The sequence below is a fragment of the Grampus griseus genome (assembly GCF_964374135.1).
Source record: "Grampus griseus genome assembly, chromosome: 2".
Classification (NCBI taxonomy): domain Eukaryota; kingdom Metazoa; phylum Chordata; class Mammalia; order Artiodactyla; family Delphinidae; genus Grampus; species Grampus griseus.
In genome coordinates, this window is record NC_139018.1 from 47453258 (window position 1) to 47597436 (window position 144179).

General features: G+C 38.3%; 1 protein-coding gene across 5 annotated transcripts; it reads left to right on the top strand.

Moving 5' to 3' along the window:
* Positions 1–10708: 10708 nt before the first annotated feature.
* Positions 10709–102093, top strand: DDHD1 (DDHD domain containing 1; the record flags this gene model as incomplete). 5 transcript variants are annotated; one of them, XM_082648999.1, is made up of 15 exons in its annotated part: positions 10709–11561; positions 49662–49835; positions 50474–50494; positions 57422–57523; positions 59390–59518; positions 60599–60746; positions 69401–69507; positions 75215–75321; positions 82268–82530; positions 84367–84442; positions 87647–87796; positions 90179–90431; positions 91446–91637; positions 94249–94332; positions 99247–102093. In XM_082648999.1, the coding sequence occupies 15 exons, from the start codon at positions 10709–10711 to the stop codon at positions 99426–99428; spliced, it is 2841 nt and encodes a 946-aa protein (XP_082505125.1). In that variant the 3' UTR covers positions 99429–102093. The 5 variants fall into 5 exon arrangements, with proteins under 5 accessions (XP_082505125.1, XP_082505126.1, XP_082505129.1 ...); XM_082649000.1 differs by lacking the exon at positions 50474–50494; XM_082649003.1 differs by lacking the exons at positions 57422–57523; positions 94249–94332.
* Positions 102094–144179: the final 42086 nt, after the last annotated feature.

Consider the following 144179-nt stretch of genomic DNA (forward strand, 5'->3'; position numbering starts at 1 on the left):
GTTTTGCCAAAGCTAGATTTCCAACAACATGCCTGTGCAGATCATTTCTAGAACTGTTCCCTCATCTTTACAATTATGATAGGCAATCTCATTTTCTTTAATCCATCTTATACCCCATTGACTAATTAATCTTCCTTTCAAAAAGAGGGAAGGGGCTGAGATGATGTTACTCTTCTACTAAAAAAACAGTCTGTGTGTTCCTAGTATTACAGAATAAATTCTAGCCTCACGAGCATGGTACTGGCTCAGGGGCCTCTGTGATCTAGCAAAAACAAACTTTGCTTGGCACAAAATAGAATGCAAGTATTGTTTCACTTTATATTTGGTTTTGTTAATGTGCCAAATAAAACTTTTATCCAATTCTTTTAACCATTTTTAAGTTTTCTTTCCCTCTTCAGCTAATTTTCTTTTCATAACTTCTGCCCAGTTTTTTGACAGGGGTTTATTAGTTTTTCCAATCTATGAATAGGAACTCTTTATCTATTAAGATTTATAATCTTATGTCAGTCATCTTTATGACAACTTTTTCAGTTTGTTGATGATACTAACTTATGGGTGAATTTAGAAAGTCAAAACATTTATCACTTAATTGATAGGGCCAGAGTTTTTCTTCCACACAACTCATGTCTAGAATCTCTTTCTGGAAGTTTTTCCTCTTACCCTCTGTCTTTCCTGTTTTCTACCAGATTCATATGGAACTATCCAGTGTTTTCTGGCTCCAACTCTTTCATACACTGACATTGATTGGTCTTAAGAGTTTTAACCCTTTGTGCCTTTACCAATCTGATAAACTATTGTGACTTTATTGGGTTAATGGAAAAAAGCTATCTTTTTCCTTCCGGATGGCAGAACTTCCATTGTACCCAGGATGCCCTAGCTGGGCCTGGGTCTTAAGATTTTTCAAACCTGGGTGAGTGGGAGACAATAGAAAATACGTATTGGTCCCTGCTGCCAGCTCCTGGCACAGAGCTCCTGTAACCCTTGTAATTTCCTAGGTGATAGGAGTGTCTTTTGTTCTAATGAAGTGACTCTGATTCAGCTCCTGGATGGCTTCTGGATGAGGGCTGGGCTGGTTACCCTAAGACCCTAAGACCATAAGACCCTAAGACCCTGGTTACCCTAAAGACCAAGCCTTGATTGGAAGCTTAGAATTTTCAGCCCTGCCCCCCCCCATTCTAATTCCATGAAAATGGAATTAGTGATTGATCAGGTCTCCATAAAATCTCAAACGTATGCGGTTCGGAGAGCTTCCCAGTTGGTGAACACATGAAGGTGCCGGGAGAGTGTGGGCTCAGAGAGGGCATGGAAGCTCTAGGCCCTTTCCCTCATCCCTTGCCCTATGTATCTCTTCATCTGGCTGTTCATCTGTAGCCTTTGTCATATCATTTAATAAACTAGTAAAAGTAAGTAAGTGTTTCCCTGAGTTCTGTGAGCCACTCTAGCAAATTAAAACTAGGAGAGATTGTGGAAATCTGCATTTGCAGCCAAGTTAGACAGAAGTGGTGGGTAACCTGGGAACCTACTACTTTCAGTTGGCATATGAAGTGTGGTGGGAGGGGCAGCTTGTGGGACTGAGCCCCTAACCTGCAGGATCTGACACTACCTCCAGGTAGATAGTGTCAGAATTGAATTAAATTGTAGGACACCCAGCTGGTGTCATGGAGAATTTCTTGGTGTGGGAAAAACCTCCACACATTTGGTGACCAGAAGTGTCAGAAGTGAAGCATTCTGTTTGAAGGTAAAGGAGACACACAGGAGAAGAAGGCAGTAGGGAAGAACTGGGTTTTCCCCTAACAGGAGGAAGGGGAAAAGTTGAGGGTTTTCCTATACAGTGAGTATAAGTGAGAACGTTGTCATATAAGAGTTGTAGTTTCTTTTGTACCCAGAAGCAGAGACTTCTTTCTTTGCCTTTGGCGGAGAATATTCCTTTGTTCTTGGGAGAAGCTATTAAGGTGCTTGACCTTTTTCGTGTATTAACTTGACCACAGATGCTACATGTTCCAATCTGAGCACATACTGTTCTGTGCTAGTTGACCCCAGGCTTTATCTTCATCTTTTATGTTGGGAAGGGGAAAGACAGGAAGAAGAAGGGAACTGAGAGTTGGCCCTAGGGACTGGAAATTGAAGGGAGAGGTTGAAGTGGAAGCTTTGTGACTCTAGGCAGAGTCTCTAAGTTTCAGGTGAAAGGTGTTTCTCAGAGCCCAGAAGAGGGCTGATCTCTTCTCCTCCCAGCTCAGCCTGGCACTACTCTGGCACCTGGATGGTGGAGGCTCGGGGAGAGTCTGAAGACAGCAACTTGGCAAAGCTACTGCCAATATCAGGAGAGGATGGCGCCATTAGTAAGGTGACAGTGAGGTTCCTTCAAGATACTTGGAGGCCAGTAAGAACACGTGGGTAGACACAGTGCTACCAGAGCAGTAGAAATGGAATGTGGTGGGCGAGGATGATTATTGTAGTGGACAGAACAGATTGTGAGAAGATGTAAGCCATCCTTTTGGGGACAACCAGAAAATATTTGGGAAATGTTTGACTAGCAATCCAGTCAGTAGGAGCTTAAGTAATAATTTGTGCATTAAAAACTTAATATGACCTCATTTATACTTAGTGAAAAGCCTGGCCATACCAGTTATACACACTTTAAGGGTACATATACAAGAACAATACACCTACCTTTATTATATAACTCAAGAAAGTGCCTCAAATTATGGGTGTATATAAGACCAGGTAGGAAGGAAGGACTCACCATGGCAGGCTGTTGAAGAAATATCAATATTTTGAAGCAGGTTGAGCTTTGCAATGTCCTTCCCATCAAAACTGAGCAAAGACTTACACAGGATAAGCCCCTGGTGGGACCATATGAGAAAGATGATGATATCAGTACAGTAATTTTTTAATTATACAAGTAACATACAAATGTATGCTTATATAAAGTTCAATGAATATAGAACGTAAGGTCAACTTCATTTTCTTTCCGGAAGTAACTATGTGGGTAATTTGCAGCTTATCCTTTCAAACTTTTACCAATTATTTACACAGAAGTAGGTGAATATATACAAACATGTGTCTATATACACATATAGAGTGTGGGTTTGTGTTTTTAATGTAAAAATGCAATCAAACCACAGATAATTCTTCTGTAACTTGTTGTTTTCACTTAGTAATACAACTTGGAGACCTTTCTGTGCCAATACATTCTTTTTAATTGCTCTTTGCCTAATGTTCCATAGCTTCACAGATGTACAATAGATTATTTAACCATTCTGCTATTTTTATTCCAATGCCAAGATACTTCCTACTCTGGGTTACTTTTTTGTTTTGTTTGTTCTTATTGTGTTGTTTTCAAAACAGAGGTAATACAGTTTGAATTGTATTTTCTAGTACTATGTCTCTGTAAGTGTTTAGGAAAGATACTCTCTCCCATTGCCCAACCCGCAAAACGTTCTGTAGAAAACCCATGACTTCTCTGAGAAATTTCGGAAAAGAATATCCATAGTAAAGTACTACAATAATATATTTATCATCTAAAATTCTAAAGATGAAAATAAGTAATTCCCTTTGCTAAATAATGTTTATTTCCTTGTTTGTATGTAAAGAAAGATATCAATAACTGTTTCATTTTATCAAGACCATGGATCATATAACTAATATACTGGAAAGCTCAGAGCCAAACTGTGGTCCATCTCTACTTCACAAATACATGAGAATTTATCCTGTATGTTTTATTTGCTGACTTCTTATTTTTCTAAACTCACTTTTCCCCTTTATCCAATTTTTTCACTTATATTCATTGCTTTGAATGCACTTTTAGAGATCACCTTAAATTCTTTTTGAGTAGGTGAGAAGATGAACAGATAATTGGATGGGTGGAGAATGGAAATGGCCGAATGAGTCAAAAGCCACTTTTTCTGAAGCAACCTCTGCAAATATCATTTTTGTTTTGTAATGAATAACTGCCCTTACTGTAGTAAACATTTTGCAAAATCTTCTTTGTACCATATGCTTTTCAGTATTTGGAATGTTGAAACTCCTGCGTCTGTATTTATGATTTTACACTTACTTTTTTTTTTTTTTTTTTGCAGTACGTGGGCCTCTCACTGTTGTGGCCTTTCCCGTTGCGGAGCACAGGCTCTGGACGCGCAGGCTCAGCAGCCATGGCTCACGGGCCCTGCCGCTCCGCGGCATGTGGGATCTTCCCGGACCGGGGCATGAACCCGTGTCCCCTGCATCGACAGGCCGACTCTCAACCACTGCACCACCAGGGAAGCCCTACACCTACCATTTTAATTTACATATACAAGAGTTCTCCAAGTAAAAATTAATCTAATCATTGTTTAGATATATGTTCAACAAAGTTGTTTAAACACTTGTGTTTGCATATTCTAAAATTCTTGTCCACCTGGAACATTAAAATGTGACCCTTTTTGGAGATAGAGTCTTTGCAGATGTAATTACTTAAGATGAGGTCATACTGGATTAGAGTGGGACCTAACTCCAAAGGCTAGTGTCCTTATAAGGAGAGGACACACAGCGACACAAACACACAAGGAAGAAGTGTGTCTTTGTGATGACAGAGGGAGAGATTGGAGTGATGCAGCTATAAAACAAGGATTGCCAGCAACCATCAGAAGCTAGGAGAGAGGCATGACCAGTTTCTCCCTCAGAGCCTCCAGAAGGAACCTACCCTGACTTTGGACTTCTAGCATTCAAAACTACGAGAGAATAAGTTTTTACTGTGTTAAGCCACTCGGTTTGTGGAAACTTGTTATGGCAGCCCTAGGGAAATGATACACTGTCCCTCTATGCCTTTATTAAAATTATCTCAAGAGCACCTGTGGATTATAGTTTCTAACCTGGAAGTACAGTTATATGAGTGATCAAGGTTTATCATTTCTAACTTGAGAAGCATGGTAATATGAATACTTAGATGAGGGACTATTTGTATGCTCTCATTGATGATTAAGTATTAGTTTGAATCAAACTAATCAAACATAAGGAGTGAAGAAATAATGAGTGTAAAGGCAAGGCCGTTGTTGCTCGTTTCTTGTATTCAAAATGCAAGTTGTTAAATCTTGAAGAAGATTGTATTCCTGAAGAACTTTGCTTTCCTACCATCCCATTTTAATTCATCAATGACCTTACCCTAACAGCTGTTTAGTGTGGGTCAAAAAGCCGGTGGGAAAGTTGTGAAAGAGGTTTTATCTGTGGTCTTGTGAGTCTAGAATTATATATTATTCAAACTGAAACCTTATATTTGAAATGCTGACTTTATGGTGTAAGGATAAACACTCTTAAGCAGCAGTTGCGAAAACAGTGAATCGATTCTGCCACTCAGTCCTTGAAACACTCTGCAAATTACCCAGAGTTGCTCTAATGGAAATCCCTACTGAAACATGACTTCTTTCTTCTCTCCTTTTTCTCTTGTTATATGAAAACCAGAATAAACTATACACATACATGATGCTGCTTTTAAGTCTTTCTCAGCCTAATATTATGCTTATCAATTACTTTGTGTTGAAGGCCCATATGAGTTATATACTATATAACTGCTGTATTTCCAGTTTATATACTAAATTTTCAGTTTAGCCCCAGAGTGAGATAGGAAAGAACCCTGAAGCACAAACGTCATCAAATGCATCTATAATGCATGCATAATGCAGACCTCACAGCAGCCTATGGTTATGATCCAATTCACTTTTCTATAATGAAAGGTCAGGGAAATAGCTAAATCTGCTCGTTCTGATACAAACAAGCTGAGGATTTTGCGGCTGCCTCCATTGAGCATCAATATCGTATTGATTTACATTTTCTTTCATTTGAATATAAACCTTCAATACCATTGACCTTTATTTCCAGAAGGAATATAAAAAAAAATTTTATGAGGTTTTGATAAGTACAGTTTTGTGGGCAGACTTCTTGCAAATCTTTAAGTAAATGCACTTAATAATTCTACATCTTAAGTGTGACTTCAGTTAAACATAAAAACAACAAACCATCAGCAAAATAGCACTAGACAATACATATTTGTTGAAAGAATAAACAAAAGGATGAATGACTTTATTCATTATGTATTCCTACGTTATTTCTGCTTGCCTAGCTACCTTTTGATTGTAACTTGGCTTCCTCTTTTGATTTGCCTTTAGGGAAAGAATGACTCCTGTGGTCATTCTGGCGTTACAGTTATCAATATTTTCCTCACAGGAACTAAAAAGTTGTTATTCTGGGTTTATTTAAAGATACCTCTAGATAGTTGAATGCTTCACTGCAGGACCTAGGATAATGCCTGAAACTCTGTAGACATCTTATACAGTTTCAATGAATGTTTCCTGCTTCAGGCTAGGTTATCATTCCATTTAGTCTGTGACCAAAGACACTCTCTGCTATGGTCTGAATGCTCCAAAATTCATATGTTGAAATCCTAATCCCCAAGGTGATGGCATTAGGTGGGTAGATCTTCATCTGTGAAGATCTTTGGAGGGTGATTATGTCATGAAGGCCCTTATAAAGAAGCCTCACAGAGCTCCTCAGCCCCTTCCTATAAGTGAAGACCCAATGAAAAGACAACATCTATGAACCAGGAAGCTCTCACCAGACACGGTATCTGCCAGCACCATGACCTTGAACTTACTAGCCTCCTGAACTATAAGAAATAAATGTTGTTTATAAGCCACCCAGTTTGTTATATTTTGTTATAGCAGCCTGAGACTAAGACACTCACATTTTAAGAAACTAAATAAATAGTAATCCTAAAATAAAAAATTTAAATGTAGCAGATGGCTTATCAAATAGGAAATACAGCAGACGGAGGGTATTGTTATATGACTTTCTTCACTCTAAATATTCTGCCATATACTTTGGACAAAGCCATTTCAAGTGCAGGTGTGGGTTATTGGCTCATAATAAATTACATGGCATAAGGCTAACCCTAATATTTTTACACAGGTGAAAATGGATTAAAATGGACAACAGGGACAACCTTTAAGAGAGAAGAAAAGGGGGCTTCCCTGGTGGCGCAGTGGTTGAGAGTCCGCCTGCCGATGCAGGGGACACGGGTTTGTGCCGGGTCCGGGAGGATCCCACATGCCGCGGAGTGGCTGGGCCCGTGAGCCATGGCCGCTGAGACTGCGCGTCCGGAGCCTGTGCTCCGCAACGGGAGAGACCACAACAGTGAGAGGCCCGCGTACCGCAAAAAAAAAAAAAAAGAGAGCGAGAGAGAAGAAAAGGTAAGGGTAGCACAAAATTGCACCATGTAACTTTTGAGAGGCGGCAAGGGGAAGATGGCTGCTATTGCTAGATAGCCCCTGCCATGTGCCCAATAGTAAATGGAGCACGGCAAGATGTGCCGATGAGATGCTTCAGTCTCTTATACTACAAACCAGCTGGCTTTGCCTCTTTTTCTCTCCCAACCAATGAGAACTTTCCAGGCTTGGCTCCACATCCACCTGGTTATTGCAGCAGCATGGGTCCACAAATGCCAAAAGTCTGAATCGATCATACTTATTTGGCTTATGTGAAGAAGGCTTGGTCTTGGGTAATTATTTTAAAAAAATAGAATGCTTTGCATACAACCATGGAAGTTCAGATACTGCTGTGTGAATCGCATACACTAATAATGTAGAGTGGTGAGGACCCACCTGACACCTGTTCCAACAGGTTGGGACTGGAATAAAGGAACCCTTCCCCCTCTTGTCAGGATCATGTGATCTGAAAAGATGCTCTAGAAAGCAAAGGTAGGATAGTGGTAGCAGGAAGAATCAGATAAAAGATGACTTCTTAAAGCAGAAGACGTTGAATAGAGCAGCTTTGTGGCTTTTGCCTTGATATGGCTAAGGAATAACAATGAAATAAACACATACAGTTATGTGAAATTAGGTATTATACTTTCAAATATCTTTTATTCACTGTCAACCTGAGGTTGGCTACATGGCTCTGTCCTTCTGGTCCCAGCTCATTTCCAAGAGACAGAGGCAATCTCAACTAACTCCCACAAATACTGATTGATATCTGCCCTCACCGAGGTCTAAATCAAGATAGTGAGGTCAGGAGAGAACCTGAGGTTCACTGCTCCTGCCAAATGGATAGTGATTTTGTTCATCATCTCTGAGGATCAACATTTTCTTCAAGAAAGGTCATGCTACCTAAAAAATTGTGGCCTTAGGCAATGGTCCCCAAGAGGATAATCTTCTCAGCATAACCTAATAAGCACAACATTTAAACAACAGGAACATTCATTCAGGACAGGGAAGGGAATAATTTTTTTCTTTTTTTTTTTTTTTTTTTTTACAGAGGAAAATACTCTGACCAGGTAGCTGTACAGGTAGTCCATCAAGAAACCTAAAGGGATAGAGATATTTTAAAAGTTGTGATATCCCGTATATTAAATAACCTTTATAGTACTTTGCACACTGTACTATAATGTATCTGTTTACTTGTATGTATCCCCCACTAGGCAATAATGTCCTTGAAGAAGGAACTGAGCCTCTCCCATTCTCTTTTGTATTGGAACCTAGCACAGAGATACCTGGCACATAGGTGACCATCAAAACACTGTAGAATGAATGCTGTTATGGGTAGCAAATAGATCAAAGCTCAGAGCTAATTTCAGATTCTGAAAGTTGTCCACAGAAAGACTGGAGAAGAAATTGACATGCAGGTACTCAGAAAGCAATATAAACAGAAACAAGGGCTCTGATCTTATGTGCTTTGAGTCAGGGCTGCAGTGTCCAGTTGGGCGGGTTGTTCACTGTGTAAGATTATCCAGCCAAGGGCACAAATTGGAGCAGAAATCCAGCCTACGCTCTACTTACCAAGCCATGACTGCCAACAGTGTTTTGTATCTGCCCATGGGAAGCAATGCCTTTTTTCAAACACATACAAGCTAAAGATTGTCCTTTTTTTGTTGTTTTGTTTTTTTATTTTTGGCTGCGTTGGGTCTTCGTTGCTGCACGTGGGCTTACTCTAGTTGCGCCAAACGGGGACAACTCTTCGTTGCTGTGCGCAGGCTTCTCACTGCTGTGGCTTCTCTTTGTTGCGGAGCATCGGCTCTAGGCACATGGACTTCAGTAGTTGCAGCACACAGGCTCAGTAGTTGTGGCTCGGGGGTCCTAGAGTGCGAGGGCTTCAGTAGTTGTGGCATGTGGGCTTAGTTACTCTGCGGCATGTGGGATCTTCCCAGACCAGGGATCAAACCCGTGTCCCCTGCATTGACAGGCAGATTCTTAACCACTGCACCACCAGGGAAGTCCCAGACTGTCCTGTTTTAAATAATGGCAATCTCTGACAGGTTAGTTCCCAGCAGCAAGAAAAAAATGCTCTATCAATCTGATTCCATCACAAATGGAGGAAAAACAAACTGAATATTGTCTGATCTTGAATTGAGAATACTGACATTGGAGATTGTTTTTCTCTGGATTTTTAACATAGGGTGATTGGCTTATAAAACTTTTTTTGTAATATAAAAGAACCGCATAGGGGAGCCTCAGCATTCAACCTGATCCCAGGAAATAAGCTACAGAATCAGAGATGCATGGAGAACAGGTTCCAGTTCTGCAGGGGGCCAGGGTTCTATCCTTGGTTGGGGAACTAGATCCCGCATGCCGCAACTAAAAAGGTCCCATGTGCTGCAACTAAGACCTGGCGCAGCCAAATAAATAAATATTAATTTTTTACAAAAAGGTTACAGAATTCCATTGCTATGAGACTTTAAGAGAGCATCTAGTCCAATAATCATTTAATTTTACAGATGAGGAAACCAAACAGATGGAGATTAAGTGACCAGCCTGTGGTTAGTTATCAAAACTAAGTCTAGAACCTGGTTTTCTGGTTTTCAATCCAGTAATCTATCACAACTGGCTGTGCTTGACACCATTATAATCAACATTGACGGTGCATCCACTGTGTGGGAGAGATTGAGACATATAGACTTGGTCTCCAACAGGGGCATTACAATGAGGTTGAAAAAACAGGAAATAAGTATTGCAAGACTAGCAGTAATATGAGATGGCATATGAAGGGAGATTTAGACTTGGGTTTGAGTGGGAGTGGTGGCACAACGTAAGCAATCAGTTGGCAAGTGGTGGAGTGCCCTCGCGTAGGCCGACAATTCTGGAGGGACCAGAACCAGGTGATTGATAAGGTCCAGCTGGGGCTGCAGGCAGGCCTAAGGTCACAAATCCAGTGTCAGGAGAATCCAATTTCCCAGGGCCCTCTCGACGGGTAGCTTAAGCCTTTGGGCTCGAGACCCGCATTGCAAGGATGAGTCGGCTAAAGCTTCTCCACACCTGGACTCTGACCCTCAGAAGGGCGGGGTCCGAAGCAGCAGCACGGCAGGGAGAAGGGAGAGGAGGTGAAGGGAATTAAGGAATCATGAGCTGACCCCTCTCCCGCGGCGGGAAGGGCAAGAGGCGCGGATCCCGCACTGCTTGGTATGAGTAGGGACTTCCGGGACTGCACACGCTGCCGGCGGGGCGGGGCTCCGGGCCAAGCGCCACCTACGTCGAGCTGCGTGACAATGGGGCGGGCGGCGGAACACGACTGCGGCGGCCGGGGGCCTCGGTGGGGGCGGAGCCGCCGCCGCTGCCGCCGCAGCCCCGGTCAGGATTTGAAAGATTAAAAACTCCTGGTGGAGAGGGCGGCGGCGTTGAATGTGTGGCGGAAGCGCTGTGGGCCACGGCTCGGCGCCGGGCCGGGCAGCCGGCTGCATCTCCACAGCATGAATTACCCGGGCCACGGGCCTCCCCGAAACCCCGAGCATAACGGCCGGGGCGGCGGCGGCGGTGCCACTGCTTGGGAGCTGGGCGCGGATGCGCAGCCGGCGTTCGGCGGCAGCGTCTGCTGCTTCGACCACCTGCCCGCCGGGGACCCGGGCGACGACGAGGTGCCCCTGGCCCTGCTGCGCGGGGAGCCCGGACTGCATTTGGCGTCGGGAGCGGAGGACCACAACCACCACCTGACGCTGGACCCCTGCCTCAGTGACGAGAACTATGACTTCAGCTCGGCCGAGTCGGGCTCCTCGCTGCGCTACTACAGCGAGGGCGAGAGTGGTGGCGGCGGCAGCTCCTCGTCGTTGCACCCGCCGCAGCAGTCGCCGCTGGTCCCGACGAACTCGGGGGGCGGCGGGACGGCCGGAGGGGGGCCCGGGGAGAGGAAGCGTACCCGGCTTGGCGGCGCGGCCGCCCGGCACCGCTACGAGGTCGTGACGGAGCTGGGCCCGGAGGAGGTGCGCTGGTTCTACAAGGAGGACAAGAAGACCTGGAAGCCCTTCATCGGCTACGACTCGTTCCGCATCGAGCTCGCCTTCCGAACCCTGCCGCAGGCCACCGGGGCCCGGGCCCGGGCGCAGGACCCGGACGGCGACCATGTGGGCGGCCCGGCCTCCCCCGCGGGGCCGGCGTCCAGCTCCGCGGAGGACGACGCCGAGGACCGTGTCTGCGGCTTCTGTCCGCGCATTGCCGGGCACGGGCGCGAGATGGAGGAGCTGGTGAACATCGAGCGGGTGTGTGTGCGGGGCGGCCTCTACGAGGTGGATGTGACCCAAGGAGAATGCTACCCGGTGTATTGGAACCGTGAGTAGCCGGCCGGGGGAGGGAGCGGGACGGGCTGCCTCTACGGGGGCCGACACGCACCCGGGTGGCTTTGGAACTTGACCGCGGGGAGAGCGAGGCGCGTGAGGCCTGGCGTTTGGTTCGAGTAGGGTGGAGACCGTGCAGGCAGCACCGGCAGGTGAAGGGTAAAGCGAGCAGATGGCAAAACCCCAGCCGCCTGGGGGATACTGCCGGGGTAGCGCCCCCTGGGTCAGCCGGGTGCTGCTGCCATCCCCTGGAGGTGATCCAGGAACGGATGGCCAGCGCCAAAGCTTTAATTTCGTGATCCTACCTGGGCTTCGTCCACCCCGGGATCTGATTCGGTCTCATTTACCCTGAACTGCCTATGATTTAAATACCAGTCTGCCCTCTGGGTTGGGAACGTTTGAGAGAATCTGAATCAGTTATGGACTTGGGAAAAGAATCTGAATCAGTTATGGACTTGGGAAAAGAAAATTAATCCCTGGCGGGAAGGGAAGGGAGATAGGTTGTTCCCAGTGGTGCGTTTGGGAGAGGTGGAAAGCACTGGTCGAAGCATTTGTGGCAGGTGGAGTCCGCTCACTCTCTCTATGTGGAATACTCGTTTTTCTCTCTCAGGTCCTTGTTTACATCTTTTCATTTTTGCCTCTTAACCTTGAAAAGGTACAAGGTTTATGCCTTGGTTTTCTCCTCTGTAAAATAGGGATTACTGTATCTACTTCGTAGGGTTGTTGTGGAGATTAAATGAGGCAATATACCTAAGGGCCTTGGAACTGTGCTTGGTACGCACGTGTGATGTAGGTGTTAACAGTAAGTCCTTATTCATTACACAACAACACAGTTAGGTTTGTAATTAGGTTAAGGAGGAAGGCCGTCAGAAATATCCACCATTGCATGTAGCAAATGCTTTATATATATACATGTATATAATATTCTATAATAGCAGAAGCTATTGGCCCCCAGTAATTTGTGATATATAGCTATAATTTTTATGGTCCCAGTGGCCTAGCTCAGATGTCTTCCGTACATCTTACAACATTCTGCCTTGTATTAATTATATGTATTGATGACTTAGCTTCCTTTCTGTATGTTTAGCATCTTCTGGGCAAAGTCCATCACCTTTGTCTTCATATTCTCATAGGGCCTAGTGCAGAAAATATTTTTTAAAATAGGTATTGAATTGCATAAGCGATTCTATAATGTTAAAACATTCACGTTAAGCATGAGTCACTAAGATAGCAATTACAAGATGTATCAAATCACCAAACAAAATAAGCATAGCAGGAAATTCAGTTTCTTACTACACTTTAAGATGACATTGAAGGCATTTGTTACCACTTTCACAAGGCCAGATTCATATGGGACTTGTCACATCATTCACTCCTTTTGATTATAAGCTCACTAAGGACAGGATATGCTTGTATTCACTCACTCATTCATCTTTTTCCTTTTTACCAGTATTTGTACATCACACAGTACTCTTGTGAAGGCAATAGGAAAGGTGAAAAAAAAAAGGACAATCCTTACCCTTGAGGAGCTTCCCACTAAGTCTTTTCTTCAGATGACCTAGACATCATGATAGATTTTTTTTTTCCTTTGAAGATAGAAGCACAAGGACTTAATTGGCGTCATAAAGTTGGATAAAATGCAGGGCATCCTTGGAGAGGCCTGGAAACCAAAAGATGAATCTTACCTTTAGATCAACTGAAGTATATTCACCTAGAATACTGTGTGTTCTTTTGGTTTATGATAAGATTGTTAATGCTTACACCGTGCTTGACTGTCTACAAAGTGATTTTTTCACATTCATTATTTCATAGTGATAGCAGCAAATGAATGCTAATGTTCTTTATATGAAGAAGCGGACTCAGTGAAATTAATGAACTTGTCCAAGGTCACTCACCTAGAAAGTGGTAAAACAGTTCATAGTCTAGTGGGGGAATACAGCCCAGTGTCCAAAGAGCATCTGACCCACCTAGGGATGAGGATGTCAGAAAAACTTCTCAGATTATGTGAGACTGAGTCTTCAGGGATGAATTTAATCAGACAGAAGAACCAGGGAGATGGAGAGAAAGGCATACCAGCCAGATGGAGTAACATATGCAAGGATACAGAAGCATTAAACCTCATAGCACTTTGAGGAAATTAGGGCTATACCTGCAGGGGTCAAACCACACAGCTTAGGTTTGAGATTTGACCACCACAGAGACAGACATGTTTGATTAGGGACATGAGGTGATTGTGAAGGAAGCATCTGCCTGTGAATGGTGCATTTGGGAGAGTAGCTAGAAAAGGAAGAGGGTAGCATGCAGTGCTAAGGAGTTTGGACTTTACCCTGTATCAGGGAACCAAACACTTGAAGGTTCTCTATTACTTAGATGATTAGTGACAACACAAAGGTTGAATTGGACAGTTGGAGAATATCATTAGAATGCTAGTGTCATAAATCGAGGAACAGTTAGGACCTACAAAAATTAACCGGAAAGGAAAAGCTTAGTCTTCTCAAATCTTCTTTCCTAAATCAGATCACCAATAGACCAACTATAGCTTATAAATTAATTTTTGTTTACTGGCATAACAGCAACACCTATTTTTGACTCCATTTTAGCATTTTCTAGATAGTTTTCTGCAAGATACAATCCTGTGGGTGTCCCAGGCCTCCATATGAGTTGAAAGGAAAATAGTGCTTTTTGTCCATAATTTACTACTTCTCAAAAAATCCCATGTAACTTTGTTCTAGTTGGCTCTTCAGGTCTTTGTGTATTATGTAAGTTTTCACACCGTCTCAGGAGGGTTCAGTCCCAGTATGGACTCTTCAGCCTTTCTTCAAATGGAAGGACTCTTATGAACTTTGCAGCTTTTCACCTTCCTCCTTTTTACTTTTCTTTTTAAACCTTTCTGGAAAATTTCCAGATAGTGGTAATGAAAGGTTAAAAAAGAGTCCAATATGTTCCTACATATAATGGTGGTAGGATTCTAGTGACTTTTGTGACCTAAGTACACTTTATCTGGGTATTGAAGCCAATACGTTAGCTATCTATGCCTAGTCTAAAAGAAAGGTGTTAATTTAATTTATATTTACTTTTCCTTTTGAATTCTTACTGACAGATAAAATTTGAACCAATTTGGGGTACATGAATTGGAAGGGGAACAAAAGTTTTGTCTACCATAGCTAGGAAGCCAATATTATTACATGTGAAAACTTTAATTATAGGAAACTTATTTTTGTTTATTGACTGTTCAGATATTTTTCTCAATGCATGTGGACATTTTAGATAAAAACTGATCATTGCTGATAATGGCTAAGTGAACTCCCTGCTCCCTGTGTTTTAACGAAGCTGCTTGTAGCCACCTTATAGGCTTGTTTTGAGAATTATTATTATAACATGCTTAGAACAATAGTAGACACAAAGTACTAGGTGTTAACTATATCTGTGTGGATCTCAGAAAACTTTATACCTTACTTGTAGAAACTCACATGAAGGTTAATAAGACTGGGTATTCAAACTGTTGAGTACCCAGGGTTTGGTGTCACTGGCCTTTACCTGATCACAGGTGAAATGTTTGTCAAGAATAATAACAAGAAATGGCCGAAGCATTTAGTAGTAGGCTATGGGAAGGCATTTGGAACATTATAGAGATATTTGATGAGTTAAGAATAGTTTTAGGACTTCCCTGGTGGCGCAGTGGTTAAGAATCCGCCTGCCAATGCAGGGGACACGGGTTCAAACCCTGGTCCGGGAAGGTCCCACATGCCATGGAGCACGAAGACCCAATGAAGCCAAAAATTAAAAAAAAAAACAAAAACAAACAAAACAAAAAAAGAATAGTTTTAAAGCAATTCTGATAGCAGTGATGTGTGCAGTGTGCACTAGGCAATATGTAATATCCATTCATTGACTAAATTAGTTATTTTTTTAACTTTATTTTATTTTTATTTTGGCTGTGATGGGTCTTCATTGCTGCATGCAAGCTTTCCCTAGTTGCGGTGAGTGGGGACTGCCCTTCGTTGCGGTGCGCAGGCTTCTCATTGCAGTGGCTTCTCTTGTTGCAGAGCACGGGCTGTAGTCACACGGGCTTCAGTAGCCATGGCACGTGGCATCAGTAGTTGTGGCACACGGGCTTAGTTGCTTTGCGGCATGTGGGATCTTCCCAGACCAGGGATCGAAGCCGTGTCCCCTGCATTGGCAGGCAGATTCTTAACCACTGCGCCACCAGAGAAGTCCTGAATTAGTTATTTAATTGACCAAATAGTTATATGAATGTGTAGTTTCCAGAAGCAGTCATTAACTATAAGCCACAGCTTCCCTCACCCCTGCCCTTCCCCCATTTCGTGTACTATCAGGCCTATGTACATTATTATAATTCTAAGCCATTTGCAGTTTCAAACACTTCAGAAATTAATCAGTCTTCATGATATGTTGAAGAGAAAATATTATTATCCCAATAAAATATTGGAAAGTATTATCCCAATAAAAAGGCAGAAAAATTAGGGCTTTTTCTGCAAGTACCCAAATTATATGATTTTTATTAACTTGGCGTAGCTGTAACCATCTCTTAAGTCTTTTTCATTCAAGGGTTAATAACCTTAATAAGTAATAATCCTTTATGAAGCACAAGGCATCAGGGGAAAGTAATAGAGTCCAAGCTGGTAGAAGGTACTCTTTCTTGATCAGTTTCTGCCTTCAGTAAAGCAGAGCTATAGGGACTAGAGATGCCTGACTCTAAAAAATTTGGGAGACTTTTATCTTTTACTCTTTTTAACTGCATTATCTCCCACTAGCTCAGCCTGGAAAGCAGCCTTGGGCTGCACTGGAATTCTGACTGTTCAGGTTTTAGAACCCTGGCGGAAATCTTCTGAGAGCTCCGTTCCAGATCAAGCCTGCTTTAGACTTTGTTTCAGAGACCTACTGAAATAGCACAAAGATATGAATGACTAATGGGTGACTTGTATGGAGGGTAGGACTTGGCACTACCTGACCAAAGCATTCAGGACTTTTCTTTCCCTTTGCATTGTACCATTAGTTTAAAAACTGATTTAATATCAGTTATTGATCCACCTTGTTTGTGTATGGCTCAAATGTGATAATGCATGTTGTGCAAGTTACTTTATATAAATGTTCAGACTAATTAGTATGCTTTTCTTTCCTCCATCTGTCATCACGCTCTTGTTTCCTCCTTTACTATTTTGCCGTAAAAAAAGACTTTTTCTACTCTTCCCTCTTCCAAATTTTATTTCCTGGGTCTTTTATCTTCACATTACACCCTGTAATTTCTGCTTTGCTAAGATCTTTGCTGTCTGAAACCCTACGGCTGATTCTTTTCTGTAGAGAGCAAGGAAAAGCTGGCTATGCTGTGCTGGTCATGGAATCCTCTGAGAATTATCCTCACTGGGTGAGGAGAGTAGGGGGGTAAAAAGGAGAGAGGGAAGTATGGCATGTGTTCACAGGAAGCCTAAGATGAAGATTCCTGGCAGAAGAGATGGGGAGGTAGGCAGTCCTAGAATCCCTGATTGTTGGGCAGTCTGATTCAAGACCTTTATCTTTTCATGAGTCTGATGAAATTTAAACTGTGCACTTTATCAAGAAGAACTTCAACACTGATGAAGGTTATAGATATAGTCTCTTCTTTTTTTTGCCACAGTACATTCCTAGAAGCTCAGTTAAAAAGTAAAACAAGGAAAAACATTTTTATAGCCACTATATTTAACCTACAATTCTACTGTTTTGAGCTTGCCTTGGTGAAGGGAAATTGTGCCTATAAAAGATGTTGAGGGCTTCCCTGGTGGTGCAGTGGTTGAGAGCCCGCCTGCCGATGCAGGGGACACGGGTTCGCGCCCCGGTCCGGGAAGATCCCACATGCCGCAGAGTGGCTGGGCCCGTGAGCCATGGCCGCTGAGCCTGCGCGTCCGAAGTGCTTCGCAACGGGAGAGGCCACAATAGTGAGAGACTCGTGTACCGCCAAAAAAAAAAAAAAAAAAAGAGAGGTTGAACCACTGACACGAGTGGATTAATGGGATGAAAAGCGTAATACAGATACTTTTTTGATATCCCTGGATTAGGGGACACGTGGAATTCAAAGTGGTGAAAAATAGAAATCGCCTGTGCTAGAGAACTAAGGGAAAATGGTAGAAATATTGATATGATCATATAAAAGTAATTCTATGTTATTCTAATTTTGCCAGATTACCATACAATAAGAATAAACTATACAATCATTAATATTTGTTCTAATATCTTGTTACATTTAACTATATCTACATAATCTTTATAATCATTACACTTGTGTGTTCAAATAAACTCTCTTCACTGACTGTTGGGGGCAAGGCCAGTCTTTGGAAATTACAATGTTATTAATATTTCTGTACCCAAGGACCTCAGATATCTGGAATCTTTGAGAAATATAAATTCCATCTGAATGGATGGCTTTTCCAAATAGTTGAGAGTTAAGCTTTTATTTGCTATTGTAGAATTTTAACCATATGAATGGAAAACTCTCTAATATTACTATTCTCCCTTTGGCTACTTCTCAGTGAACCATCATTCTGAACATCGATGCAGGTAGTTCTTGGGACACATGATATAGGACAAAGAACTGGATGAACTATGCTAAAACATAAGACTCTAAATCACATGCTGTGGAAGGAGCTGCAAAAATAACTGTAGGTGAAGCACAAGGAGCAGAGTTGGAATTACTTCTGAGCCTTGATATACGTAGTTAAATGCAATCCCACCTTGTATTTTACTACTTACTACAGATAATCAACTTTCAGTTAATATTTTATCGACTGAATACATTATTTGCTTCTCATTCTATAGAATCGCTTATAAGTAGGCCCAGGGTATCCCGTTTCTGCCTGATTCACCCACGTAGATCTTCAGGAAAACTTGTATTTTAACAGCTGATATAAATGTTAATGTTAAGTACCCCCCACGTTTGTTTATGGTTTGGAAAATGAAATCTTTGCTGTGAATCCAAAGATATTGCAAGGAGAGTACTTCAAAGAGACTGTCGAGGACCACTCAGCCTGAGGAAAGCACAGTACACTGCTCAAGCACTTTCAATGGCATTCCCTCTTCCATGCTGGCTCTCCACTACTGAAATGAACCCGTATATATGTCTGGCACTAAATGAGACAGGTGTACGTGTCTGTAATGTTTGTGAATAGATTCTTGCCTTTGCTCGACATTTTCATCGTGTAGCCACTGTGCTTGCTCTTCTTGTTTAAGACTAGCACCCTACCCATGGTTCTGCTCTTTGCCTTTCACTAGAAAAAAATTGGGACCTTTATATTTTAGAATATCTTTGAATATAGTTGCAGTTTATTCTTTAACCTGCTTACTATTTAGCCTCATATTATTTTGTGTAAACTACATTATCTGTTACACATTTTTGGTGGGGGAGAAGGGTGTAACTGTTTCTCATACATAGTGAATGTCCCTAATCCTAGAATACTGTATTGAATTTTTTAGAATTATGCTAGCCTGCCAGGATTCTGTCTTTTATGGACAGACCTAGAACCCATCAAAGTGTATGGTAGATCACAACATAAAGGGTGGACCTGATTCACAGCATTTGTTTTCAGATCAACTCTTATCCTACCTCAGCTCATCAGTTTCATCTCTGCCACCTCTGTTTCAGTTCATACCAGTTTTTCTAGAGAGGCAGTGTTGTATAGTGATTATGAATGTAAATAACCACGGAGGCAAACTAGGTCCAAATCGCAGCTTTTCTATGTACTGTCTGTGTCACTTTGGGCAACTTAAATGCTCCATGTTTCTTCTTCTGTAAAATGTAGATAAGAGTACCTACCTTTTTTGGGCTTCCGTGGTGGCGCAGTGGTTGAGAGTCCGCCTGCCGATGCAGGGGACATGGGTTTGTGCCCCGGTCCGGGGAGATCCCACATGCCGCGGAGCGGCTAGGCCCGTGAGCCATGGCCGCTGAGCCTGCGCGTCCGGAGCCTGTGCTCCGCAACGGGAGAGGCCACAACAGTGAGAGGCCCGCGTACTGCAAAAAAAAAAAAAAGAGTACCTACCTTTCAGAATTGTTGTAATAAGTTAAAATATTTGAAGATCTTGAAACATCCGTGACAAATAGTAAGTCATATATAACAGCTGTTTTTATTTCATTTTCCTGCCTCTTCTATCCTTTCAAATTTACAACTCACTTGACATTCTTGGCTTTCAACTCTCCTGTTCCAGTTTGTAGTCTCTTTCCTGACGTAGCAATTTCTTGGCCTCCTATCTTGATAATCAACTCTGAGGTACAGCCCTAGAACTTCTATAACTGTTGCCTTCTTTTGTGAGAAACTGTGACTGATTTTTGCCTAGTCTTTCAGACCCCTGAAAGAGCTGTACTATCTTAAGTCTTCCTGGCTTGGACCCCAGAGAAGTGCACCAGTCATTCTCTTAGAAAGCTACTGACTGTGGAAAAGGAAGAATTCTTTCGCATAAAAGCATTCTAAATTCTTAAGCATCTACTATTTTTTAGTATGCAGATCTTATCACCAGATGTAGGGAGTGCTGAGTCCACCCCAAAAGCTCATTTAAAGCATCTACCAGCTATCAGGATTTTTGATACACTAGAGAACTTTACAGCTTTCTTAAAGACGGCTCAGTTTTCAGTCAAGGCAGAGCTAGTAGTGTTCTGGATTTTCTGCCACATTGACATAAAAGAAGTGGCCCATAATTCCTTACAGTGCAGACCTCAGCTTGAAAACTTTGAGGAATTTCTCTTAATTGACCTGCAGTTGAACCAGCAGTGGTAGGGATGGCAGCTAGATTCTGGCACCTCGTACAAGGTCTAGCTTCAAATATGAATCTGCCCTTACTCCAGGGGTCTGAAGTGGCCATTCCTTATCCAGCATTAACAGTAAAAGCCAAGTGGGCTCAGAGAAAAGATCTTGGTTGTCAAATTCCCTTAGTATGAATCTTTGATTTACCATAACTGTATGACTTTGGGCAAGTTATAATTGCTGTGTGGCCCAGCTTCTTTGTAAATGGGGATAATAATTCCTGCTTCACAGGGATATTTGAAGATTCTGTTGAAATACACATGTAGAGCGCCTAGCACAGAACCTGGTTCTAATACGTGTTAACTGTTGTATTTAAGTCAGGCTGGTATACTGGCTCTTGAACTAGAAGCCAAGCCTAGCTTCTGGAAATTAAAAAGTGTGTGGTTAACCTGTTGTATTTTTGAAAAACAAGCGTAGGAGGCTATGGTTCTACCAAAATTACTTTAGCCTAAATTCGATGACCATATACGCACATGACACGTACATACACACATATTCCTCCCCCTCCCACTCCCCCCAGCCCCCCACCCCCCTCTGTGTATACATCTATGTGCTCATCTTAAACCAGCTTTATCACCCCTGAGAGTTCAGGGAATCACAATGAAGTATCACACTGCAGAAACCTTAATTCCTTCTGTAGACTCTGAGGTTGAACAATATGAATACCTTTCCAGGTGATCGAAGGACAGAGGAATACTCTTCAGCCTCTGAATCACCTCTGCTGGATTCCCTTGCCGGTGGAATGGCATCCTGTCTTAGACTAGTAGTTTGCAGATTTCATTGAGCCTAACAGTCACTGGGAGAATTGTTAAAAATGTAGATTCTCAGATCTCATCCTTGGAAATTAGAGTTGTCTTCACATACACTCAGAAAATTACCAGTTCAGCCAGTCCAAAGTTGCATTTGAAAGGGTTCTAGAGGAAGTAGCCTTCAACCCACATTTTATTTTTATTTCATCTGTTTTTCTTTTACCTACTTATTTTTGCTGTCCTTCCAATTTAAAACTTCTGTGTCCTCACTGATTTTTCTATCTACTCATTCTATAAATTATTGAGACAGAGGATGAAGTCCCCACCTGTAATTGTCGATTTATTTATTCATTTTAGTTATATTGGGTTTTGTTTCATGTCTTCTGTGGGTTTAAAAAAATTTATTTTTATTGAGGTGTAGTTGATTTACAATATTATGTTAGTTTCAGGTGTACAACATAGTGATTCAACATTTCTCTAGATTATACTCCATTTAAAGGTACTATAAAATAATGGCTATATTCCTTGCACAGTACAATATATCCCTGTACCTTATTTATTTTATAAGTAGTAGTTTGTACATCTTAATCCCCTACCCCTATCTTGCCCCTTCCCACTGCCCTCTCCCCACTGGTAACCACTAGTTTGCTCTCTATATCTGGGAATCTGTTTCTGTTTCGTTATATATGTTTGATTTTTAGATTCCACATGTAAGTGATAACAGTATTTACCTTTCTCTGTCTGACTTACTTCAATAAACATAATACTCTCAAGGTCCATCGATGTTGTTGCAAATGGCAACACTTCATTGTTTTTTATGGCTGAGTAGTATTCCATCATGTATATGTGTGTGCATGTTATTACTACATCTTCTTTATCCATTCATCTGTTGATGGACATTTAGGTTGCTTCTGTGTATGTCTTGGCTACTGTAAATAATGCTGCTGTGAACATTGGGGTGCATGTACTTTTCAAATTAGTGTTTTTATTTCCTTTGGCTATATACCCAGGAGGGGAGTTGCTGGATCATATGGTAGTTCTATTTTTAGTTTTTTAGGAACCTCCATACTGTTTTCCACAATGGCTGCAACAATTTACATTCCCACAAAATGGCTTCCTTTTCTCACATTTGCAGTAAAGTTTGTTATTTATGATCTTTTTGTTTTGTTTTGTTTTTTGCGGTACGCGGGCCTCTCACTGTTGTGGCCTCTCCCGTTGCGGAGCACAGGCTCCAGACGCGCAGGCTTAGCGGCCATGGCTCATGGCCCCAGCTGCTCCGTGGCATGTGGGATCTTCCCGGACCGGGGCATGAACCCGTGTCCCCTGCATCGGCAGGCGGACTCTCAACCACTGCGCCACCAGGGAAGCCCCTATTTATGATCTTTTTGATGATTGCCACTCTGACAGGCATGAGGTGCTATCTCATTGGTTTTGATTTGCATTTCCCTGTTGATTAGCAGTGTTGAGCATCTTTTCATGTGCCTGTTGGCCATCTCTGTGTCTTGTGCAGAAAAATGCCTGTTGAGGTCTTATGCCCATTTTTTAATTGGGTCTTTTTTTTTTTTGACATTGAGTTGTATGAGCTGTTTATATATTTTGGATATTAACCCTTTATTGAGCATATCGTTTACAAATATTTTCTCCTGTTCAGTAGGCCATTTTTCATTTGTTGATGGCTTTCTTTCCTGTGCAAAAGCGTTTAAATTTGATTAGCTCTCATTTGTTTATTTTTGTCTTAGGAGACAGATCTAAAAAAATATTGCTACAGTTTATATCAGAGTGTTTTCCCTATGTTCTCTTCCAGGAGTTTTATGGTTTCAGGTCTTACACTTAGGTCTTTAATCCATTTTGAGTTTATTTGTACATGATGTGAGCAAACATCCTGATTTCATTCTTTTACACGTAGCTTTCCATTTTTCCCAGCACCACTTATTGGAGAGACTCTCTTTTCCCCATTGGATAGTCTTGCCTCCTTTGTTGTAGATTAATTGACCATGTGTGCATGGGCTTACATCTGGGCATTCTTTTCTGTTCCATTGATATATGTGTTGGTTTTTGTGCCAGTAACATACTGTTTTGATGACCATAGCTTTGTACTATAGCCTGAAGTCAGGGAGCATGATTCCTCCAGCTCTGTTCTTCTTTCAGCTATTTGGGGTCTGTTGTGTTTCCATACAAATTTTTTTTTTTTTTTTTGCAGTACGCGGGCCTCTCACTGTTGTGGCCTCTCCCGTTGCGGAGCATAGGCTCCAGATGTGCAGGCTCAATGGCCATGGCTCACGGGCCCAGCCACTCCACAGCATGTGGGATCTTCCTGGACCAGGGCACGAACCTGTGTCCCCTGCATCGGCAGGTGGACTCTCAACCACTGCGCCACCAGGGAAGCCCGCATACACATTTTTAAATTATTTGTTCTAGTTCTGTGAAAAATGCCTTTGGTATTTGGATAGGTGATTGCATTGAATCTGTAGATTGCCTTGGATAGTATAGTCATTTTGACAATACTGACTCTTCCAATCTAAGAACATGGTATATCTTTCCATCTGTTTGTGTCATCATCTTTTTCTTTCATCACCGTCTTATGGTTTTTGGAGTACAGGTCTTTTACCTCCTTAGATAGGTTTATTCCTAGGTATTTTTTTCTTGTTGATACAATGGTAAATGGAATTGTCTCTTTAACTTCTCTTCTGATCTTTCATTGTTAGTATATAGAAATGCAGCAGATTTCTGTGTATTAATTTTGTATCTTGCAACTTTACCAAATTCATTGATGAGCTCTAGTAGTTTTCTGATGGCATCTCTAGGATTTTCTGTGTGTAGTATGTCATATGCAAACAGTGACAGTTTTACTTCTTCCTTTCCAATGTGGATTCCTTTTATTTCTTTTTCTTTTCTAATTGCTGTGGCTAGGATTTCCAATACTATGTTGAATAAAAGTGATGAGAGTAGACATCTTGTCTTCTTCCTGATCTTAGAGGAAATGCTTTCAGTTTTTCACCATTGAGTATGACATTAGCTAGGGACTTGTCATATATGGCCTTCACTATGTTTAGGTATGTTACCTCTGTACCCACTTTCTGGAGCATTTTTATCGTAAATAAGTGTTGAATTTTGTCAGAAACGTTTTCTGCATCTATTGAGATGATCATATGGTTTTTATTCTTCAGTTTGTTAATGTGGTGTATCATATTGATTGATTTGCCAGTGTTGAACCATCCTTGCATTCCTGGGGAAATTCCACTTAGTCATGTATTGTTCAATTCAGTTTGTTAATATTTTGTTAAGAATTTTTCTATGTTCATCAGTGATGCTGGCCTGTTATTTTCTTTTTTTGTGTGATATCGTTGTCTGGTTTTGGTATCAGAGTGATGGTGACCTAATGGAAGGCGTTTGGAAGTGTCCATTGCTCTGCAATTTTTTGTTTGTTTCTGTTTTATGGAGACCTTTATAAGTCTCAATTCACCTGATCTAATTTTCAAGGCTTTTTTTTGGTGATTATTTTTTAAATTTTTATTTTATATTAGAGTATAGTTTCTTGGTTTTCTTTCTTTCTTTCTTTTTTTTTTTGTCTATTTGTTTGGCTGCACTGTGTGGCATGTGGGATCTTAGTTCCCCGACCAGGGGTCGAACCCGTTCCCTCTGCAGTGAAAGTGTGGAGTCTTAACCACGGACCACCAGGGCAGTCCCTGTATTGGAGTATAGGTGATTTACAATGTTGTGTTAGTTTCAGGTGTACAGCAAAGTGATTTAGTTATACATATATCTATTTTTCAGATTCTTTTCCCATATAGGTTATTACAGAGCATTGAGTAGAGTTGCCTATGCTATACAGCAGGTCCTTGCTAATTATCTGTTTTATGTATAGTAGTGTGTATATGTTAATTCCAACTTCCTAATTTATCCCTCCCCCTCAACCTTTCCCCACTGGTAACCATAAGTTTGTTTTCTAAGTCTGTTTCTTTTTTGTAAATATGTTCATTTGTACCATTCTTTTAGATTCCACATATAAAGTGATACCATATGATATTTGTCTTTCTCCGTGACTTCACTCAGTATGACACTCTCTAGGTCCATCCATTTCAATGCAAATGGCATTATTTTGTTCTTTTTTATGGCTGAGTAATATTCTGTTGTATATATGTACCACATCTTCTTTATCCATTCTTCCATTGATGGACATTTAGGTTACTTCCATGTCCTGGCTATTGTAAATAGTGCTGCAGTAAACATTGGGGTGCGTGTATCCTTTCAAATTATGGTTTTCCATAGGCAGAACACTCTATGACATAAATCATAGCAAGATCCTTTTTGACCCACCTCCTAGAGTAATGGAAATAAAAACAAAAATAAACAAATGGGACCTAATGAAATTTAAAAGTTTTTGCACAGCAAAGGAAACCAAAAACAAGATGAAAAGACAGCCCTCAGAATGGGAGAAAATATTTGCAAACAAAGCATCAGACAAAGGATTAATCTCCAAACTATACAAGCAGCTCATGCAGCTCAATATCAAAAAAACAAACAACCCAATCCAAAAATGGGCAGAAGACCTAAACAGACATTTCTCCAAAGAAGATATACAGATTGCCAACAAACATGTGAAAAGATGTTCAACATCACTAATCATTCGAGAAATGCAAATCAAAACTACAATGAGGTATCACCTCACACTGGTCAGAATGGCCATCATCAAAAAATCTACAAACAATAAATGCTGAAGAGGGTGTGGAGAAAAGGGAACTCTCTTGCACTGTTGGTAGGAATGTAAATTGATACAACCACTATGGAGAACAGTATGGAGGTTCCTTAAAAAACTAAAAATAGAACTAACAAATGACCCAGCAATCCCACTACTAGGCATATACACTAAGAAAACCATATTCAAAAAGAGTCATGTATCACAATGTTCATTACAGCACCACTTACAATAGCCAGGACATGGAAGCAACCTAAGTGTCCATCGACAGATGAATGGATAAAGAAGATGTGGCACATATATACAATGGAATATTATTCAGCCATAAAAAGAAACGAAATTGAGTTTTTTGTAGTGAGGTGGATAGACCTAGAGTCTGTCACACTGAGTGAAGTAAGTCAGAAAGAGAAAAACAAAGACCGTATGCGAACACATATATATGGAATCTAAAAAAAAAAAGAAAGAAAAATGGTTCTGGCGAACCTAGGGGCAGGACAGGAATAAAGACACAGGTGTAGAGAATGGACTTGAGGACACGGGGAGGGGGAAGGGTAAGCTGGGACGAAGTGAGAGAGTAGCACTGACATATATACACTGCCAAATGTAAAATAGATAGCTAGTGGGAAACAGCTGCATAGCACAGGGAGATCAGCTGGGTGCTTTGTGACCACCTAGAGGGGTGGGATAGGGAGACGCAAGAGGGAGGGGATATGGGGATATATGTATCCATATAGCTGATTCACTTTGTTATACATCAGAAACTAACACAACATTGTAAAGCAATTATACTGTAATAAAGATGTTAAAAAAATATTATGGTTCTCTCCAGATATATGCCCAGGAGTGGGATTGCTGGATCATATGGTAGCTCTTTTTTTTTTTTTAGGTAATCTCCATAATGTTCTCCATAGTGGCTGTACCAATTTATATTCTCACCAACAGTGTAGGAGGGTTCCCTCTAATCCACACCGTCTCCAGCATTTATTGTCTGAAGATTGTTTTGATGATGGCCATTCTGACCAGTGTGAGGTGATACCTCATTGTAGTTTTGTTTGCATTTCTCTAATCATTAGTGATGTTGAGCATCTGTTCATGTGCCTCTTGGTCATCTGTATGTCTTCTTTTGAAAAATGTCTATTTGGATCTTCTGCCCATTTTTGGATTGGGTTTTTTGTTTTTTTGATACAGAGCTGCATGAGCTGTTTGTATATTTTGGAGATTGTTTGTCAGTCGCTTCATTTGCAAACATTTTCTCCCATTCTGTGTGTTGTCTTTTTGTTTATTGTTTCCTTTGCTGTGCAGAAACTTTAATTAGGTTCCATTTGTTTATTTTTGTTTTTATTTTCATTACTCTAGCAGGTGGATCAAAGAAGATATTGCTGCCATTTATGTCAGAGAGTGTTCTGCCTATGTTTTCCTCTAAGAGCTTTAGAGGAATCCAGTCTTACATTTAGGTCTTTAATCCATTTTGAGTTTATTTTTGTGTATGGTGTTAGAGAATGTTCTAATTTAATCTTTTACATGTAGCTGTCCAGTTTTCCCAGCACCACTTATTGAAGAGACTATCTTTTCTACATTGTATATTCTTGCCGCCTTTGTCATAGATTGGGAGACCATGGGTGCATGGGTTTATCTCTGGGCTTTCTATCCTGTTCCATTGATCTGTATTTCTGTTTTTGTGCCAGTACCATACTGTTTTGATTGGATGCATATATATTTACAATTGCTAAATCTTCTTGTTGGCTTGATCCTTTGACCATTATGTAATGTCCTTTGTCTCTTGTAAAAGTCTTTGTTTTAAAGTCTGTTTTTTCTGGTGTAAGTATTGCTATCCCAGCTTTCTTTTGATTTCTATTTGCATAGAATACCTTTTTTCATCCCCTCACTTTCAGTCTGTGTGTGTCTTTAGATCTGAAGCAAGTCACTTATAGGTAACATATATATGGAATCCATTCAGCCACTTTATGTCTTTTGTTTGGAACATTTAGTTCATTTAGATTTAAAATAATTATTAAAGGTGTGTACTTACTGCTGTTTTGTTAATTGTTTTGGGGCTGTTTTTGTAGTTCTTTTTTTTTTTTTTTCCTTCTTTTGTTCTCTTGTGATTCAATGACTATCTTTATCGTTATGTTTGTATTTCTTTCCCTTTTTTGTATGTGTATGTATTATAGATTTTTGGTTTGTGATTACCATGAGGTTTATATATAGCTATATATATATATATAGAGAGAGAGAGAGTGTGTGTGTGTGTGTGTGTGTGTGTGATTATTTTAAGTTGATGATCTCTCGATTTCAAATGCATTTTAACAACCCTCCATTTTTACTCCCCTCCCCTCACAGTTACTGTTTTTGACATATTTTCATCTATTTGTTTTGTGTACCCCTTAACTGCTAATTGTGAGTATAGGTGTTTTACTACCTTTGTCTTGTAATCTTCCTGCTAACTTTGAATTTGATTGGTTTACTAACTTTATATTTGCCTTTATAGATGAACTTTTTCCATTCATAATTTTCATGTTTCTATTTGTGGCCTTCTTTTTCAGCTAGAGAAGTCCCTTTAACATTTTTTGCAAAGCTGGTTTGGTCGTGTTGAACTCTTTTAGCTTTTGCTTGTCTATTATATTTTTGATATCTCCAAATTTGAATGAAAGTCTTCCTGGGTAGAGTATTCTTTGTTGTAGGCTTTTGCTTTTCATAACTCTATGTACTCCCTTATGGCCTGCAGAATTTCTTCTGGGAAATCAGTTGATGGCCTTATGAGAGTTCCCTTGTACATAACTTATTGCTTTTCTCTTGCTGCTTTTAATATTCTCTCTTTATCTTTAATTTTTGGCATTTTAATTACAACGTATTTTGGTGTGGTCATCTTTGGTTTGATCCTGTTTGGGACTTTCTGTGTCTCCTAGTCTTGGATCTGTTTGCTTTCCAGGTTAGGAAGGTTTTCAACTATTATGTCTTCAAATATGTTCTCTGCCCCTTTCTCTGTCTCTTCTCCTTCTGGGACTTCTATAATGCAAATGTCAGTACACTTGATGTTGTCCCACATGTCTCTTAAACTGTGTTTATTTCTTCTTATTTTTTCTGTTTAGCATCAGTGATTTCCACTACTCTGTCTTCCAGCTCGCTAATCCTTTCCCCTGTATCATTTAATCTACTGCTGATTCCGTCTGGTGTATTTTTCTTTTCAGTTGTTGTATTTTTCATCTCTGTTTGGCTCTTCTTTGTATTTTTTAAATCTTTGTTAAAAATTTTTAACTTCTTCCTCTGTTCATCCATTCTTCTTCTGAGTTCTTTGATCATTTTTACAATCATTACATACATCCCAGTTACATACAATCCCATTACATACATCCCAGTTTTGGGAACTACTTTGTTTCATGTATTTTGAAGCTCTGTTATTAGGTGCATACACATTTAGGATTGTTACATCCTTTTGATGGAATAATGCTTTTATCATTTTGAAGCATGTCCTTTTATCTCTGGTTTATTTTTTGTAGTGTAGTCTACTTTGATACTTACTTTGTCTCTCCTGACTTTCTTTTGATTAGTACTTGCATGTTATATCTATTCCTGTTCTTTTACTTTTAAATTTGCAAGTGTCTTTTTTTTTTTTTTTTTTTTTTTGCGGTACGCAGGCCTCTCACCGCTGTGGCCTCTCCCGTTGCGGAGCACAGGCTCCGGACGCGCAGGCTCAGCGGCCATGGCTCACGGGCCCAGCCGCTCCGCGGCACGTGGGATCCTCCCGGACTGGGGCACGAACCCGCGTCCCCTGCATCGGCAGGCGGACTCTCAACCACTGCGCCACCAGGGAAGCCCTGCAAGTGTCTTAATATACCTATTGGATGTTGCTTTTTAAAATCCATTCTGACAATCCCTGCCTTTTATTTGGTGTTTTAGGCCTTTTGTATTGAATGTGATTAATGCCACATTTGAGTGTAAATTTACCATCTTCCTAGTTTTCTGTTTGTCCCATTTATCTTTGTTCCTTTTTCTCCTCTTTTGCTGCCTTCTTTTGGATTGAGTTATGATTCTTTTTTATCTTCATTATTAACTTCTGGGGATACCTTTTTCATAGTTATCCTGGTTTGTGCTCTATCCTGTTTTTTAATTTTTCCACCACTCTGTGTGTGTGTGTGTGTGTGTGTGTGTGTGTGTGTGTGTGTGTCAGTTTGGGTAACTTCTTTTGATTTACTTTAAGTTAACTGATTCTTTTCCTGTGCTGTGTTGAGTCTACTGATGAACCCATCAAAAGTATTCTTTATCTCTCACTGTGTTTTTTAATTTCTAACATTTTTTATTTTTGTAGTTTCCATCTCTGCTGAAATTATCCATTTGATCATGCATGTTGCCCACCTTTTCCACTAGAGCCTTTAGCATATTAATCATAGTTATTTTAAATTCTCTAATATTTCCAACATCTGGGACATCTCTGGTCTAGTTCTGTTGATTGTTTTGTCTGTTGATGGTCTGCTTTTTTTCTTTTTTCTTCCTCTTCTTTGTATGTCTCAATTATTTGCTGAAAGCTGGACATTTCATGTTGGACAGTAGAGTATTTATGCCTAGAATTAGGCACACCTGGTCTTTTGTTAGGCCTTTAGCTGGGGAGGTTGATCAATCTAATTGGGGATTGAACTGGGTTTGGATCTTATTACTACAATAGTTAAAATCAATGCACTACAGGCATAAAATTGCCTTCTTTACCTTGTGTTTAGATTGGTGGCTGGTTTACCAAAGGGTTTTTTTCCATGCGCTTACCCTTCCCCAGGAGTAGATTGAATGTTTGCTGTATTGGTGATAATGGTGGGAGTGGAGAAAGGGCCATTCTCTGTTGTTCTGATGCATTTTCATTCTTAGGGGCAATATGTTTGAGTCTTAAGAGTGAGGTCTTCTCAGTGGTTTTACCCCTGCCCCAGCTGTAGGGTCTAGACCCAGGACAGCATCCTGCCCCTACACCAGGGGTAGTTTGTTTTTTGTTTTGTTTTTGTTTTGCTTGTTCGTTTCTGTTGCCTTTTCCCAACTGATATGAGTCTTCATCTGTACCCTAAACACAACAGAATTTGCTGCCCTTCTAGCAGCAGCTTAACATCTTTGCTCTATAGGTGAGAGAGGAAGGCTCCAGGCAAGGCTTCATATCTTTCCCACAGCTACTGGTATCCCTCTCCCCTAGGCTTGCACCATGAAAGGATACTTTTTCAGGTTTCTCACCCCTCCCCCAGTCTTTCTTAATGAGCTCCTCATGAAATTTTTGGAGAAGGGGGTGGGTGCAAAGGGTGCAGTTTCCCTTTGTGTCCCTTCAGATACAGTTTCCTTTTGTGTCTTCCAGGGGTTCTGTTTTCCTGATGTAACCCACACTTGAACTTTTGCAATTTGTTAAAAATTTTAGCTGAAATTTTTTTACTGGCTTGTATGGCATCTGGTGTAAGTAAATAAGTGCTCACATTTTGTTTCTCCCTATTTTCCCTTGCATATTGTATTAGTTAGTTGCCCTGTGTCCTTAGGTCTCTGAAGGGTGTAAGAAGACATAATTTTACAAATTAAATGTGGTTTTTTTTTGTTTTCAGGGTAGGAGCAACAGTCTTTCAGCTTTCTACATCCCAAACAAAGGCTGAAATTCAGTTGTACTTCTTTGTATATGTAGTTGCTCTAGGATTTACACTGAACATCTTTAATTTGTCACAGTCTAACTTCAAAAGTTATATTTCATTTCATGTAGAGTACAAGAAAAACCATATTATTGTTCTTCCATTTATTCCCTCATAGCCTTTTTGCTATTGTTTTATACATTTTACTATTACATATGTTATAAAATATTTTTGCTTTAAGCAATTTTTAAAAGAGATTTCTTTAAACGAAAGGAAAAGTCTTATATTTACCAAAATTATCATTTCTATTATTTTTCATTCCTTTATGTAGCTTCAAATTTTCATCTAGTTCTTCTGCTTAAAGAACTTTTTTTTGGGTTTCTCATACTGTGAATCTGCTGGTGATAAATTCTTTTAGCTTTTATCTAAAAAGTCTTTATTTCTCCCTCATTTTTGAAAGATAATTTTGCTGGATATAGAATCCTAGGTTGACATTTTTCCTTCAGAACTTTAAACATGTCACTCCACTACCTTTCACTTGTGTGGTATTTGAGAAGTATGCTGCTACTTTTATCTTTCTTCTAGATGTCATTTTCTTTTTCTGGCAGCTTCCCCCACTCCACCTTTTCCCACTTTATTGACGATTTTCTGCAGTTTGATTATGATGTGTCTTGGTGTGGTTTTTTGTTTTTTTTTTTCCTGCATTGGGTCTTTGTTGCTGTGCATAGGCTTTCTCTAGGTGCGGCGAGCAGGGACTACTCTTCATTGTGGTGCATGGGCTTCTCATTGTGGTGGCTTCTCTTGTGGAGCATGGGCTCTAGGTGCATGGGCTTCAGTAGTTGTGGCACGCAGCCTCAGTAGTTGTGGCTTGCAGGCTCTAGAGCGCAGGCTCAGTTGTTGTGGTGCACAGGCTTAGTTGCTCTGCGGCATGTGGGATCTTCCTGGATCACGGCTCAAACCTGTGTCCCCTGCATTGGCAGGTGGATTCTTAACCACTGCATGGGAAGTCTGGTATATTTTTCATTTCTGATGTATTTTCCATGTCTAGAAGTTCAGTTTTAGGTATTTTTTTGTCTTCCACTTTATTCCTCATTAGGTTTGTTTTCCTCTGCCTCCTGGAATCTAGGGAGTGTGTGACTGTTTTAACATCTTTGTCTGATAACTTTACCATCTGTGCTGTTTCTGAATCTGTTGCTGTTGATTGACTTTTCTCCCTGCCTAAGGGTTGAATTTTCCTGCTGCTTTGAATACCTGTTCTTTCTTTCCTTCTCCTCCCCTCCCCTCCCCTCCCCCCTCCTCTCCTCCCCTCCTCTCCCCTTCCCTCCCCTTCTCTTCTCTTCCCACCTCTTCCCTTCCCTTCTCTTTTCTTTCTTCCTTCCTTTCTTTCTTTCTCTCTCTCTCTTTCTTTCTTTCATGCCAGATGTTATAAATTTTATATTGTGTGCTGGATTTTGTAGGATTCCTTTAACATTGTTGGACTTTGTTTTAGTACACATTTGTCACTTCAGATTAGTTTGATCCTATCGAGGCTTTCTTTTGAGCTTTATTAGGGTGGTGAGAGCAGCCTTTAGTTTGGGGATAGTTTATTCCTGCTACTGAAGCAGTACCTTTCTGAGAACGTTACTCATTTCCCCATGGAATAGGTCTTTTTTGCTCTGATTGATTAGAACTTGAACTGTTCCTAGCTCTATCTGAGCTCTGGAGATTGTTCCACCTACCCTTTCCAGTGGTCCTTTTCCCTGACCTCAGGTAGTTTCCTCCCATGCGTGCATAGGGGAGTATTTGACCAAAGACTCAAGGGAACTCCTCTAGAGAATTCCAGCACTTTCTTTCTGGAAAGCCCTCCACTTTCCAATATTTTGCCTCACACATTCTAGCTATCTTGACCTCCCTGAACTGTGAGCCATTTCACTACTGAGCAAGACCACTGGACTCTGTGTGGGTTACCTCTTCCTGTGCTGTAGGCTGGAAACTCCAGGCACAAAGCTTGGGCAGTTGTAGGAGTTCTCTCATGATCACTGTCCTCCCCTGCCTATTGTGCAATATCTGAAAGCTCACTGTTCCGTGTGTTCTGTCTGATTTTCTAGTTAAGGTAGGATAGTAAATCCAGTATGTGTTGCTGGAAGTAGTAGTCTACTTTTGGCTAGAAGTCTGTCCTTCCAGTTTAGCAAACTGATTTAGTCTCTCACTTCTTGATCTTTCTTTATTTCTCCCTTTATTAGGCACAACCTACTACTCTCATATCCTGCATGCCTTCCTTCCCAGGAATGTTGGAATAGACAAAGATAATACCTTTAGTAAGCTAATATGGATCAAGTGGCTGTTTGCCACACAGACTAGAATTGAGACGTCTTCTGCAGCTGTTTTCATATAGGGCTGTAGAATAGAAGTGATTTGTACATCAGAACTCTTTGCTGTTGCCTCTTTTTGCTGGCATACCACCTGTAGCCTAACAGACCAGTTGCTGCATTTAATTTCTCATGCTTCCTAGTCTCCACCTTTCTTTTACCATCTTATTTCTTCTAACTCAATGTAAAAACAGACCCTTGAGGATCTGTTTTCACATTCAAAGGACGCACCTTTTATTGATATCACCAGGAAGTAAATTGGAGCACTGGATTAAGCTGCCAGTCACGTGTGTCTGTGATCCCATCTGCAAGTCTTAGCTTATACTTAGTTTTTGGTTTTCTTTTTTATGTATATATATATATATATATATGTATATATATATAAATTTATTTATTTTTTGGCTGTGTTGGGTCTTCATTGCTGCGGGCTTTCTCTAGTTGTGGCGAGCAGGGGCTACTCTTCGTTGCAGTATGCGGGCTTCTCACTGCGGTGGCTTCTCTTGTTGTGGAGCATGGCTCTAGGTGCACGGGCTTCAGTAGTTGTGGCACGTGGGCTCAGTAGTTGTGGCCCACGGGCTTAGTTGCTCTGCGGCATGTGAGATCTTCCCAGACCAGGGCTCGAACCCGTGTCCCCTGCATTGGCAGGCGGATTCTTAACCACTGTGCCACCAGGGAAGTCCCTAGTTTTTGGTTTTCTGAGCCTGCTTTTCTGGTTGTCATAGTGTGAGGTTTTCATTTTGGAAGAGATGATGGGGGAAAAGGAGGCTAGGTAAATCAAATGGCTGAGGATTCTAGAAAGCTAGTCTTGATATAGTCAGATTTAACTGCTGCATGTGGTTTTAGATATAGTGTGTATACAATAATGCCATAATTTGGAATGGGATTTTATGGTTTACAGAATGCTTTCATATAAGTTATTTTATTAATCACTATTATAACTCTGCAGTGAGATAGAATATCCTTATGTTACAGATAATAAACTGAGGCTCAGAGAAGTTAAGGATGGAACTGGAATTAGAGCCCAGGCCTTCTGAGTCCTTAACCAGTTCCTTTCTGCTGTATCACAGCATCCATGATGTCATAGCTTATGCCATGTGAAGTCAGATGTGAAGATTATATGCCAACAATACCTAATATCCTGGAGTATTTTGTAACCTATGTAAGAGTAACTTGCCCGTTTTTACTGCTACTTATTCCTTCTATTTGATGATTTTCTGAATATGTTCCTCATATAAGTTCCTTGTGACTTTAGTCTTAGGAACTTCTCAAATGTTTTCCTCAGCTTTAGTTTTTCTTTTGATTTTGACCCAACATAGAGCTTAAATTCTGATGATCACATTTCACTTATGGCTAGTTAACCTGCCTGAAGAGAAACTGTTTTGACAGTCTGACATTTGTTTGCCAGCTTCCTAAATTTTGTGCTACTCTTTTATAATATGAATTGTTTTCTTTCAGTACTTTTTTTTTTTTAAATCAGCAGGTCACATTTTATTTCATTCCACAATACTCATCTAATGTCTACTAGATAAAAGAAGGGAGTGATCACCTCTACCTCAAGTTTATAAAAAGCTTTCCAGAGAAATGTATGCTTGATTTGGATCTTAAAGAAGGGTGTTATTGGCAGAGGAAATAGCATGTTTAAAGGCCTGGAGTTATGAAGGAAGATAATGCATGCAGAGGACACAGGCTCTCTTTGGGAGGAGCATTGGAAATAAGGTAGAAAAGAGTGGAAGAGGGAAACTGGGTAGATAGATAGAGACTAGATCAGGACAGGCCATTTCATACTGAAACTTTTATCCTATGAAAATGAAACATTGGAAGGTATAAAATGGAGTAATTACTTGACCAGTTTTGCATTTTAAAATTATCATTCTGACAGCCATGTGGAAGATAAGTGGAGAGCCAGGTGGGGGGAAGGGATAAATTAGGAATTTGGGAGTAACATAGACACATTACTACATATAAAAGAGATAAACAAGGACCTACTGTGTATAGCACAGGGAACTATACTCAATATTATGTAATAACCTATATGGTAAAAGAATCTGAAAATGAATATATGTATGTGTAAATCACTTTGCTGTACACCTGAAACTAACACATTTTAAGTCAACTATACTTCAATAAAAGGTAATTAATTTAAAAATGTAAAAAAAAAAATAAGTGGAGAGCCAGAAAAGTGATATATCATAATCAGGGAGACTAGTTAAGGAGTTACTGCAGTACTGCAAGTGAGAAACCGTGAGGGTCTAGGGCAACCATCCCCAACCTTTTTGGCACCAGGGACCGATTTCGTGGAAGGGTGGGGAGGGAATGGTTCAGGCGGTAATGAGATCAGTGGTTCAGATGGTAATGTGAGCGATGCAGGGGGGATGGTTCAGGCGGTGAGGTGAGTGATGGGGAGCGGCACATGAAGCTGCGCTCACTTGCCTGCCACTCACCTCCTGCTGTGCGGCCCGGTTCCTAACAGACTGGTGCTCGGCCCAGGGGTTGGGGACCCCTGGTCTTAGGGCATCACTCTTTGAATGGTTATTGAAGGGGTAGAGGAAAATATTAAGAAAGTAGAATGTACGCTATCAGTGCAATATGAGTAAAAGGAAGGGTGGTCCAGGTTATCGCTAATGTTTTTAACTTGGGTGGGTTGTGGAAGAACAGGTTTCCCACCCAGGTCCATCTTGGGGTGCCAGAGGGAAGTTAAATAACAGTTTATTTTGACATTGCATTTAAGGTGCCTATTGTACACCCAGGTAGAAACTTTCACTAGGCATTTGGATAAATAGGCCTGGAGCTCAGAAGAAAACAGTGCTGCAATTAAAAATGCAAAAATCCTCATAATTTAAACTGGTGGTTTCTAAAATGGGGTATGCAAACTCTATATTGTGTGTTAGAACAAAAATGTTTGAATACATACTTACTTTCTGTTTCATCTTTTAAGTTTTCTCTTTTTGTATGTTTTGTAATGTATAAAACATTTTAGAACAGTAATGCATATGCATGATTTATAAACAAGTACATATGTATGAGAATATGCTTAAAATATTTTTGGAGATACTAATCTAAACTGGTTGGAACTAGTGATCAGTCTGAACATTTTGCTTTACAATAATAACCTCGAGGACTTTTTAAAAAATACATATTTCTAGACCTTACCTCCAGAGACTGATTTATTAAGTGTGTAGCAGGAAATATGAAAACTTCATCCTTTAATTTAATTCCACAGGTAATTCTGATAATTGGCCAAGTTTGAGAATCACACATTAAAACTGGAAAATATGTAGAGTATAGAAAGAGAAGATAAGGAAAAGATAGGTTTAAATGACACTTTGCTGATTCTAAAAGCTCCAACTATGTTAATTCTTATTCTTTTGATTTTAATAATCTGATAGAATGGCCATAGTCAGTATTGAATTGATTATCTCCAATAAGCTAAAATTAACATTAAAAATTCAAAAGTCTTTTAATGTTATATATTCCATTTTTGGCACAGGTTTCTCTCCCATATCTATGCAAATTATATCAAACATTCAAGTACCTAGAGAGAATATGTACCTTAAGCATGTAAAATTCTGCATTACTTAGATCTTCGATCCTTCAGAATATTAACCTTGGAAGGCTAAGGGCAAAAAGGTATATGAGTTAAAGCCTATTCTCCATTTTGAAATGGAGAGATTGCTAACAACATCTAAAAACTGCCTTCTGTGAATGAAAGTATGAGAAAAGGATGAAAATGTAATGTGAATTCCTGGAAGGATCATGTAGTAAAAACTTTTGAGGACTGTTACGGGCTGAATTGTGTCCCCCCACAAACTTATATGTTAAAGTCCTCACTGCCATCACCGCAGAATGTGATCGTATTTCTAGGTAGGACCTTTAAAGAGATGATTAAGTTAAATGCCATTAGGGTTGGCCCCAATCTAATCTGACTGCTGTCCACATAAGAGGAGGAAATTTGGACACACAAAAAGACAACAGGGATACACATGCACAGAGTAAAGACCATGTGAGGCCATAGTAAGAAGGTGGCCATCTGCAAGCCAAGGAGAGAGGCCTCAGAAGAAACAAAACCTGCTGACATTTTGATCTTGGACTTCTACCCTCCAGAACTGCAAGAAAATAAGTTTCTTTTATTTTAACTACCAAGAATGTAGCATTTTGTGGGACTTCCCTGGTGGCGCAGTGGTTAAGAATCCGCCTGCCAATGCAGGGGGCACAGGTTCTATCACTGGTCCGGGAAGATCCCACATGCTGTGGAGCAACTAAGCCCATGCGCCACAACTACTGAGCCTGCGCTCTAGGGCCCGTGAGCCACAGATGCTGAGCCCACATGCCATAACTACTGAAGCCTGCATGCCTAGAGCCCTGCTCTGCAGCAAGAGAAGCCACCACAACGAGAAGCCCGTGCACCACAACGAAGAGTAGCTCCCACTCAGTGCAACTAGAGAAAGCCCACGTGCAGCAATAAAGACCCAGTGTGGCCAAAAATAAATAAATAAACAAACAAATAAATAAAATAACATTTAAAAAAAGCCAATGTATTTCCCAAAGGCAGTAATAAGTACTATCTTTAAAAAATAATAATAATAATGTGGTATTTTGTTATGGTAGCTCTAGCAGACTAATAGAAGGACAGTAAACCACTTATTCAGCTTTACAGTTACACTAGTGAAGAAATAAATATATGCAGGTTTTAAAACTCTTATGGTCTTGTTTCTTGAGTCAAAAGAAACAAAAATTATTTAAGGTATAATTATATTACCCAGAGTTTCTTACCCCTATGAAATTGATTTAAATTGGTGAGTCATAAATATTAACAGTAGCTTTTGCCTCAATATAATTTAGTATTTTTAGTGTAATTGTTACTTTCAGATGGGATCCCTGGTATGTTTTGAGGTATAGGTATTTCTTTCATAAGATAGAATTTTTTATGATTGCTAGGAACTAATGAAATTTTGCAATTATAACATTTGTAGCTAAGCTAAATGATGATTAGGATAATGACTGTTTAGTTACCTTTGTCCTACAGTATTCCTCCAGATTATAGTTCCTGTCTAGTGAATGAGCAAGTCGTCAGGTATTAGAATGGAAGGTAGCATTTTGTTATCTAGTTCCTAATTTACTACCTTTCATTCCATTTACCAATTAAACATTATTATTTTCATGCATAATGTTTTTCTTATCACCCACATTTTGAGAAAGTCAGTTTGTTACTTTTAATCTTGATTTTTATTATGAATTATCTCAAGTATATACAAAAGTCTAGATTATATAACCACCAGTCAGTACTCCCCCTTGTTTAGCTTTTTAAGCATTATAGATATAATCAAAATCTCCTCTGCAACTTCTCCCGTTCCCTTTTCTTCAGTCCAAAAGTAATCACTCTCTTAGATTTGCTGTTTATTCCCATATGTTTTTTAGATTATTAGATTAGTATTCACATCGACAGTTTTTGGTCTGTTTTAGTAACTTTATAGTGCCATTCTGTTGCCATTCTGTGCCTCTGCAGTTTGCTTTCTGGTTCAGCTTAGGATTTTGAGATTTATCCATGCTGACACATGTAACTCCAGCTACTTGTTTTCTCTGTATATAATAATATTCCACTGCATGAATTTACCACAGTTTGTTTTCCTCTTTGGACACTTAGGATGTTTGCAGTTTTTTGCTATTATAAACAGTGCTGTAATAAAAAATTTTCTATACATCTCCTTGTACAAATGTGCCAGAATTTCTGTAGAGTATATACCTAGGAATGGAACTGTTTCTCTGATTACCAGTGAATCTGAGCATATTTCATATTATAGTTTTATTGACTGTTTGGATTTCCTGTTCTGTGAAAATCTTGTTATATCAGAGTCCAGCCGGGAGACAGAAACCACACAGTAATTTCAACAGAGAAAGTGTAACATGAAGAATTATTAACAGAGGAATGAAGTCACAGGACAAGGAGAACTCTATGAAACATACAGAAATAGCAGATGCAGGTAGCAGCCACCATCCCTAGGACTGAGAAAGAGCACTCAAGGAAGAGGCTATTTCCTCTCAGTGTTGAGATTCTGACCCAGAGAGTGTGACAGTAGTCACTGAGGTGCTATCCCTCTGGGACTGCTGGAAATCTGCCCTCTGGAGTGCTGAGGGGAATACTTCCACAGGAACTCGCCACAGGCTGCCTGAGCGGGTGTGGAAAAAGTATTTCAAGGGGAGGTGCCTAGCAGGTGACATTCCACAGTGAAACTGCCTGCAGGGCTGTGGTCCTGGGCAAAGCTGCCCATGGGAGGGTGCCACTGCTGTTAGCACCTGGGCACTAAAAAATAAAATTCACTCCCTGCAAGAATTCAATAAGGTGAGCACACTGGAACCAGAGAGAGAAACCCCTTCCTCATCCATTATAAAGGACAATTTGGTAGAAGTGATTCAGCAAAATGTTAGCCACATAATGGTTTAAGTGGGCCTCTGTGGGGCTGCTCTAGAACCCTAGCCACCATTTATAGCGTTAATCCTATGAGAAGTATGTTCAGAGTACTAGACAGTAAATACTAGGTATTAAGTATTTTTCTTAATCTTCCACCTGTTTTCTATCCTCCTTGTCTCTCATATCTCCTTCCCCTTATGTCTTCTAATTTTCTTATATCTCATCCTTTCTTATTTCTTCTTCCTCTGAATAGCAATACTCCACCATTCCTATTTTCCGTTACTCTGTGACTTCCTTCATCTTTAAGTCCTCTGTGGTCAGATGTGCTCTGTAAGTTTCTAGAGCAGCGAATTATAGGCATGCTTTGTACCCAGGTGTGTAAAGCTGTAAGGGCATAGTGAAGCTGGAGGGAAAGTGTCAAGACTTTCTCTCTATACATATCATACATTGCAAAGTACAATATGGGTTAAAATAGTTCTTGAAAACAGTCCTTTAGAAATCTTATAATTGTTCCCTCTGCCTTCTGGTATAAGTCTAGCTTTTTAATACCTAAAATTCTTTTTTTTTTTTTTTTACAATGTATGTATGTATTTATTTATTTTTGGCTGTGCCAAGTCTTAGTTGCAGCATGCGGGATCTTTGTCGCGGCATGCAGGATCTGTTTTAGTTGTGGCATGCGAGATCTTTAGTGTGGCATGCGAACTCTTAGTTGCAGCATGTGGGATCTGGTTCCCCAACCAGGGATCGAACCTGGGCCCCCAGCATTGGGAGCGTGGAGTCTTAGCCACTGGACCACCAGGAAAGTCCCAATACATAAAATCCTTTTTCCCAGAATTCCCCTACCCACACATAAGAGATCCACTCAGGCTTTTGCTTAAATGAAGGAAGTGTTCATAGTGGAAAATGGACCTTGTAATTGTTTTCTAGTCAAGGAGAACCCACGTTTTTCTTTTGATTCCAGTAAAGGCCCATCTTTTATTATGATTTGCCTAAGAGTTATAATTAGGATAATAACTTGGTTATTTTCTTCCAGGCAGGTGGTAATGATAAGTACTAGTCTTTATTAAGTTTAAATTGACTTTCAATGAGTGTTTTATAAATGAAACGTAATTCTTTGTTAATCTAGTTCCAGCATATTAATTTAATCCATTAGCCCTTTGAAAAGTTTGTCTCTGGTCCCTGTCTACATACTCTGTTGTATAACAGATGTATCCAGATCTTTCCATTCCATAACTACAAAGTGAGGTGACATTTTAAATATATATCTGTGCAAGCCCCTATCAGCATGAGATTCTGTTGCATATGATTTTTAAAAGCCAGAATAACAGTGGCTTTAAACACAAAAGGGTCTATTTCTCTGTACTTAGAGGAAATATGGATGTCTAGAGTTCAGGGCTATGTGACAGCTCCACTGTAATCAGAGACAGAGGCTCCTTCTGTTATTCAGCTTTCCATTCGTTGTAAGTGACTTGATCTAAGAGAGTTTCAGGAGCTCAAGACATAGGTAGCAGAAAAGAAAGAGGAGAAGGTCAAAGAGCTGTACCACCAGTAATTTCTGCTGTATCCTATTACCCAGATTCAATCACATGACCAAACCTAGCTGCCCAAGGAGACCAGAAATAGTCTTTTTACTGAACATATTACTGCCCTGAATAAATTGGTATTCTTCTATAAGGAATAGGAGGAGGATAGATACAGGACGGGCATCTAGCAGTTTCTTCCAAAATATGTGATCTTTATTTTTGCTGAATGTATTAGGATTCTCCTGAGAATAACAGAGATGATAAGGAATTGGCTCGTGCAGGTTTGGAGGTTGGCGAGTCCGAAATTTACAGAGATGTCCCAGTTCAAATCCAGAGGCCAGCTGGCTACTGTTAGAGCCAGGAAGCACCAGTGTTCCTGTTCAAATCACCAAGCAAGAAGAGCTTAATATTCCAGTTTGAAGGCTGTTGACAGAATTCCTTCTTATTTGAGGGAGGGTTAGCCTTTTCTTCTATTCAGGCCTTCAACTGATTGGATGAGGCCCACCTACATTATGGAGGGCAGTCTCCTTTCCTCAGTCTATGGATTTAAATGTTAATCTCATCCAAAAACACCTACACATTGACATGTACACACTGCTATATTTAAAATAAATAACAAGGACCTACTGTATAGCACAGGGAACTGTGCTGAATATTCTGTAATAACCTAAATGGGAAAAGAATTTGAAAGAATAGATACATGTATATGTATAACTGAATCACTTTGCTCTACACCTGAAACTAACACAACACTGCTAATCAAATGTACTCCAATATAAAATAAAAATAGACAAATAAATAAAAACAGAAAAACAAAAACACCCTCACAGAAACACCCAGAATGTTTGACCAAATATCTTGGTACCCTGTGGCTCAGTCAAGTTGATACATAAGAGTAACCACTCTGCATATAAAACTAAAACATGTATATTACCGACATGCCAAACATTATAGATATTTATAATATGGAAACAGAAAGATCCTTATAGTCCCACGTCCCCAAGATATCTGTTAATAATAGTTTAGTGTATTTTTCTCCACTTATTTTCAGTACATATGTATACTTTTATAAAACAGGATTATACTATTTATACATATATATGCACATGCACAAATATATATACATGTAGTATGATTTAATTTTTTCATTTCTATTTTAGACATTATTCCATGTCTTCTGAGCATTATCTCACTATGGGTTATTATCCGTTCATTCATATTTTGATTTATTTAATGAATATTTTTAACACCTGCTGTGTGCCAAGCATCATTTACGTAGTCAATCATCTATTGGTAGAAATATAGGTCATTTCGTTTGTTTGTTTTTATTTGTTTTCTATTGTAAAATGAGATAAACATCTTTGTACTGTATCTTTAGGCATTTTTGCAAGAGTTCTTATAAAGTGTATTTCTAGAATTGATCTGTAAAAGATAGAAGTGTTTTTAGGTTTTAAAAGGTACTGCTAGGCCAGAGTTTCTCAGCCTCTGCACAGTTGACATTTTGGGCCAGACAATTCATTGTTGCTGGGAGGGGTGATGTGGGGTGCGGGGACCTGTCTTGTGCACTGTAGGATGTTTAGCAACATCCCTGGCCTAGATGCCAGCACCACCACCACCCCAAACCTTGATGAGTGAGGGATGAATCTGAGGGTGACTTAGGCGATAAAATGTATAGTCCTCAGTGTGTGTCCAGCTATAGTTGTAAGACACATGTAAGGAGGAGACATCTTGGATGACTTCCAGATTTCTGTCTTGGGTGACCAGCTAAATACTGTCAGCACACCACTTGCCATGATAGGGAATACAGGTGGAGTAACAGGTTTGTGTTCTGTTTTGTTTCTTCCAGGAAACTAATGTGTTCCATGGCTATTTGTGATTCTGGTAACTATTGATCTTTCTACTAGGAGATGTTCAGTTGGCAGTTGAATGTTTGGATGTAGAATTCAAGACAGAGGCCTGAACCAAAATGATGTAGTACTTGACCGCATACTGCTGGAATTCAAAGCTTAGGTGTAAAGCTCCCAAGACATCTATCCAGAGGATACATGCTTAGATTTATTTGGTTGGCCAAAAAGTGCCTTCGGTTTTTAAGTTAAAATAAAAGACACATTTTTAATTTTCACCAAGAAATTTATTGAAGAACATACTCACCCTTTTCTTCCACTGCCTTCTGCCATTTTTCAGGCAACTACATAAATCCATCTTCCCAAAATTTTTATCTTTTTGAGAAAAAAACGATTCCAGGGTGCCTTTTATAGTCTTCCAGGGAATTGAATTTTTTTCCATTAAGAGAATTTTTTCTTTTTGTTTTTTTGTTTGTTTGTTTTTTGCAGTACGCGGGCCTCTCACTGTTGTGACCTCTCCCGTTGCGGAGCACAGGCTCTGGACGCGCAGGCTCAGCAGCCATGGCTCACGGGCCCAGCCACTCTGCGGCACGTGGGATCTTCCCGGACCGGGGCACGAACCCGTGTCCCCTGCATCAGCAGGTGGACTCTCAACCACTGCGCCACCAGGGAAGCCCGAGAATTTTTTCTTTTTAATTTATTTATTTTTGGTTGCATTGGGTCTTCCTTGCTGTGCCCGGGCTCCCTCTAGTTGCGGCAAGCAGGGGGCCACTCTTTGTTGCGGTGCACGGGGCTCTCACTGCGGTGGCCTCTCCCGTTGCGGAGCACGGGCTCCAGGCGCACAGGCTTCAGCAGTTGTGGCGCACGGGCTGAGCCGCTCCACAGCATGTGGGATCCTCCCAGACCAGGTCTCGAACCCGTTTCTCCCGCATTGGCAGGCGGATTCCTAACTACTGCACCACTAAGGAGGCCCAAGAGAATTTTGTAAAGACCTAAATAAATGGAAATCCGGAGGTGCAATATCTGGTGAATACAGCAGATGAATCGGAACTTCCCAACCAAGCTGTAACAGTTTTTGCCTGGTCATCAAAGAAACATGCGGTCTTGCATTATCTTGATGGAAGATTATGCATTTTCTGTTGACTAATTCTGGATGCTTTTCGTCAAGTGCTGCTTTCAGTTGGTCTAATTGGGACAGTACTTGTTGGAATTAATCGTTTGGTTTTCCAGAAGGAGCTCATAATAGAGGACTCCCTTGCAATCCCACCATATACACAACATCACCTTCTTTGGATGCAGACTGGCCTTTGGTGTGGTGGGTGGTGGTTCATTTCGCTTGCCCCATGGTCTCTTCCATGCCACATTATTGTATAGTATCCACTTTTCATCACCTGTCACAATTTGTTTATAAAATGGAACGTTTTCATTATGTTTACATAGAGAATTGCATGCAGAAATATAGTCAAGAAGGTTTTTTTTTTTTTTTTTTGCTTAACTTACGTGGAGCCCAAACATCAAAGTGATGAACATAACCAAGCTGGTGCAAATGATTTCCAGCGCTTGATTTGGGTATTTTGAGTATGTCGGCTATCTCCCGCGTGCTATAACGTTGATTGTTCTCAATTAATGTCTCGATTTGATCACTGTCAACTTAAACTGAACTACCTGACCGTGAAGCATCGTCCTTAGAGAAATCTCCAGGAAAAAACTCTCAAACCACTTTTGACACATTCGATCAGTCACAGCACCTTCTCCATAGGTTGCACAAATCTTTTTTTGCATTTCAGTTGCATTTTTACCTTTCTTGAAATAATAAAGCATAATATGCTGAAAATGTTGCTTCGGTCTTCAATATTAAAATAGCTACACAAAAATTCACCAGTTTTGATAAGTTTTTTTAAATGCACGCTGATATGACAGCTGTCACATACAATCTAACAAAATTGTTTTGAATGAAGTGAAAGACTAAGTGCTACTAGAGCCATCTTATGAAAAAAACCGAATGAACTTTTTGGCCAATCCAATATTAGGCTCAAGAGAGGAAAGGATTTGAGAGTGTAGATGTGTGCTAAAACTTGTTTTACTCTTTTTAACTCTACTTTTTACTTCCATGGTTTTTATGGGGAGGCATGCTTGCCTCTGGTTTGTAAGTCTCATAATAGCCTGGCAATGTAAAATTTCCCAAATTATTTATTTAAAAATTACGAATACAACTAACTAGCCTGTATTTCTTGGGGAGAGAGATAAAAAGGGACCTTTTCCTGTTTGAGAATGTAGGTTGCATTGTGTGGTAGAAAGAGTTTGAGTGAACTTTGGAGTCAACATTGGTTAGAATCTTGGTTCTCATAATACTTGTTTGCCTCTAGGCAAATTATTTAGGTTCACTAAGAGTCATTTTACTCATTTGTAAAACTGGGGAAGTCATAGCTATCTTTAAGGTTACTGTTAAGATTAAATGAGATGAGCTTTTGGATGTGGAGGATAATGGCAGCTGTCCAAATCTAAATCTCTCCACACATTCTCCCCAAAAGCCACATACACATAAACCGTACATAGCTGACACCTTTTACTACGAGAGAGACAATACCACAAATTTTAAATTACTTGTAAGTAAAGAAACAGCAAATTACAGTAGTTCTTGTTACTGCTATAAACCTCTGAATCTGGAGACTGGGGCAGGCAGAGGCTTAAGAGACAGTGAAAATAGAGAGGAGATTAGAGGTTAAAATGAAGCACAAAGGCACCCTCAGAAAGAAAATGTCCTCCACACAACTGGCAAAATACGAACACAGGCTTGGGACTTGGTAATTCATAGCACTAACTGTAGGGAGGGTGTGTGAAAGTGAGAGGGACCAGAAGTAGTAACATCAGAGAAACATTGCTGGTGGGAGAGGAGAAAGAAAAGATACTGCCCCTTGGAGCCATGGCAATAAGAGGAAAGAAGAAGTAAGGAAAAAGTGAAGGGTCCTGGAGAAATGAAAGAAGAACAAGGCACACCAATCCAGTCTTCACTCACCACTACCACCACTGCCACCACCATAACATCCATCCATTAAAGGAGCTGCTCTTAATAATCTGCAGCAGCAGACACTCTGGAACTAAGAAGTCCATCCATAAAATGCTCATGAACAGAAATAAATTAAATGCCATACAAAGCTACTCTAAGAGGAATACAGAAAATGTGAGATCAGTACATTTCCACTGATTATAGTTCTTCCCCCAGAAGCAAACACAAAACAGAGAGAAACTGTATTGTAACACTCCAACCAAATATTCTCAAACAAACTTAGGGACATACTAATAGGGGCACTGATGAAAGGAATGTTGATGTAAGGGGCACTGATGAAAGGAAGGAAAACAACCAAAAGAATGAAAATGAGATGCAGAAAGAAGTAAAAAGCTTCAGAGAGGAAGTGGTTGAAATGCAATACAGGCAAAGGAAGACCCAACATACTTATAATTGGAGTCTCTGAAGAAGAAATCAGTGGAACAGAACTAATCCAAGGAAACTTTTCAGAAATAAGAGGAAAACTGAAATCTACAAATTAAAAGGACCCACCTTGGCAAATTGATTCAGAGCAATGAACTCTGAGTCATAAACTGTTAGAATTTAAAGACTAGTAAAACTGTTAGTAATTTTAAAGGCAAATTTTTTTCTGGGCCTCCTGGTGGGGGGAAAAAATCACATTACTAATAAAATTAGGCTTACATCAGACTTCTCTAGAATGCTATACAAAGGAAGGCTACAGTAGAGCATTTTTTAAAACTCAAGGAAACAAAGTTCAAGGTAGCCAACCTGTCCTTCAAGTATCAAGGCTATAGATAAGCAGCTTTGAACATGAAAGATTTTAAGAAATCTTTAGTGAGAATTTAATATATTGTAGATCCAAGACTAAAACAGTGGTGGGGACATGGGTGTAATTGTTATATGTAAGTGGGTAGAGAGAGAAAGGGGAAAATAGAATAAGATCATTCTCTATTATATAAGTAATAAGTGGGAATTTTGGATACCACTTAAAATGGACAGACCAGGTAATAAAAGTTTAAATAAACAAAAAAGAGACTTAGGACACTGTAAAATACATTCATACTCACACATGCATGTGTGAAGGTAACCCCTAGAACCAAAAATGCAAATATTCCTAAATACCAAAAGAATTTTTTTGAAAAGCAAAATCGTCAACTAGAGAGAGTAATAAGTAAAATCATCAACTAGAGAGAGTAAGAATAATAAAAAATAGTAATTATAGAAAAAGAGAGTTCAAACATATCAGTTATATCAGTAAGCATAAATGAGCTTAACTCACCTATTAAAAGATTTTAAATGGCTTCATAAAGCAAAACCCAATTCTGTGCTGTATACAAGAGACACATCTAAAACAGAGAAAAGGGTTAAAAATAAAGGGATGTACAAAAACATCACAGGCAAATGGAAGCAATAAGAAAGCAGGGGTTTTTGCGGTATGCGGGCCTCTCACTGTTGTGGCCTCTCCCGTTGCGGAGCACAGGCTCCGGATGCGCAGGCTCAGCGGCCATGGCTCACGGGCGCAGCCGCTCTGCGGCATGTGGGATCTTCCCGGACCGGGGCACGAACCCATGTCCCCTGCATTGGCAGGCAGACTCTCAACCACTGCGCCACCAGGGAAGCTCAGGGGGTTTGTAATCTTGATAGACAAAGTAGAATCTAGCACACACGCAAAAAATCATCAAACACAACAGAGTGTACTTTATAATGTTAAAACCCAAAATTTTCAACGAATTTATATTTTTGAGTATCTATCCACCAAATAACACAGCAAACATCTGACTATAGCAGAATTGCTATAGCAGAATAAAGGATAACGCAAGAAGAATTAGAAACACATAATAGGAGATTTTGAATACATCACAGTATAAGTCTGGTACAAGATGTTTCAGGATCATCTAGTAAATTTTGTTTCAAACCAGGAATTGGCCGTTTCTTTAAGGAAATGATATTTAGAGATCATGATCTTTATATCAGGAGTGCTCGCTTATACGGGGTTGGTCTTTATTTCTAGGCCTTTTTGGCACACAGAGCTTAGGATAATTTTTTTTTAATAGAAAATATACATCTTTATTTCATGCTGACATTTCTAATTGAAATTTAAAATACAGATTTATTTCTTTGATTTTTATATTTGTATCTCTTTTTACCTGTGCTAAAAATCTTGGTTTCTTATGATATTAATGTATTCTAATGATGAATAAAATTAATATATTCATCTTAATCTACAGTTTCAAATTAACAATACCAATATTATTACAATTATAACAGCGTAGCTACTGCAAAAGGTTTAAGATATGTTTGCTGTTCTTTTTGTACATGGGGTATATCCTAATATGTATATACAAATTACTGGGTTTTGAATCCTCTTGAAATAACTTCTCTATATGTGGTTAAACCACCAACTCTGTATAGTAAGGTTCATTTTTTTTTTAATTTTGCTTTTTAGTTTTAGGGTTTTGTTGTTTCAATTTTATTTTTGCTTTATGGGTTTTTAAAAAAGTTATTTTAAAGGATTCAAGATAACTTAGCTAACAGTTGTGGTTTATAAATAGCAACTAAAAGTCTTAGGTTTATGGGACACTGTTTAATCAAAGAAATGTTCAGTTTTTCAAAGAAATTTTTTCTCAGTTTTTTTCTGAAATGGTTGAGGAATTTACTGTAATTAAAAGTGTCACTTATTCCCGTATACTCGCTGGGAGCCCTTGACCTCCAAGGCAGCCCTAAAAAATGTACCACACTATGACAATACACATTATTTCTAAACTACTTGTGGAAATTTATCTCAGTATTTTCTAAGACATTGGAACTATCACTGGAGTCTTGCATGAAGTTTGTCAACCCCTTAGCCTACTAATTTTGGTTACTTGGGGCCTCAGTTACATAGGTAACGCTCCTCTCCCTTTCTAATGCCAAAGTACCTTTTACGTGTACTATTTAATACAAGTAAAATTATATGTTGTAAGCAAAATTATATACTGTGGCTTGATGTCTGAAATTTAAAACTTTAAATGATTCTATTGGATCACGAAAGTCTTTTTGCCACAGCAGTAGTAAGATATAAAATTGTAGTTACTATTTCACTTCCTGAGAGGTTGGATCCTAAAACGTATAATTCTGTGATTTCCCTTTTCAGAGTCCGATAAAATACCAGTAATGCGTGGACAGTGGTTTATTGATGGTACTTGGCAGCCGCTAGAAGAAGAAGAAAGTAATTTAATTGAGCAAGAACATCTTAGCTGTTTTAGAGGTCAGCAGATGCAGGAAAGTTTTGATATTGAAGTGTCAAAACCCATAGATGGAAAAGATGGTAAGACCAGTTAATATATTTAATATGTTTTGTAAACCAAGTAAGTTGTTGATAAAGTTTAGAGTGGTTCCTAAGTTTAAAATAGTAATTCAGAAGTGTTAGAATTTATACAATTTGATTATTTCAAACATTTGATTATTATTTTAGAATTTAAAACTGCTATAAATTTCTGAACTATTTCCATTTTTATTTTACTTAATATGTGTTTTCATGGACATGACACATGATTTACTATAAATGTACAAATTGTTATAATGTGCTCTCTGAATTAGTTCTTTTGAGTAGCTTTTTAGTCATCAAAGAAAATTGAACTTATAAAAAATCCCTTGTCATTATATCAAAAGAGCAGTTTTGCTAATATTTTAATGTTGGTTCTTTTCCTGAAGTTTAAAAAACTTTAATTTCTTTTGTATAAGTCCCTTTTAGGTGTCTCCATATTGATAACCGTATCAACTTTTAGTTTGAAACAGTCTACTCCTTATATTTCCTTATTTGGCATTTGGATAGTTTTTCTTTCAATAGTTTAAAATACTTATATACTAGCCAAGATTGCCATGTTTCATTATGTGTCTGATCTTGAGTAAAATTCAAAATGTGTGGTAAAGTTAAAAATACTTCTGTTGTTCCATTTACTGCAGGCAGTGGGATCAGCTATTCCGGTGAGTATAAACAGTACAGGTAGATTAGAATTTGTGGATTTCTCTAATTTTTTTTTTTTTCCTAAAAGTGTTTCTTCATCCATGCTTGCCTTTATTTGGGAAGTTTCTTGGCAAGCCCTACTTAATCTAGTGAATTAAACTATGAATTAAGTGATTTTTTTCCTTCTCCTTGTAAAACATCTATAAAGCAGAAAAACTCAATATTGATCAAGTAATTCACAGAATGCAGCTTGGTAAAAATGAATTATGTAGTTGGGAGCAATTGATTACATAACATAATTAATTACAAAACAATAAGCTTTAAATTGGCTTTTTTCCCCCTTATTGTTAATAACGTTCCAAGTCTTTTCTCTCTCCTATTCCTTACTCTTTTATCTCTCTCTGAACACACACACACAGACACACACACACACACACACACACACACACACACACACACAACACACACATGCAGGGAAACTGTATACTTTAGCTTATACCAAGTAAAAATATCTTTGTACCTTTAAAAGTCTGCATAATTGAGGAAAATGGTGGCTTCTAAATAAATTGGTAATTAGATCTAAGAAATGTCTATTATGTGCCAGATACCATATTCTAGGAATTTTAAATATTTCATTTTGCTAATGCCTGGAGTCAACTATGTTCTTATTTCACTGTGAAATTCAAGCTCAAGGTTCTTACAAATCAATATATAAAGAACAGTTCAGTATCTATAAAGCAGAACTGTATCTATATTCCTGCAGATTGCCATAAAGACAATACTCTGGTTAAAGCACAGATAGCAAATTTTGTATATCTCTGATCTTTTATTAGTGACTGAAATATTTTGGAACCTCTCATCACCACTATCAAAATAACCACAAAAGCCTACTTCATAGTATTTGAAAGACTGAACTCTTTTCAAAATTTCATTCCTATTGGGAAAGGCTGAGTTCTGGATTTTTTCCTTTCTATTAATTCTCCTTAAGTCTTGCCTCAAAAATGGCAGTTCACCTTGACAAACCCAGTTTATCCACCCAAATTCTTTACTATTAATGCATGGAAAAAACCCAGGAGCTTGGAGGAGGAAAAGGATGAGTACGAAAAATAAAAATAAAAGTATATTGTCTCCTTTCTCATACTGTGTTCAAAGCATTTCTTTTCCACTTGCTGATTCTCCCTGTGGAGGTTAGTCATCAGCTCTGTTTCATCTCTAGATCCCAGCTACTTGGAATCTGAAATGTTAAATGGAGCAGCATACTTCAGATTTCTTCAAAGTGCCCTAATTTTATGATCCGGTCACTTAAATAAGTCTGATAAAAGAACATAGTTTGTATGAGTATATCTTTGAGTCTGTGTCAATTCTCGAGTATCAGTCTAGGATATTATATATAGAAGTATTTTTTGCTAGCTTTAAAGAGTGGTAAAATTCTAATTAGTAATAACAGAAAATTGTTAAACTGTTAGAACACTTTTGTATTGTAATCTTCCAAAATGATGATCTTTTGAGGTTCATTGGAAGAAAAATTGACTTTTTAAATATACTGTGACATAAAACATCAGCATGTTTTGTTATCAACAAAGGTTATAAATTCAATTCAGTATATATACTGTTGTCATGAATTTCCAGCCATTTTATTTATTATTTAGTATTATGTAAAGCATACATTCATGTGTTAAAATGTGACTTTTGACTTTGAAGATTATGGGAAATTCTGTAGTACATTTGAAAATTATCACTGGTCTTAATGAAAGAACATCTGCTGCCCAAAAAGCTACTGTTGTTGGAAAAATAACTCAAATTTATAATACAAAGATAAAAAGTATTACAATTTTTTGATTATTTCACTTCTTACCTCCAAGCTTTTGAAATGTCATATTTTATCAATCTGAGGGGGGAAAATAGCTTTTCCACCTAAGTCTTCTCATGTACATAGGATAAAGCCTTGACTCTTCATATTGTTAGAAGATTTTGAATATTCCTTGTGCAGATAGTACTGTGCCAGTTACTTTTGTGAAAGAAACAGACAGGGTTTTGGCTCTCAGGGAGTTTTAAACCTTTGGGGATGACAAAGCCTGCAGATGAGAAGTTACAAAGAGTAAGTACAAGGTAACAAAGTAGACAGTGCATGTTAAACATTCTGAAAAAGGATGTACAATAGAGTATTTATTGTACAATAAATTGTACAATATTTTTGTACAATTGTACAAAATTGTACAATACAATTGTACAAAATTGTACAAATTGTACAATACAATTATTGTATACAATAGAGTACAATCCCGTATTTAATAATTTAAAATAATTTTAAAGTACTATATTCAAGAACTCTTTTTAAGTGCTCTGGGGAATTCCTAAGAAACTTAACAGAGTTATTGCCTTGAAGGACATAAAATACTAATGAAATAAAATAAAATACTAATGAAATAAAATACTAATTCCTTTTTCTTCTGCCCTTATCTATGTCTTGGTTAGGGTAGTTATTGCCACAAATACACTGAATATATTTATTATTCTCTCCTTATTAATTATCGTACTAATCTCAAAGTAAGCATTGAATTAAAAAGATCTGTTGGGGCTTCCTTGGTGACACAGTGGTTGGGAATCCGCCTGCCAATGCAGGGGACATGGGTTCGAGCCCTGGTCCGGGATGATCTCACATGCCGCGGAGCAACTAAGCCCATGTGCCACAACTACTGAGCCTGCACTCTAGAGCCCGTGAGCCACAACTACTGAAGCCTGCACACCTAGAGCCCGTGCTCCACAGCAAGAAAAGCCACCGCAATGAGAAGCCCGCACGCTGCAAAGAAGAGTAGCCCCCGCTCACCGGGACTAGAGAAAGCCGCGCGCAGCAACGAAGACCCAACATAGCCATAAATGAATGAAGGAATGAATGATCGATTGAAGTTTAGCATAACTTTTTTATCATTCAAAGAAAGATAAACCCCCAAAGTATAATTATGTGATTTAGATTTCATTTTCTCTGAGAGTTAAAATTAAAAATGATTCTCTTCCCACCCCACCTCTTAGGCTAGGAAATGTTTATCTAGCAGCCTAACAAATGAAAGCTAGAAGTTCACTGGGGATGAATCATACAAATAAAACCAGGCCTTCAAATAAGTAAATTTGTAAATACTTAAAAGTACTAGAGTAGTATTTCCCTCATTTTATAATTTATCTATGCAAGCAGTAATCAGTAAAAAAAAAAAAAAATGGTTGCACTAAATGGGTAGTTCTGCACCTGCTCTAGTCAAAAAATGCATAACTTCAATCCAGTTATGAGAAAACATCAGACAAACTCAAATTGAGGGACATTCTACAAAGTAACTTACCAGTATTCTTCAGAAGTGTCAAGGTCATATTTAACTAGATGGGGGGAATCCTTTCACAATGTATGTCAAATCAACACAGTATACACTTTCAATGTCTTATAATATTGTCAATTGTACCTCAGTAAAGCTGAAAAAAATTTTTTAAGTGTCAAGATCATGAAAGACAAGGAAAGACTGAGGAATTTGTCGTAGTTTAGGGGAAACTAAGGAAACATAACAAAATACAACATGGTACCCTGGATTGTATCCTAGGACAGAAAAGGACATTAATAGAAAAACTGGAGAAATCGGAATAAAGTCAATATTTCAGTTGATAGTATTATACCAATGTTAATTTCTTAGTTTTGACAATTGTACTATAGTTATGCTAACATTAGGAGAAGCTGGGTGAAAGATATTATGGTAACTCTGTACTATTTTGCAACTTTTCTGTAGGTTGAAAATTATTCCACAATAAAAAGGTGTTTTGTTTTTTCTTAAGGCCAGTAGAGAAATTGAAATAGTAAAAAATATTTAGTTAATCCAAAAGAAACAACAAAAGGAGAAACAAGAAACACAGACAGAACAAAGAAAATATATGGGAAATGGTAGACCTAAATTCACCCATATCAAAACTATAGTAAATATAAGTGAACTAACACTTAAATTAAAAAACAGAGATCGACAGATTTGCTAGGAATGCAAGATCCAACTGTATGCTGTATAGTAGAGTCACATTCAATATAAAATCACAGGTAGGCTGAAAGTAAAAGAAAAAAAAATGGACTTTTTACTGTTCAGGCTAATTTGGTGTGCTATGACAGCACAAGTATTAGTGGATCTCTAAGGATTTACAGCATTTAACAATTTGGCATGTAGTGTATATGCCTGTCCTATTGCTGGATAAGGATATCCCAAACTGTGAATATATCATTTCAAAAGTCTGAAAGGGGGAGGGCCGGGGTGGGGAGAGGGAAGGAGTATTAACCCTTTCTAATCGGCTTTTCTTTTCCTTTCTCTTTGGTGACTAAGAGGACTCCCACCTTCTAGCATTTAGTTATCAATTTTTATAAATGTATTTAATTTAATTTCTCTGAGATCCAAGAAGATTGACAGAAGTTTTCTCATTATAGTTGGTAGGTTTGAGATGTGCAAACCTACTTCCCTTGCGGTTGAGATTATCTAGGTTGCCAGCTTTTATAGAGGGAAAAGTTATAGAGTTATTCTATTCTAGGAAGTAGTATATCATCAGCAACCCCCCCCCCTTTTTTTTTTTTCTTTTTTTTGTGGTACGCAGGCCTCTCACCGTTGTGGCCTCTCCCGTTGCGGAGCACAGGCTCCGGACGCGCAGGCTCAGCGGCCATGGCTCATGGGCCCAGCCGCTCCGCGGCATGTGGGATCCTCCCGGCCCGGGGCACGAACCCGTGTCCCCTGCATCGGCAGGCGGGCTTTCAACCACTGCGCCACCAGGGAAGCCCAGCAACCCCCTTTTTTTGATACTCTGCTTTCAGAATTATATAATGAAGAACATTTCTTTAAGAGATGAATTATAGTACAGAAATTTATTGAAAACACTGTATTTTAGTACTTAAAATCTTTTTCATTGCTTTGTAAGACTTTAATACATAAATGAAAAGTTTTATTAAATGTTAGCATTTAATTAGCATTTTAGTTGCATTTTGTGTTTATGCATACTTTTGCTAACACTATATAAGAATTCTTAACTAAAACTTTATTTTAGTGATCCTTGTTGGAATGATAGTAAACCTTTTTGTCTCTAGTGTACTTATGGTGGTACTTATCCTTTGCTTTGGGTTGAAAAAAAGTTAAGCTCTCTGTGCTAGAGGATGTTGTAACAAAGCAAATGATTTTCAAGTGAAAATAAGAATTAAATATGAGAAGAAGGTAAAGAAGCATGTCTATCCAATTTTGTGAAAATTTTTAAAATATGTTTGTGATTTTAGTATATTGGGGTGTTTGGCTTTATGTTAATCCTTAAATTAGTATTCCTTTAGGGGAAAAAAAGCCTTTCATTTTTGTATCTTGACTAACTTTTAGAAAGTGTTTATGTAATTTTAAGTGTGATCAGGTGGTCCATGTGTTTCCCACTAGTTCTTTTTTAGTAAATGCGGAATTGTTTCATGTTAGTTTTACTAGTAGAACTATAAAATCTAGGTTTTGTTTGAGCAGTACAGTCTCAAGTTTATGCCAAGTTTGATCTACTTTGTTATGTTAGCTTTTTCCTAAGGATTTTTTTTGTGTGAAAATGTTTCTTGCAAGTGATACATCTACTCCTCAGTAACTGACCAGAAGGCACATGAAAGAAGAAACATGTTCAGTGAAGAAAATTACTTTGGTTGTCATTTTCCACCCCTCTGTGACAATGAGATGTTTTCATAATCCTGATTTTACAACCCAGTTTTTAATTCTTGTCTATACTTTTTTATAGTCATCTAATTACATACAGTTAAAGTTAGTAAGTGCCTCATAAGCATTTCTCAATTACCTTTATCACATATATCTTTAAATATACCTTATCTGTATGTAACAGCAGGTTTCTTTTTTAACTTCTAGTACTATACAACGGGAATTAAGTATTTTTGTATTTGAGCAGTGTTTAACCTTTGAATGTCACATTAATGTAGAAGGGAGTGAGGATGAAAATCAAATGTATTAGAACATAAATTTAAGCTAAATCATAAAGATTCTGTGATTAACTGAACGGTAAAGAAAATGATTTTAAGATTCAATTCTAAGTGGATTTTAAAATAAATGCTTATTTAAAATGTAAAGAAATTTATTGATATATAACTAGCAATATTTGACAGGGAAAGAGTTGACTTTAAGGTTATCTACTGATTTACCAAATACCAAGTCTATGTCTGGCTTTACTCTGTTGTCTGCTTTACTCTGTTGTCTGTTTTACACTTACAAGATGTCACAGCATACATTTTTACTAATGACTTTTTTTTGTCATTCTATTGCTAACAAATCTTTCATTATTTTGTCACTAATAAGTCAGTTCAAAGTAGAGCTTTCAACTTAATTTTTTGGGGGAAAAGTTTCATTTTTAAAAGTATTTTAACAACTTGAACAGAGTTGTGAAAAGAATATTTTGTTCTGTGGGAAGGCTCTATTTACACTTCAGTAAGGGAAAGCATCTAGTGGAATGTATACTGTGGTATCTTCTTAGGAAAGCTTCATTAGATGGTTATTTATTGCATTTTCAGTTTGCACATCAGATGTTGGCTGTGTCATAGTCACAAATTTGGTGAGAGTAAATAACCTTAGTATTGTAAAGATGTGGTTTATAAATCTCTTATGCGTACAAAAATGCTGTGTTCTATTTTTTTATTCCATCTATACAAAGACATTAAAAATGGTGATCACATAGTTGTCTTTAATTGATAAATTTAGATATCATTTGCCTTTTTTACTTTCAGTAAAAGTAGAGCATATATTTGATAAACATTATTAAACTAACATTTTGCTGCACTGATTTTTAATTAGGAATTATATAAATAAAGCATTTAGAATAATGTTTGTCAAATACAACTCACTTTTTAAAGTTAATACAACAAAAAGGCAAACCTCATTTAAAATTTACTTTGAAGCTCAGTGTTTTTGCTTTCTTAGTTGTCTACCACCTCCCTCCCTTCTCCCTCCCTTCTCTGTTCAAATGGAGAGGATATAAGGAGAGTACAGATGCGGCAGGTCTTAAACGAAAGCGTTCCCAAGGTACAGTAATTGTAGTTTTACTTCTCCATGTAGTTATATTCCTGGCTTGTAGCTTTCAGTTGTGATTATAGCATTCGGTTGTATTTAGAGCATAGAAATTACTAGTATTTTAGAAATGTATCCATTGTATTATTTTGCTTAGTGTTAATTATAAGTGGTGTAAACATTTGCAAACAATGTGTATAGTTCAATAATGGGATATTCGCCAATATTAAGATGCTTTAAGACAACACAAAGGTTTAGAGAGAAACAAAATTTTGTTGGCTTAACTTGGTCTTATAGTTTTAATGTTTTAAGCATATGTTGCTCAAAACTATTTTAACAAAATGCAGTTTTGAAACATTGGATTAAAAGGCTTAAAGTACTGACTTGGATCAGACATAGAAGTAGAAAAAGAAATAATTATTAAACTCTTGCAAAAGATTTTTTTTAATTTATGAAAAGTTCTTTTATTTAAAACCTGAGTTTGTACACTGGTTTTATGTTTTATTTGCAACTGAAGATGTTATTCATGTTTGTTATGTTAATTGCATCTTGGTCTTGTGTTCAATATTAGTAATGTGTCCTGGCAGGTAAGTAAGATATAAATAGATTTTTCGTAAGTTTTTGAAGTGGCATTTGTACCATAACTCAGAAGTACATTTCCCTGGCAATGATTTGCTTTTCTATGTATTCTAGTAAGGAATAGCTTTTCACAAAAATGTCTTATGATCTTAGATCTTGACCAGGACTCCATCCTTTCATAGTTAGCATCTTCAAATCAGGAGAGTTGGACTCTGTCACTAACTAGCTTTGTGGCAAGTCACTTAATCCCTTTGTACCTGTATGTCTTTATATATAATGGGAGATATTTTTGCCTAAAGAGGATTTTAAGAAAATAAATTAGGCATAGTGATTTGAAGGTGGCTCGTTTTCTGAAGGTATGTGAATTTTTCTTACCTCTATACAAGAGATAAAGAGGAAAAGTTGAAGTCCTTCAGACAATAAGACATCAAACTGTGAATTGGTGGACAAGTTTTGACAATTTTCTTAACTGTTGCTTCCACAAACGTTACTACATTTGTGACATGTGGCAAGTACTGTGCTATGACTGTGTTTGGTGCTAGTGATACAAAATGACCAAGGTATGTCCCTGCCTCACAGAGTTTGCGTATTCCTGAAGGATATAGGTTTGCATTTTTTTTTTTTTAAAGAGCTCATTTTCACCAAGCATACCTCGGTTACAGAAATGAAATAACCATACTAATTTGAACATCATAGTAGGAAAAAATTTATTTCTTGTTAAAAGATCTTTCAACCTTGGAGCTCTGTTATGGTGGGCAATATCCAGTGATAACTGGCTTTAGTATCCGTTCCAAAAATACCTTATATTCTAATAAATTAGATGATTCTCTTCCCAGTTTAAAGATAATTTTTTTTTCATCTGAGTCATGTTTTTATCTTGTGCTGAGTGAAATTTTCACAGATCAAAAAATAAAATCAACAGAAGAAATGAAACTTAAGTTTCTATGTCAACTGTACTGAGAACTTTCATGAAGGTGTATATCCCTTAGTCCTAAGGAATGGCCACATCACCTGGGAAAGCAGTTCTTTAATAATCAGAGGATATTTCCTATAGAGGTTAAAATTATGGTAGTTAAGCCAGTTTATTCCATGTTGTTCCAACAAGTTGCCTTTTCCTGTAGCATGCTTAATAACTTATAAAGTCCCTATCCATTACTTGTTTCACATCAATATATGTTTCAATGAAATAGTTTTTTATTGAACTGAGTTAAAATATTGATTCAAAAAATCTGTGTATTATAATTTTCACACAAATGAAGTTTGTCTTGGAGACCTTCAAATTAGTTTTTCCTTTTGCAACAGCTATTCATAGTTTCAAGCTGAGTCGAAACCACGTGGACTGGCACAGTGTGGATGAAGTGTATCTTTATAGTGATGCAACAACATCTAAAATTGCAAGAACAGTTACTCAAAAACTGGGATTTTCTAAAGGTATTTGTTAAATATTACTAGAGTTTGTCAAAATGTTGGGAATCTAACTTTTTCTCTTATGTTCAAAATAGATGATCCAGGTTTTATTTTTAGTATTTTTTAAGTATGTATTAAATTTAGTGCCAGTTACTACCCTGTTAAACTCTTTTTAAGGTGACTGAGTTAACATGTGTTCATTAATGAATAATTATATATTTAGAATGGTCTGGCAAGATTAATAAATACACTTTTTACTTATAAAAGCACAAAAGCAGTCAAACCTGAGGCAGTGCTGTGAAATAAAACATGGCAGTTGAAATATAGTGTCAGTAAAGATGAAGACTGGACATTTTTCAGTGGATCTAGTGAGATGTAGGTCATCGGTGACTTAGATGGATTGCTGGGACAGAACCAGATTGGCATGGGTTGAAGTTTAAGTAGAAGTTGAAGAAATGGAGGCAGTGAGAATAGATAGCTCTTTAAACAAGTTCGACTAAAAGAAAGAGAAGAGGGACTGGTACTTGGGGAAGAGGTGAATGCATTATGAAAAAATCTTTCAAAAATTTTTTCTAAGTCTGATAATTTTTTTACTGTCTTATTTTTAATTCTTTGATAATAGATGTGCTTGAATATTTACATGTTCATTAGTCAGTTGTATTTGTTTTGTGAGTTACTTTATCAACATCTTTAGCCCATTTTGCTATTTGGTTGATTCATTTCACTTTTTGATGAATAAGTTCTTTTTGTATGCTTACGTAATTAACTTATTACTGTGTGTCATATTTTGCAAAAACTTTCGCAGTTTGTCATTTGTCTTTTATCTTTGCTTCATGATACATTCATTATAGAGAAGTTTTTAATTTTTATGTGTTCAGTTCATCCTTTTTTCTTTCCTTTTGCCGTATGGTTTCTGGCTTCGCTGTCATGTCCAGTTCAGCAGTTTATATTAGAACTGATCAATACTTATCTTACAAATTTTATCCCCCCCAACCCAGTGAAATTTTTTCATAGTATTCCTTTTATTTCTTTATTTTTTCAATATATTGTGAAAATGCTATTTCTGTAATAAACAATAAACTTAGAATCATAATTTTCCTACAGCGTCAAGTAGTGGGACCAGACTTCATAGAGGTTATGTAGAAGAAGCCACATTAGAAGACAAGCCATCACAGACTGCCCATATTGTATTTGTTGTGCATGGCATTGGGCAGAAAATGGACCAAGGAAGAATTATCAAAAATACAGCCATGTGAGTTCTTTGATGAATACATTCTCCATCTAGTCAGAGTCCAAACTTCTGTCCAGGCTATAATAGAGTTTAATTGTTATGCCACGTGCTTCTTCAGTACCAACTATTCTATCTGTTTAAGTTGTAGAGTAAGTTTCTGGACCAGATTTTGAGAGTGATTATATCTAGATGATGATGATGATATTTATTTGATTCTTTTTCCTCCATAACATGGAGAAGAGGTTTAAGAAAGCCTTTTTAACTTAATATATTGTTAGTTTACATTAAACTGAGGTTGAAAGCAAGAAAAAAGTCTGGTTTGAAGTTTGTATGTTACTCTCTGAATTGCAGAAACTGAGAATACTGTATAATTATGAAAAAGCTAAGAATTGTTTAAGTTGCCAGTCAGCAGCTTAACTTGTCCAAGTAATTACAACCAGAGGAAATTGAACTCTAAATTTTACATGGAGAAGAAACAGTGGGTGCTTTGCCAACACACCAGGCCTGTTATTTACCGCGTTTATTTATATTCAGCTTTATTCTAAAAAATTTTTAAGATGTTGTTGGGGGGAGGGATGTTTGTATTTGTGCTTCAAAAATGTTGAGGACTGTGTAAAAAGGAAATTTTAGAGTTAAGGGTACCACCACAAACTTGGCTCTGAGCTAGCACCCAGTATAAAGAAAAATCTTATCAGATTTATAATATGATGAGAACAAATCAGTTGTTGAGAACACAGTTTATCAGGTTCTGAAGCTTCAAGTAAGTGTATTTCTTGAGTCCTTATAAAGCAAATACTGTGTGATACCAGGAACTGTGTCCTCAGCAGTATCTCTATAATAATACAGTGTTCTGTTTCACTTTTTATTGTAATACCTCTTAATGCCAGCTCATGGATTAAAATAAAAATACAGTTCAATTTGGAAAAAAAACTCTTTGTCAGATACTTCTAGGCCATCCTGATCCTTGTCAATCTCCATAGCTTGTATTACAGAGATCTCTTCCCTCTGATTCTGATTTTATTTTCTGACGATTTGCACATTACTTCCCACAACATTTATATTATGTTCTGTGTCAAGATGCTAATTTTCTGCTTGGTTATCTAAGGAACCTGAGAAGTAGTTTTAACAACATGTTCTCTCTGGAGCTATTGATAATTGGAAAGGTACCAGCTTCATTTCTTTGGGTGCAAGTGAGGGAAAACTTAACTCAAAAGGAGGATTCAGTAGCCCATAAAACTGACAAGTCTAAGATTTGCCAAACAAGTCATCAGAATCCAGTTGCTATCTGTTCTACTTGCCTTCATTTTTGAGCTATTTTCAGACGTCTCCTGTGGTTCCAGATGTGGTTTATATCATCTTGTGTTCGAATTCAAGAAGAAAAGTCTTTTTTTCCAGAAGTCCCTGCTAGTCTATGCATTTCAGTGACTGATGGTGTCACCTCCAACTGCCTGAGTCTATGCATGGCCATGGTCTGATCTGCAAAACTTGTCATCACCCTAGAATCAGATGGAAGTTGGCTTCATCATAACCATAGGGAGAGGTAGAGCCACAGATAAAAATCAAGAGCTACCACTGGAAGTAGGATGAGTAAATATAAGGTGGCTCAAAAAAAAGTGTTCAGGGCTTCCCAGGTGGCGCAGTGGTTGAGAGTCCGCCTGCCGATGCAGGGGACACGGGTTCGTGACCCGGTCGGGGAAGATCCCACATGCCGCAGAGCGTCTGGGCCCGTGAGCCATGGCCGCTGAGCCTGCGCGTCGGGAGCCTGTGCTCCACAACGGGAGAGGCCACAACAGTGAGAGGCCCGCGTACTGCAAAAAAAAAAAAAAAAAAAGTGTTCACTACAGAGAAGATGGCCATCATTTCTGCAGAGACAGGTTAATTTGATGGGAAACTCCTCACATAAATTAGTAATTGATGGAAAATATTCAAATAGAAAGGAATTCTGCTCAATAATAGATGGGAAAGTTCAAAGGATTTCTTACCCTTCCCCGGCTTTCTACCATTCCTAAGTTAGTTGTTCAGGACTTTAAAGAAAGTAAAATTAACTTCATCCTTGTCATTGCTACTCTGAAGCTTGCTTGTACTTACGATTTGATTTGTGAGACTACTGTTGAAATGAGCAACATAGAATAAGGGGTTACCACACTCCACTTCTTTGGCAACCTGCTGTTCTCTGAGGATCTCTTGAAATCATGTCCCAGAGGCCTGGAAATAGAGATTTTCGCCTCTTACCTTATTTTAGTGAATGTGCAAATGAATTCAAACTGGATTTAATCAATTTTGTTCCAGCAAAATATGTTTATTATTTAAATGAGTTGAGAAGAAAGTTTATAGACAACTTCTAGGAATATCAGAATTGGTTTACTAAAAGAGATGAATGTATTTTAAATACAATTGGATTTACTTTTTGTGGCATTTTAGTACAAGGGAAATCTTTACTGAACTTATATATCTAATAGAATAAATTAGTAATTTTATTTTTTAATATCTTTATTGGATTATAATTGCTTTACAAATTAGTAATTTTAAAGCTACAATTTTAGAAGAGTAAAAAGAGACTTTTAGTTCAGCCTGGCAGATTTAACACATAGCTTATCTTATTACCTCCTAAAACCTCACTGAAAATGATAGCAAAATAATTTTTTAATAAATTGCTGTAGACCCATAGGTACAGAAAAAACTGGGAGGACACAACAAACAAGAATGTCAACAAGATTTATTTTTTGAATAGGAAATACATTCACATGGTTCACAAATCAAAATAGGAAAATGTATAGAGTGAAAAACGTCTGACTCCTTTCCTGTCTCCATCTTCCCCCAGTGTCACTCATCCTTGTGTCTCAAAGCAATGTTTTTTATCTTATATTCTTCTGGAGTTTCTTTAGACAAAATACAGATTATTTTCACTCATAAGGCAGCATACTATATACACTCTAGACATTGCTTTCTTATGTAAAAAAATGTATCTTGGATATTATTTGCATGATTTTCTATTGCCCTCCTTTCATATATATGTGTAATATATATATTATATATAATATATATATTATATATATTATATATATTACACATATATATAATATATATTCTTAAAACCAGTTAGTTTATCAATTGATTGTTTTCCTAATTGAGAATTATAAAGACTTTTTTTTTCAGAGCTATTTAATGATCCTTAATTAAACGGTAATTCTCAGGTGCTATTAATCTCTTCCTTCCTTTTTCAAAATATGAACTAAACATTCACTGCCTAGTGGGAGAACATGGAAGTTTAATAAGCTTAGAACTGAAATCATGAGTTTTGTGCATGGCATTACAGCTGCACAGTAATGGGTTAAGTCTGAGCTGTAGGATAATATTTTTAAATCATTCCTTTTTCTTGTTTCCTCCATCCCTCCTTGGTCTCAGTGTTTCTCATGTAGTCAAGACCTATATATTTAGGAAACAGATTTTATTATTTTTAGTAAGGCAATAGTAGGGACATAGCGTGTGCGTTCTCTCTCTCCCGCTCTCTCTGTCTCTCTCGCTACCTATCTATTTGTCTATCTCTATCTCTGTCCCTCCCTTTTTTCCTCCATCCCTGATTATCTTCTTTCATCTTTCTTTCCTTTCCTTTCCCTTGCCCCTCTTTTGTGTGTGTGTGTGTGTGTGTGTGTGTGTGTGTGTGTGTGTGTGTCACTCCAGTTAATTACAACCAAGTGATTTAGTAGACATACCTGCTTGCCTAAAGTATCTACATATGTGGCCATTTGAGAACTATGATAGTGATCCTATGGAGTAGAGGATTGTCTCAGTTTACTGTAGAAGAGGACAGTATTTTAAACAAATGTAGTGTTTGAGTTTATAAGTCAAAATCAGGGTTCTTCAGCCTCATCACTATTAACATTTTCGACCAGGTAATTCTTTGCTACGGGTGGCTAACCTATACATTGTAAGATATTTAGCAGTATCCCTGACCTCTACCCACTAGATGCAAATAGAACCCCTAGTTGTGACAACCAAAAATGTCTCCAAAAAAAAAAAAAAAGTCTCCAGACATTGTCATTGTCCCCTGGAGGGGGGAAAAAATAAGTATATGCATGTTTGAGAACCACTAGCCTAAATGAACTTCTTTATTATTTTGTACATTCAGACAGCAACGTACATACCACTTCCTGATTATTATATCATAATGAAATATATATGAGCTATATAGCCATCAAAAATGAATAAGTGCATAGAATAATATTAGAAATCTTAAAATATATTCCTTCTTGTATATGTTCAAATTTGTTAAAGCTGAATACTTGAAAGATGGCAAAAAAAAAAAACTTTTTAGAATGTGGTAATAAAAGAGTCTGAAGTTTTGGCTATCATCTTTATTTTCAGTGATGTTAATGGAAGCAGATTTTCTTTTTCACAACCTAGAATCTATATAGACTTTTTAAATGGCAACTTTGGTGGTAGATAATCAATAAAATATAATCATATTGTAAATAATGCTTTAAAAACATACGAGAAGGACTTCCTCGGAGGCGCAGTGGTTAGGAATCCACCTGCCAATGCAGGGGACACGGGTTCAATCCCTGGTCCAGGGGGATCCCACATGCCACAGAGCAACTAAGCCTGTGCGCTCCACACACCACAACGAAGAGTAACCCCCGCTCGCTGCAACTAGAGAAAGCCTGTATAGCAATGAAGACCCAACATAGCCATAAATAAATAAATAAATAAACAAATAATTTTAAAAATAAAAATATACTAGAAATAGAGAAAGATAGACTTTTAACAAATAGTGTGTTGGCATAGCTAGGCAGCCATATGGAAACATTTAAATTGGGCCCATTTTTCACACTAAGATAAATTTCAGTGGGATCACATTTGAACCTAAGAAATGAAACCATACAAATACTATGGATTTAAAAGGTAGGATTGAGGGGAGTTTGAATTCTTATGTACCTTAGTAATAGAGAAAACTGTCCTAACTATAACTTGATCCAGAGACCTTAAGGGAAAATATTGATAAATATATAATCCCAAAAAAACCATATGGCAAAAAAAAAGAAATAAGACAAACTGAGAAAATCCATTTGCATCTTTTATCACAGATGAACAGTTAATATCTCTAAATATAAAGAACTTCTAAAAATAGAGGAGGGCTTCCCTGCTGGCACAGTGGTTAAGAATCCGCCTGCCAATGCAGGGTACACAGGTTCGAGCCCTGGTCTGGGAAGATCCCACATGCCACAGAGGAACTAAGCCCATGTGCCACAACTACTGAGCCTGTGCTCTAGAACCCATGAGCCACAGCTACTGAAGCCTGTGCACCTAGAGCCTGTGCTCCACAACAAGAGAAGCCACTGCAATGAGAAGCCCATGCACCACAACGAAGAGTAGCCCCCGCTTGCTGCAACTAGGGAAAGCCTGTGTGCAGCAACAAAGACCCAATGCAGCCAAAAATAAATAAAATTAAAAAAAAAAGATCCCACAAGCCGTGCAGTGTGGCCAAAAAAATCAATTGTATTTCTACACTAGCAATGAAAATTAAAGCATTTCCACTCCCTATAGCATCAAAAAGGATAAAATACCTAGGAATAAGTTTAACAAAAGAAGTGTAAGATTTCTACACTGAAAACTATAATACACCATTGAAAGAAATTAAAGAAGACTTAAATGAATGGAAAAGGCAACCCACATTTGAGGATTAGAAGATTTAATGTTGTTAAGATGCCAGTACTTCCTAAATGGATCTACAAATTTCACCACAATCCCTATTAAAATTTCACCTATCATTTTTTCAGAAATTGACAGGCTGATCCTAAAATTCACATGTAAATGCAGGGGACCCAGAATAGCCAAAACAATCTTGAAAAAGAATAAAGATGGATGACTTACCCTTCCCAATTTCATAATTTGCTACAAAGCTATAGTAATCAAGACATTGTGGTACTGGCTGGCCTGTAGATAGACCTAGATCAATGGAATAGAATTGAGAGTTCAGTTGATTTTCAACACGAATACCAAAATAATGCAATCAGGAAAGAATAGCCTTTTAACAAATGGTGCTAGGACACCGGGATATCCCCATGCAAAAGAATGAAGTGAAACCCCTACCTTATACCACATACAAAAATTAATTCAGAGTGGATCAAAGACCTAAATATAAAAGCTAAAACTATAAAACTCTTAGAAAATATAGGAGTAAATCTTTGTGATTTACAACCATTGCCTTGGGTTAGGCAATGGTTTCTGATATATAACACTAAAAGTAAAAGCCACTAAGGAAAAAAAAAGATAAATTGGGCTTTGTCAAAATTTAAAACTTTAGTTCTTCAAAGAACACTATCAAGTAAGTAAAGACAACACACAAAATGGTAGAAAATATTTGCAAATCATAAATCTGATATGGGTCTAGCATCTAACATATATAAAGAACACCTACAAATTCAATAATAAATAACCCAATTTTTTAAATGAGTGAAGGATTTGAATAAACAGTTATCCAAATAAAATATACAGATGGCCCATAAGCACATAAAAAGATGCTCAGTATTATTCGTCATTAAGGAAATGCAATTCAAAACCAGAGACATACCACTTCATGCTGACGACTAGGATGACCCATCAAAAAGATGGGAAATAGCAAGTATTAGCAAGGATGTGGAAAAATTAGGACCCTCATGTTGCTGATGGGATTGTAAAATAGAACAGCTGCTTTAGAAAACAGTTTGGCACTTCCTCAGAAAAATTAAATGTGAAGTTAGCATAAGAGCCAACAATTCCACTTCCAGGTATATACCCAAGAGAATTGAAAACATACATCTATGCAAAAACTTGTTAATATTCATAGCAGCATTATTTATAATAGCCAAAAAAAAAAAAGGAAACAGTTCAAATGTCCATCAGCTGGTGAATGGATAAGCAGAAACGGTGTATTCATACAGTAGAATATTATTCAACCATAAAAAGCAAAGAAGTAGTGACTCATGATACAACATGGACAAACTTTGAAACATTGTGCTAAGTGAAAGAAGCCAGACACAAAAGGCCATGTATTATAGTTCCATTTATCTGAAAAAATCCAGTATAGTCAAATTCAGAGAGACACACAGTAGATTTATGGTGCCAGGGCCTGGAGGTAGGAATTATCAGAAGTGAGTACTCTGGGTATGGTGTTTCTTCTGGGAGTGATGAAAGTGTTCTGAACTTAGATAATGGTGATGGCTGTACAATTCAGTGATATACTAAAAGCCACTGAATTGTTGAAAAAAAAAAAACAAACTATTGAGGTCGTGTCAAAGAGACACATGTCAACTTGAAGAGACTCACTGACCAAAAACGGAAACAATTTGAGCATCCGTAAGGATAATAACTACAGTGGGTTGGAATACTTCAAATATGTTTAAATCTATGAGTTAGTAATGAATGATGTCAAAAAACCTTATAGCAACTCAGTATTTAATTGTTAATAAAAGAGAAGAATTAACCATTTATCCTGCCTTTTCTCAGTTCACACAGAAACTATTTGATTGTATCACAAGGCAGCCGGTACTTGATGTGAGGAAATTTCTCTTTCCAGAAGTATAAGGAGTGATGGGATTTAAAAAACACTTTTTTGCAATCATAGTAAATTAACGGATATAAGCAGTGATCGTAACAACTGCTAGTGTCACCAAAAAGAGAGAAAACCAGGTATATATACCTATGGAGTAGTAGTCTTGCCAAAACAATAGAACTTGAATCTTATCAGGCCGCTATATCTCACTACCAAATAGGGAGCAATGAACATGTTAAATAACACTTGGGGATGCAGTCATTAAAAAATCAGACTCTCAGAAACTCTACAGAACATAAACAGATTTACAAAGCCAAAGAAGAGAGAGAGCGATCTATAGATTAAAAGACACTTGAGAGACATATCTTCCAATTGCAATGCATAGGCTGTATTCGGAGCTCAATTCAAAAGTGTAAAAAAATATTTTTTATGTTATTATAAAATAACATCTATAGTCTAACTGGGAAAATGGGACCGCTAAACATAATTGTTGAAATGAAGGATTGGTATGATAATAGTTCTGAATAAGTTATGTTTTCCTTACATTTTAGAAATATATACTGAACTATTTATAGATGCACTGCTGTGATATCTGGGATTTCCTTTAAAATATTATGGGGGAAGGGTGCTAACATAAAGGGATAGCCTGAGGGAGTTTTTTTTGATAATAGAACTATTCTGTATCTTGACTGTAGTGGTGCTAATCACGAATCTATAAAGTTGACACCAAAAGGAAAAAAGTCAATTTTGCTGTACCTTAACTTTCAAAATAAAATTTAAAAATCTATGTTGTGGGGAGAGCAAGTGGAGGAATAGATGAAATAACAGGTCACGATGTGCTAATATTTGGAGCTGGGGTATTTTATTATACTATTCTCTCTTCTAAAGATTTATACATATAATTATTTAGAATATAATATTGAAGCTTGTAATATTTGAAATCATAGATGGCAAATTTAGGAAAATAGTTTTGAAATGAAGGTATCCTAGTATTACAAACTGTTGCACAGTGTAGCAGTAATTGAAACATAATTGGACAAAGTTATAAGCAAGTGGAAGTGTTATGATTAAAGACATTTTATACCATGTAAATACATATGGGAAGTTACTCTGATAAAGTTTTGTTTTGGTTTGGTTTTTTTAGGATGAGAGAGGCTGCAAGAAAAATAGAAGAAAGGCATTTTTCCAACCATGCAACACATGTTGAATTTCTGCCTGTTGAGTGGCGGTCAAAACTTACTCTGGATGGAGGTACATTTTGTTTAAAAATTAAATGATTTAGTCAGGCAACAAAGTGTTGCTCATTGGGAATGAAGTGTCTTTAATTCATTTGTCTTGAGTTATACTCACTCTTTGTTCTAGATTATTTAAGAAAATAAAATCCATTGATTTAAAAAAAATAATTACATCAACTTATGTCGTTTTGGACCACTGTATAGATTTCACAGATAACACAGTTTTTATGCATGCCCTCTGTGGATGGTGGGAAGGAGAGAGACAAGTGAAGGGAACAAAATGTTTTCTAAAGTTTTTGACAGAGAAGTGACCCGTCAATGCTTTTAAAACATATGTTGTCCACAGTTTTATATAAGCTTACATTTTCTTCCTAACAATTTTCTTCCCTTATATTTGGTAAATAAAAATCTCAGGGCTTTTTTTTTTTTGCGGTATGCGGGCCTCTCACTGCTGTGGCCTCTCCCGTTGCGGAGCACAGGCTCCAGACGCGCAGGCTCAGCGGCCATGGCTCACAGGCCCAGCCGCTCTATGGCATGTGGGATCCTCCGGGACCGGGGCACGAACCCGTGTCCCCTGCATTGGCAGGCGGACTCTCAACCACTGCGCCACCAGGGAAGCCTTCAGGCCTTTTGTCTTATTGTTGTTCCTGTATTCCTTGGGCTGGTGAATTATAATCTAACATAGAGAAATTATATAATATATGCATCTTTCTTTACACAAAGTTTTGTCCTTTGAATATTAAGACCATTAAAATAGAATGTTTAGGTTGATTATTTACATAATCTGAAAGATGAGAGAGTTGTACTGAACATTGTAGCAACTGCTGTTTTTTGAGCTTTTACTGTGTGCCTGGCACTCTGTGGTTCATTTTACTTGGAGTATCTCATTTAATTTTCTCACAAATCTATGAAATACCTACTTTTATTTTCTCTTTTAAAAATAGGGAGGGCTTCCCTGGTGGCTCAGTGGTTGAGAGTCTGCCTGCCGATGCAGGGGACACGGGTTCGTGCCCCAGTCTGGGAAGATCCCACATGCCGCGGAGCGGCTGGGCCCGTGAGCCATGGCCTCTGAGCCTGCGTGTCCGGAGCCTGTGCTCCGCAACAGGAGAGGCCACGACAGTGAGAGGCCCGCGTACCACACACACACAAAAAAAATAGGGAAACTGAAACTCAGTAAAATGTGAATTTAATGAAGAATGGCAGGCAAAAATCTAGGTCTGCACGGTACCAGAGCCCTTGTTCATCTGAACTGCCTCCCTGGATGATTTCCAAAGTTTCTTCCTAGTCTGTGATTCTGCCTCATAGTCAGTTAGGAATGTCAGTTATAGCTTATAAACCAAAGTGACATCAAAGTTGTAATGCGTTTAACAACAACAGCAAAAAAAGATTGTGACCAAAGAAGACTTCTCAGCAGCAACAGCTCATATGTAAAGTTCTGGTGTAGTAACATTATCTTTTGAGCTTTTTCCATTCACCCAGATAAATATTTTAGGCTGCTCAGGAATGTATCAATAGATAACTTGGATGAATTAACATTTAATAAAACCCCTACGTCTGTAATTTTCTGTTAGGTTTAAACTACTGCAATGGAATCTTGAAGGCATTATGCTGAGTGAAAGAAGCTAAAGGAAGAACACCACTGTTTCTCTCTCTTCTCAACACTTCTGACACCAAATATGTTGGGGATTTTCCCACACCAGCCAATTCTTTAGTTCTTGGTGGACATCAGTGGGGTGTCCTACAATTTAATTCATTTCTGACACTAACTGCTCAGAGATAGTATAGACAGATTAAGGTCTCAGTCTCACGAGGCTTTTGCCCACTTCAGATGCCAATCACAAGTTCCAGATTGTCCCCTGTAGTTGTGACTGACTATAAATTGAGGGTGGGGGGGGGGGGGTCCCACGACCCCCTCCTGAGCTTCAGTAATTTACTAGAACAACTCACAAAATTCAGGGAAACATTTACAGTTGACCTTTGAACAGACATTAAGGGCACCGACATCCCCCTCAGCCCCAGTCAAAAATCCAAGTATAAACTTATATTCCAACCCTGTATTCACAGTTCCCCATCTGCAGATGCAGCCAACCACAGATGGTCTAGTACTGTGGTATGTATTTATTGAAAAAAATCTGCATATAAGAGGATCCACAGAATTCAAACCCATGTTGTTCAAGGATCAACTGTACTTACATTTACTGGTTTAAATTACATTTATTCATTTAAAGACTATTACAGAGGATACAGACGAACAACCAGATGAAGAGCTACATAGGGCAATGTATGGGGAAGGGGTGCAGAGATTTCATGTCCTCTTCAAGTGCACAATGCTTCTAGTACTTCCATTTGTTCAACAACCTAGAAGCCCTTCAACCCCTGTTGTTTAGGGTTTTTATGGAGGTTCCATCATGTAGGCATAATTGATTAAATCATTGGCTATTGGCAATTGAACTTAACCTCCAGCCCCTCTCCCCTTCCCAGAGGTTGGTGAATGGGACAGGAAGTTCAAAATTGGTTCCTCTGGCAACCAGCCCCCATTCTCTAAGAGTCAGCTCATTAGCATATACTTAGTTAGGATTGGCAGAGGCTCATTATGAATTGTAAAAGACATTCCTTTCACCCTATCACTCAGGAACTTAAAAGGGTTTTTGGAACCCTGTGTCAGAACCAGGGACAAGGACGAAATATGTATTTCTTATATCACAACATCACAGAAGTGAAACCCAAAGGTTATATAATTTATGCTTCCATTTATATGACATACTGCAAAAGACAAAACTAAAGGGATAGAGAACAGATCAGTGGCTGCCAGGGTTTGGAGGTGGGGAGTTGAGTTCTAAAGGGCAGCATGTGGGAGTTTTTTTAGGGTGATGGAACAGTTTTGTGTCCTGATCATGGTGGTAGTTATGCAAAACTATACATGCATTAAAACTGAGAGTTCTAGGGCTTCCCTGGTGGCGCAGTGGTTGAGAGTCCGCCTGCCGAGGCAGGGGATACGGGTTTGTGCCCCGGTCCGGGAAGATCCCACATGCCACGGAGCGGCTGCGCCCGTGAGCCATGGCCGCTGAGCCTGCACGTCCGGAGCCTGTGCTCTGCAACGGGAGAGGCCACAACAGTGAAAGGCCTGTGTACCAAAAAACAAAACAAAACAAAACAAAACTTGAGAGTTCTAGTAATTTTTCTGTAGATTCTTTTGTATATTCTGTGTAGACGATCACATGACCTGCAAATGAAAACAGATCTTTTCCATTTCTTAAAACTATTATTTCTTTTTCTTATCGTATTGCACTGGCTAAGACTTCGGGTAGAACATTTGTTCAAATAGTAAACATCCTATGATAAAAACTCACCAGGAAATAGGCATAGAAGGAACATACTTCAACATATATGGCCATATATGACAAGCCCACAGCTAACATCATGCTCAGTGGTGAAAAACTTAAAGCATTTCCTCTAAGATCAGGAACAAGACAGGAATGCTCACTTTCACCACTTTTATTCAGCAGAGTATTGGAAGTCCTAGCCACAGCAATCAGATAAGAAAGAGAAATAAAAGGAATCCACATTGGAAAGGAAGAAGTAAAACTGTCAGTGTTTGCAGATGTTGTGATACTATACCTAGACAATCCTAAGGACACCACCATAAAACTGCTAGAGCTCATCAATGAATTCAGTAAAGTTGCAAGGTACAAAATAATATTCAGAAAACTGTTGCACTTCTATACACTAACAACAAACTGTCAAAGAAGATAAATTAAGGAAACAATCCCATTTACCATTACATCAAAAAGAGTAAAATACCTAGGAATAAACCTACCTAAGGAGGTAAAAGACCTGTTCTCAGAAAACTATAAGACACCAATGAAAGAAATTGAAGACGACACCAACAGATGGAAAGATATACTATGTTCATGGATTGGAAGAATTAATATTGTTAAAATGACCATACTACCCAAGGCAATCTACAGATTCGGTGCAATCCCTATCAAAATACCAAGGGCATTTTTCACAGAACTAGAACAAATAATTTTAAAATGTGTATGGAAACACAGAAGACCCTGCATAGCCAAAACAATCTTGAGAAAGAAGAACAGAGCTAGAGGAATCACACTCCCTGACTTCAGACTATACTATGAAGCTACAGTCATCAAAACAGTAGGGTACTGGCACAAAAACCAACACATAGATCAATGGAACAGAAATAAACCCATGCACTATCGTCAATCTACAACAAAGGAGACAAGAATGTACAATGGGGAAAAGACAGTTTCTTCAATGAGTGGTGCCGGGAAAACCGGAGAGTTACATGTAAAAGAGTGAAATTAGAATTTTCTCTAACACAAGATACAAAAATAAACTCAAAATGGATTAAAGACCTAAGTGTAAACCCACAAAACTAGAAGAAAACATAGGTGGAACACTCTGGAATGGGAGAAAATATTTGCAAATGATATGACCAATAAGGGGTTAATATCCAATACCTCATATAGCTCGACATCAAGAAAAATAAACAACCCAATTAAAATGGGCAGAAGACCTGAACAGACGTTTTTCCAAAGAAGATGCACAAATGGCCAACAGGCAAATAAGATGCTCAACATTATTAATCACTAAAGAAATGCAGATTAAAACTACAGTGAGCTATTACCTCACTCCTGTCAGAATGGTTATCATCAAAAAGGACACAAATAACAAATGTTGGAGAGGATGTGGAGAAAAGGGAACCTTCATACGCTGATGGTGGGAATGTAAATTGGTGCAGCCCTAGAAAACAGTACAGAGGTTCCTCAAAAAACTAAAAATAGAGTTACCATATGACCCAGCAATTCCATTCCTGAGTATATATCCGAAAAAAACGAAAACAGTAATTTGAAAAGTTACACACACCCCAATGTTGATAGCAGCATTACGTATTTATAATAGTGAAGATGTGGAAGTAACCTAAGTGTCCATCAACAGATGAATGGATAAAGAAGATGTCATATATATACATACACAATGGAATACTACTCAGCCATAAAAGAATAATGAAATTTTGCCATTTGCAATGACATGGATGGACTTGGAGGGTATTATGCTAAGTGAAATAAGTCATACAAAGACAAACTCTGTATGTTATCACTTATATGTGGAATCTAAAAAACAAAGCAAACTAGCGAATATAACAGAAAAGAAACAGACTCACAGAGAACAAACTAGTGGTTACTGGGGGGAGGGAGAAGATAGGGGAAGGGGGGGATTGAGAAGTACAAACTACTGCATATAAAATAAATAAGCTACAAGGATATATTGTTCAACACTAGGACTATAGCCAATATTTTATAACTGAAAATGGAATATAACCTTTAAAAATTGTGAATTACTGTTTGTACACCTGGAACTTATATAATATTGTATATCAACTGAACCTCAATAAAAATTTTTTTAATTATATAAAAAAAGTAGATATCCTTAGCTTGTTCCTGATTTAGAGGAAATGTTTTTTAACCTTTCAGCACTAATGAGTGCAGTGATGTTTGCGGTAGGTAAATACCCTTCATCATTATTTTTAAATTTACATATAGTAAAATTTCAAGAAGGTAAGGTTCATTAGATTCAAAGCTAGTCTTGAATATATAAATGTTAATTTAAAGCAGTTATTTCAAGGAATGTAACTTTTTTCACAGTTTATTCTTTCCCTAAAATGAATCTTCTCTAAGTTTAATTTTTTTTTTAACTTGTAGACACTGTTGATTCCATAACTCCAGACAAAGTGCGAGGTTTAAGGGATATGTTAAATAGCAGTGCAATGGACATAATGTATTATACTAGCCCACTTTATAGAGATGAAGTAAGTATCATGATTATCTTATTGCTATTGGGTATTTTTTTGAGTGATAACATGTGTCCTGAATTTTAACATTTTATGTTCTTTTTTTTACAAGCAAGTGAGAAATTATAGGAATCCATTAATCTATAAATAGCCTGTATTTCATAGTGCATTTGAAGTCTTAAACTACACATTGGGACACTTAATAAAATGGGTAACCTTGGAAGTGAGAGGTTGGTTAGAAAATAGCTCTTTGAAAAGTAACAGTTTTCATAAGTCTGATTAGTAGTATCTATGAGTATTATCCTCACAAAAGAGCTTTTTAAAAAATATTTATTCATTTGGCTGTGTCAGGTCTTAGTTGCGGCATGCAGGATCTTTCATTGTGTCACATGGGCTCTTCGTTGTGGCATGTGGGCTCTCTAGTTGTGGCACGCAGGCTCTAGAGCATGCAGGCTTAGTTGCCCAGACCAGGGGTCGAACCCATGTCCCCTGCATTGGAAGGCAGATTCTTGACCACTGGACCACCAGGGAAGTCCCACAAAAGAGTTTTAAACATTTAGAAATGTCCTTCAAGTGTTTTTGTATATAAAAGACTTGCTTTTATTGTGTCATTTCTATAGTGGAGTTTTGTAGTTTTCAAATGGTAATTTTGCTCATGCATCACAAAGATAACCCTAAAGGGGGGCAGATGGGGAGGGTAGGTGAAGGGAGATAGTTTATTCAGAGGGATGAGGGAATCTCTACCAATGCAATTTGTCACTTTATTGGTAACAGAAAAAGAATGTTGTTTCATGGGAATAACCACATTAATTACCTAACATGTATTAACTTGTTTAATCCTTACCCTATGAAGTAGATATGATTAGTATCTTCATTTGAAGGTAAAGAAACTAGTACAAGGAGTAATTACCAATAGAGCGGCTCTGCTGCTCTGTGCTACTCCAAGCCAATCCGTTGCTGATTTTGTTCATTCAGAGTCATTCCCTAACTTAATCCAGGATATCTTTTACATATCGACAGAAATATGTTTGGTTAGTTGCCACAGAAAATTCCTTCTCTTCCAACTACCATCCCCTTAGGATTTTTCTTCATTCCTCTTTCTATATCCCCTCATTGCCATATACCAGTATTGGGCAAGATCTGCCTTGATCTGATTGAGAACAAACAGTAAAAGAAGCTACAAGGAGAATTGCTATTCTGGGCTTAATTCTAACCAAAAAGGAAGGCCTAGTCGGTGAAGTAGAACACTTAATAATTTCCACGTTCATACTCCTTTATAGTGAACAATGGGCATCATTAGATATGCTCTGAAGGTTAGAACACTGAACTATAGTATTGCAAGTAAACCAGTGAGGCGGGGGGAAAAGGAAAGAGAAGGGCTGAGAGCATATTACTATACACACATACACACACACACACACACGCACATGCACACGCACACGTGGTTGGTAGTACTCCTAAAATGGTATCCTGAATCTTCAAGGCTAAAATGTGCTGAGTCATGTCCCCTAAAAGTAATAAGTGCTTTTTAAAAACTTTAAGTTGGCGTTAATATCCAGAAAAACTAAAAAGAGAAAAGCACCAGACTCAGACCTCTGGCCATTGGTGAATGATGACTGAGAAAGTGATCACTTTTTAGTTTGCTCTTATAGTCAAAGATAATTTTCCTCAGAATGGAATTGAATAAACCAGATATTCAGTAGGAAAAGGGAACTGATCATTAAGATAAATGAAATGGAAGAACACCCAATGTTTTAAATTAGTTGGTTTTTTGATCCAGTTGAATTTCATGGAAAAGCACTGAGAATTGTGTCTGAGATTCACCAGCAATCTTCAGCAATGTATCCCAAACATCCCTAATTAGAACAGTCACTTGTGGTGCTCATTAAAAATGCGGGCAAAAAAAGAACCCCATGAGGGGCATTGGAATTGAGGGTATTAATGTGAATTTATGATTTTGAAAATAAGCCAGTGTATGTAGATAACATCTATATATTTAAGCGTATATGCTTAAGCACAGAAGTATATATATATGCATGTATTTCCTACCTCTGTCCACTGAAAGGGCCAAGAAGCAGACACCCCAGTCCAATGAGCATACCTAGCACCCAGATCTTTGCCTCTAGCATTGTTATTCTCCACTAAGAAAAAGTAGAGTTCCTTGGAAAAATGGCTGATTCCAGGGCTGGGGCAGGATAGGTCCAAGTCAAAGCTGGAAGAATTTGTTTTGACACAAGGTAGAAAAATGCTCCAAAGAATGATGAAGCAAGACACAAGGACATAATAGTCAAATTAAAGAAGCATATCCCACTGACCAAATCTGGAACAATTTGAGCACCAAAATAATTAAGTAATTATTACTTATTGTAAGGAATTACTAATAGTACTTTTGTAGAATTATAATAAGGTTAATGTACTAAGGAATTCTAAATCATTGAAAAATGTGTAAGTCCTTATCAATGATAAATAAATAAACAAATTGGGAAGAAGGGAGGTCCTTTGCTTCAGTAGGATGCCAAGGGCCTACTAATAAATGTGGAAGGAATGTTGGAGTTGGAAAGTCTCATTTTGCAGCCGTCATGGTAGGATCAGGTAGGGGAGAGGACTGGGCAGGAATCATCAGTGGATGCTAAAATGAGGGCAGATTTTTTGATGAGGAACAGAATATTTGCATGGTCTTAAAGTGTATCCTCTCAGACTGCTTTTAGTTTAGAAAATAAAGGTATACAGTGGAGAAATCAAGCAACAACTTTATGGGGTGTTCCTGCGGGACACCCAGAGAAGGACACAGCATTATTTATGCAGTATTCCAATTATGAGGAAGCATCAGACAAACATAAAATGAGGAAGTTGTAATTAAAAAGTAGGAATGAGACTGTATTCTTTTAAAATGTTGGTATAATAAAAGAGAAAGAATGGCTGTGGAAAATGTTCCAGATAGAGAAGATTAAAGAGATGTGATAGCTAATTGTAATATCTCATCCCAGACTGTATCCTGTACTGGATTGGGGGAAATGCTACAAAGGATAATATTAGATCAGGTGGCAAAATTAAAATGTGAATGGTAGACTAGATGAGATGAAATATATCAAAGTGAATTATGAAGTTGATAATAGCACTATGATTGTGGAAGAGAATAGTCCTAGTCTTAGGAAATATACACTGGAGTATTTGGGGGTAAAGGACCATGACATATGTAGTATATCCTTAAATGGTTCACAAAAAAGTTGTGTGTGTGTTACAGAAACAGAACAAATGATAAGGCAAATAGGAGGAAATGCTAACATTAGGTGAATTTTGGATAAAGCCTATGTGAGGATCTTTGTACTATTTTTATTTTGCAACATTTTATAAATTTGAAATTACTCCCAAATAAAAAGTTAAGAAAAAGAAACTAAAAAATACTTTCCCAGGTCCCTCCTCTGGAGATCCTGATTCAGTGGGTCTGAGATAGAACCTGTGAATTTGTGTTTTTAACAGTTCCCCAGGTGATAACATCAGAGAAGTTTGGGAACATTGCTTAAGGCATTGTGAAGAACAAAAGAAAATAAAAGAAAAACTTAGTGAGAAGTGGGCAAAAATTGTTCTTATTCTTTAAAAAGGAAAGCTGATTTTGCGAATCAAAGTCCATTTAACACAAGGTTGGTGTTAGGCAATATTTAGACTAAATTATTTTTCAACAATATATGTTTCCTAAGGGAAGTAGTGATAAGTAACAGCCAGCAGGGCTTCTGTAGGATTGTCATGCCTGGTGAATTAACCTTGTTAGGTTTATTTGATAGGCATAAATAAGAGTCTTTTTTCTCTTCCTCTCAACCTTTGGAGTCAAATAGATGCAGATTCAAAACCTGCCACTTAACTAGCTTAGATCAAATTTCTCACTTTCTCAGCTTCCTCACTTATATAATGGATATAAAATACCTAGTTGATAAAGATTGTCATGAGGATCAAAGATATTATGATATATAAATTCCTTGTGCTTAGATTTTCAAGTTGTAATTAAGTATATATCTGTCTTTATATATTTCAAGGGCTACAATTTAAAAAAAAAAAAAGGGATAGACTTACTCTGTTAATTCTAGAAAGTAAAATAAGGATCCGTGAATTGAAAATACAGAAAGGAACATGTTTGGTTACTAATGAAGAACTGTGTTATAAGCAAAACTGCCTTAAAAATACAGAAGTGTTACAATGAAAAAATTTGTAAATAATGTAAGGTGATGGGTTTTAACTAAACTTACTGTGATAATCATTTCACAATATATACCTATATCACATCATTACATTGTACACCTTAAAATTAAACAGTCTATCTCAATTATATCTCAGTAAAACTGGGGGGAAATTTTTTTTTAAATAGGAGTGACCACTTCTGGATGAAGACACTCACTGGGGTAGATGCTGAGCTCCTTATCCCTTAAGAGGCGTGTTACTGAAGGGACTTTTATCTTCACAGCAGTTTAAGTTAGATCATCTCTAAGGCCCCTTTTCACTCAAGTTTCTGAGATGCACATGGGAGGACCCTAATTAGTGATTGTGCACTAAAAAGGTGTGCTTAGGGAAAAAGTTTTGTGTATCGATCAGTACTTCTCAGGCCATATTTTCTGAGGACCAGTTTTTAAAAAAGAAACTAACTCCATTCTATCAAGACATCATCAGAGAGCCTTTGGCTCTTTCTTCAACCCTAAATAAAGTAACATGAAAAATCCAGAGAGAACTGTATATCTTTTGTACATCTGAACTCTCTTTTCAATGGCTTTTAAAAATGAAGAACTATAAAGAGAATTGTCATGGCCCTATCTTGCCATTGTTATTTGAAAATTGTTTAATTGATGTATATGACTAAAACTCTCTAAATTACTTTTTCTCATTAAAATTTCCTGTAACAACAACAAAAAAAAATTTCCTGTAACAGGGAGAAGGACAAATGACTAATTATATTCTTCAGCCCTATTTTGGGTGTTTGGATTCTCTCTTGAAGCTGCTGGGGTTTTTTCCTCTTCGGTTGACTTTCTTCATAAATTTTAATTTGGGGGCAGTGGTTATGAGAATTAGAAACTTTTAAACTTTTGAAGAGCCATCCAATGCCTGCGTATGTAAGAGGTTAGCTGAACTGATTAGATAATATTGTAGAATTAATAAAATCAAGATCACAGGGTATATCATTAATCTTGGTTCAGATATCCCAAATGAATGTAGTTGGTCACAAAGGGATCTAGTGTTTCTATTCTTACATGGTAGGAGTCTTAAAATCAAGGCCTTCAAAAGTAAAAACTATTAACAAATGTTGCTTTTAAAGGAATTTATTTTATTGAAACATTAGCTTTTTCTACACCTCCCTTCATGTAGATTATAAATTAGGAAAATAACAAAATTTTAAGGGTTGGTTCACATTCTTATCAAAGCCAAGTCCAAAGCATTACATTATAGCTCCCTTTGAAAAGAGCATGTAATTTGATATCACTGCCTATTTCTTAAATTCTGTTGACTAGAATTACCTACAACCCATGTCTTGGGAGATTTTTATATGCATTTGCCACTAGTGTGGTCCCCAGAACTGCTGAGTCTGAAACTCTGGGATGGAGCCCAGCAATCTGTATTTAACAAGCCCTCCAGACCCAATACATGGTTTCAATAGCTTTAACCAGACCTCAGTATTGCAGTATAGAGCTCTGTGATGTCAGCAATCAGAAAGAACATTGCACCTTCATTCATGTCACTGCTAACCCAACCAAGCATGAATGCTCAAATAATTTCCAGTTTGTATCTGCTAAAGAATGTTCAGTGAAACCTAGTGGAGGCTAAAGATTGAAAATGGAAGCAGTATATAATGTTTGTTTGTCTGAATAACAGCTGACATATTAAGAAGGACTGAAGTGAGAAATTGAATATCAGGCAGGAATTTTATAACTAAATAGTAGTAAGCAATGATAGGAAGAGGAGAGGACTGCCTTAAAAGTCAGGTCAGGGCCCCGTATGAATGAATTTGAGTAACAAAAGAACCTTGTTCTTCTCACTTCATAGAATATTTCAGTAATATTTGTTAAAGCTAAATTTCAAGAAAGCAGTTTTACAAAGAAAAATGGCTATGATACTCTCCACATTATTAACCTCTAAACCTTAAAAAAGTCCTGCTTTTTAAAAACAACTTTTGCTGTTATCTATATTACCAACTTAGTGGGAATTTTGGAATATCAAGTAGACCAACATAAGCTTTTTCTTTTGTCACACAATGGGCTTTCGTTACATTACCCTTATCTAAATGCATAAAGTGGGACTTCCTGGCAGTGCAGTGGTTAAGACTTCACCTTCCAATGCGTGGGGTGCGGGTTCCATCCCTGGTCGGGGAGCTAAGATCCCACATGCCTCACAGCCAAAACACCAAAACATTAAAAAAAAAAAAAAAAAAAGCAATATTGTAACAAATTCAGTGAAGACTTTAAAAATGGTCTACTTCAAAAAAAAAATCTTTAAAAGAATGCATAAAGTAATAGTATATATATGTTGCATATACAATATGTTAGTAACCCTGTTACCATAAACTCAGATATTCTTTTCCTAAAACTTAACTGTGGCTTAAAAACTACAAGGTACAAGACTTTAGAATTGCATATGAGTCCATTGCAATGAAGAAGAAATATCCAGGACTCTTTGGAAATCTACTAGAATGAATCTGCATGGAACTTTTTTTTAAATCTCTGGAACTGCTGGCTTTAGTAATTGGTTTAAGGACTATGAAAGGATCTGTGTGGGTAACATCTGCCTTTATTCTTTAGTGCTGATATGGATTAAAATATTACATATACCTTTACTTCATTTCCTGTAGGGTTCTGAGTTAATTTTAATAACCTAGATACATTTGGCCAGTAATATGTGTTTTTCTTCCTTAGTGTATTTGAGTTTAGAAATAAAGTTTATAGTAGTCAGTGATTACTCTAATTTGATGTTTTCTTATTTCAAACAGCTAGTTAAAGGCCTTCAGCAAGAGCTGAATCGATTATATTCCCTTTTCTGTTCTCGGAATCCAGACTTTGAAGAAAAAGGGGGTAAAGTCTCAATAGTGTCACATTCCTTGGGATGTGTAATCACTTATGATATAATGACTGGCTGGAATCCAGTTCGACTCTATGAACAGTTGTTGCAGAAGGAAGAAGAGTTGCCTGATGAACAATGGATGAGCTATGAAGAACGTCATCTTCTTGATGAGCTCTATATAACTAAACAACGGTAAAATACCCTAATCTCTTAAAAGAATTTAAAATGTCTTCATGGAATCACTGGACTTCTTAGGTGAAAACTTAAGATTTTCATAGTAAAGAAAAAAATACATTGTTTCGGGTACAAAGATTATTGAATAACATGCCTAATCAAGCTAGAGACTTAATTTTCTTACTAATTAGGTGTTTTCCTATAGTATGGAATGAATTATTCTTCCATCTTGCTCTTTTTCCTTCTGTCTTTTCTTCACAGTTTATTAGGAGTGAAATCTAAAACTTATTCCAAGCTGAGTCACTTTGTAGAATCCATACTGAAAATGTTTACTAGCTTGTAATCCTTCATAGTTTTACTGATCTTAGAGATGGGCCTTCACCTTTCTTATTATTCTGAAAATAATTTTAAAGCCCTTTTTTTGTTGACATACATATTTTTGACAGATTTTATAATTATCATTTGCAGCCTTCCTGATACTATCTTTTTTTTTTTTTTTTAAAGAAGATGTTGGGGGTAGGAGTTTATTAATTAATCAATTTATTTTTTGCTGTGTTGGATCTTCGTTTCTGTGCGAGGGCTTTCTCTAGTTGTGGCAAGGGGGGGCCACTCTTCATCGCGGTGCGCGGGCCTCTCACTATCGCGGCCTCTCTTGTTGCGGAGCACAGGCTCCAGACGCGCAGGCTCAGTAGCTGTGGCTCACGGGCCCAGTTGCTCCGCAGCATGTGGGATCCTCCCGGACCAGGGCTCGAACCCATGTCCCCAGCACTGGCAGGCGGATTCTCAACCACTGCGCCACCAGGGAAGCCCCTGATACTATCTTTTAATTCTTTGCTACATTCCTATCTTCATCTCTAGTTACATGCTCTTTTGTTCTCTTAATGATCATCTGATTGATTCTAATAGAACAGTGAAAAGTCACTCATTTTGATAGTTAGAATTATATAAAAACAACAATTTAGCTGACTTAAATTTTCACTCAGGAAGCGTTGAATTTATTTTTGTCTCATAGAAGTTGTCTAAGGATTTCATTTAGAATTTTATTAAGTACCATAGGAAAAATATATAAATTTTTTAGTGTCAGAAATAATTGATAGTTTTGAAAGAAAATGTCATGTTGGCAAGCCTCAGAGCCATATTTTAGACATAAAATCCAGTAAAACAAATTTAACAGACTTAGATACAGAACATTGTAATAGGAAAAAGTTGATATAACCCAAATGTTCATCAGCAGAGGAAGGTTAAACTGTGGTTTATCTGTATGATGGACAATTACAGTTGTTGTAAAGACTGAAGTAGGTCAGGAGACAAGTGAAAAGATTGCTAAGATTCATTATTAACTGTAGAAGAAGGAAAGATATAGAATAGTGTATGTGGTATGAACACTTGCTGTGTTTTTTTTTTAAAGATGTATATATGCTTGTATGTACCTCACATTTTACTAAAGGTTTCCCCAAAAAAGCTATTAACAGCATGTATTGGACGAATAGGGGTACTTTTACTAATTATTTCATAAACTTTTTGTTTTAGCCCTTTTTTTTTTTTTTTTTTTTTTTTTCTGGCCGCTCCACACGGCTTATGGGATCTTAATTTCCCAACCAGAGATCAAACCCGCACCCCCTGCTTTGGAAGTGCGGAGTCTTAACCACTGGACTCCCAGGGAAGTCCCTTCATAAACTTTTAGACTTTCTGTACTACAGCAGGTACATTTATTAAATTCTGTCAATAAGGATTAATTTGAGGGATTGGATGATGGGTCATTATTTTATTCTTTATGCTTAGTGAACTGGTAAACATCTAATACTTATGAAATTATAAATATGAATGTGTACATAATCTCATACTCCTTTCTAGGCTGAGAGACATAGAAGAACGGCTACACGGATTGAAGGCATCATCTATGACACAAACACCTGCCTTAAAATTTAAGGTAAGGAAAGACAGGTGATATTTTCATTGTTGATCTCAGGGTTTTTTTCAAACATCATTTGAAGCATGATGTTAGGGTTCAAATGAAATCCTAATTATTCTTTCAAATGATTTTTTTTATTTAACAGTTACAGTGTGTTGGACACTGCTGGTTTCTGGGTTTCACTAAGAATGGACAAGATGGTTTCCTAGCCCTCAAAATATGTAACACAGTGTTACCGGGTCTATTGGCAGTATAAAGAATGATGTATGCATAAGAAGGAGGTTTAATTTTGCCTGTAAATGTTTACAAATGAATGACATTTTTACTTAATCTCAGTAAATTGGATATTGCCAAGTAGAGGAAAGGAGAAATGCTGCTCTGTTCTTGAAAGAAACAGCATAAACAAAGGCGTGGAGGGATATACCTTCATAGTACGTCCAAGAAACACCAAATAATCTTAAATAGTGAGAAAAGAAAAACAGATCTGGTAAATATCTAATATTTAGAATTTAACAAATCTCTGTGACCAACTAGTGGTATATGGTAAGAAAAATAACTGGAATTATATCAGTGATGATTCCAGGGATGGAAAGCTGACATTTTAATCAATAAGAACTGTATGATAAAAGCACAAGATGAGGTGCACACAGTTAGTTTGGAGCAAAGTGAGCAAACCAGTTTGGCTAGACTATACAGGATAAAGGGCATGGAGGCTGTAGGAAAGCAGGAAGAGCTAGAAAAAGAGACCTTATGTGAGCATTGGAATAGAGCTGTCGAAAGCAATGGTTTAGAAAAATAAAAAGTTGCAGAGAGACATTGACATTGACCTGACCATTGGAGAAGACACAGCCTATACCTGAATAACAATTTGTTTGCAGTGTTAAATGCAACATGACATAAGTTTCCTAATACTCATTTCCAGTTGAATATATGCCCACGTCTAGTGTACTATATTGTTTCTTCTTGATATCTTTTATCATGGGAACTTAACATACAGGTTAAGTGATGGAATGATGCAAAAATTCTTATTGAATCTATCTCTATGACTTATAAAGGTTTTTTTTTTTTTAACTTATACATTTAAAAGCCATATGGTAAAGTTATAAGATACATTTAAAAGCCATAAGGTGGGAGGGAGACGCAAGAGGGAGGAGATATGCGTATATATGTATATGTATAGCTGATTCACTTTGTTATAAAGCAGAAACTAACACACCATTGTAAAGCAATCATACTCCAATAAAGATGTTAAAATATAATAATAAAAATAAAATAAAAGCCATAAGAGCATGGTCTTTGGAGTCACCCCCCACCTGGAATTTGAGTTCCATCTCTACCACCATTATTATGTATAATCAATGTTAAATATGTAGCATTGATCTGATAGTAAAAGTAAACTCTTCTATTTCATGTCCTGGGTTTTGTACTAGAGAGTTGAGTACAATCCACTAAGTATATTATTATCTCAAAATTCAGTTATCACATTACGAGAATTGATGCCCTATAATTGTGTATCCTTCTAACACATAGTCATGTAGTCTAATAATATGAATTTTTAATTTAATTACTTACAGAGAAAAAAATATAGAAATCTGAAATTTAAAAAGGAATATATGATGAATTAGCAAATTAATATTTAGTACTCCTGAGTTCTAAAAGCAACAGAGGTCTTTCTATGCCTGTTAACTGGCAGATGGATTTACTTTCATAAATAAAAGTGTTAGATTTGTCACACATTACCATTGAACTTTCAAAAGAGGAAAAAAATGTCAACAAACATTGATCTAGAGAGTGGGAAGCTTTGGTTGTGATCATGAGGCTTTGCCACTAACTAGTTGTGTAACATTAGCCAAATCAAAATCAGTTAACGTCTCTGAATTCATCTGTTTATTCATCTCTAGATGAGGCGGTTAGACTAAATGTCTAAAGCTCTTCTTCACCTTTAAAATTATTTGATGGATATAGATAACACTAAATCAATCGTTACTCTTATCTGAGAGAGAATAATTCCTTTGTGTGTTTGTCTACCAAACTGCAAACCAATCATAAACAAAGAAAGAAAAGTTGGCATATCCAATTCTTTATTTCTTGTCTTAAATTCTCAATTACCTGTTAGGTGTGTTACAGATACCTTAAACTAATTATGAACAAAAACATGATTTACTTAGAGTATCTGTTACAATTAATGGATTAATTAATATCTTCCCAGTCAGCCAGACCCAAATCTTGTGAATTGCCTCTGGCACCTTCCTTATCCCCATCTCCATTCATTCATGTTGATTCCATTCCATCCTAATCTCTCAAATTTCCATTTCTGAATGGAACAGCTTGTCCTCTTGGGTGCAGATTATCTTTTGCCTAAACTCTTTCAATAGTTTTCTAACTTGTCTCCAAGTCACTAGCCTCTTAATTTTCCAGTTCATTCACAAGCTGCTACCAGATTTACTAACCTACTAAAACATGGGTCAAATCCTATTGTCTTTCACTACCTGTAAAATAAATTAAGCCCAACTCTTTTAGTCAAACAGTCAATGTTCTGTACATTCTCATTCCAAGCTACGTTTTCCCCACACTCAATTTTCAACCATATCAGGTTACTTTTATTCTCTAAATTAAGCCAGTTTCTTTCCTCCCTCTGCTTTAGTTCATGTGGTTCTATCAGTATGGAATATCCTTCCAGCCCCAGTATATCCCAACCCCAACTTTGGAACTTTGGAAATCCTTTTCATCTTTTATGGCCAGTGCAAATGCTTCCTCCTTTGTAAAGCCCTCAAAGTTGGGATTAATTATTCCTTTGTCTACTCTCCTGTAGCACGCTTTCCCTCTATTATGCACTATTTTATTCCGCCTCTCCCGCAGGATTGTAAACTCTGAGTGCAGAAGCTCTGCCTTATTGGTCTTTATATGTTTTAGAATACCTAATACACTATTACTTTACACAAAATAGTAGCTTAATAAATCTTCCTTCTCCTTATTCTCATTCTTCATTTTCTATTAGATTTAAAGATAAGGAAGTTGCTCCTGGATAGACTGTTTAGAATAATTAATGGTTGTTATATAGTTAATAAGTAATGCAGATACCATCTAGACAAAACTCATTTAAAAAGATATATATTTGGAGATAAATTTATTATCTGTATTTTACCATATATTATGTTGTACCCAAATTCTTTGAAAAACACTTCACTACTTTTAAAATTTAGGATGACTTTATCATTGTAGGTTGAAAATTTCTTCTGTATGGGATCCCCGCTGGCAGTTTTTTTGGCATTGCGTGGCATCCGCCCAGGAAACACTGGATGTCAAGACCATATTTTGCCCAGAGAGATTTGTAACCGATTACTAAACATTTTTCATCCAACAGATCCAGTGGTGAGTTGCAAATATGGACATTTATCTCTCAGTATTAAATTTTTCCTAAGAGACTCTGTAAGAAATCTTTCAAGGTACTGCTGAATTTATGAGAAAGCGTTCATTTACAGACATCTCTTGTAGATACTGCGTTTTTTTTACAAACAAGGTTTGTGGCTACCCTGCGTTGAGTAAGTCTATTGGTGCCATTTTTCCAACAGCATTAGTTTTTAATTAAGGTATGTATGTTGTTATTGTAGACGTAATGCTGTGGCACATTTAACAGATATAGTGTAAACTTAACTTTCATATGTACTGGGAAACTAAAAACTTTGTGTGATTTACTTTATTGCAGTGATCTGGAACCAAACCTGCGGTATCTCCAAAATATGCCTTTATCTATTACATTTGCATGAGTTCATATTTTTAAAATATTTGTTCTTTGATTAGTTTAGGGATCAGGAAATAAAATACCTTAAAGATGTTCTGTTTATGTTGTATATATAGGATGAAAGCATAATGTAAAAATATTATCTTTAGACAATCCAAAAGACAGGAGTCATCTGGACTTTCAAACCTTAACCAGTTGTAATACCAATAATGTAGCAACCATAAATTTTAAAAATCTCACTTTAAATACTTTTTTCTCTAAAGTATGCTGCAACATTGAAATGTGATTGGTAGATCCTCTTAGAAATGAAAATATTTAAATATTATGTATTAAACATAGAAAAGTGGAAGAATTTATTTTAGCTTGGTGGAATTATGACATTTTGGATTTTTACATTCTCTGTATGTTTGTACTGTAAATAAATTTTTTAATGTAAATACTCCTAGGATCTGTCTGCATCCAGGTAACCAGTTTAACACCAAGTATGATTTTTGGATGAGAAAAATTCTTCCTTAAATCCTCTTGGGGACAAGGCTAGATATAACTAGATTTAAGACAAACTATTTTAAATAGCATTTATTCTCTGAAAAATAGCTTTATATAATTCTATAAAGTCTTTTAAAAGATCTTTAGCTAGTACCAAATAAATATAACATTGACCAAACACCAGAATTTTAGAAAATTTCTCATATGTTAAAGAATCAAAACGGTTATATCTAAGAAATTTCACTGAAATGGAATCTAGTATTAGATTCAAATACTGACTGCACGATCTTGGCCAACTCACTTCTGAGACTATTTCTTATCTATATGATGCAGATGATAATATTTTACCTCATAGGGTTATTAGGATTAAGTAAAATGTGTGCAAAACACTCAGTTAGACCTTGAGTATTTTGTTAATATGCATTCATTTAACTCACTCTTCTATAACTTGAAGGTGAACTTGAGATCATAGGTGAACTCTAAACTTTCAGTATATACCCTATACTTTGTACAGTCTTAAACTTTGTTATTCAGTTGGCCCTTGAACAACTCAGGGGTTGGGGTACACCCTGTGCTCAGTCAAGAATTGGGGTGTAATTTTACAGGAAGCCCTCTGTATCCACGGTTCCGCATCCACAGATTCAACCAACTGCAGATCATGTAGTGCTGTAACATGTAATTATGGGGGAAAAAAATCCACGAATAAGTGGGCCCACGCAGTTCAAACCTGTGTTGTTCAAGGGTCAGCTGTATTATAAAGGAGGGTTCCAAACTTATTATTACAAATTATTTTTATTATTCATTTTATAGTTCTTCTGTGAAAATTTATTCTAAATAGCTTATGTCAGAATTGTGCTAGGCAGTTTTTCCAAAGTTATCTATTCTTCCCAACATCCTTGTGAGGTAGTAGGAAGTGTTATCTCCTTTCTATAGCTCAGGAAACTGAGGCTCTGAGACCTTGTGACTTGGTGAGTGTCATATAGTTAATTAGTGACAGAGGCCAGAATATGAACTCAGGGAGTTCTGATGCCAAGTCCATTGGCTTTTCTGCTGTATCATTCCTACTTCACATTAGACAAATGGTCTTATACCATCATCTCGTGTTTGTTACTATATGAATCTACTTGAAAGTAGGGCTTACTGGGAGCTTAGATATTAAACATTGACGTTATTTGCTGTGTTCCAGGTTACTGCTTACTGCTTCAGTTTTGTTTGTGAGACTAATATAAATCTAATTGCTGGATGATATCAGAACACAATAAAAATGAATATTTCTCTGAAAAACAAATGAGTGGGCACTATTAGCCTAGACTAATTGTTTTTTTATAATCTCATCAAGGATCTATAATTAGACAAACTACATATTATTAACAGTGAAGAAATAAGAACGCATGTTAAGAATATCAGGTTTTTAAACATTTGCTAAGGTCTACTGAGCATGCAATAAAATGAGAATGAACAGTTTACTAAAATCCAAGCATTGTACCTTAATGTTTTGTTTCTTTGAATTTTTTTTTTAAATCAAGGCTTATAGATTAGAACCGTTAATACTGAAACACTACAGCAACATTTCACCAGTCCAGATCCACTGGTATAATACTTCCAATCCTCTACCTTATGAGTATATGAAGCCAAGCTTTCTTCACCCAGCAAAAGAACCTACCTCAATTTCAGACAGTGAAGGCATTTCAACAATACCAAGCCCTGTGACTTCACCAGTCTTGTCCCGTCGACACTATGGGGAATCTATAACAAATATAGGCAAAGCAAGCATATTAGGTAATTTCTTTTCAGTATTCCTTATCAATGAATTTAAGCACTTTTATATAGACATTAAATTTTAAGTACTTGGAAATACCCTATGTATTACAAAACATCCAACAGTTAATCCTTATGGTTAGTGTTAACCACCTTCTCACTGTTCATATTTGAGGGCAAAAGCCCTAGAGTTCTCTTAATTAGATCAGATCCTGTAGTTAAAGAATATGAGATAGCTGGATGCACAAAAAAAGATCGGGGAATCAAGTCCCTCATTTTAATCTTGGCCCCATCACTTACTGTGAGATCTTGGGAAGTCACGTAGTTTTTAATGCTCTGCTTCCTCATCCATGAAATGAGGGAGTGCTTGAGTACTAAGGGTGCCCCTGCCGACCAGTTCTCTGATCCCTGTCCTAAAAGTCTCTCGAAATATGTGTCCTTCCTGAGGGCAACAAGGGTATTTAATTTCTCTTTGAATGATCTCCAGTACCAGCCACAATGGTGTAGCGCCAGAGTTCAATTCTGTGCCACTTTAGTTTGTCCATTGCTTTTGGTTACAAGTTGCCTTAGTATAAAATGCCACAAGATGGCACTATAAAAAGGCTTTATCTGCTGGACTCATTGATACTTGACTTCGTCATAAAGATTGTTTATTCATAGCTTTTTATAACATATCCACTTAACCTCAGGAGTAAGCATATCAATAGTGAATATATGCCCATGTGAATGGCATGGTTCTTTTTATTAACATTTGTAATCTTACGAAATACTTTAAAAAACAACGATCACGAATAAAATAGAATCTTTACGCCTTTGTAAGCTATATTCCTGGAGTTTGTACAACTCTTATTCTATTCAACACCATTTTTATTTAGAAACCTACAATATAAATTGTAATTTTCTTACGTACCCACCCTGGAAAAACGTGACTAGGGCTTAGTCCCTCTGCCAACTGGCTGTAAATATGGGTGGTGCTCTTTAGCCTGGTGTGTGGTGTAATTCAGCAGAATGACTGCCCTGTTTTGTGAAATGTAGGGGCTGCGAGCATTGGAAAGGGACTTGGAGGAATGTTGTTCTCAAGGTTCGGACGTTCATCTGCATCACAGCCATCTGAGGCATCAAGGGACTCTGTGGAAGACGAGAAGAAGCCGGTTGCCTCACCTCCCACGTCCACTGTGGCAACGCAGACCCTTGCACATAGCAGTTCTGGCTTTCTTGACTCTGCATGTTAGTTCATACTGTTCTTTACAGGTTTACACCGTTCCTTTTTAAAACGTGCGGAGCACAGAGGGTTAAGATATTAACACTAGCAGTCAACTCTTAATCTAATCTAACGCCTGCCTTAGCTTTTAAAGAAGCAATGCTTTTTCTTCTACTTACATTTTTAGGAATAATCCCTAGGTAAATGCATTTTTACTCTCTGCGTTGGTGAATTAAGTAAAGAGCATTAATAATCAGGGCCTTATGGCACAGAGGTGTTACACATCAAGCATAAAACAAATCTCTTTGTGGTAAGCACTCCCTGATTTTTCTAAAGTGGTTTTTTGTTTTTAATATGGTCTTCTCAGCCTTAAAAATTCATGTAATTGCTTCAAATCTATGCTGTATTTTCTCTTGATACTTTTTAAAACTGCTATGCCAAAGCTGTCCTGGTGCTAATCCCTCAGTTCCCTTCATCCAACCGAATTATAAAACCTTCAGAACTTTAATTGTATTGGAACCACTGTATCGCTTCCAATCCTATCCCAGCTACCTTTTGTAAAATAGATACTCAAGAAATGAGTGAATGAAAGGATAATTATACTGGACTTATATTAGAATGGAGCTTTATTTAATTTTTTCCAGTGGATTTATAAGGTCTAAACTCCTGAATAGTTGTGAAACACTAATACACTTAGTATATATTTACTTCCAAGGATGTAAACTTGAACCTTATTTTTAAATGTCCAGTAAAATAAGACTAATAAGTCAAGTCCTAGTTTTCCATTGACTTACATAAGGAAATGTTGACTCTGAAACTAGCTACTTCCTTTCTGTAACTATAGCAAGAAAATTTTATTTTCTTCCTCTAAAAATCTTTAAACATTTCATTTCAGATACTTAGAGCCTTGTTTTCTTACTGTGTCTGCTACTCTGAATTTTAAAACAACCAGCATTCATTGCCGTGCGACAGTCCTAGGGGCTGGATCTTTCTCCAGAGCCACCTCCACTCCATGATGAATTATCCTAGCCATTTCTGAGTTGGACATTCCTATTTGGGCCAATTCCATTTTTTTAACTTAATCCTATCTATGTCAGACTCTGAGTACTAAAAATTTTATAGTTGCAAGCCTTTTGAACACTGCCTAGAAAATTCATTTCAGATTTTGATATTTGTACAAAATTCATAGTTTTCTTATAAGAGTTCCTGTACTATTGCTGACTTAAACTCTCACTTCTGCTTACTATCAGAAATGAGATTGTGAAAATACAAAATTCTGTTATAACATGCAGATGTCAAAAGCAAACTAAACTTCTGAGGAAAAATAACTTCAAAGAATTTTGTAAAATGGCAGGTAAAAAGTCACAATTCCTTGTAAAGTTAATGCACAGCAATGATGCTAGTAACCATTAGGGTGAACGAGGAGGGAACAAGAAGAGCAGGGTATTTTGAGCCCAAGAGACGGGGTAATGAAGACATACAGAGAGAAGTCTATAGGGTCTGAGAGAAGAAACCTATCTTTTAGTTTTTCTACTATTTAATGTAGAAATTTCAAAGTGATAATAAAGAAGAAACCTATTTTTTCTTCCAGTACAAGTGAGTAGAGATGCTTAGATGTATTGCATTATTATATATTAATATCTTAACAGAATATGTTTTCTGTCATTCTAGCATATAAATTCTTTGTTGGTCCTAACGGTAAATTACTTGCCAACTATAGACTCAACTAACTGTGAGCTAATCATGATTTCTTAGTTTCATGTATTCATCTTTAGATACAGATTTAAAAAGCCCAACTTTTAAAATTGGACCACTACTACAGGAGAATTTATGCCTTTTAAATCAAATCCCCAAGATTCACCTTACTAATTCTTGGACTTGCTTCAGTAATACACTCTTCTATGTAATCCTGATTTAGACAAATTTCTTAAGTCATAATTGCTCTTTTGGCTATATGTTGCAAATCATAAAACCTTTCTTCCTTAAATCTTCTTTCTGGAATTTGGTCACTGTGATTAGGTGATTCTGGCTTCCTTTCTTCCTTCCTTCCTTCCTTTCTGCTCACATTTGATTGACTCAGTTCTTCTCGATAACCTTCATTCTGAAGCTACCAGCTTTGATTCTCTTGCTTTTTGAGGGTAAGATGGACACAGACTGTGAATTCATGATCAATCAGGTTTCTCTCTTTGAAGATTTAGTGTTGTCAGTTGAAACCATCTTACTGACATCAATTTGAAGCATCTTATATAGCTACTCTTCATTTCTTTTGAAAAGTATAGGCTTATTTCCAGTGGTTTTACTGTTTCATTTCTTGTACTCCCCTGTGTTTGTAACATATTATGAAAAGAATCTGTTTCTTTTAGCATTGTTTTGCCTCTAGGTTAGAACTTAAATGAACTATACATTTGGGAGATATTTGGGTGTTAACAGATTATGACATTATATTTCAGAGTTAATTATGCTTACATTTTCCATGAAAGAGCTCTTCACAAAAACCAACGTGTGTACTTCTTTATGTATGCTAGGTTTAATCAGCTTATTTGGGAGTATTGTTCTAACTTTTGGCCACTGCATCACTGAAGGCCATTTGTAACCATCAACCAACACTTTACAGCATCTTGTGTTTTTTTTTCACAGATTTCAGACTTCAAGAATCGTTCTTTAATCTCCCACAACTTCTTTTTCCGGAAAATGTAATGCAGAATAAAGATAATACCCTCGGTATGGTATATGTCAGGAATAGCATTCAGAGCACTATGAAAATGATCTACTTAGATTTCTCCCGCTCATTGAAAAATTGGATCAGTTCTATGAGATCAGCTTGAATGTTACCATTAATAGACTATTTTATATGTATTCTCTTCCTGTATTTTCTAATCTTAAATATAGTGGTCCAGAAACCCCCGAGTATTGATTAGACCCTTAATGTGCTAAAATATATGATACTCCTATATGCTTCTACAAAGAAGGAACCTTTTAGAGAGGGGAGAAAAGCATGAGGCCATTCTCTTTCTCCTCTATTGCCCTACAGCCTTCAAAGAGATTCAGTAGTCTTTTCATATAATATACTTAAAAGGATTTCATAGTATAAAGGATTTTATCATTTCTAATTATTTCAGATATTAATAACACTTCCCCTAGGGCTGTTGGTATGCCATAACTGATACTGATTTCAACACAAATATTTAATGTTCTTCAGAGGTGTAGGTTTGCTTTGAAAAAATTATTATTGGATGTAAGAGATATTTTTAGTCTCTTAATTTTCAGCAGATTCAAAATGTATCAGTAAAGATTAATCTTAGCAGTTTAAAATTATTTTCATCATTAACTTCTCATTCCTTTTTTTATAGCTTCTTTCTCTTTCCTTTTTTTTAAATATCGAATTTTACCTTTAACAAAAAAATAAGTTACAGGTGTTTCCTTGGATTTTTTAACCATATCTAATTTTATAATTTCTGTATTTATAATTGCTAATTTTCATGCATTTTTTCTATTTAAAAAAAAAATCTTACTTGATATAGATTCCAAAACAGTGTTTCAGCATAACAAGCTGATTTGGGTTTTGGGCTCTATAATAGCAGTTTGTGTTGATCTAACTCAGTGAAATCCCCTCAAGAAATGATCTTATATAAATGCTCTCTCTGGTCCCTGTTCATGTAATGGTCACTTCCATAGAGAAATAATTGATGTGTGCTTTTTGCATATTTAGTTGGAGAAAGGAAAATTAATCCACTTACACATTTGTCCTACATTCAAGTAGTCCTTTTTATTCACTACCTTAAAACCATCCCAGCTACCCAAGCAATTAGACCACTAATCATAATTGCACCACCCTGATCTGATTCAGATGGTATTATGTATATGGCTTCTGTTTTCTCTTTTCCTGTTTTTATTCATTCAACAATTTTACCATGAGCCAAGTAGGTAGTCACTAGAAAAGATACCAAGATGAAACAGATTTCAGTGCTGCCCATAAAGATTTTAAATGCTGGTGGGGAAGTTAAGTATTTTTTAGAGGGCATATATTCTAGTAGGGAAGGTAGATAACTACAGGAATAATTATAATATATGATAGAACGTGATGAGCCACATAACAGAGAAACAGGTAAAGGCCTCTGACAGTTCTAAGGAAAGAGAAAATGATTTAACCTGGAGAAATCAAAAAAAGCTTCGTGGAAGTAGGATTTGGACAAGCAGAGATGAAGAGACAGTGCAGAGAGAATAAACAGCATAAGCAGAAACACAGAAGTGGGAAACACAGAGTATGTAGAGAACCAGAAGTTAGTTTTGAGGAGAACTAAGGATGAGTGGAAGGGAGTAGTTCTGAATATGATCAGGAACATTTCTCCAACCAGATGGTAGAGGATCCAATAAATCTGGGCATCTCCAGGAGTTTCTTTATATTCAACCCATGAGCCTGTATTTACCCAAATAGCCCATCTGTTGTCAAATGTTAGGTATATGAATGTCTTTCAGGGTATATTAGTGTCGGGAAATTTGGGGGTTAGAAATGACAACTGATTATAAAACTCATTATGGAGTTTTTGTTGTTTTTTTCAAATAAAGGATGGTTAGAGAATATTCTTAAATATATTTGAAGCTATGATAAGTCACAAAATTTAAATATTCCTTGGATGTCAAACACCTAACCACATGAAATATATAGTCGCTCTGAGGCAGCACAAAAATAAGCAGACATAATTTATCAAGAACTCTGACCACAGTCTTTCTTATTGCAAATGAATCTTTCACCAGTCATTTGGAAAGCCAGTTTCCTTTACCTAGTACTTTAAGTGGTTTTCTTGGTATCTACCTAAAGCAAAAAATCATGCAATTATGACCATAATTGTTATTTACAAATAAGATAACTTTTAAGATTCATTACGTTTTTGAAAATTTCTCTCCAGGGAAGTTAAGACACTCCCATTAAATAGAAGAAGGCTGTCTAGTTAGTACACATTATAATACTAAGATGGTGACTTTCTATTCATATATTTTACTTTTCAACACCATATCCATGTTGACAGGCCTTGTGCACAAAAGAATTCTCTGCTGAAAGCACAGTGCTAATTGTTGATGATTGTTAAAAGCCAACAACCTTTTTTTCATTTTTACCTCTCTTCAATTGTTCAGGAATCTCATTCTTTTATCTTTTTCTTTTTTTTTTTTTTTTTTTTTTTCTTTTTGCAGATAGAGGAATTTTAGCACTTAGGCACTCGAGAGAGAGAAAGAAGGACAAAGTGATGATTTTATGTTCTTTCTTTTTGACCTAACTCAGTGAGAGAAACTCGGAAAAAAACTACTAACCTGTATGCTGCCACTCCTTCTTGATATGGTAACAATGAGAAAGTGGGTCCAAGGCAACTCCATGTAGATTTGGGCCAACTTTGGCCAAGAGCACATCTCATAGTACATATATTGATGGAATAGTGCTGCCATGTAGTAACCCCACTCCCTTGGGAATTCTGTGATCTACAGAAAGGGGGAAGATGAGACATAGGCCCTCTTACATACATACATCCACCTGTAAAACCAACACAAACGTGAGGTCAGCTGCAATGGCAGCCAGACTGCCTGGGGTAAACCTTTTAAGGAAGATGAGAGACTAAAATAGGTTCATCAGGTACAAGCTGGCTACCTAATTCCCATTTTGATGGGGACAACCTACAGATAAATAGAAAGGGATAGGGAGGGGCAATCTAGTTAGTGACACTTACTGAAGATCCTCTGGGTGATGAGAAGTACAAGGGCATATAATCTAATGGAACAATAAATTTATCATTTGAGCTTATAGTATATGAAAGGCAGTGTTGCACAGTAATAGCATATTAAGAATAAATTTCAGGGACATAAAATCAAAGTGGAGCCAAATAACACTAGTTGAAAATCTCCCTTTCTTTGACTTTAAAACAACAGTTCAACCTAAGACTTGGACTAGGAAGACATTCTACAGTGGCATTTAAAAGTGAATTCTTAGAAATAACTTGGTGTGGGCTTCACCAATTTTACTGTGTATGTTTCCCATCTCTTCTGTTTTTCCTCTTATTTCTCCTTTTTTTTCTTTATAACTAACTTCACCTTGACTCCTCTTCATGGTGCTCGAGAATTCATTTCCTCTTTTCATCTTCCTGTCTGTTGTGCCAGAATGTACCTACCAATTTAACACAAATGTCCCGTGGAATACAAAAGGTAAAAAATTAAGACATTACTATCCCACAGTTCCACATGTGGATTTCAACTATTTCTTATTATGGATTAGCTTATCATAATTTAAATGAAAAAAATACTTTGTATTTTGTTTTTAAAAAAACTTTGTGAAAAGCCTATGTTGATATATTTCATGGGGTTTTATAACCTTAACTGGGTAGATATTTTCTGACATTCTTTGTCAGAAAAGCACAATTGAATAGAAAATAACAACTGTAAATGCATTTTTAAATCACCAAATGGTATTGTCACAAAATACCTGTTTAAAATAAGCATTAGCTAAACATTTATGTGAAATCATTCTCTAAAATGATGTGATTTCCTATATGCAATTACCGAATTTCCAGGGTAAAGCAAAACCCAACTTTTTCTCCCACCCCCTTAGTTTTTGCCAGTTTTTACTTTTCACATCTGCTGGTACTCTGAACAAAGAGCATACTTTGAGTGTCTGAATAGTAGTGATTTCGGTGCTTTTTATTTTTAAGACAGACCCTTCAAAATATTGTATGTCTCATTGACAGTTTTAAAGGAGTTCCTGAAGATCAAATTATCGTTTTCTAAGTGTTTTATCTCTAAGGATTTGTTAGATGAACCGATCACAATCTTAGCGCCTTGATTTGGTAAGGTGGTTTTTCTCTAACACGTATTGCAGGGACTTTCTGTGTGTTTAGAAAAGACTTGAGTGAATTCACTGAATTGTTTGAAGACAGCACTGTTATAAAATGAAATCCTGCCTCTCAAGAATTACCATTGTTCCTCCCAGTTTAACTTTCCTGGCCACCTAGTGGATTCTTTTATTGAACAAACATTTAATGAGCGTGTATGTCCCAGGTGCATGTTAGGCTGTGCTGACAGGATAGAGACTAGGGTGTGTCGTGGCTGCCTTTGGGGAATTCAGCCAAGTGGAGAGGAAAACGTGGTAGGACTGTAATAGATGTTATCTTCCAACACGTCTCCCTGAGCCAGTTGATGTAGAGGGCCTCCCCAATGAAGGACCCTTTGAGTGCCCTGTTGCACTCCTGTAGGCATTGTTACGTGTAAGCCTGGCCCATCATTCTGCAAGAAGGCTGTTTGCCTTATTTTACGGATTAGGCACAAAGATTAAATGGGAAAGCCAGCATTTGAGCCCAGTTTCTTTATTCCAAATATACTATGTGATACCAAGCGAGATTTTTGTTTTCTTGCTTTATTATTCCATATTGACCTGAGCACACAAAGGAAAGGGTTCACCAAATAGAATCCTGAGCTGCTGAGGCTCTTGAGTATTTTTTCCTGTAAGATTAGAGTGGAAAGTCACTTTTTAAAAAATAGTAATAATAATTAGGAGAGTCACTTCTATTTGGTAAATTTTTATTCTCAACTCTAGTAAGTCTGTATAGAGCCAATCTTGTAATACTTATTCATTTGTTTGACTTCTTTTCTTTTTAGTGGAATTGGATCACAGAATTGATTTTGAACTCAGAGAAGGCCTTGTGGAGAGCCGCTATTGGTCAGCTGTCACATCGCACACTGCCTATTGGTCGTCCTTGGATGTTGCCCTCTTTCTTTTAACCTTCATGTACAAACATGAGCACGATAATAGTACAAAACCCAGCTTTGATCCAGTCTGAACTGTTGAAGGACATTAATGGCCCCAAACTGATTTTTTTCTGTTAAAATATATGTCAACATACGGAAGTTTCAGGTTTAAGTATGTTTCACTTTTGTTTAGGGTAAGAAATATTTGAATTTAGAAGCACTTTATTTTACTTTAAAAAACAAAGCAAATGTTCCGTCTGAAAGAAGTTATTTATAGTTTTCATCATTTTAAGTATGAGTCTGACAGAACCCCCTGCAGAGAATCAAGCAAGACCTGGAAGTAAGGAGGACTTGGGTGGACTGCAAGGTCATAGACCACAATCTAATTTCTCCCAAATATAAAGGCATATTAATGGGTTGAATCTAATGTATTAACCAAAATATGTTATAAATCTAAAATGATCAAGGTCCAGGGTATTCTACGTAAAGATCACAAGGTGGTATCATTGTTTTCGATTTCCATGAAAGCTTCCATTTCCACAATTTCTTTGAAACATGAGTGTAACAGATTTTAAATGTTTTGAATTTAACTTGTTTAGAAAAACTAATGCTAAAATAGAAACAACATTTTAACTATTTATAGTTTATTACCTCTGACTAATTGTTTTATGTCAATGTATGAAACATTACATTTTTTTAAATGTTTCCTTTGAACAATTTAAGAACCACATTTATTTTCTATAGTGTTAAGACCCTTTTTTCTCAGAACTCCATCTTTTTACTCTTCAGATGAATATATAGACACTGTGGCATACTTTCAGCATTTTTTTCATTAAAAAGTTGTAGTTTTACACAAATAACACTAGTTCAATTATTTTGAAAAAAAAATGAACTTTTTATTATGTCCCGTGTACCTCAGAGAAAGCTAAAGTTTTCTAAACTTGACATGGAATACTCCATAATGGGTACATTTAATAAACTTTACTGGAAAATTAGTAAACTTCTTTGGAGTAGGGAGTATGACAACTAAATTTTAAGTATATAAACGTCTGTGTGCCAAACAATTAACATATAAAAAGGGGATGGAGTGCCACTAACAAATTTTATTTTTAAAGTGTTTAAGGAATCGTAATTGAGACATAGACACAATAGTTCAGGATTCTGAGGCATTGAAAGAGTTTCCTCAGCTGTAATTTTTTCCACAGTGCTTTTCATCTGAGGAGCTCAAAGTGCTTTGCGATTTAATAACCTATGTAGTAGCTTCTTGAGGTAAGTAAATGAGCGTTATTCTCATGTTACATGTTAGTACACTAAGGCACCAAAACATTTAAAGTGCCTCGATTACAGAGCAAATCAGAGCTCAGACTGAAGACAGACCATATTCTTTTATGTGCTGTTCATTGATAATTCACATGTGACCTCTTGTTTTGCAAACAGTAATAATAACAGAAGTTGCAATTCATAATTTGGAGAAATGACTGTGAAGCCAGTACTTTACCCTACTCGTCATATACATTCTTGGGTTCTCACACTCAAAGAAGGAGTTACTTAGAGGGGATCAGTAGCCATCTCTGCCACAACCAACCCATACTTCTGAGAGGCTCCCACTGGGTTCCACTTAAGGTGCTGTCTCTGCTTATCTTAAGCTCCCCAGGAATCGTCAAACTGGGAGCAAAGTTGGTCGGTCGTACATCTCACCTTCTCCTTTCTTTTTAAGATGATAGAATCTTTGGATTACTTGTGGGTTTTACTCAGCACTGTCAGTCCTCTATGTGTTTTGGCCTTTCATTGAATTTGCACAACATAAAGCACTTCTTTTTAGTGCTTAAAAAGATCCCAAGGCTCCATGCCCAGATACGTGACTCACTAAGAAACTCTTGCTATAAAAGGCTTTTGATGCAATCTTAGCAAAGCTGAAGCAATGTCTTTCGAATTGAGAGATTCCTGTGAACTCAGGTCATTCTCATACCCTGTTTATTTCGTAGGTCTATTTAGTTCTCAGGAGAATTAAACTCATATCCCATATGACTTTATCATTAAAGGTATGTGAGCATTTGGGTGGTATGACACTCAAATGCCTAAGAGCTTTAAGGGATTCATTCTCTTTTTTTTTTTTTTTTTTTTTTTGGCTGCTCTGGGTCTTCGTGCGGCTTGCAGCTTCTCTAGTTGCAGGCTTAGTTGCGGTGTGTGGGATTTTAGTTCCCCAACCGTGGATTGGACCTGGACACCCTGCATTGGAAGCGTGGAGTCTCAACCACTGGACCACTAGGGAAGTCCCAAGGGATTCATTCTTAACCATTAGAATGTGAAGAGCCCCTTTTACCTGAGAGGAGTGAAAACCTAGCAAACCTTTTCATTTTGATATAGAGTAAAAAGAAAAGTATATTCCCATAGCTATAGGAATATATCTGCTTCCCTTTTTTCATATTGAGGAAAAAAATCCAATTTAACCACATGGAAGTTATTTGAGTTCTTGAAAACAACATTCAAAACCCCCTTTTCAAAATGAGATATTCTGGATTATTGGATAGGGGTTTTGTTTTCAATTCATTCTTTCATCAATAGAGATGGTGATTTTGATTTCACAGTACTCTTGTTTCCATGTCTCTGCATGTTATCATGGAATGTACTTGTATGTACTCAAGTAATATACAAAGTATGTGTAATTCTAGCTTGACTTAGAAGCTGAGTCAGTTACTGAGTAATATTTTGCAACTTTATTCCAACAAGTACTAAATTTTTGATACCATTAAAATTTTATTCTCTATTTTGTGTACCTGCTATGATGATTCTTCTGAGTACTGGTCAGATTGTTCACACAATTTTAATCCAGTTAGGTCCCCAAGAATTATTTAAACTTAGAATAAGGAGAATGTTTTGTTAGTTCATAACTTTATTTTCAACAGTAATTATGCTTGTGTTATAATCCAGTGTTACAGTATATTAGAACATATTATAAAATGTACTCAGTTTCTCATAGCAAGCCTTAGGAATCTTATGTTTGACTGCTGTTAAATACCATCTGTCAGCCTTTGGAAATTCTCACATTGAACGTTCTGTAGAAGCCCTCAGACAGTGACATGTAAACATTCATCTCATTCTCATTTTCTCTCTGTTGTTTCCTCGTTGAGGGCTGAAGCATTCAGGTCATATCCTTCCCCCAAAGAGTAAACAGAGGAAAGGAAACCATCAGTGGAGTGTCACGGCCAACTCCACAACTCCTTCCAGTGATGACACTTGAGCCCTTTAAGGTGGAATCGGACCAAACCTAGAAAGTTCACTGTAAGGCCTACAGTAGAGGGAAAAAAACTGAATTGCTTTCTGATTAGGTTAGTTAATATTTCTGTCTTCTCAGCTGTAGTGAGTAAGGCATTTGGACAATTGAGAAAACTAATTTGAGTGTTATGTCTTAACAATTGTTTGAATAATCTTTTGTTAGCATGGAAATGGGGCTAAAAAAGATATGCGATATTAAAGAAGAGTCAAGGCAGAGCTAAAAAGAGGATGTAGCAGTCATTGACTGGAGAAAGAACTAGAACTTGACCAGACAGTCTTGAGTGTTCGGTAGGTAACTTCTGTGGTTACTCTCAATTGTCTTTTACCCAGATTCTGCTGTCATCCCTGCACCTCAGGCCTCTGCCAGGAGTCAGATGGTCCTCTGGCTGAATTTGAAACACACACATTAAATCCTTTTATGGTTAGGTATGGGCAATGCATATAGTTTCCTGACATTTTATAATAACTTAGCTACATAGAAAAACTTTTGCTGTATCTACAGCAGATTTGGCAGGAAGCGCCTCAACTGAACTCTGAACTCTGTTACTTCTAGGATAGTCTAGGAAGCCTGCAGACCACACTGTCTCCTTTTGCAGTAGTCAGAGGGAAAGGAAGTTGCCAAGGAAATATGTGTAGTATTGAGCTTGGAGCAGTGTACAGAATGGCAGGATATAAAATTTCATCTCAAAGGTCTCATTTAGTAAATGTTACTGCTGGCATGATAACAGCCTGGGTCATATGCGTCCTATTTTAGTCTTCATTGGATGTTTGCAATGATTCAAAGGATCCTAAAATTTCAGGGTTTGTTCAGATTTTAGAGGTCATCTAGTCCAACCCTGTTTTAGTTTCATGTAAGCATTTAAATAGCATAAAGGTCATGAAAAGTGAAGTGAGGGGTGGCATGTTAGGTTCAGCCCAAAGACATTGAGAGACTACTCAGCAGTAGAGGAGGCAATTTGATGGTGTCTCTAAGGAAAAATGTCGTTGACCACAGTAGAATTCTAAAGCTGGAAGGGCTGTAGATAGCCTCATTTTCCAAAGCATGTTCTGGGAACTTCAGTAGATGTCGGTTCAGAAAATAAGTTTGAGAAATACCAAATTTAGAAGATTCCTTTACGGCAGGACTTTCAGGAGCCTCTGATGCGTTAAATGCAGTGTGAATCTATCTGGTGCTGTGGGGTGGAGGAGGGGGTTTTTCCAAACGTATTTAACCATAACTTTATATGAATATACTTAGAGAAATGCCATCACATTTAATTCCTGTATTTTACAGAGATGTATCGTTCCATTTGACAAGTGACCACTCCCACCCTATAAGGTCACATGGCCAGCCAATGACAGAGTCAGAATTAGAACCTATTCCCCTGATTCCCAGCTTCGTCTTACACCACAGTGCCTGTTTCCTTCCTATAATACATATGGAGCTCCTAAATGGCAGAAAGTACCTCGGAGCAGGGTGGGGTGTGTGTGTGTGTGTGTGTGTGTGTGTGTGTGTGTGTGTGTGTGTGTGTGTGTGTGTGTGTGTGTGTGTGTGTGTGTGTGTGTGTGTGTGTGTGTGTGTGTGTGTGTGTGTGTGTGTGTGTGTGTGTGTGTGTGTGTGTGTGTGTGTGTGTGTGTGTGTCTCCCCCAGCCCTCTAGCTGTAACCGGATGCTTTAGGAGCTGTGAGCTCTCAAAGAATGGCTCTAGGCTTGAGTTCCCCAGTTGGTCTCCTTTGTTCCCAGGCTCTCCTGAAAGAGTGCCCTACCGGGTCTGGATAGGCTTCCTTTCGTGTCTTAGATTCAAAATACCCCGAAAAAAAGAAAAGCAAAAGAGGAAATTTCCTGGCAGTCCAGTGGTTAGGACTCTATGCTTTCACTGCCGAGGGCTGGGTGGCACAATCAAAGAAAACGATAATAAGCAAAATAATGAAAAAAATAAGAGAAAGCCAAAATGCCCAGGATACATTGTATTAGTTTTCCATTCTAGTGACAAATACAAACTTGGTAGGGAAACAAGTTGCACAGTGTTAAATAATGTTTAATATTCCTTTTGTTTCCTTTCTATACTGTTTATATGTTGACCTTTTATCAATTCATGACAAGTAGAGCCCTTCTAAAACTGTTCCAACATAGGTTAACTAATAGAAATCTTAAAATTCAAGTACTATGTGGAGAATATGAGACGAGTTTCTGGTGTGTGTGCGTGTTTTCCCCAAAAACAGTCTCTTGGCAGGTAGTTACCATGAACTTTTCCTCGGCCTTTGTGTTTGAATAGGGGTGGGAGTGCACTTAGTATTGTCTGTTACCTTCTGGCTTTTCATTTATGTGTCACAGAGTGCATCTCGCTTCCTTCCCACTGTACAGTTGCCAGGCTGTGTTGGGAAGCTGTTCTTTAGGGAGGTTACATCTGGTCTTCTGTTGAAGAGTAAGATGAAAAACAAGTATGTTAGTACTTGACCTTTAGTACTTTCTCCTGGAAGACATCGAATATCTATGAGCTCCTTCATACCTTCCCTTGACGACACCCACACTCACTACCATCTCTGCTTGATCTCTCAAAATATTTGATTCCCCATGAGCTTTGTGATGGAAAAGTACAACCATTTTGTGGGTCTAAGGCTGTCGTAATAAATCCAAACTCCGCCAGTAAGAGTCTGGGAAGTTTTTTGTTTTTTGCTCTTAGGTACAATTCTCAGAGGCAGCTAACACTATGACTCTCTTGCGACCCTTACGTTGTTGCCTTTCTTTCAGCTCTATGACCTCTTCTTGCGTTTACCCTCCCTAAGTGCTGTCAGTGACTGCAGTAACAATTCACAGAAGGTGGCCTTTTTCCTTCCCTTTCGTTTGTTGCCTTTCATTTCCAGTTAGCAAAGCAGGTTAGTTTTCTCAGAATGTTCAGTTTTACTGAAGCATTATTCCCGTTTGATCTGTGTAGTGATCAGTTCAGAGGGCAAAAAATATATAACTTTCATTTTAGAATTGTCCAGTTTTGATTTTTCTCATTTGGAACTAGTTCATGCACCTTTAATAATTTCAAGGAAGTGAGAGATAAATGTAGTTCTCTCCTGGATTACACTGTTTCTCTAGCTGAATGATCCATTCATTATCTCATTCACCAAGTGCAAGTAATTGTGCCCTCCAGTAAACAGCCTCAAAGAGTAGGCTGTTCTAAACATTCTTGGGAACATAGTCCTCCTAATCTTTGATTAGATAATCCAGAAAGTTCATGAAGAGTGAAAATATTAAAATCTACCTCTTCACGAGCAATGGCCACCACACTGCCTCCTACTAGGAGGGTCGGTGGCCACTGTGGCACACTGGCTCCCTCAAACGCGAGAGGAAAAGGTTGGCACATTCTGATCTTGAAGAATAAAACCCATTCACAGCTTCTCAATTGTGAATGGGTCAGAAGATGACCGTAGTCCTCAGGCTTTCAGGCTAATCTGAATATGTGATCACTGATAGAAAATTAAGTCCAAGAACCCATGCAGATTGGGACCCATCACTACGACAGTTCCACTTAACTTCCCATTTCTCTCACCCTTTGGTTGGTGCCAGGCTGACTGAAAAGTAGGGTTTTAGGTGTATTTTGTAAGAATCCAGGCATTTCAGTGCTAGCAAAAGCAGTTCCCTCAAGTGGTATTGACTTTAGATTGGGAAATAAATGGCCAGGATGTAGGGACTACATATAGAATTGAGACGGGACAGTGTATGAACTGGAGAAAGAAAAGGCAAACATGGGGAAGGAAGGAAGCTTGGCACCTGGTCATGATAGTCTGACAGCTTAAGACATTTCATTTCCAGAGAAGGGGGGGTAATGGGGCGGCGTGGGTCTGATCACAACATCTCTTGAACTGAAGCCCTTGGATGGTTCCATTTATCGTTGGAGACCCTACACCCTAGCCCAACCTGCATCTCCTGCCTGAGTTCTCACTGCCTATCTTCAGCATTTCTGTCACAGGCTGCACACCATTCGCCTAAGAATGCATGCATTTTAGTTATTGTAGTGGTTACCTGTTGTGTTTGTCTACCCAACATCCTGTTTCTCCTCCTTTAGGGTCCTCTCCTCCCATCTCCTTATGAAGTACTGCCCTTGCCTTGCCCACTCTGTGTTGTTCTAAGTTGCTAATCCCATAAAAGTCGTCTTGCAACCTTTCCCACCCTTGGTTAAAACTATTTTGTTTCGCATGAGTCCCTATTATTAAAACAGCATGATCAAAGCACTGTCTGTACAGTGGCCAGGTGATGGGTACATGTCTCAGATCAGACCATATTTCCCATCTCATAAGCCACAGTGATTATCCCAGAGATGGGCACATGCCCCAAACTAGGCCAAGAAGAGGACTTCCATAGGACTGAGTTGCTGGCCCGTATGTGCAGATAGCCTTCCGTGGCTATTCAATACACTCTGGTGGCACATGGTGTGATGTGAGCATGGAGCCACCTGTAGTCAAACTCCACCCCTTCCTCCTGCAACATGGGTTATGTCCCTCTGCTATGGGAGAGAGGGAAGCACACACACATGAACAGGGCCAAGAGTTCCTGGAGAACTGAAGCAAATGCCACCCCCAGCGTTCCCAATTCCACTTTCCTGTTACATTTGCTTAAGCTATTTTGAGATGGGTTTCTGTCCCTTGGGTCCAGAAGAATTCAAGTTAATAATCATTTGACCAAAACTAACCTCCACATCCCTAATGGAAATTCTGTGTTTAAGGACAATGTCTTTTGAAGACTTTCCTCAATCCTCTGGTTGAAATTAATAACAGCTCGTGAGCTCTCATCATAGTCCATTTGGGCTGCTGGAGCAAAAATACCATCAACTGGGTGGCTTATAAACAGCAAACATTTCTCTCAGCTCTGGAGACTGGGAAGTCCAAGATTCATGGCAGTGGCAGATTCAGTGTCTGGTGAGAGAGCACTTCCTCAGTGACTGCATCTTCTACGGCAACCTCTTTATAAGAACACTAATCCCATTCATGAGGGCTCTACCCTCATGACCTAATCACCTCCCAAAGGCCCCACATCTAAACACTATCACGTTGGGGACTAGGTCTCAACATACGACTTTAGGGGGGACATTCAGTCCTTAGCACCCCCCATTAACAATGTGTTTTTTGCACTGGTTTCATTTTGCCTTGATTTGGTGTTTGATTACCTGTCGCTTTTTCACTTACTGACAGGCTCTTTAAAGGTAGGGAGCATCGGGCTTCCCTGGTGGCGCAGTGGTTGAGAGTCCGCCTGCCGATGCAGGGGACACGGGTTCGTGACCCGGTCTGGGAAGATCCCACATGCGGAGCGGCTGCGCCCGTGGGCCATGGCCGTTGAGCCTGCGCGTCTGGAGCCTGTGCTCCGCAACGGGAGAGGCCACAGCAGTGAGAGGCCCGCGTACCGCCAAAAAAAAAAAAAAAAAAAAAAAAAAAAAAGGTAGGGAGCATCATCAGACTCTCCATAGGTCACTACATCGTAGGGGCTCAAATTTATTGAATTATATCTAGACTGGTACTGCGTAAGTGCTAGGAATAACCATGAAAATTACGTGACCGAAATTCATGGGAATTGCTGAATTGGGAGAAGCCTTGAGAATAGGCAATCCCTACATGGAACCAAGAGGCTCAGACAGAAGGGATCTTGCTTTTTCCACAACCAAAGAAAGCAAAATTAATAGCTCCTAGGATGTGGCAGAAAAGAAGCAGGAAGTATTATATGCCAGGGTGAACTTGAAAATAGATCTTGGGTGTACTATTTAAAATACTGACTGTTGTATTCACCTGTGCAGAACAAAAATGCCTAATTAGGTATTCATAATTAATCCCCAACGTGTGCCCCATAGTAACTCAGTGGTGTTTCCTACAGTGACCAAGAAGTATTTCCTTCTTGCCATATGCTGTTCTCGAAACGTAGCGGTGCATGTTCACGTATCTCTGCCTTTGCGCTTGCTGTCCCCTCACCCTAGAATGTGTTCTGCTTATTTCCCATTTACGGAGCTTTTACTTATTTTGAAGTCAGTAATCACTGCATTCATGATTAGGAAAAGAAAATTCTCAGTGCTTTCCCAATTCCTTCCAGCTGCAGACTGTTTTCTCTCTATACCAGACAGTAATTTATGATTTACCCTCTCTGCAACTGAAACATAAAGGAAGAGAAAACAAGCAAAGGAGGAGAAGATGGAGTTCATGGGAAATGGTAGTTGGTCAATTAATTTGCTTCTCTGAGAGATGTTATAATGTTCTGTTGTGTTTTGTTTATAAAGAAGGGAATGTTTTCCAGGTTTCACATGAATAGCTGTCAGCTTTGGGAGCACAACTTTTGTGGAGGGTGAGGATCACCAGTTTGTACCTGTACATAAATGTACAAAGTTTTGTGTCAGTACTTACACAAAACTTTTGCCTCTGTTGGTTGACTGATATCAGATGCCTCCGATAGTGCTGTACTGAAGAGGACCTGTGTGGGGAAAGGATACCGCAGCACTGCAGAGGGGAAGGACTGCTCCCGCAGGCGGTGACAGTGGAAAGTGACGTAGCAAGTGGGAACAACTGGGGCATCTTATTCGGGGCTGACTGGCTCCTCATAGTAACCAACTTGACACATTGAAGCCTGGGAATTTTTTCTCAACTAGATCTATGGTTGTAAAGATTTGCTGACATCACCTGTCTCAAGGATTCCCTGCTCATTTTTCCCTCTCTCTACTGTAAGAAGATTTAAGGATATGTCTATATGCATCGGGGAAGGGGAGAGAGCTTACTAGCTTGCCAAATTTATTAAACCCTCAATCATGTGGCTTCTGTTAAAATTATTGTTAACATTTTCCTGTTTGCTCTCTACCTGGCACTGTTCTAGATGCTTTAGATGAATTCCTTCATTTAATGTTTACAGTGCCCTCCTGAGGTAAACACTGTTGTCAGGCCTTATTTTTCAACAAGGAAACCAAGACATAGAAAGATTGAGGTAACCAGACCCTGGTCACACAGCTACAAGAAGATGGAGCTGCGGTGTATGATGCTCAAGCCTGTACTGTGCTGCCTCTCCCAGTGCAATGTGTGGGAAAACAGTCCAGATGGGCCTCAGGACCAGACTCTACCCTACCGCACTATCTCTAGGTAAAAGCCCGAGAATTGTAACTCAGTCAAAATTCTAGCTTACTCCCCTGCTTGTGGTCTCACATGCTGGTGAAAATAACCACAGTGCTTGCAAGCAGGATAGAAATGAGCATATTTCACGAGAGGAATAAACCAAGGTGATCACATCCTGCTTTTCCCCCTTCAGGGCTAGGAGCAGAAATGGCCGATGTCTTGACAAGTGAGTTGCCCGATGAGTATAATCTTACCTGTACTCCTTGAAGTACATACAGCACCTAAATATTATCACCCAGGAATAAAACAGTCCTGGGAATGGTTAACTCGCATTCCCTAGGTTTTGGAAGGCTGAAAAATATCCTGTATTGTAATCTGTCATAATCATCCTGGAACCACATTTTTAATGGTGTGAAGTCTATTGCAGAATTCAGACTCTGAAATCTTTCAGACAGTTCTCTACAATGACATATATATATATATGAAGACACTCAGGTTCTGAGCTATATAGAGCTCCCTAAGGAGTCCATAAATGAAAAATTGTCATCAAAAGGAACTAGAATTCCCTTTAGGTTTTTTTTGTTTTTTCTTTTTCTTTTTATCTTTGGGCCACGCCACGCAGCATGTGGGATCTTAGCTCCCCGACCAGGGATCCAACCTGCATCCCCTGCATTAGAACCACAGAGTCTTAACCTCTGGACTGCCAGGGAAGTGCCCTCTTTAGTTTAAATCACGTTTTACATTTCTCTAAGAGGTTCGTCAGACTCTCATGTGACTTTTTTGACACAAATTCTATTAATATGAGGAGAATCATGAAATTTGTGTTTAGTAGAATCATGAAATTTGTGTTTAGTCGAATCATGAAATTTGTGTTTATGTCATTTTCTTAGACTTGAAAATGCTGTCCTAACTTTATGCACCCTTGACCTAATTTACTGTAACACTTTACTTTTGCTCCCCATTTTGCCTCACCTTTCGTTAATTTCTCATGTATAAATGGTTAATATTTATAATCTAAGGAGTTGCCGTGATAGTGGAAATAAAAGGCAAGTGATATAAAACACCATCTCACCATCACCATTCTTTGTTCACAGTGGTCTAATTTCAGAATTTTGGCAACACTCTTAATGCTCAACAAACAAGTGAGATCATTGAATCAAACAACTATCCCATTCACAGCTCATCTTTATACTTTTATTAGCTAGATTTTACAACCTGGTCTCTGCCTTGATAATTAAACATTTCAGCATCCATATGCCTTTAACTTCACTGCTTAAAACTTGCCCCACATTTTTGCTTTTAGCCTTTGTCCTACTTTTTGGTATGTCACTAAACAGGCTGAGCATTCAGTAAACTGTACACTATTCAGATTCTTGCATAACATTCTAGTTTAGAACACAGTAGTCTTTTTGTTGCAGAGGGACGAGCTAAAGAAAGTTCTCATTTATGCGGTGCCAAAAAGCCTCAGATGTTACCTAAGTATGTGTGTCACACTGCTGTACATTTTTAAAATATTTTACCTAAGTCAGGTCTTAATTACACATGACATTGAGGAGAAAAGCGTTGACTAAAAATAAATGATGCACACAGTACTTGTTTTGGAAATGTAATCCAAAAATATACTCAGATATATGTCAACACATATTTGTGTCCTAAGTAATTCAGTAACTAATGTAGGCGCTTTCTCGACTCTCTCCATGTTAATTGAACTAGGGTGATGGTAGGCAGTGGCCAGGTTACTGCAGATTAGCAACTGTTTATCAAGTCTTGACTGACCTTTAATGAGTGTCAAGGGTGGCATTAAAGATAGCTTTTAAATACATTAGATATTTACTTAAAAACTTGACGATCCTCCAGCTGGAACACCAGTGTGCCCAGGTATGCAACTCAGTACTATTCACAGTAGAACATACTCTCACAAGATCTTTGCCTTCCATTAACAATTCACAAACTGCCCTTCCTGTCTGCACCCTCGTGCCAGGGCTTCCTGAGAACTTATTTACAACAGAGGTTTATCTAAAAATTATAGTCCAAAACCCCTTGGGCAGACAAATGCCATTGATCCCAGCGTAACATTCAGGAAGTCACTGATCCAAGTACCATATTCAGCAAATTCCCAGGCATGACCAAACTTGCTAGAAAACCAAAAAGGGAAAATCTGGGAAGTAAGCCAAGATCCTGGGTGTCATTGTACAGCATTCAAGCCAACTCTGGTTTCAAAATTCTCTTGAGATTGTTACTCCATGATTGGAATGCATTCCACACTGCTTGGCCACAGATCACCACACAAAAAATACACTGCAGAATTGTGCTTCTATATTGCTCGCTTTTGCAATAGGAAAATTTAATTGTGGGTGGAAAAGTTTGTTTTGTTTTTGAATTTTCTTAAAATCTACTTACTGGTGAGGCATTACCAAATAGTAGATATAAAAGTGGATTAAGATCTTCTATCATATATAATCTGGGACTAATCCTGTATCTCCTATCTTCCCTACCTGTTTCCAAAGATGCTGTGAAGAATGAATAAGAAAACATTTTATTTAAGACAGTGTTATAAGCACAAGGAAGACATTATTCAAAAGATATGGACGAGAAATGGTAAACCTTAAATAACAAGTGAGTAGTGATATCCCTAAGTAATCTATTGATATGATGCAATCTCAATAAAAATGCAGCAGGATTTTATTTGAAGACAAACTATTTCTCAAATTTATATTGGAAAAATAAACAAGAATAGCAAGGAAATTTCTTAGGGGAAAGGAGAGTAATAAGGGTAATTAGACCTACTATCAAGTAAAACATAGTGTAAAGCTACTGTGATGAAAACACTATAGTGTATGAAGAGACAAGAGAGACCAATGGAATAAACTAGAAAGCCAAGAAAGGCATCAAATAGATAAATTAGTCTATGATAAAGTTGATATTTTAAATCACTCAGTGAGAAGAATCTAAATTAAAAGTATGAGATACCACTTTTCCCCTGTAAGGCTGACAAAGTTCAAAAAGCTTGATAATGTACTCTGTTGGTCAGGGTCTAGGAAACAGATACTCTCAATTGTTTGCCAGCGGAAACACGAATAGGTGTTTGCCCTTTGGTAGGCAATTTTGCGATAGCTATCAAAATTGTAAATGCCCATACCCTTCAATTCAGCAATTCTTTTTCTACAAATGTATCCTTCAAATGTTCTCACGTGTATAAAATGACCTACATATAAAGTAATTCATTGCAGAACTGTTAGTGACAGCAAAAGATTAGAACTAATGTAAATGTCCATTGATTGGGATTGGTTAAATAAATGATGGTACCTCCATAAAGTGGAATGATGTGCACTTTAAAGATTTAAGAAATTAAAGATAAGGCAGTTCTGGATGTACAGATATAAAACAATCCCCAAGCTATATGGTTAAGTGAAAACCAAAACGCAGAACAGCGTGTATAGAATGTAGAATGTATAGAATGTAATCTATTGTGAAGAGGGTTGGGGGGTATAAAATACCTTGGAAAGGTAAGAAACTAGTCCAGTGGTTTCCTCTGCAAAAGAGGATTAGATAGATGAGGGATAGGAGTGGGAGGGAAACTCACTTTTAGGTATATAGTCTTTTATGCCTTTTGAATTTTTAACTGTATGTGTGAGTTACCTATTGGAAAGTATGTGTTTAAAAAACAACAACAACAACAATACAACCACTGATAGCAGAAATAAAATAATATGAAGAATAATCTGGGATACATTTACGTACCACAGTCTAAATACTATGGAATGCAAATGTCTCTTCTTCTTTGAGAGTACTGAGCAATAGAAATATTATTATTATCCCAGAGGGAGATACTGGGAAATTGTAGAAAGTTGGAAACAGGAAAGAAATGTCTTACCCAAACATTTAAAGGAATAGAGGATCAGAATCTTTAAAAGTAGAGTGATCTGTCCCAGTATTCTGAAAGAACTAACTGAAGTGTTGGCAGGGACATGACTTCAAGTCAAACCTAATAACCTAAGTAACTTTTAAAATCATAACACTTGCCCATGAATACTAGCCTCTGGGTGGTCCAAACATTTTAGGAATAGTATTCAAATATGCATAACAGGATTTAGATCTAACACTTTCTCACAGGACCTAGGAGCTCCATAATGAGTTTATTGTTCTGTTTTACCTTTATATTGTTTCATGTTTCTTTTATGTAGTGAATAATGTTAGGCAAGGAGGAAAATTCTTTCACAGAGGCTATGAAATCTGGTCCTTTGTATGATGGAGAAGAAGCAAATTATGTAAGACCAAAACTGACTGTAGCCACTTCTGCCTTCTAAGGACAGTGGAATAGTGATTCCTACCTGTGGCAAAATATCTGCTCCCCACTTCACAGAGGCCGAAAAGAAAAGTCTTTGCCAGTATTTCTCCTTGTGGCTCAAGGTTCACCTTCCCTTAGATGAGCCATTGTTTTTGCAAAACACACTGATGAGTTTGGAGATATGCAAAGGCAGGCCTGGAAAAGATCAAAATAGTTCTGCACATAAAGAGAATTGAGCTGATGAGTAGAGAACCCAAGAGCCCAGGTAAGTTTAAGGTAAGAAAGTGTGAAAAGGGTCTCAAAGGAAAAGGGAAACCAAGCAAACTTCTATAAAGTTCACTCCATACATAAATGCCTTGTGTGAATGATAATTTAAGGGGAGATGAGGGGGAAAGGGCTGATGCTCCTCATTGGGACAAAGCAATGCAGAACAATTGATAAATGAAATTAGTTCTTCAAATACTGAGGTGATTGGAAAATGCACAGACTACCCAGATCTCCCTGAGGAGGCACTCGAGAGCTCAAACTAATTCCCTTCGAATTTCAAAGCAGAAGGTAATTCACCTGACTTCTGTGTTATACCTCCCTCCACTAAAGACCTGCACAATGAGATTGTGAAAGAGGCCATACATTTATTTATCAACAGTTTAAACAGGCACAAAGGAAGTGCTTGGAATTCCCCGCTCCTATCTCTAAGAGGAAACTTTCAGAAGTTTAAACCAACCCATTCTTCAACTGATGGTCAGAAAATCAGACTTCTTAAAACTTCTAATTTCTCCTGAGATTTTTAAAATACTTGCTCCTCCAAAGAGCTTCCAAAATTCTTTCTCCAAAGAACTTCCTAAGAATTTAGAATCTCACAAAAATCTTTCCATGTTTTTTTCTATTAGTTTGTTTACTTTTAAATCTGTTGATCTATCTCAAATTTATCTTGGTCTTTAGGTGAAGTATTGCTTTTCACATCATCCCTCAGTTAACTAACTGTCCAACAGTTTTTAATTTAATAATCAATCCTTTCCCTATTTAATTAAAATACCACTTTTATCATGCTAAAATTCTTCATGTATAAGTGTATTTCTGTATTCTGGAATCTATTCCGTTGATTTCATTCACAAAGCACACACACTAGACTACTGCAGTTTTATAATGCTATGTTATCTTGTAAGGCTGGTCTTCCTTCAGTGTTCTCCTGTTTTTACATAAAGTTCTTGGCTATTACTTTTTTTTTTTCCCAGTAAGAACTTTAAAATCAGTTTTTCTACTTAAAAAAAATTTCTTTTGGTGTTTTCATTGAGATTGTGTTATATTTCTAGATTAATTGGGATGAAGCAGGCATCTTCTTGACGTTGAAACGTCCTATCTCAGAAAAGGATGTGTTTTTCCACTCAAGTTTTATTTTGTGTCTCTTAGAGCTTTTTTTTTAGTTTTCTTTGTATGGATTGTGAACATTTCTTAGTTTTATCCTGTACTGAAGTATTGAATATTTTGTCTTTTTTGTGACTATTATAAATGGCCTCTTTTACCTGTTATGTTTTCTCAGTGGTTGTTATTTGTATACATTAGGTTAAGCTATATGGAACTGCCATTTCTGTGAGTCTAAAAAAGTTAAATATTGGCAATTTCATATAGCTTTCCTAAAAGAAAGGCTAATGATTTTTTACATTTACTTTGTTCCTAATTACCTTAGTGAATACTCATGTTGTTTATCATATTTTTTCATATGATTTTCTTTCTTGAGTTTTTCAAGTGTGTAATCATATTATCTATTAATAATGGTTCATCTTAATTCTATCTTTACAGTCCAATATTTGTACCTCTTATTTATTTCTGTTGTCTAATTAGGTACGCTATTATCTCCAGAAGGATGATGTTGGGTTATAATTGTGAGGGTAGACATCCTTCTGTTTCCCTATGGAGCATAAGAGTATATAGGCTTTCTGGTTGGGATATATATATATGAATGATATAACATGATTATATCATGTTTTAAGCATTTTAATCAAGAATTGTTGAAATTTTTAAAATGCCTTCTAAAAGGACGTATGAAGATGATCATATGATTTCTCTCTTTTTTTTTTTTTGCGGTACGCGGGCCTCTCACTGCTGTGGCCTCTCCCACTGCGGAGCACAGGCTCCGGACGCGCAGGCTCAGCGGCCATGGCTCACAGGCCTAGCCGCTCCGCGGCATGTGGGATCTTCGCGGAAGGGGGCACGAACCCGTGTCCCCTGCATCGGCAGACAGACTCTCAGCCACTGCGCCACCAAGGAAGCCCGGTATGCTCTTCTTTTTATGTGATGTTGAATCTGTTTGGAGTCTTTGCATTGACACTCATAAGTGCATTGGGTCTGTGATTTCTGTTTTGTGTTCGTCATGTTTTGCTGTCAGTTTTAGGTTGGCTTCGTCAGGAGGATCTGGAGGTTTTTTGTCTTTTCCACATACTCGACAACATTTGGTGTCATCTTTTAGTTAAAAGTTGGTAAAATTTACTAGTAAAATCATTTCTGACTAGGGTGTTATTTGTTTATTTTTGGTAGGAAATTTGACAACTTTTCACGTTTCTCTCATAGTAATTGCTATGTTTTGATTGTCTCTTCTGAGGACAACATTGGCAATTCATATTTTACTAGAAAATAATCTATTTTGTGCATTTAAAAAATTTATTTGCATAGAGCTGAGCAAAATCAGCTTTTATAAGCATTTTTATTTTTATTTTTTTTTTGCGATACGCAGGCCTCTCACTGTTGTGGCCTCTCCCGTTGCGGAACACAGGCTCCGGACGCACAGGCTCAGTGGCCATGGCTCACGGGCCCAGCTGCTCTGCGGCATGTGGGATCTTTCCGGACCGGGGCACGGATCGGCAGGCAGACTCTCAACCACTGTGCCAGCAAGGAAGTCCTATAAGGCTTTTTCATTTCCATTATGTCTGTGGTTATTAATTTATTTCCATTTCCTATTTTTATTTGTGTGCATTCTCCATTTTAAAAATAGGGTTAATTATTGGGACTTCCCTGATGGCACAGTGGTTGAGAGTCCACCTGCCAATGCAGGGGACATGGGTTCAAGCCCTGGTCCAGGATGATCCTACATGCCGTGGAGCAAATAGGCCCGTGCACCACAACTACTGAGCCTGTGCTCTAGAGCCTGCAAGCCACAACTACTGAGTCGGCGTACCACAACTACTGAAGCCCGTGCGCCTAAAGCCCATGCTCCGCAACAAGAGATGCCACCACAATGAGAAGCCCGCACACTGCAACGGAGAGTAGCCCCCACTCACTGCAACTAGAGAAAGCCCACGTGCAGCAACAAAGACGCAATGCAACCAAAAATAAATAAATAAATGTATTTATTTATTTAATTTTTTAACGTCTTTATTGGAGTATAATTGCTTTACAATACTGTGTTAGTTTCTGCTTTATAACAAAGTGAACCAGTTATACATATACATATGTTCCCATATCTCTTCCCTCTTGCATCTTCCTCCCTCCCACCCTCCCTATCCCACCCCTTTAGGTGGTCACAAAGCACCGAGCTGATCTCCCTGTGCTATGCGGCTGCTTCCCACTAGCTATCTATTTTACGTTTGGTAGTGTATATATGTCCATGCCACTCTCTCACTTTGTCCCAGCTTACCTTTCCCCCTCCCCGTGTCCTCAAGTCCATTCTCTATGTCTGCATCTTTATTCCTGTCCTGCCCCTCAGTTCTTCATAACCTTTTTTTTTTTTTTTAGATTCCATATATATGTGTTAGCATACAGTATTTGTTTTTCTCTTTCTGACTCACTTCACTCTATATGACAGACTCTAGGTCCATCTACCTCACTACAAATAACTCAATTTCGTTTCTTTTTATGGCTGAGTAATATTCCATTGTATATATGTGCCACATCTTATTTATCCATTCATCTGATGATGGACACTTAGGTTGTTTCCATCTCTGAGTTATTGTAAATAGAGCCACAATGAACATTTTGGTACATGACTCTTTTTGAATTATGGTTTTCTCAGGGTATATGCCCAGTAGTGAGATTGCTGGGTCATATGGTAGTTCTATTTGTAGTTTTTTAAGGAACCTCCATACTGTTCTCCATAGTGGCTGTTCCAATTCACATTCCCACCAGCAGTGCAAGAGGGTTCCCTTTTCTCCACACCCTCTCCAGCATTTATTGTTTCTAGATTTTTTGATGTTGGCCATTCTGACTGGTGTGAGATGATATCTCATTGTAGTTTTGATTTGCATTTCTCTACTGATTAATGATGTTGAGCATTCTTTCATATGTTTGTTGGCAGTCTGTATATCTTCTTTGGAGAAATGTCTATTTAGGTCTTCTGCCCATTTTTGGATTGGGTTGTGTGTTTTTTTGATATTGAGCTGCATGAATGAGCTGCTTGTAAATTTTGGAGATTAATCCTTTGTCAGTTGCTTCATTGGCAACTATTTTCTCCCATTCTGAGGGTTGTCTTTTGGTCTTGTTTATGGTTTCCTTTGCTGTGCAAAAGCTTTTACGTTTCATTAGGTCCCATTTGTTTATTTTTATTTCCATTTCTGTAGGAGGTGGGTCAAAAGGGATCTTGCTGTGATTTATGTCATAGAGTGTTCTGTCTGTGTTTTCCTCTAAGAGTTTGATAGTGTCTGGCCTTACATTTAGGTCTTTAATCCATTTTGAGTTTATTTTTGTGTATGGTATGGTGTTAGGAAGTGTTCTAATTTCATACTTTTACATGTAGCTGTCCAGTTTTCCCAGCACCACTTATTGAAGAGGCTGTCTTTTCTCCACTGTATATTCTTGCCTCCTTTATCAAAGATAAAGTGACCACATGTGTGTGGGTTTATCTCTGGGCTTTCTATCCTGTTCCATTGATCTATCTTTCTGTTTTTGTGCCAGTACCACACTGTCTTGATTACTGTAGCTTTGTAGTATAGTCTGAAGTCAGGGAGCCTGATTCCTACAGCTCCGTTTTTCATTCTCAAGATTGCTTTGGCTATTCGGGGTCTTTTATGTTTCCATACAAATTGTGAAATTTTTTGTTCTAGTTCTGTGAAAAATGCCAGTGGTAGTTTGATAGGTATTGCATTGAATCTGTAGATTGCTTTGGGTAGTGGAGTCATTTTCACAATGTTGAGTCTTCCAATCCAAGAACATGGTATATCTCTCCATCTCTTTGTATCATCTTTAATTTCTTTCATCACTGTCTTATAATTTTCTGCATACAGGTCTTTTGTCTCCTTAGGTAGGTTTATTCCTAGATATTTTATTCTTTTTGTTGCAGTGGTAAATGGGAGGGTTTTCTTGATTTCACTTTCAGATTTTTCATCATTAGTGTATAGGAATGCCAGAAATTTCTGTGCATTAATTTTGTATCCTGCTACTTTACCAAATTCATTGATTAGCTCTAGTAGTTTTCTGGTAGCGTCTTTATGGTTCTCTATGTATAGTATCATGTCATCTGCACACAGTGACAGCTTTACTTCTTCTTTTCCAGTTTGGATTCTTTTTATTTCTTTTTCTTCTCTGATTGCTGTGGCTAAAACTTCCAAAGCTATGTTGAATAATACTGGTGAGAGTGGGCAACCTTGTCTTGTTCCTGATCTTAGTGGAAACGCTTTCAGTTTTTCACCATTGAGGACGATGTTGGCTGTGCGTTTGTCATATATGACCTTTATTATGTTGAGGAACATTCCCTCTATGCCTACTTTCTGCAGGGTTTTTATCATAAATGGGCATTGAAGTTTGTCAGAAGCTTTCTCTGCATCTATTGAGATGATCATATGATTTTTCTCCTTCAATTTGTTAATATGGTGTATCGCATTGAATGATTTGCGTATATTGAAGAATCCTTGCATTCCTGGAATAAACCCCACTTGATCATGGTGTATGATCCTTTTAATGTGCTGTTGGATTCTGTTTGCTAGTATTTTGTTGAGGATTTTTGCATCTATGTTCATCAGTGATATTGGCCCGTAGTTTTCTTTCTTTGTGACATTTTTGTCTGGCTTTGGTATCAGGGTGATGGTGGCCTCGTAGAATGAGTTTGGGAGTGTTCCTTCCTCTGCTATATTTTGGAAGAGTTTGAGGATAGGTGTTAGCTCTTCTCTAAATGTTTGACAGAATTCACCTGTGAAGCCATCTAGTCCTGGACTTTTGTTTGTTGGAAGATTTTTAATCACAGTTTCAATTTCAGTGCTTGTGATTGGTGTGTTCATATTTTCTATTTCTTCCTGGTTCAGCCTCAGCAGGTTGTGCATTTCTAAGAATTTGTCCATTTCTTCCAGGTTGTCCATTTTATTGGCATAGAGTTTCTTGTAGTAATCTCTCATGATCCTTTGTATTTCTGCAGTGTCAGTTGTTACTTCTCCTTTTTCATTTCTAATTTTATTGATTTGAGTCTTCTCCCTTTTTTTCTTGATGAGTCTGGCTAATGGTTTATCAATTTTATCTTATCAGAGAACCAGCTTTTAGTTTTATTGATCTTTGCTATCATTTCCTTCATTTCTTTTTTATTTATTTCTGATCTGATCTTTATGATTTCGTTCCTTCTGCTAACTTTGGGGGTTTTTTGTTCTTCTTTCTCTAATCGCTTTAGGTGCAAGGTTAGGTTGTTTATTTGAGATGTTTCCTGTTTCTTAAGGTAGGATTGTATTGCTATAAACTTCCTTCTTAGAACTGCTTTTGCTGCATCCCATAGGTTTTGGATTGTCGTGTCTCCATTGTCATTTGTTTCTAGGTATTTTTTGATTTCCTCTTTGATTTCTTCAGTGATCACTTTGTTATTAAGCAGTGTATTATTTAGCCTTCATGTGTTTGTATTTTTTACAGATTTTTTCCTGTAATTGTTATCTAGTCTCATAGCGTTGTGGTCGGAAAAGATACTTGATATGGTTTCAATTTTCTTAATTTTACCAAGGCTTGATTTGTGACCCAACATATGATCTATCCTGGAGAATGTTCCATGAGCACTTGAGAAGAATGTATATTCTGTTGTTTTTGGATGGAATGTCCTATAAATATCAATTAAGTCCATCTCATTTAATGTATCATTTAAAGCTTGTGTTTCCTTATTTATTTTCATTTTGGATGATCTGTCCATTGGTGAAAGTAGGGTTAATTATTAATTTTGTTGGGTTTTGGATTTATTTATTAGTATTACTATTTTTCTGTTTTTTAATTCTTTAAAATCTACTTTTATCTTTATGCATTCCTTCCTTTTGCTGTACTAGGTACAATAATGCCAGTTCATGCCTAATGTAGCATTTTGGAAATTGTTTAAATAAATAAGAATTAGTATGTCATTTCTATTGCCCTCCATGTGAAGAATTTTTTAAAGAGAGAGAATTAAATTTTAGTGAAGAGAAATGGAATAAAGTCTTTAATTTTTTCCTTTGTTTTAGGTAAATATAATTATAATTTTTTTCCTTTGTTTTAGGTAAATATAATTATAAATTTAACTGTCTTGTAATTTTTTAATTTTGGAATTGTTGACAATTTCTCCTAAGTAACAAATCTAATATGACAATAGGAGTAAAAAAAAAAAAAATGCTATGCTTATTGACTTTCTTTAAAATGGCCTTCCTCTCTTTTCTTATTTCTTAATAAATTATTCTACAATGGGTCCAGCTATAATATGAAGATCAAGGAAAAATACTTCCCCAGCTTCTCTCCCTGCCAAAACGTTGCTTTATCTATTAATTTAATTGTTTAGCTACCTAGCAAATATTCCTTGTTTGTGTATGGTTTTGATATTATGGGCCAGTTAGTTCCACTCCTTTTAGTTCAATTCAATCCAGCAGTCCTTTACTACCTGCTTGTAAGTGTTCTTAAGTGCAAGAGAGAGAAAACTCAGTAAGCCAAGCCTCCCTCTCTCCACACCTTCTCAACCCCCTAAGGAGCTTACAGCCTGTTCTGTTGGTACAGATTGTTCTTTAAGCCTCAATCAGACTTTGCTGAAATATGTGTCACAAGACAGGACAGGGAGAAGAAGAGATGGCTTAACCCAGATCATTTGCCATAACTGTAAAAACACAGAACAAAAGTTAGGCTGGTTAATATGCATGCTCAGTAGTCAGAAGGATCCTCACAGCAATATTGCTTTTAGCAGCCCTCATGAGCCTGAATGAAGCTCTTATTTGACTCTCTAAATCCTGCTGGTATTGAATCGCCAGATTGTATTTCCCCTGGAGAAGCCTTGGTCCTCCGTGCTCTGCCAAGGAGAGTTGAAGGTGGGGGAGGCCTTCGTTTCCCCACAGCTTTTCTCAATTCCTGATGCCAGTGGATCCTGAGAGTGGTAGAACCAGTTTACGTACAAGCTAGCAAAAGAGTTTAATGACCTTCAGAGATGTTTATTTCTTGCAAATGCAAAATAACCTTAATTATTTCAATTCTTACATTCCACATAGAAGTTAGAAGAGATATGCAAGTAATAAATGCACTTCCGAGATATATTTATCATTTCTTACTTGAAATAGTTAATTCAAAATAATCACCATTATCCTCAGGGACACACTGATGATGGAAGTGGCCTTAGATTTATTATGAAGTTGCAAGGAAATAACAGGATTTGGGGCTTATCACTCACTTTCATACATTAGAAACCAGAAAGCAAAGTGAGAATATGAGAGTATACAATAGTATATACCTTTGGAATATTTCAGTAAATTTAGATCTTGTATTTCTTCTATGATGGAAAAGGTGAATCATCTGGAGCCTCTGGACTCCAGTTATTTAGTTATTTTATGAACATTTTATGGGAGGAAGATATCTGCATCCCCTGAGTAAGGACCTCCAAGAGGAAAGTCGGTGGAACCAGGAAATGGTCCCTCCAGGCTCATTCTACTAGTGATGGAAGTTAGTTGTTCAAACAACACTCGTTCCTCATCCTAGTCCCATCTGGAAAGTTTCATCTCTCATTTTCTCTCACTTTTTGTGATATCTACCCAGATCCGATATTTGGTGCAGACAGTGAGTGCTGTTTTTTAAGGCCATTTTTCATCTGCCTTTGTACCATTACATTTTTATAAAATTATCTCAGTGGTAACATAATTTAAAAGAATCATAGAATGTCCTCCGTATGGCTTTTCTAAGTTAAATTTCTCCGGTTCTTCATATAAAGACTCATCACCTTCCTAATCACTCTCCCACTGGACAAATTTTAATTTGTCCCTGTCTGCATTAAAATAAAATGCTTTAAACAGGAAAATACACTCTAGTTGTAGTTAACAAGAGCAGAAGGATGAGGAAGCAGGCCTCTGACCTTCTTTGTCCTACCCACTGTAGCCTCTGGCAGCCACACCACTTTATTGACCCATTATATCATGGTGCACAAAAATTCCGAAGTCTGTTTCAATGAATTGCCAAGTATCCAGGTCTTCTCAGTTGATTTTTGAATCCTGAACCCAGATACATTATACTTGTCAGGGTTCTTGATTGTAAATAACAGAAACCAACTACAGTTCCTTAAGTAGAAGTGGAATGTATTGGATGGGTATCTGGTGGCTCCTAGAAGCAAAGAAAAGTAGAAATGGATCGGATACTCGCCACAGTGGCAGGCTGCTCAGGACGTGCCACTCACCGACAGGGCACTCAGTACCCCAAGACTGGTATCTGCACCACTGGACACCTACCATCCTTGTGCTGGGTTCTACTGTCATTGGACATGCACTTTGCCCTTACAGACACTCCTCTCTGCACAGCCACCAGGAAGCATCCCTAATTGGCCTGAACTCTGTTGTCACCCCCTCAGGATATAAAGTCCAGGTGGCAGCATTTGATTGGCTGTGCTTAGGTCTTGTCCTTGCTCATACTCTCAGGGGGATAACAGCCCTTTTGGCCTCCATAGTGGAGGGGCGCTTCTTCTCTATTATTATCTTAGGGGTCCTCCCAGATAGGTAAAGCTTTTGGACACTGGGCAACCAATATTATAAATATCTACTATATATACATTATCTTTTTTTCTTTAATTTTTATTTCATATTGGAGTATAGTTGATTTACAATGTTTTGTTAGTTTCAGGTGCATAGCAAAGTGATTCAGTTATATATATACATGTAACTATTCTTTTTCAAATTCTTTTCCCATTTAGGTTATTACAGAATATTGAGTAGAGTTTCCTGTGCTATGCAGTAGATCCTTGTTGGTTATCTATCTTAAATATGGCAGTGTGGGGAATCCCTGGTGGTCCAGTGGTTAGGACATGGGCTTTCACTGCCGTGGGCCCAGGTTCAATCCCTTGTTGGGGAACTAAAAAAAGCCACATGACACAACCAAAAAAATAATACGAAAAAAATACCAAACCAAAAAAATAATAATAATAAATAAACAAACAAATAAATATAGTAGTATGTATATGTCAGTCCCAAACTCCCAATTTATCCCTTTCCCCCACCTTTCCCCTTTGATAACTATAGGTTTATTTTCTAAGTCTGTGAATCTGTTTCTGTTTTGGAAATAAGTTCATTTGTATCATTTTTGTTAGATTCCACATATAAGCAATATCATATGATATTTGTCTTTGTCTGACTTACTTCACTTAGTATGATAATCTCCAGGTCAGCCATGTTGCTGCAAATGGCGTTATTTCATTCTTTTTAATGGCTGAGTAATATTCCATTGTATATATGTACCACATCTTCTTTATCCATTCATCTGTTGATGGACATTTAGGTTGCTTCCATGTCTTGGCTATTGTAAACAGCACTGCAATGAACATTGGGGTGCAGGTATCCTTTTGAACCATGGTTTTCTCTGGATGTATGCCCAGGAGTGGGATTGCTGGATCATATTTAGTTTTTTAAGGAACTTCCATACTGTTCTCCATAGTGCCTGTACCAATTTACATTCCCACCAGCAGTGTAGGAGGGTTCCCTTACTCCACACCATCTCCAGCATTTATTGTTTGTAGACTTTTTGATGATGGCCATTCTGACCGGTGCGAGGTGATATCTCATTGTAGTTTTGATTTACATTTCTCTAGTAATTAGAGATGTTGAGCATCTTGGCATCAATATGTCTTCTTTGGAGAAATGTCTATTTAGATCTTCTGCCCATTTTTGGATTGAGTTGTTTGTTTTTTGATATTGAGCTACATGAGCTGTTTGTAAATTTTGGAGATTAATCCCTTGTTGGTCACATCATTTCCAAATATTTTCTCCCATTCTGTGGGTTGTCTTTTTGTTCTGTTTATGGTTTCCTTTGAAGTGCAAGAGCTTTTGAGTTTAATTAGGTCCCATTTGTTTATTTTTGTTTTATTTCCATTACCCTATGGATTGAAAAAGATACTGATACAATTTATGTCAAAGAGTGTTTTGCTTATGTTTTCCTCTAAGAGTTTTTGTTATCCATTCAGCCAGTCTATGTCTTTTGGTTGAAACATTTAATTTTGTTTATATTTAATGTAATTATTGATATGTATGTTCGTATTGCCATTTTGTTAATCATTTTCGATTTGTTTTTGTAGGTGTTTTTTCTCCCCTTCCTGTTTTGTTCTTTTCTCTTGTGATTTGATAACTCACTTTAGCGTTGTGTTTGGATTCCTTTTTCTTTTGTGTGTGTGTATCTATTGTAGATTTTTGGTTTGTAGTTACCATGAGGTTTTGATATAGCAGTCTATATATAAACAAGATTGTTTTAAGTGCTGGCCTTTTAATTTCAAATGCATTTCCAATATCCTGCATTTGTACTCTCCTCTTCGCACGACTGCTGGTTTTGATACCATATTTGTGTGTGGATGATTTCCTACCTTTACTCTATGTTTGCCTTTACCAGTGAGCTTTTCCATTAGTAATTTTCTTGTTTCTAGTTGTGGCCTTTTCTTATCCACCTAGAGAAGTTCCTTTAGCATTTGTTGCAATGCTGGTCTTGTGGTGCTGAATTCTTTGAGCTTTTGCTTCTCTGTAAAGCTTTTGATTTCCCCAAATCTGAATGAGAGCCTTGCTGGGTATAAATTTTCATTTTGTTAATTTGGGTTCAAACTTAAAGTTAATATCTTTCAAGTAATGGTGCTATCATGCAGTTAATTAGTTTTCATTACCAGGTTTCTGCTGCTACACATTTTCTAAGCTAATCCTTTGTGTTTCTCCAGACTCAGTCAAAGGATTGCACAGGATAGGGTCAAAAGTAAGCATTGTGACCAGGCTTCCCTCTGGTCTGAGGACCACATGTATATCTTCAGGAAATAGTTGTCCAAACCTAAACTCAAAAGTATTCCTCCCCACACCCCCAAGAAGAGAATGCAACCTCCAGCTGGATGAAAGAAAGCTGGTACAGGATACTTAACAACATTTCAGAAAAGCAGAGCTCAAATATTCTAAGACTGAGAATTGCCTCAGTTGATGTCTATCTCCTCTATCCACTACCATCACCTCAAGTCACAGACAGCACAGTGTGAAGACACAAAATTTCCAGCCCTCAAACCATATAGAGAGGTATAGAGAGGGAAACAAAGTGCAGCAAACTGGTTTCAGAAGTTTACAGAGGGAAAAGAATCCTGATTCAAAGCAAATAGAAAGTATAAAATCTAGACAGAATGTGAGCAAAATGAAAACAAAAATTGCAAAGCAATTTTATAAACATACTTGCTTTTCCAACAATTCACAGAAAGAAAAGAACATAAACATGGTAGCTAAAGGACACAATTTAGAAGAGCCGTAGGAACAAGGGAATTGCCTACAAATGCTTTCCACCACAAAACATTTTAAGAACATGCATTAAATAAAAGAAGAGCTCACATACCCTGTGATGAAAAAAGAAAAAAGCAGGATGAGGTGAAAGAAAATAAGGACAAAACAACATAATTATAAAACTAATAAAAGTAAAACAACAAGGAACAGAGTAGAAATAGCTAAAACTTGATTTACTAACATAGAGCAAAAGTTCTAAGTAATCACAGTAAATACAGATTAAAAAAACCCAAGACTAAAGTAAGTAGAAAGAAGGAAGGTAATGGAGACTAAAGATTATCTAATATAATCACAAATGATGGCCCTCATATAGTAAACCCATCAAATTAAACAAAAATATTCAAGAGAATACCCTTGAAACAAAGGAAAGTGAATCTGCAGAATTAAAAAATACATTGTGTTTCAGAAAACTTCAACATGGAACTTTCAATACTGAGACATATCATGACTTACCTACTGAAACTTAAAAGTAAGAAAGAATTCTTTGGGCATTCAGACAAACCATATCAAATTATCTGCAGGGGACGAACTGACCTCAGAATTTAATGTCAGAAAACAGAAACAATGACTAAAGTAACGTTAGCCAAGAGTGTCTTATCCAAATAAATTGTCATTCCAGTACATAGGCAAAATGGACTTTCCTAAACATGCAAAAAATCAGGAAACACAGCACCCATGAGCCTCTCAAAAAAACTACTTGGTGATATCCTAGGATTTAAGAGACAAATTTAAGAAAAAAAGGAACAAAGAAACCATATAAAGGGCTTTCGGTGAACACCAAATCTATTTAAATATAGACCAGTACAAACTGTTGCACTGCCACTGAAGAGAACATTACTGTTGCAAACATATAAAGATAGTACTATAAAAGTTGGGGAGAGAGGCTGTGAAGATGGGGGACCATGTGAGCGTGTTATCCCCATCTTTCATAGAAGGGGTCAACTAATGTATGAATTTGAAACACGTGACTCAAACACGCTTAGTGACTTCCAAAATCTCTTCTTAATCTTTTTTTTTTTTTTAAGTTTTTTTGGCTGCACCCCATGGCATGTGGGATCTTAGTTTCCCGACCAGGGATTGAACCCACGCCTCCTGCATTGGAAGGTGGAGTCTCAACCACTGGACTGCCGGGGAAGTCCTTCTCTTCTTAATCTTAAAGAGATCTTTTAGGAGCTAATATTTCTTATAAAGAAGAAAAAGTTATTGGAAATTCAGCAATTCTTTGCACTTAAATTTTGTTTTCTAAGAAATCCAAGTTGTTTTCATCTATGAAATACAAGTGAAACTAAATCAAATACTATTATTTGTTTGATAGTAAAGGAAACTTAACATAAGATGATGTTACACCCATGGGGTTAGGACGATACAGGTGAATATTAAATACAGTTTATCTCCCCTTTAAAAAATGTACATTTATTTCATTGTGTTCATATCTACTAAGCCAATGGTTTCAAATTATACCTTACACGGGTATATACAATTTGCCAAAACTTATCAAACAGTACACTTAAAATGGGTGTATTTTATTGTATGCAAATTTACCTTGATGAAGTTTATTTAAAAGATTTGTTTAAATTATGCCCTATTGGAGCCTGCATAGAGGAGCAGGGAAGAAATGAAGGTAAAGGTCACTGGGGAAGGCTTTCCCCTCCCACAGCTCCCACCCATGTCTTTTTTTTTTTTTGCGGTACGCGGGCCTCTTACTGTTGTGGCCTCTCCCGTTGCGGAGCACAGGCTCCGGACGCGCAGGCTCAGCAGCCATGGCTCACGGGCCCAGCCACTCCACGGCATGTGGGATCTTCCCGGACCGGGGCACGAAGCCGTGTCCCCTGCATCGGCAGGCGGACTCTCAACCACTGGGCCACCAGAGAAGCCCCCACCCATGTCTTTTTAATTAATCTGGGCAGTTTAGAATTTCTTTCTTTTACACAAAGACTTCAACACAGGGTTCCAAAGCTTTAAGGAAGAAAAAAAAAGAACACAACTGTTTTAAAAGTAGACATCAGTTGACCTGAATATAAACATAAATTGTGTACAGTTGTAGGTGGTGGGTAGGAGAAGTAAGCTAACATAGTAACTCCAGTGAATTAAAGGTAAACATATTTGAAGCAAACATTTCTGGATGAGACACACACTTCCGCTTTCCAGAGTGGCTTCAACCCAGGTCCTTCCTGGGCAGATGGAGGTGGTCTCCAGATGGCCTGTGGTGCTTTTGCATGTGTGATTGGGCCTCACCGGGTCTTGGACAACCACTCCCTACAACTCGACCTCTATGGCTTCCCCCAGCCCTGATCAAATTACCAGCAGGCCCACGCCAGGGAGCGGCTGGCCAGGGTCCTGCTCTCACAAAACGTTTGCAGTTTCCCTAACAATTTTTCCCCTCATCCTTGCAATGTTTTGGCAGCTGGGGGACCTCTTTTGCTCCTCCCTTTCAACTTGCCTAATGCTTTGAGCAGCAGGGGAGACCCCAAATCCCGCAGAACCTCCCGGAATGCAAAGCATTTGCAATGAGTCACAGCTGCAGAGGTGCCAGCAAGGGTTGTTCCAGACTAAGAGAGGGAATGAGGGAGGAGGAGTCGGTGGCAGCAACTGCAGAGCTTGTGTCAAAGGCCAGACCGGGAAAGAGGAGCGGCAGCACTGGCTGAAATGAAAGAAAACAACCAGGGGAAAGCTGTGTAGGGACCACTCCTCTGAAGCATCCCCGCCTGCTCTGCATGGAGCTGTGGGCTCTTAACAGACACATCCTCTAAGCCCCAAACATTTTCACAGGAAAAACAACCTGGAATATAGAGGATTGCAAGGTAGCTGGAGGAGAATGATCCTGACAGTTCTCTAACCAGCAACCAGAAAGGGCTGAGCCCACTGAGCTTTGCAGTACACTATTTTAAGAAGCTCTTTAAAAATGCAGTAGGCGTTCTCTCCTTTAATGCCAACAGAGGGGGCATTCACTGGCTCTCTCTTCCTGCCTGAAAGCACTCCTCCCTTTTAAGTCCTGGAGAGAGCCTTTGGTGTCAAAACACTACCCTCTTTTAAGTGTTTTTATTGATAATTATGAATAGAGAATACATTCGTAATATCCATGCAAAATATTTGAAAAACTGTAAAATAAGAAGTAAGTGCCCCTCTCACTTGTGTTCACCCCAGTCACCTAGTTCTCCATCCTGGAAGCAAGCACTGTTATTTGTCTTTTGCATATTTTTCGAGAAGTGTTTTTTACATGTACCAGCATGTCTGGTATATGTACATTTTTGTACAAAGAGTATATGTTACACAACGTTCCATTCTTTGTTTTTAATAAACTTAGAAAACTGTTTCATATCAGTACAAATAGAACTCCCCTGTTCATTTGTTGATTTTTAACTAGATATTTAAACAATAGCCTGTTAATACGCATGTTGGTTATTTTCAATCTTTCCCTATTCCAAACTGTGCTTCATTGAATATCTTTGAACATATATCATGTGCAGGTATACATGTAGGTCAGATTTCTAGAGGTGGGGTGTCGCATTTTGACATTTTGATAGATATTTTGTCAAATTTCCCTCCATAGAGATTATACAAATGTATATGCACATCCCTGAGAGTTTCCCCTATTCAACGTTTTTACGTTTGCCAATTGCTAAGTTAAAAAATGGTATCTCGTTGTAATTTTCATTTAGTTTCTTCTTTAACAAATGAGGCTGAGCATCTTTACCTATGTTTGAGAGCTGCTGGCATTTTCTGTTCTGTGAACTATGTTCTCTGCCCATTCTCTATGGCATCGTTTGTTCTGATTCACTGGACTCTGTATGTTAAGGAAGATAGTCCTTTGTCAATGTATATACAGGACAATTTTTTTCCACTTGATTTTTCTCTTCCCTTTGTACTTACATTGTTTATTTCATACTGAACTCTCTTTAGTTTTATGTTGTTGAAGTTATGTTTTTATTCTTGGCATCCAGAAAGTTTAGCATTTAGATTGTGTGTCCTCTGAAATGACAAAATTTCCCCCATATCATTTCCTTGAAGATTTGTTATTCTATGTTTAGCATTTTAATCTGATCCAGCCTGGATTTATTGTAGTGGCAGGATAAGTAGGGCTCCATCTCTATCTTCCTCAGGTGCCTCTCCAGTTGTTCCAGCACCATTTACTGAATAATCCAATCCTCACCCATGCTACCTCTATCAGAAACTAAGTTTCCATATAAATTTGTGCAGTCGTTTTTTATTGCTACATAAAAAATCACGAGAAATTTAGGAACAAAATAACACACATTTATTACCACACAGTTTCTGTGGGTCAGAAATCCAGGCACACGTTTACCTGGGTCTTCTGCTTCAGGGTCTCTCACAAAGCTGTAAAGTGTCAGCCAGGGCTAGGGTCTCATCTGAGGCTGGCCTGAGGAAGGATTTGCTTCCAAGCTCACGTGGCTGTTGGCAGGATTCAGTTCATTGAGCGGATGTCACATTGAGGGCCTCAGCTTCTTGCTGACTGGCTGGAGGAGGCCACTCTAAGTTTCTTGCCACGTGGGCCTCTCCTATGGCAGGAATCTTCATCAGTGCCAGGAAGGGGCAATGTCAGCAGAGTCCACTAGCAAGGTGGACGTACAGTATACAGAAGCCACATTCCATCAGCCATGCCGTAACCTGTTGGTTAGAAGAAAGCCACAGGCCCCACTCACATGCAAGGGGAGAGGATTACACAAGGGATTAATTGGGTGCCAACCTACAGTCTGTCTGCTTCTGGGCCCCAATGATTGGTGTCCCTCCCACATGCAAAATGCACCCACCTTTTAAAGTTCTCTAGAAGTCTCATCGCATTACAGCATCACTTTGAGGTCCAGAATCGCAACGTCTAAATCAGTCCCAGGTGGGGCTGAAGCGCCTCAGGTGTGGTTCATTAAGTCCAGCCCCCAGAGCACAACTCCTCTGCCTGTGAACCTGTGAGACTAATGGGACAAGTCACCTGCCCAAATACCCGACATACAGAGGTGGGATGGCAAAGGATGACAGCCAGAGCCACTCCCATTCAAAAAGGGAGAAAACTGGGGTGTGCAAAGGAGTCACTGTCCATAGCAACTCACAGGTTTGGGTTCGCTCAAAATTTCCATAGCTCAATAGCAATATTATTCTATTTCGTGCATTTGTTTTTTCCTGCTCCTTTCTTTATAAATACGTATCGTTTATTTTTTATGACTCCTCTTTTAGTCACCACCTTCATCATTATCACTTACATCGTGCTTACTAATTCCAAGTACTTTTCTAAGTGCTTTACACATATTACCTTATTTAACCCTTATTTAACAGCCCGATGAGGGTAAGTACTATTGTTATCCTTATTTTACCTAAGAGCAGAATGAAGTACCGAGAGGTTAAATAACTTTCCAAGAGCGTGCAGGTAGTAAGTGGCAGAGTCAGACATAAGATGAGTATTCCTGGAAGAATAATTTATAGGAGGTTTGAGGGAAGGAGGAACTGAACCGGTGTTGTCAGCTGGCAAAAATTCTTCCCTGTTCCTTGTAACGCAAAGTTGTACATGTGCGCGCACATGTGTGTGCGTGTGTGTGACGCTTTAGCCCTTTCTGTTCCCCAGTCAGGACCGATCAACAGCTGCGGGACTATTCACAATTCATAGGTATTTTTTTCCTCCCTTATTTCACTGACAGGCTGTTTCCAGCAAATACAGCAAGGGTGTGTGTTTTTTCTTTTACCCCTCCCAACCCTGCCGCTCCTCAGTGCCACCTGGGCACTCCTGCAGCCGCCTAAGCCAGCCTCCTTCTCTGACAAGGGAGTGTGGAATTCTCCCTCGTGGCGTAGGCACACCACACGGAGGAATCTGTCTGGGATCCACACTAAAGGGCCTCTGCCTGGCACCTGCACCAGCCCTCACTGATCCTCACTGCATCTGGCATCACTTCCTCTTTGTTGTAGATCAGGGCTTGTAGTTTCACTTTGGTTGCCCATTCAGTACCATTCCCCTTTTCTCTCCTTCTAATAAAACCCCAACTTTTTTCAAGCATCCAACATGCCCACACACAGCCCAGGAGATTCAGGGGAAGATAGCTCCATCCCTCGATTCTCAGTCAAGAAATGGGCTGTGGTTGGCCTAAACTGATTTCAGTAATTCTTCCCCCTCCTTCACCTGTGTTTGGTTCAGTGACCGAGGTTTGAGCCAAATAGCACGTGTCAATCCCTTTGGTGACAGTTATTGATCCAGAGGCAGGCATGTGAACTAAGTTGGCCCATCAGGACTTTTATGACTTTCTCACCTAGAGGATGTGAACAAGAAATCAGGTAGCCCAAATTGCTATGGGCAGCCACAAGAGGAACAGAAGGGGAACCAGCCTTCAGATGAATCCTATGGACAACAGCAAAAAGAATCAGAAAAAATCTGGGTGACTGATGATATTGTCCAGCCTGACATATCTTTGCAGTTCCTGTTATATGACTTAATACATTTCCCCATTTTTTAAGCCAGTCTTAGTCAGACTTTCTGCTACTTGCAGTCAAAAGCTTCCTAATTAGTACAGAATTAAAGAAGTTGCCTAGTTTGGTCAAACATGTATGTTGTATTTTTATTGTTTTAGCTTTTTCACTTATTTTTGAGGATGTTCAAAACTAACAGGAGTTCAATTACCTTCATGAACTGTACTAGTTCAATCAGAATTTTAAACTATCGAAAAGTATGATCAGCTTCAAAACACAGAGCAGCAAAGGAAGCTCAGCTTTGCAGTAATTGTCATACTCAAGGAAGCAGGGGGCATCCCACAGCATTACACGTGTACAGGCCTCCTTAGACTTCCCACTTCCCACTGTATTTTTCTCTCTATATGCCAGTCACCCGCACTGTGGGGTGTGGGGTGCTTGAGGCAGGGATTGGGTTCTCCTTGTCCAATGTCTTTGTATAGGACCTGCAACTTAAGAATGAGTGCCAGGCACAAAACACTCCAATGTTCATTTCCAAATCTCAGAGTAATTCCAAAAGCCCTTAGGATGCCCCAGGTATAAAAACCGAAATCAGAACTTCTCTGAATTTTCAGAACCTGTAACTATGGTGGAGTGCAGGAGGAAATGTTACATCAGGGTTTTTCTTCCGCAATTACTCATTGTGTTGTTGTGCTAAATTTGTTGTATATTGTGTCTGAGTGGTCCTTACTACTCCTTTTCTCCCAGAGAAAAGGAAAGAGTTTTTGTACTTCAAGCCCAGCATGGAGGATTGATCTAAGTGAGTGTAGAGGAGGATGGGATAAGGCTGAGCTTAGAGCTAGGCATTTCGGGGCTTCTCTGGTGGCGCAGTGGTTAAGAATCCACCCACCAATGCAGGGGACACGGGTTTGAGCCCTGGTCCAGGAAGATCCCACATGCTGTGGAGCAACTGAGCCTGTGCACCACAACTACTGAGCCTGAGCTCTAAAGCCTGTGAGCCACAACTACTGAGCCCATGCATAACTACTGGGCCCACGAGCCACAACTACTGAAGCCCGCTCACCTAGAGCCCGTGCTCCACAACAAGAGAAGCCACCGCAATGAGAAGCCCGCGCACCGCAACGAAGAGTAACCCGCACTCACTGCGAATAGAGAAAGCCCGTGCGCAGCAAAGAAGACCCAACGCAGCCAAAAATAAAAATAAATAAATAGATAAGTTTATAAAAAAAAAGAACTAGGCATTTCCCCAAACTTGGGTAGCTGGGAAAGGGTAGCTTTTACAGGTTTCCAGGAAGTGAGAGGAATGGGACTCCATTTGCACAGTGTCTCAGGTAAGGGATTGAGGGAATGCCTGTGTCTCTGGGAGTGAGTTTACCCATCAGCAGAGTGGACAACTCTGAAGAGCTATCAGGTTGGCTCAGATAAAATTGTCTTAATGGGTGACCCTGGAGGCCCAGCACTCAACAGCTGCCACAGTGAGCAGAAAGGGCAACCTCAACAATGTCAAGAAAATCTTGTTTCCACTCATGGTTTGTGCATTTTAAGAAGTCCTTTCCCACGCATAGGTCACAAGTATATATATATATTTTTCTATTAGCTTCATGATAGCTTTGAACATATGTCTTTAACCCTTTTGGAGCCAACATTTGTTTATGTAATTGATAGGGATTTGGTTTAATTTTTCTCAATATAGTGAGCCAGTTTTACTATCTAGTAAACAGTCCATCCTTTCCCAGACTTATATGTGGGGACCAAGTTCCAATCTAAACACAGTTCTATCTCTGAGTTCTGTCATTCTGTTCCAGTTGTCCATTTTGTCTGTTCTTGAACCAGTACCATAATGTTTGAATCATATAGCTTAGTAGTATTCTTAAATACTCTTTGCCTTTCTTTCTCAAGATAGACTTAGCTAAATCATGGACTTGTGTTTCCAAATAAATTTTAGGATAAATTTTCAGTGTTTCTCAAAAAACAAACAAGCCAACCCTGCCATTTTGACAGAGATTGAATTTAATTTATAGATTAATTTGGAGAGAATCTGCATTTTCATATTATGCCATTCTGTTCATGAGTGTGGAATACTTCTTCATTTATTCAGATCTTTTATGTCTTTTCATAGAGTTTAAAATTTTTTCTTATAGAGCTCTAGTGTATTCTTTTTTAATTCCTAGATATTCTAATAGTCTGTTGCTACTGTGAAATACGTCTTATTTTTCTATTATATATTTTCTAGTTTATTATTGCTAGTGTAAAGAAATGCTATTGATTTTTGTCTCATCAATTATTTATACCTTACTGGGGACAGGTTCCATAGATTTTTCCCTGGGAGAGATTTTAGTAGGTAAAAGGGGAAAGGAAAAAGAACATGAAAATACATGTGAGGACAAGAGGCTCTGCATGAAGCCAAAAGGACAGGCTGCCAGATGCTTTGGAAACCAATTTTATTACTTCATCTTTTTCCCTAAACTTTCATAAAATTATCCTAATTCTAGCAAAGAGGGCAGCCTCTTCAGAAATGTTTCCGCCATTCTTTCCTCCATGACTGGTTCCACCATCAGAATCTATCTGGAGTCCAGTCCCCTCTCAGCACTGTCACCACTACCTCTATATCCCAGGTCTTCTCCTCTAATCCAAGCAGTCACCTATGACAGTAGCCTTCCAGTTGGTCTCCCACATTCTACACTCCCCTGTACAGTCTGTCCCGTCAAGCCTGTCCTTTCATCATGTCACTCAGCTACTCAGAACTCTGCACTCTGGATCCTTACCTCATTCAGCTTAGAAGCCAGAGTGTAACTGTTGCTCTCCATGGGAGCTGGCTCCCTGTTTGCTCTCTGACGTCATCACCTACCATGCTCCCTCCTGTTCACTTTGTTCCAGCCACGTTTCAACTTGGCAAGCAAGCTGCAGCCTTGGGGCCTTAATGAATTATACTTTTCTGCATAACAAATTATCCCAACACTTAGCATCTTGAGATAACAAAGCTTTATTATTTCTCAGTTTTTGAGGGTCAGAAAGCCAGGGGGGTTCTGAATCAAGGTCTCTGATAAGGTTGCTGTCAAGCTTTTGTCTGTGGCTACAGTGTCATCTGAAGGCTCAGCTGGGGGAGGGATTACTTCTAAGCTCATTCACGAGGTTGTTGGCAAGCCTCAGGTCCTCGTGGATTTGGGGACTGAGGGCTTCCTTTCCTCCCTGACTGCTGGCCAGACACAGCCCTCAATTTCTTGCTGCGTGAGCCTCTCTGTAGAGCAGAGGGCAGCTCTCCTGGCAGCTTGCTTCCCCAGGGAGAGTGATCTGAGAGAAAATGAGCACCCAGAGTGGAAGCTGTAATCTTTTTAAAACCTAATCTCAGAAGTAACGTATCATCAGTTTTACCATATTCTGTTTATTTCAAATTCAGCGTACACTCCAGGAGAGGGGAGTGAAGCTCCACCTCTTAAAGAGCACCAAGCATTCATGGACATATTTTTTGTAACCATCACAAGAACTTTGCACCCATTATACCTGCTGTGGCTGGGGGTGGGGGGTGTCACTGAAATGCTGACTCCTTCTCTCATTCAGGTCTCTGCTCATCATAGAGGCTTCCTATGACCTTCCTGTCTAAAACAGCATCATTCCCTGTTCCCTTCCTCTGTTTATTTTTCATAGCCCTCATCATCTGACACGTTAGGTTTTATTTGTTTGTAATTTGTCTTCCCACTAGAATATTAGCTTGATAAGTGTAGGAACTTTGCTTTGCTTGCTGTTAAATCCCCAGTACCCTAGAATTATGACTGGCATATAGTAAGCATTCAGTAAATACTTGTAGGGAGAGAGGAGAAAGGGGAGAAGGGAATCCCAGAAAAGGGGTCCCTGTCTTTAATGTCTTCCAGATGGAGACCTGGTTCATGTCTTGAGTCAACTATCCATCCAACCCAGCCCCTTGGGTCTAGAGGAATCCCAGGTGCCGGATGGCAGGTCAGAAAGGAACCGGTGGCTTATCTACCCGTGGGAATTTGTAATAGGTTAAATTATGTCACAAAAAAAGATATGTCCGAGTACTAATCCCTACTACCTGTGAATGTGACCTTACTGTCACATTCAATAAGAGACCTGAATGAGAGAAGGAGTCAGCATTTCAGTGACACCCCCCACCCCCAGCCACAATTGCATCTCCAGATGCAATTAAGTTAAAGATCTCAAGATGAGATCATCCTGGAGTTAGGGTGGGCCCTAAATTCAATGGCTGGTGTCCTTATAAGAGGAAAGGGAGATCTGAAGCACAAAGACACAGGGAGAAGAAGGCCAAGTGAAGACAGAGGCAGAGACTGTATTTATGCTGCCGTAAGCCAAGGAACGCCTGAAGCCACCAGAAGCCAGAAGGAGAAAGGCAGGATTTTCCCTTTGGTCCTTCAGAGGGAGCGCAGCCCTGCCAACACCTTCATTGCAGACTTCTCGAGCCTCCACAACCATGGGAGAATACATTTCTATTGGTTAATGCCACCCAGTTTGTGGTCATTTGTTAGGGCAGCCCTAGGAAATTAATACAGGATTTAAGCACTTCTCTGAGACCCTCTTCCTTGGGCCTCTGATTATAAGTGATTAAGAAGAATCATCTCCAAGACTTACATAAAAATGTATGACTCAGATCATTTTTCATAACTTACATGCCAAATAAAAACCCTTTAAAATCATATTGCCAACTACATATATAACTTTTTAAAAACAACTCGCTTATTATATATGCTTAGAATTCTAACTTCGGGATATATAAGAAATGGTATCATTTGATGCCTCTACTGAAGGAGACATTTTGAAGTATATACCCTTTTGTGCTACTTGAGGTTTTATCTTGCACCTTCCTTTCCCTAACATACAAACGCACCGTTAAGAAAAAAATAGCATAGTATTCCTATTGCTTCTATAAACTAGGATGTAGTTTTCACAGAGTTATGTAAGAGTACCTTTTAGCCAACAATTGCTTAATCAAAAACAAACAACTATCAAACTATTCATTTGTTTACATAAAAAACAGCGATCGAGGGCTTCCCTGGTGGCGCAGTGGTTGAGAGTCGGCTTGCCGGTGCAGGGGACGCGGGTTCGTGCCCCGGTCCGGGAAGATCCTACATGCCGCGGAGCGACTGGGCACGTGAGCCATGGGCGCTGAGCCTGCACGTCCGGAGCCTGTGCTCCGCAACGGGAGAGGCCACAACGGTGAGAGGCCCGCGTACCGCAAAAAAAAAAAAAAAAAAAAAAAAAACAGCGATAGAAGCAGGGTGGTTATGGGGGGCGGTGGAGAGGAGGGAGAATCGGGAGGTGTTGGCCGAAGGGTACATAGTTTCAGTTATGCAAGATGAGTAAGTTCTAGAAAATCCACTCTACACTATAGTGCATATAGTTAATAATACTGTTCTGCATATTCCAAAACTTGTTAAGAATGTAGATCTTGTATTAAATGTTCTAATCACAAAAAAGAGGGGAGGAGGAGATGTTTAGAGGTGATAGTTATGTTTATGGCAGTGTTTATTGTGGTGACAGTTTCATGGCCGTATACTTACTTTCAAACTCATCCAGGTAAATATGTACAGCTTTCTTTGTATATCAAGCATACTGAATTTAAAAATATTGTTTAAAAGGACACTGATATTACTAATAACAGTTTGGCACACAGTTGTGAGATTTTGGTGCTTTGTTACATTGCTGCTGCCTGAAATCTGTTGGCAAGTCAAATTTGTCTTCCTCCACTTATTTAATTTCTTTGTTGTAGCTTTGGACTGTTCGGGTATGTTTACACCTTCCACAATACGGTTAGATAAAAGTGAGGGCACGCTGGATGATTGCTACCACTGGATTCTCTTTAAAAAAGAAAAGCAACCCCAGAACATAGGCCATTTTTTGTTTTGGGTGTTTTTTTTTCCATACAGAGAGCTGAGACAGGCTTATGTGTGAATGTTAAATTTAAGGATAATGATCATTGTGTCTGTCCATAAGTAAGCATTTTGGGAGATCCAAAATAAAACTGCAGTCATTGATATTCATTTCTTCTTTCTTTCATTCAGATGTATTGCCTGCCTGTGCCTTGTAATGTGTTAGAGGCTAAGGACAAAAGCAATGAGGCAGGGAATCTGCTCTCAAGATGGTGACAGACTTGTAGCTGAGTATGCATGATTCACTACGATGGGTACAGTAATAGCACACAGCAGCCCACATGAAAGGAGCGCATTGCCATGCCAGGGGCCCGCGAGGAGCTTAAAGAGGAGACCTCAGACAGTAAAAGTCATAGAGATGATTAATTTTGTTAATGGCTCCAGGATGGACTCTATTACTATACTATAACTGTAATACCAGGCCATCTGAACAGAATTGTTTATTTGTCTTATATTATGAATGTCTGTGATTCTTTTTTTTTTAAACGCTTCACGAATTTTTGTGTCATCCTTGCGCAGGGGCCATGCTAATCTTCTCTGTGTCGTTCCGATTCTGGTGTATGTGCTGCCGAAGTGAGCACTGAATGTCTGATTCTTGGCAGTGTATATTCCTGATGTGCTCTTAGCAAATGTCAAGAACTTCACTGGGCTCAATCACATACGTCATGGGAGGATGATGACCATCAAACAAGAGGTATAAATTGGAAGCAGAGAGAGATTTCTCTGTAAGGAAAATAAAATGAAGGAGCTATACATTTTGCAATTAAAATTTGACATTGTTGGCTAATTCAGAACTGTAGTGATTTGGTCCATGCACTGCACTACACTTTACAATTCTCACTGTTAGGAGCTAGACAGAAACTTTATAAAACTGTTTTGAATAGTGTGGTTCTATCAAAAGTTTAGTCTTGATTTTAGAATTAGAAATTTTTTTTTTAATTTTTTTCAATTAAAAAATATTTTAGTACAAACCTAGTACAAACCAGTTTTGCAAAAGGACATCATTTCCATTCTATGGCAGAGAAACTAACTGCTTCTCCTCTTATTCTTGGGTACGTGGCTAGACCATATGGCCCAGCTCCCCTCTTGCCGACAGGAGTAGCCCTGTGACTGAGTCCCAGCCAGTGGGAGGAGTTAAACTGGTGTGTGCCACTGCCAGGCCTGACCCGTGAAAACCCTGTGCTGACCCTTCTTGCTCTTTGCCCCTTGCAGCTGTCTGGAAGGCAGATGACCCCCAGGACCACCTTGGAAGCTACCCATTAAAGACAGCAGAGCCTCCATCAGCTCGGCTGCCCAAATGATACACAAGGAGGAGCCCCACTGACCCATGCAGTTTACCCAGTCCTGTTCTGTGAACAAGAAATAACTCTATGGTATTTCAGACATGATATATTTTAGGGTCAGTCTGTTGCAGTAGTTAGCCTTTTCTAAGTCATACACTTGCCTAGCAAAATTCTTCCCTCTTACTTTTTTGGGGGAGGGAGGAGACACACAAGAAGGGACAAGTTGAGGGAAATTTAATTATAATGTTTGTGCGGAGCCTCTGTCATTTGCCCCTTTAAACCCATGCTCCATCCTTCCGTACCCTGCTTTCAGTCCCTGAAGACTGACTTCCATCTCTGGGCCTCTCGGCCCTCTGAGTACCTGGGAGATGAGTGGGAGCGAGGGTACGGAGGTCAGGATATTTCTGGCCCTGGTTTGCTCCCTGTGAGGTCCTAACCGGAGTTCACTACTCCTCTCAATCTGGCTGTTTCACATGACTGTCTCACTGCTTCCGGATTCAAGTAGCAGTTCCCTGCCCTCGTCCACGTGGGCTTTGCATTGGTCATCCCAGCTTAGTCAGCTTCGGCTGCCACAACAAAGTACCATAGACCGGGTGGCTTCAACAACAGACATTTATTTCTCATAGTCTAGAAGCTGGGAAGTCTGAGATCAGGGTGCCAGCATGGTGAGCTTCTGGTGAAAGCCAACTTCCTGGCTTGCAGACAGCTGCCTTCTTGCCTTATCCTCCTCACATGGTGGGGAAAGAGAGAGAGAGACAGAGAGAGAGAGAGAGAGAGAGAGAGAGAGAAACTCTCTGGTCCCTTCTCATAAAAGCAGTAATCCCATCACAGGGACCCCACCTGCATAACCTCATCTAAACCTAGTTACCTCCCAAAGGCCTAATTACCTCTTTGATGCCATCACACTGGGAGGTTAGGGGCTGCAGAAGGGTAGGGAGGTCACAGACATTTAGTCCATAACAGGCCTAGGCGTGTGTTGTCAGCCAGACTGCTATGAGACCCAGGTCAGCATGGCAGCCCTTGCCCACACCTAGCCTACACCCACACCTGTGTGTTGTCCCTCTGTAAATAAACCCTCCTAGAATCATCCTTTGACTGTGCCGTCTGTTTCCTGTTAGCACTCTGACTGAGACCATATTGCTTTGTTTTAACTCTCAAAAATGATAGTAGCATGGGCTTCCCTGGTGGCGCAGTGGTTGAGAGCCCGCCTGCCGATGCAGGGGACACGGGTTCGTGCCCTGGTCCGGGAGGATCCCACATGCCGCGGAGCGGCTGGGCCTGTGAGCCATGGCCGCTGAGCCTGCACGTCCGGAGCCTGTGCTCCGCAACGGGAGAGGCCACAACAGTGAGAGGCCTGCGTACCACAAAAAATGATAGTAGCAAATACTGTACATATTACCAGAACCTAGTAAGGCAATTGTACATTTTAGGACAATAACCATCACAAGCAGTAATTCCCAGGCAAAGTATTCCATCTCCATCTTCAGTGGCAGCGGAACTCTCTCCACAACCCCAACCTAATATGTCAGTCCCCTTAGCCTTTACTCCAGAATCTGAACCTCAGCCCAGCATTCAAAGCCCTTCATAATCTGGTCTCTGTCTCCTCTCCAGCATTATCATCGCCATTTCCTTCCCTCTCACCCCCTGCCCCCATACCACGAGCTGGGAGAATCGTTCCTCTGTGATTCTGCACATCACAAGCTCTCTCTCTGAATCCCCTCCCATCTTCCTCTTCACTTAACTCCTGGTAGTCTTTTAGAACTCAGCTCACCTCTCTCCTGCTGGGGCAATCCTGACACCTACACCCACACCTCTCCCCATCCACACACGTGCATGTCTTCCTAGGCTGGAGGACACGCCTCTCATGCTGTCTCACACCACTTTACTTTCCTGCCCCCTGACTCCTGGATCATGATTCTTTTAAGGACTAGAGTTGACTGTTATTAATGTCTATATGCCCATAGTAGGTACTTCATGTTTGTTGAATGCATGTCTCCAATGGTTTTAGGCTTTTGTTAAAAACTTGCATGCGCACTGGACTTCCTGTAGGGGACCTGGATAAAGCTAGGACCAAGATAGAGGCATGTTCCTCTTCTCTCCCCATTCATCTGCTACAAGAGCTGGAGACTTGGGAGAAAAGTCTGTTTCTCTTCCAGCATCTCTGCACTTCCCTCCTCCCCATGGAATGAAGACAAAACTCACCACCCCTGCCTTTAACATGTTCAACTCACCACAGATTCCCTGAGTAGGACCTGAGTTACTCAAGTTTTGCTGTTACACACTTTTTTAATTTAACTTTCTGAATAGGTAATACGTCCTCATGAGTCAAAACCAAAACGTATAAAAAGTTATATAGTGTAATGTCTCCCCTCATCCAACCAATGTTTCCATTAACCCCGTTCCTACCCTCCATGTGTAACCACTCTTCTTAATTTCTTACATATACTTAGTTCCAGAATTGTTTAGTGCAAATACAAGCAAATTTCAAATATACATTCTTATATTTCTCACTTCTTTACCAAAGCATGCCATACTTTTTTGAACTGTGTTTTGTTTTGTTTTTTACTTAACAGGTTTTGGAAACCTTTCCTTACCTGTTCATAACTTGTTTCCTCATTCTTTTGTACAACTGAACAATATTCCAGTATGTGAATGCATCATAATTTACTTAACTAAACCTTTATTGATAGACGTTTGAGTTGCTTCTGGTCTTTTTTTGTAACACCTATAATGATGCACATTACAAATTTTTTTAATTTATTTTTTTGTATTGAAGTATAGTTGATTTACAATCCTGTATTTGTTTCAGGTGTACAGCAAAGTGATTTGGTTATACATATATCTATATCTATATCTATACTCTTTTTCATTTTTTTCCATTATAGTTTATTATAAGATAATGAATATAGTTCCCTGTGCTATATGGTAAATCCTTGTTTATCTATTTTATTTATAGTAGTATGCACCTGTTAATCCCATACTCCCAATTTATCCCTCCCCTGCTTTCCCTTTGGTAAACATGAGTTTGTTTTCTACGATAATGATGCACATCTAATCTAGACATGATGCTATACTATTCAATGTATAATTCTTTTAACATTTTGACTTTATACTTTATTTCAAGAAACTTTTCATCTGTGGGCCCATCAATACATGACATTTGCTAAAGAATACATTAAGGTTAAACCACAAATCAATGACCTGAAAAAGTTATTTAACTTTATGAGTTCATTTCTGGGCATTTATCCATAAGAATGTTGGACAACATAGCAGAGTCTGAGTTCATTTTAATGGAGCAGGCAGCACATGTGTAAGCTTTGCAGTTTCTGCCAAGGTCATTTGGACAAAGGAGCATTCTGGGATTCCCCTTGGGAAAAATCTTAATCATTCTTGTACTTTTGATGATCAGTAATATTTTAATATTACTTGGGATGCTACTGTGTTGTATTCAGCAGAAGTTACAAAAAGAGGAAGGACTCAGTGTGTCCGTCCAGAGCACCATAAGTCTTTGTAGGAAGGCATAATGCATGAGTGTCAAACCATGCTCATTCCAAAGGCTGAGGTCAGTTGTGGGTTCCCTGTCTACTGCCCAGTACAGAATAGACATGTGTGGGATTCTGTATGTTTATCCTGTACATACCTGCTCCTGTACAGACTGGTGTCCCACTTGGCCACAGGGCATTCCATCCAGTGGCTCCCTCCTATGTGGCTGGTTGGCAGGGTTGATTAATGAGGCGAGCCCTCAGGCATGGCACATGCTACATCTGCTGGAGGGCAGTGATGGGCTGGAAAGGGCCAATTGAGTATTACTAGAACTTACCAAAGGCTTGTAGGAGCTCGTTTCCTCAAAGAGAAGGACCGTGGGTCTTATGAAGCTACTCAGCCTAAACAATGTCTGAGCTTTAGACCCAACCTCAATACGAGACGCATCTCCCTTCAAGAAGGCTGGACCTCCAGGCCCTCTGAGA